The 144,179-nt window shown below is 38.2% G+C and overlaps 5 protein-coding genes across 5 annotated transcripts in view; 1 reads left to right on the top strand and 4 right to left on the bottom strand.

Moving 5' to 3' along the window:
* LOC139724872 (protein tyrosine phosphatase domain-containing protein 1-like) overlaps positions 1–7,910 on the bottom strand; it is a 17,701-nt gene extending 9,791 nt beyond the window's left edge. The window contains exons 1-5 of the mRNA XM_071635995.1: positions 7,636–7,910; positions 4,476–4,556; positions 3,793–3,908; positions 2,392–2,492; positions 1,112–1,227 (exon numbers count right to left, since the gene is read on the bottom strand). Of these exons, the coding sequence (XP_071492096.1) occupies positions 1,112–1,227; positions 2,392–2,492; positions 3,793–3,908; positions 4,476–4,556; positions 7,636–7,862 (641 nt within the window). The 5' untranslated portion in view covers positions 7,863–7,910. The remainder of the gene's footprint in view (positions 1–1,111; positions 1,228–2,391; positions 2,493–3,792; positions 3,909–4,475; positions 4,557–7,635) is intronic.
* A 19,740-nt stretch (positions 7,911–27,650) lies between these two features.
* On the bottom strand, positions 27,651–36,904 carry LOC139724905 (zinc finger protein 385A-like). Its single transcript, XM_071636029.1, has 6 exons — positions 36,451–36,904; positions 35,650–35,778; positions 34,434–34,679; positions 33,050–33,285; positions 30,603–30,845; positions 27,651–28,274 (listed from the first exon to the last, which is right to left on the bottom strand). Exons 1-6 carry the CDS (start codon positions 36,902–36,904, stop codon positions 28,197–28,199), a joined length of 1,386 nt encoding a protein of 461 aa, XP_071492130.1. The 3' UTR covers positions 27,651–28,196.
* Positions 36,905–45,103: 8,199 nt separating this feature from the next.
* Positions 45,104–66,885, top strand: LOC139724871 (solute carrier family 35 member E3-like). The gene is made up of 6 exons (XM_071635994.1): positions 45,104–46,272; positions 48,420–48,530; positions 49,256–49,414; positions 49,887–49,969; positions 50,954–51,136; positions 66,772–66,885. The coding sequence occupies exons 1-6, from the start codon at positions 45,877–45,879 to the stop codon at positions 66,857–66,859; spliced, it is 1,020 nt and encodes a 339-aa protein (XP_071492095.1). The 5' UTR covers positions 45,104–45,876; the 3' UTR covers positions 66,860–66,885.
* A 6,369-nt stretch (positions 66,886–73,254) lies between these two features.
* On the bottom strand, positions 73,255–106,509 carry LOC139724870 (ATP-binding cassette sub-family C member 9-like). The gene is made up of 29 exons (XM_071635993.1): positions 105,893–106,509; positions 103,742–103,979; positions 103,114–103,308; positions 101,445–101,603; positions 99,457–99,612; positions 98,526–98,660; positions 96,933–97,095; positions 96,373–96,413; positions 95,345–95,580; positions 94,640–94,760; positions 93,655–93,733; positions 92,655–92,760; positions 90,797–90,895; positions 90,212–90,377; positions 89,185–89,322; positions 88,679–88,913; positions 88,267–88,469; positions 87,500–87,666; positions 84,993–85,062; positions 83,845–84,002; positions 82,489–82,684; positions 80,682–80,795; positions 79,354–79,465; positions 78,287–78,414; positions 77,025–77,212; positions 76,448–76,551; positions 75,482–75,615; positions 74,288–74,350; positions 73,255–73,392 (listed from the first exon to the last, which is right to left on the bottom strand). The coding sequence occupies exons 1-29, from the start codon at positions 106,507–106,509 to the stop codon at positions 73,255–73,257; spliced, it is 4,659 nt and encodes a 1,552-aa protein (XP_071492094.1).
* Positions 106,510–115,436: 8,927 nt separating this feature from the next.
* LOC139724868 (decapping and exoribonuclease protein-like) lies at positions 115,437–131,712 on the bottom strand. Its single transcript, XM_071635992.1, has 6 exons — positions 131,147–131,712; positions 128,111–128,310; positions 123,240–123,453; positions 120,318–120,456; positions 116,857–116,948; positions 115,437–115,789 (listed from the first exon to the last, which is right to left on the bottom strand). Exons 1-6 carry the CDS (start codon positions 131,431–131,433, stop codon positions 115,636–115,638), a joined length of 1,086 nt encoding a protein of 361 aa, XP_071492093.1. The 5' UTR covers positions 131,434–131,712; the 3' UTR covers positions 115,437–115,635.
* Positions 131,713–144,179: the final 12,467 nt, after the last annotated feature.

Here is a 144,179-nt window from a genome sequence, read left to right as displayed (position 1 = left end):
GATCCTTGTATTTTCACAATAAAAGCAGTAATTTCAGGGATATTGGGTTATTTCTGTTTCCATTTTGCATTACTCCCCAATACAATAAGATTTTATAATATTCTATATATCTTATATAATGACTTTGCCCCAAAATTGCTTCCAACAAGCAATCTTTTAGAATTTTTGCCAAAATGATTTTTTGTTGTTGTTGCAAACATTCATTATGGTGGACTGACATCTATGTACTAACATACGAAGATCAAATGATAGATTATGTTCACTGAAAATTTCTTGTTTCTCAACTAAATGGGGTAATATTTATAAGAAAAGATAACATCCCTAAAATTCTTTTGAACATTGTGTTTCACACCACTTGGACTGACAAAAATGTGACAGTTTGGTACATGCACTTCAACCTTATGAGTACTGGCATAATGCTATGAGTAGTTACAAGAAAACAGTTGGAAAACTGGAATTGAATTAAAAAAATATAGATAAATCTACCATTCATCGGAAGCTTGTACCGTAATGCACCAAAAATTATGTTAATGAGACTACACTGTATAATGCCACTAGTGTGTTTTTTGTACTGACTAGTTTTAGACGTAAATATTTAAGCACTATGCTTACTTCCAATTTGTCACAAAAATATCTTTTAACATATGATTCCAAGAATCTTATCAAGCTGGGTTAAAGTTTTTCCTCGCACAAAGAAACCTAGGAGAAATCAAGCACAAACATGCATACACACACACTAAAAAAAACCCAAAACAACAACAACCAACATATCATCAAATATGATAACATGTTATCATGTTATCTCAAACAGATGCATCTTCGTGGACTTTGCAGTTTATATACAGACAGACAGTGTGAATGCTCATCATCATTTTTGACTCATATCCCTGATGCTGCCCACATCCTCTTTCTGATGAACTGAAGAGTACCATGGGACTCATTAGATTTTCTCTGCCATACTAACAGAGTGAATGCATAATTGCTCTTCAAAGGTTGCTTGACTCTCTGGGGAACCACAGCAGCTACTGCAGATCATCATGAAAAGAACTTATTTGTCCTCTATATTATTTGAGGAACAGATCATGAATTCAACGTAAGCTGTAAATCCTACCTCTTTTCCCGGACAAAGTGAATGGCGTTATCACCATCCAGACGCTTGGCGTATATCAGGTAGCAGGCAATCAGCACTCCTGTTCTCCCCAGACCCGCATGACAGTGAACAGCCACCTGCACAACAAAACATACAATGATGATGGTTACCACAGTAGAAGTAGAAGTAGTAGTAAGGAATGTTATAACAACAACCATGATGATGATGATGATAATGATGATAATGATAAATAAAAAAGTAAATGAATAAATGAATATAACTAAATAATAATAATAATACGACGATGATGACTGTGATGATGATGATGATAACAATAATCATAATAATAATAATAATAATAATAATAATAATAATAATAATAATAATAACAATGATAGAAGAACAAGAAAAAGAAGGAGAACAATGATAATAGCAAATAACAATTATTATCATCATCATTACTACAACAGCTGAACCATTCTAAACTTATTTCATTAAACCCCACCTGAATATGATGTGATAATGCACTGCGATACTGGTTCATTAGAATACATATCACAATTTTAATACTTTCTAAACAAAAAGCCAAATATTATTTACTAGCAATTTCTTTTGCACTGATTTTGAGGAAGTTATCCAAACTCTTTGCTGTTCAAACATCTACTGGCATGACATCTGCATTGTCTTGCATGTACAACACCAATCCACTGGAAGCAATGATTCCCTTCAAAACCCCAGACTGATAAAAGTGGGACAGCCAACAGTTGGAATACATGCATACATGCACCATATTCTGGCTTACAGGATCACTCAAAGTTAAATATAAAGAAAATACTACAAAAATCAATTTTTCATGATAATTACAAATTCCATCAACTTGATATTGACATATGTTAAGGGTAGCAATTATTCCCCCTGCTTTCTGAAAGCGGTTGGTCCACTGCTCTTTCATAATTCTAGAAAAGTGAATTTTTGTTGCATTTTCTTTGTATTGTTGTCCACTCATACGTCATATCCTCTAGTAGTCTCCTCATCCAGCGGTTCCAACACCAAAACTTTAAAAATTCATAACTTTTGCATCGATTGTCCGATTTTCCTCAAACTTTCACTGATGTGTTCTACTAATGTTGCTGCTTTCACTCAATCCACATTGCTCTTTGGGTTTACCTTCCCTTTAACAAGAACAATTTCTTGCATTGTGAGAATATGGAAAACAGAAAATCTGTTTTAAAGCGAGGTTAGTTAGACAACATGTCATCACATGCTTGGACAATGAAAAGGAAGTGAAAACTCTGACATACCTTCCCCTCTTTGACGGCAAATGACATGACCTTTACCATGTCTAGAATGAAGGTCAGAGACTTCACTCCATAGTCATCCCAACCAAAGTTGTAGAAGAAAACTGCACACATGAAACACAGGGCAGACAAGCGCACAAACATAAGTTCTGAAATCTCAAGAATGTTTTGTCAGTACTTGTCCTTCGTGCACTTGTCTATACAATACAATACTCACAGAGTAAAACAACACTATATATGATGTACTGTATACTGTATCCTCCGAATATTTCACGAGGTTTTTATTTTGGCAAATTTCCCGCGTCAGGTGCTATTCGTGAAATTAAAGACACGCAAAAATATCGAGTCTGATCCCCGATGTGAATGTGACGTACGCCTGTACTCCACGAGGACTCCACTATCGCAAATTGAACCACTCGCGAAATCGTCGGGAATTCCCTATACGTGAAAATTTAGACTCACAAAATATATGGGGTATACAGTAAGCTGTTACTTTGAAGAGGGTTTATTTTTCTAGAATTTTTGGAATCACAGTTGAACTACAAATTTAACAACATGCAAAAATGTCGCCTCAGTGCCATTTCGCGAAAAGAACATCTCTCCAAAATGTCTGTCACCTCCTACTTCGCGAAAATATCTGTACATGAAAATTACAGCTTGTACAGTAAACTGTTGATGACAAAAAACACCCAAAATGCACACAAATACAAATACTAGTTGGATACAAGCATATTATGTTGTCAGCTTTCCAGTGTGATTTGCATCAAGTTTAAGTAAATCCGTTCAAAAGTCGTACAATCTGCTCAGTCTGTAAATTTCAAAATCAATGAACTAAAGCTGCCCCTAACTCATTTGTCTCCAGCAAAAGTCCACAAATCTCCCCAAACACAAAGCTTAAGAGCCAAAAGTATACCAGGGGCATTTATAGAGAACTGTACATCAAATATCTCTCATCTAATCCATTGATATGTTTGATATAGATACCGACAAGGCAACTTATATAATAATGGCAGACTTGTGAGTAGATAATCACATCAACTCCGTCAATATGCAGTGAAGTTGCAAACAATTGAATGAATCACTAAAAACGTGTGAAACTTCTATACCCAAGAATTTTCTTCTATTAAGTCTGATTTTAAGAAAGAAACTTTTACTACTCTCATTCTACTCATCCAATTTTACTCTTATCTATTTTTGATTCGACTTGAATTTGGAGTTGCAATCCACTAGAAAAGCACCCAAATAAAGTTTGAATAAAAGAAAAGAGGACATCCACATATAACTTGGTAGAAAAGAACATCAACATTTGTAGATATCCTGATACATATTTTTTTTTTCTTTCTTTACTTTATATATACATATCATGCATTAATAAAATGCTGCTCCCAAGGACAGAAAACTCACTGTCATTGTCCATGAATTCCTGTTGATTGTAAGAGAATCCCCCTGGTTCCAGCCCAAGTCCACAGTTAGGATGTTCACCAGGTGTTTGTAGGTTGATTATGGCTTTGATACCATACCTGCATGTCAAACACAAAGGTCACATATTCACCCATTGCTTTGGTATCATAGCCATGTGTCTTGTGGAGTCACAAAATGCTATCTATTTCACAACAGCATCAAACAAAATATGTTGGAAATTGATGCAGAAGGCAAGCATTGTTTCCCTCCTCGCCCTGAATATCTTTTAATGTTCATTATTCGATCCACACATAGCTGTAACATCAAAGTAGTATCTTCAGAAAAGACATACATCAGTAGTTTTCCTTATATTGCTGGTATTACTTAAAACAAACTATGAAGATTTAAAAATATTAATTTCTCAGGTTTGAGTTTCTTCAGTTTGTCTAAACTGAAGAAACTCAAACCTGAAACTCAAACCTGAGTCTTCACCCCTCTGAATAATATCTTCCTTTCATTTATTAATTTCTCCTTCATAAGAATTTTACTTTGTTCGCATTACCAATGAAATGTTCAGAGACAACTATCAAATAGCAAATCATAAAAGGAGAAAGCAAGAAAGATTCACCTAGTTAGTATGTGGTCCATTAGCACTAGTATTTATGAGAGATACTTTATGTACTTACTGCTTAAATTGCTTGATGATGTCGTACTTCCTGACTGCATCTGTAGATGGTCTTGACATAGCAAGAATCTTCTTTGTCACCCTGTGCGAATAGACATGTTGAATTGCAAAAGCACTGATTATGAATTGCATGATTATTGTAGAACATTTCATCATTACTCTGGAACAACACCCCTGAGTACTCTATATGCCAAATATTTCACGAGGTTTTTATTTTCCCGAATTTTGCGAGTCAGCTGCTATTCGCGAAATTAAAGACACACAAAAATATTGACTCTAATGTCGATATGAATGTGACATACGTATACATTTCTCCATTCAGTACAAGACTCCATGATCGCGAATTTAACCATTCACAAAATTGTCGGGAAGTCCTGAATCGCAAAAATTTAGACTCACAAAATATATGGCGTATACAGTATTCATATAATTATTTCATATGGTTGCTCAAGCCAACAATGTGACAATTTTTCTGTTATGATCTTAAGTTGGACATGTCATGCATGGTGCATCTTGGAAGATTTGGCCTCTCTACTTGTACTTTACAAAATTACAAAGAAATGTTAATGGGCAAGTCCAAGATAACGCGCACGTTACGTATGGGACATTCAGAGACTTTTATGACCTGAAAAATAGTGTTAATGGCCTTTGATCATATTGAACTTCATCATGGTGATTGATATCTAGAAGAAGTATAATCATGTAAAAAATGGAGAAAAATGACCTTCACAATTATATTCTAGAAGAGAAAATAAGTGCCATTACGTATGGGACCAGAAAAATTTTGTTTTTTTGAACATTTTTTTCAACCTCAAAACTCTCTGAAAGTATATCATTCTACAACTTGTAACTCACTGTGATGAAAGTCACAACACTCAAGATTATCACAGGTAAGTTTCATGTCATGAGGCAAAAAGCTCTAATTACAGGTTCTAATTAAAGACAGACATGACGTGTTACGTATGGGACAGTTACGTATGGGACAGTTTGTCCCCCATTCATTTAGTGTGTGAAGAACCATGTTTATGGGTATTTTGCATATTTATTGAAGTAAAATCAGTTGAAACTACTCAAATACTGATCCAGATTGTCAAGGAAACAATATTCCCCAAATATTCATCATCATAATCATATTCAATCATATTTTTATATTTTTATGACCAACCTGGGTATGCATGCCCTTTGTCCCCCATTCGTTTAGTGTGTGGAGAACCATGTTTATGGGTATTTTGCAAAATAATTTTGCAAAATACCCATAAACAAATTTTTGCATAATTATTGAGTTGGAATCAGTTGAAATTACTCAAATACTGATCCACATTGACAAGGGAACAATATTCCCCGCATATTTACCATCATAATCACATTCAATCATATTCTATATTTTTTATGACCAACCTGAGTATGTATGCCCTATTTTTATCAGGATAGTTACAGTTCTGTATTACTGAAATATTGAATAGTTTAAAGTGTTTACTTCCATTGATGAAGGGCAGTTTGCCATTTAGTTTCAATAAAAAACAACTTGACACAAGAAATATTAAGTTTAATAAATAAGCAATACCTGCTGCGTGGAACCCCAGTGATCGAGTAGACATGTGATGTCTGTCTATCAGGTCATTGATTCGAGTCACACCTCAGTATGTATACCCATGAATTTTGTTGTGGCTACTACTGAAAACTGAATAAGGACAATTTGTGTATCACTTGCAATTAAAAAAAAATCGTGTTACTTTTTTTTTCTACTACATATATCACAACCATTTCAAATTGGATCTCCATCACATAAACTTTGAATTCCTCTAGTCTTAGGATTTTATGCTCTAATAAGTAATTCATATAATTGGTTTCCAATCATCTCTTTAAATGTTGAAGACTGAATCCCCATTTCTACAAAAAACTATACCATCCCTTTAATGATGATTTTTCATTGTGTATTTTGCCATTTTCCCCTCCCCCTTTCTGAAAATTGTTCAGTCAAGTTCATGTATTGTTTCAAGTGTCTATAACTCAAAAAGTAGCTACAATGTTGGGATGCTTTCTTCAGGATGATTGACCATTTGTATACTGAGAGACCTTCTCAGTTAGCTACATGCATTCACATGCAATATGTATGAGGATGTCCCATACGTAACGCATTTGTCCCATACGTGTAACATTATTTCAATGCCTAATAAAAAAGAATTCTTTTACTTTTTTTCCTTTTTTCTCTGGTATTTAATTTCTCTAAACAATAAATTAGAAGTTTCCAAAAGGGCATTAAAATAACCTTAGCAATTTCAGAAAAAACCTAAAAAAATGACCTCATTTTGTTACGTATGGGACATCTCATGATAGGACACGAGTTAATTTGCATAATCATTTGCATAATCCCTAAATTTTCATACCAAGTTAAACTATGTGATGAACTTCTTAAGTCCACATATTAATCAAATATTATTTGCTTTCCTTTGAATTAATATGAATTTTTATAAATGTCCCATACGTAACGCTGTTTCACATTTATGCAAATGAAGCCCTTGAAATTTGCATAAATTTACATAATATCATTTTTTCCTCCACAGAAATCAAAACTTCAACTCATAAGCTTCAAAATGATACCAAACATGTCAATATTGAGCAAAGATGAAATTTAGCCTTCTGAGGGGACCTTATCTTGGACTTGCCCTAAGATTTCCAAAACACTTTCCCATGGGGAGCACATGCAATTGAGTACAGTGTATGTATGCATGTATGAATCCAAGCTAAATATGATCAACTTATAATACACTAAAAAAAAAAAGGAGGAACGATGTACTCCTACAGAAATATTGCTGGTGTATAATTCCTTACCACTAAAGACAATAGTGAAACTTTATCACAATATAGCATCAGCAATACTTGAAAAAGAAATGCTTTCCACCTCAGAAAGTTGAATATAATAAAGTAAAATCAGAGTATTTCATGGATAATCTAGAATCTGAACACATACTAAAAAAATCAAATAAAAGGTGGTTCAGTTTTATTCTCAGGCACTGTTACATGCAGACACAAAGATACACATAATGTATTTACACATTACTATGTGTATCTTTGTGTCTGCATGAAATAGGAGTTCTACATTCCCTGAAGTCTAGCTTTGCAACCTCCATTGTGACGTGTGCAATGCAAACTTCGCTCACCAGTGAGAGAAGAGGCCCTTGATGGCCATCTGGTCCTCGCTCCACTTTGCAGGGTTGTCGTACTTGCAGCCTTTCCCCCCGCAGAACATGGAGCACTGCATGGAGCCGGTGGTGAGCACTCGTAGGCTGTCGGTGAGGGCGCTGTACTTGGCCGTGGGGCGCTGGGTGGAGCTGATGTGCTCCCCCGTGCTCCTGTCCACCCTGCTCCTGCTCCCCTCGGAGGACATGGTGATGGTGGAACCTCCTGAACTCAGCACAGGATGATGACAAATGTAATCACATGGTGCTCAGAGGATTGAACTCACCCTTTGATGTGTAAGGCATCTGAAACAGAGTTGAATGCATAGAATTGGACAAATGTCCTCTGTTTGACTTTGACCAATCTTTTCATGATAGTGATCAGAGGCATTGAAAAAAATATCAGTTATAAACATGATACTCTAAAAGATACTCAATGGACCTACAGTATCGACACCCGCATGCCCACCAAGGTTCGACCTCCTGTGCCAAGATTCGACTGTGTGCAAAAGCATACAGGTTTTTACATGTCGCAGGTGGTCAACTTATGGGACAGTGTTGTGGTCGAATTATGGGCAGCTTGTGTTTCTCTGGTAATGTCTGCAACTATATTTACAGACTTTATAGCCAGACCAGATGCCGTGCCGAGCACGGCGTCAGACGAGCAGGGCCTCGCCATCACATCATGGAACCACAACGCAACTACAAAACTTATAAAAAAATTAGTATATAAAATTTAAACATTACTCATGTAAAGTGCATGCTTACATTACAGAAGGTACATAAGTCCATAGAGAGCCCTCGCGATAAGTCCATGGAACAAAAAAAGGCAGTTTCTAGTGCAATCCCTGACCATCGGGGTTCATCATTGCAGAATTCAAAATGGCGCGTTGACCACTCTGCAAATTATGCGCGCCCATGTGTGACTGGAAGTGCAGCGATCTCTTGCGTGCGTGCGCTCTTTGGTAGCAGCACGGTCGATAGCTTGACCTTTAAAAGTGCATTCAGATTGCGTGAACTCCCAATTATCAGATGTACTGTTCGCACATGCTGCATAAAATCTTCATTTTTGGTAAGTTGTGAAATGTGTACATGTCAATATCGATATTAAACCTAGCCATGTAGGGTCATCGATAAAGATTACATTTAATGAGTTTGAGGTGACAAAAAATGATGTCAAATATCAAAACTCAACGCGATCGTAAAATTCGCGCTGAGCTTATTGTGTTGTGGGCCGCTCTGGTACAGCCCTGTCTGAGGGCTGTCGCTATACCGCTATTTATAAAGCGACTGCGATCATGGGATGTGTAATTTATAGTTACAGACTTTACTGCTTAGTCAGATACACTAGGCCTATACAGTTACAGTTTGTTTGTTTGTTTGTTTGTTCTAAATGGAGTTAGCTTCTAGTGTCTAATGTTAGATCTAGGCCTACAGCTATAAATTTCAGTTAAAATTTGGTCAGAAAACTTACTTCAGTATCAGTTCGGGCAACCTCAGAATTCGGAAATTTTCCGATATCGGCAGTCCTGGTCAAAGCCTGCCGTAGAGCGCGCTCAATACTTCCGAATTCTGAAGTGTCCGATGCGGTAGCGGCCGTCGGCAATGCAGTTGCATGCACGCTTTCACATTGCTACACAGCACTCGTGCGAGGCAGGGAGACTGACGGCGCAAAGCAAGGAAAAATCTCAGAAATTCATATAAAAATCAAAATGTTTTTTTCGAATTTTACATTCCTTGATGTGTGGATTGTGGAATATCTGTCAAAACTTGTAGGGTGAGTTCCTTTGAAAGCAGTTTAGAATTGTGATTATGGGTGAGAGCGGTTAGTTAGGTAAGAAGAAGCGTGCCATTAGCCAATGCGTGCCGAAAGCCGAAAATCTACAAAAACTTCCGAATTCGGAAGATTAACATCCAATTTTGGAAAACTTTCGAATTCTGAGGTTGCCCGAACTGGTATTTTAGACATCTATCTAGATCTAGGTCTAATGCACTTGTCAATGTAATGACGCACCCCACTACCCCCGGACATGGGTGCATCATGGTCATTTTTTGACTGACCACATGGGGTTTTTGACGGACACCACAGTCACTTTTTTGACGGACAAAACGCTGCAAGTGACGAACACCACAGTCACTTTTTTGACGGACAACACGTTGAAAGTGACGCACACCTCGGTCACTTTTTTGACGGACATCCCCGGTACATTTGACGCACCCCCGTAAATACTGAAACGATTTTTGCATACGTTTTATTCACGCAATTTCACTTTCTTTTGGTTCCTAAACATAATTTGTAAAAGTTTCGGCAAGTTTCGCAGATGCGCTGTGTGTGCGCGGCCATTGCTAGTGCGGTGGATGCATACTGCTGCTGCAGCTGCAGCGCAGGTACACACCACGCCACGGCATTCCCGCGAGTAACTACATACAGCCTAGTCGCTGTACGTAGAGATTCGCACAGCTAACAGCGTCGCGCGTCTGGTCGGGCTATCCCCGCGAGCAGAAAATGGCATGCTGCAGGCAGTTTCTTCTGCTGCCGCTTCTTTTACTGTCAAGAATTCGCCTTTGTCACCACAGATTTCATTGGTTTGTTGGAGGGAAAATGTAAGGAGAAAGGGTGGCTTTTAAATTATGTGCTTGCCAGATTCTGGCAAGCATTTTTCCCTCTTATTCCAAAACACTTCCCGAATTTGATTTTCACTTGCCGCGGGACACTGCTCACTGTAATTTCACTCGCGGTACGTGTATCCGGTACTGGCAGCGTGCAAAAATGCATGCAGTTTTCCATAGCCAAGTGATGTACCAGGACGCACCCCTCGGTTTAAAATAATGCGTGTTATTTTCCATAGCCAAGTGACGTACCATGACGCACCCCTCGGTCAAAAATTTGACCGACAATGATGGGATTTTGACGTACCCCTCGGTCAAAAATTTGACGGACCAAACGAGGAAATGACGCACCCATGTCCGGGGGTAGTGGGGTGAGTCATTACATTGACAAGTGCATAATATCAGACAGATCTTAACTAGATATGTACTCAAAATGTATTAAGACGTATAGACCTAGTGGGCCCAGACCTAACGTTACAGTCTGTAAATAACTTTTATCATTAATATTAAACACTACAGTGGACTCCCGTTATAACGAAGTCCTCGGGACTGGCAGTTTTCTTTCGAGTTTCGTGAATTTATAATCGAAATACCAAATTCCATTTATAACTGAACAAATAAAGACATAGACTAGAGCGCAAGCGGATAATGTTCCGGCCTGAATTTTCACTGCGTTGTAACTGGAATTTCGTTGTAACCGTGCACATCCACAGACTAGAACAGTATTTTTTTTATCACCTTTTTTTTTTCCTTCTATCTGTCGGGTTCTAATTTTTACTCAGCCGGGGCAATTACAACTCTGGCCAAAAAAGTCGGCATTTAAACTCTGAAACGTTAAAAGCCGAATGAAAAAAAAAACAGTAAATGTTGTTAGATACTGTAGTGTTTGACATATCGTAACATGTTAGACCTTTCTCGCTAGCTCGGCTCGGCTGGCACTGCACTGCACTGCCACTGCACGTATGCACGTCATGCACTGCCGTGGCTTGCGCTTGTTCAATGTTGCATGGTTCCAGTACACTGTACAAAAATTTAGACGTACACGTCAAAACAAACGAATGGGACTATTATGGTGAGTACGTGATATGATACGGTTGTTCTCACAGACGGCAACTGAAATCGGTGTTTGCAGCATCTCAAAATACCATTCAGCGCACAAACATGAGGGGTACTAACTAAAATATATTCAATGAGATTCTTTTGTTTAATTTTACAAACTCACTTAATTTAGTCGAGGGAAACACGAAAAGACTGATCATCAGGCCATTGGCATCCACTCACGTCACGCACCGGACTAGCTCGCGGGTTGGTTGCTCAAAGGATCGGAATGCGTGGTTGGTTTACTACAGGTACTATGGAGATGAGATCCGCGCTGCATACAATATAGGTAATAGCATGTACGATGTAATAAGTGGGCACGGAGTGTTATGTAGTGTGGAGAGGGGGGGGGGGGGGGGGGGAGAGATACGAACCCCCGCCCACGCTCGAATTTCCTCAGCTGGAGGATCGGGAAAAGATGGTTACTGAGTATGTTACACCAAGGGTGTACCGAGGGGGGGTGTTTTGGGTGTTCAAACACCCCCTTTGCCAAAAGGGGGGTGTTTAAGGTGTTCAAACACCTCCCTTGGGCAAAAGGGAGGTGTTTGAGCTATTCAGCACCCCTCTTCAGCAATGTTTAGATGTTGACAAATGAAACAAAAACGGTCTTTACCGCTTTTATTTCCGTTTTGAATTCCGCCTTTCCTTTCTTTCGTTCATTTTTTTTCTCTCTCTCTCTTCCTTGTTTTAATGTTTGTGTGGATGATGATACATTATGGAGTTACATATCATACGCACTAAAGAACTCGTGTACAGTACGTGTTAATACTACGTTACTGCACCGCGCGCGAAGCTGACGCGCAAACAGTAGACATTCCCGATCCCTGCTTTGCTTTCTGACCGAATCGCGAAGATACATTGCGCATAATGTTCACCGTTTACCGGTATTATACCGTACGCGGTACCGTAAATTGTGTATGATGCATAATATGTGTGTTTATAAAATGGGTTCAAGAATGTAGCCAATTGGAAGCGCTGAAATGAGTCACGTGTGCGTGCATTATTTTCTTCAGGTAAGCACTAAGAAGAGTCTCTCTTCCACCTCCCTGGCCTGACGTACGTCACAATGTTTTACACTAGCAGTGCGCACTCAATCAGTTGTTACAAGTGCGTCACGCGCTACTATACGCGCTGTCAATCCTGTAAACAACTTCTAGTTCGGGCCGCGGGCTGCCACAACAGCCCGCGGCCTTTCTTGTGCATAACAGTACGTGGCGTACGTATACTCTTATACGTACGTACAGTACTAGGTGAGTGTGCGGGATTTCCGAGTGCGACGTGCGTAAATGTTTGGGACGAACATCTTCGGACATCTTGACTTTTGAGCGAGTGCTACATGTAGCTGACTGGTATTGACCCACAAAGGTACGTGAATAATGCTGTTAGTTTTCGACCCATTTTATAAAACTAATGATGCACAGGATTATTTCGTGGCGTTAGTGAAGGTGCGGCTCACTCTCGAGTATTGACAACGGTTGCAAACATGCACTCGGCTGCGCCTCGTGCATGTCGCACCATTGTCAATACTCTCGAGCGCGCCGCACCTTCACTAACACACTCTATCCTGTGCATCATTAGTATAACAATGCATGCTGCGCTGCAGCCTATTATTGGCACATTGCATGCTAAGTTAGTAGTATCAACTACCAACAGTGGGCGTATCGGGGGGGGGGGGGGCAAGGGGGCTCGTGATAAAAAAAAAAAGCGAGAAAAAAAAAGAAGAAGAAGAAAAAAAGAAAAAAACCTTGCCCGGACGGGGGGAAGGAGAATGGGGGAGGGGGGGGGGGGGGCAGAAAACCAAATCAAACAAGATAAAAACAAAACATGAATTCCATGTTTTGTAACGCTGAAATATAAAAATTTTCGGCTCGCTCGCTGCGCCCGCTCGCCAAAATTTATCCAAAAAAAAAAAAAAAGATAAGAAGAACAAAACGTAATGATGACGTGGAAATATAAAAATTTCGCCTCACTCACTCGTAGTAATTTAGAGTATTTTTCCAAGTCCTTAGTTTGTTGGCATTAATCGTTATCTATGAAGCCGTCACCATATCTTGATTAGAATTGTAAGATTTAATAACCAAAAAATGACAAGAATTCCATGTTTTGTAAGGTGAAATACAAAAATTGTCGGCTCGCTCGCCAAAATTTATCAAAATTTATCAGATTTTATATCACCCTCAAAAAACCCTTTTAAGTGCTCGAAAAAGCATATCAAGTGGACTTTTTTAAAGTCCCTACCGGGATGGGATTGGGGTTGAACACTGTTGGTATAATCGTTATCTATAAGACCGTCACTATTTTTGATTAGAATTGTCATTCGAAGATTTAATAACCAAAAATGACAAGAATTCCATGTTTTGTAAGCTGAAATACAAAAATTTTCGGCTCGCTCGCTGCACTCGCTCGCCAAAATTCTTCAATATCTATTACATTTAAATCACCCTCAAAAGACCCCTTCTAAGTGCTTGAAAAAGCATATCATGTGGACTTTTTTAAAGTCCCTACCGGGATGGGGTTGGACACTGTTGGTATAAATCGTTATCTATAAGGCCGTCACTATGATTAGAATTGTAATTCGAAGATTTAATAACCAAAAATGACAAAAATTCCATATTATGTATAAAGCTGAAATATAAAAATTTTCGGCTCGCTTGCTGCGCTCGCTCGCCAAAATATATCAACATTTAGGGTTGCCTATTACATTTAAATCACCCTCACCAAAGCTTCAAAAAGCATATCCTTTTTAAAAGTCCCTACCGGGATGGGGTTGGGGTTGAACACTTTTTCAGAAATTAGGGGCGCAATTTTCGCGCTTGCCACGGGCGCCGTTTTCCCTAAGATACGCCACTGACAGTCAGTATAGTAGCCTACTGGAAGCAGCAAGCTCTGGAAGCTCTGGGAGTAGCAAGTTACTTGCTACTCAATGTAATTAGTAATAGGACATGGACTTGGTAATCTTTAGTAATAGTAGATATGCATTTTTTCAATGACTGAAAGTTAAAACTGTGTGAGTGTGAGTCTACAAATTGTGGTTGGATGACTAAGTGCGCCTAAAATTCACTAGATATCTAGGTCTAGGAACAGTGGCGTAACTACGGGGGCATGGGGGGGGGGGGCACGTGCCCCACCCCCAATCCGCTGGTAAAAAAAAACAAAAGAAAAAAACCCTACGAAAATGGAAATTCAAGGGTTAGTAAACTGCTTTTGAAATCGACATGAAAGGATGATCAAGAAAAAAAGATATTTTTCTAAGATTTCTTTTAACCATAATAATTAAAGAGGTATAACATTGTTCAAAAAGCCCGGAGACGACAAAAGATTCTGATTCAGCGTGATTCCTGGTTGGCATTTTGAATACAAGCAGGATGTGCGCAGTGTACTCAGAATATCGGAATGGCAAAAAGAGTCGCTGCAATGTAGCGCAATGTTTGATAGGTTGTACACATTTGCTATCAAAGCTTGATCATTGATTTTGCAGTGTTGCTTTACATAAAACTATAGTCTATATTAAAATGCCTTGCATTGCCAATATAAGACTTGACCTTGGCTATTTCCTAACTTTTCCATCTATATGAAACACACACACACACAAACACAAACAAATTAGGGGATGCTCTATATAAAGTGCAGATTTTGGACATCCTTCTCCCGCTTGGTCACTTCGACGCCCCCTCGCTGGTCATACCTCCCCCAATCATGAACATAAACCGACACCCTTGACTACCAGTGGCGGATCCAGGGGGCGCACCGGGTGCCCCCTCCTTCCAATGCGAAAAAATATATACATGTAGCTACAAACGACAGTTTTTGGACGGTAAAATGTCAAAATTTTCAGCAGTTGCGCCCGGTGCGCCCCCCCCCCCCGAATTTCCAAAGCGAAAAAATATAGCTACAAACGGCAGTTTTGGGACTGTAAAATGTCAAAGTTTTCAAGCTCGCTCGCTTCGCTCGCTCGCATTTAACCGTTTATGCCATTCTCCTGATGTTACTGCCAGTAATTGCCAGCAGTTGCGCCCGGTGCGCCCCCCCCCCCCCGAATTTCCAAAGCGAAAAAATATAAACGGCAGTTTTGGGACTGTAAAATGTCACAATTTTCAAGCTCGCTCGCTTCGCTCGCTCGCATTTAATCGTTATGCAATTCTCCTGATGTTGCTGTCAGTAATTGCCAGCAGTTGCGCCCGGTGCGCCCCCTCCCCTTAATTTCTAAAGCGAAAAAATATAGCTACAAACGGCAGTTTGGGGACTGCAAAATGTCAAAATTTTCAAGCTCGCTCGCTTCGCTCGCTCGCATTTAATCGTTATGCAATTCTCCTGATGTTGCTGTCAGTAATTACCAGCAGTTGCGCCCGGTGCGCCCCTGGCCTCCCCTTAATTTCTAAAGCGAAAAAATATAGCTACAAACGGTAGTTTTGGGACTGTAAAATGTCAAAATTTTCAAGCTCGCTCTCTTCGCTCGCTTGCATTCGAGTCGTTATGCAATTATCCTGATGTTGCTGTCAGTAATTACCAGCAGTTGCGCCCGGTGCGCCCCCTCCCCTTAATTTCTAAAGCGAAAAAATATAGCTACAAACGGCAGTTTTGGGACTGTAAAATGTCAAAATTTTCAAGCTCGCTCGCTTCGCTCGCTCGCATTTAACCGTTTATGCCATTCTCCTGATGTTACTGCCAGGAATTGCCAGCAGTTGCGCCCGGTGCGCCCCCCCCCCCGAATTTCCAAAGCGAAAAAATATAGCTATAAACGGCAGTTTTGGGACTGTAAAATGTCACAATTTTCAAGCTCGCTCGCTCGCATTTAATCGTTATGCAATTCTCCTGATGTTGCTGTCAGTAATTGCCAGCAGTTGCGCCCGGTGCGCCCCCTCCCCTTAATTTCTAAAGCGAAAAAATATAGCTACAAACGGCAGTTTGGGGACTGCAAAATGTCAAAATTTTCAAGCTCGCTCGCTTCGCTCGCTCGCATTTAATCGTTATGCAATTCTCCTGATGTTGCTGTCAGTAATTACCAGCAGTTGCGCCCGGTGCCCCCCCCCTTCCCCTTAATTTCTAAAGCAAAAAAATATAGCTACAAACGGTAGTTTTGGGACTGTAAAATGTCAAAATTTTCAAGCTCGCTCTCTTCGTTCGCTTGCATTTAATCGTTATGCAATTATCCTGATGTTGCTGTCAGTAATTACCAGCAGTTGCGCCCGGTGCGCCCCCTCCCCTTAATTTCTAAAGCGAAAAAAAATATAGTTGCAAACGGCAGTTTTGGGACTGTAAAATGTTGAAATTTTCAAGCTCGCTCGCTTCGCTCGCTCGCATTTAATCGTTATGCCATTCTCCTGATGTTACTGCCAGCAACTGCCAGCAGTAGCACCCGGTGCAATCCCCTTAATTTGCAAAGGAAATATATGTATATATATATATATATATATAGCTTCAAACGGCAGTTTTGGGACTTAAAATGTCAAAATTTTCAAGCTCGCTCGCTCCGCTCGCTCGCATTTAATTGTACAGTTATGCAATTCTGATGTTGCTTCCATGAGGTGCGCTTCCCCCCCCCCCCCATGTCTTGACCCACGGTACGCCACTGAACACCCCCCTCTAAAAAATCCTGGGTACGCCTATGTGTTACACCAACAATGAGCAAAACCCGTCGACTGATTTGTTATGGATGAGTAGATGTTTGTCTGACGAACGTTTCGAGTTCAATCGCGTTATGGTGATATTAAATGCGTTCATAAACTAAGCACCTAATACCGAACATCACACAAGGCAAATGGACGGTGAAGTCTGCGTGTGCCAAGATTTCCCTCTAATAGATAATACGCCTAAGTGTAGCCCAATTATATCTTCTTTCCTTGAAAGAGTAAGCCAGATAATTCAATCGGATCAGCTTCTTCATACATTTTGTATTATTTAAACAAAGTTGTTATTTGTAAGTAACACAAGCAAATCTTTGTGATAGCTAATGAATCCACATATTATCAATATATTTGAGCATTCTGGTGAACTCATTGTGGCATATGAATATGTGTTTCATGTTACTTTGCAATAGAGGGCCCTATATCTGTGTTTTCTTCTGTACATTTTGCTATTTAATGAACATATATTCATTCATATTATTCAGGGCCCCACGGAAGACCACTGCTTCTTGGTGAATTGGTTAGAATTGGCTAAAGATAAATAAATACTCGTTAGTAGATAGATAGATAGAAAGATATATATATATATATATATATATATATATATACATAGATAGATAGATACTTAGTAGATAGATAGATAGATAAGTAAGTGAATAAATAGCTTTAAGTCAAACATAATAGTCTAAGCTTTCTCTGCCATGTTATTTGGCTGTGTTGGGTAAATGGTCCATATGACAACCATTCTAACAAAATAATACTGTGTTTTTTCATATATGTTCAATTCAAATCATCATTGGAAAAATCTGTATGATTTTCCCTCTCTTTGTATACCATATAGGCCCTACAATCATTTACTATCTTTATACAGAATATTCATCTAAAGAAACTTTATTCAACTGCACTTTGTCTTGCCAATATAAATTAACAATGATTACATTAATGATGGCAGAGTAGTCAATAAGTAGTAATAGTGGTAGTAGTCGTAGTGGTAGTATAATGTAGCAATAACAAATTTATAATGATATCAGTAAGAATATCATTAAAGCTAGTAAATGTTTACAGAAATAATGATGCTAATAATAATTAGAATAACAATGATTATTGGCTTAAAAGTGATAATCATATTTATAAAATGGGTTCAAGAATGTAGCCAATTGGAAGCGCTGAAATGAGTCACGTGTGCGTGCATTATTTTCTTACTAACATGCACGGCCGGCCGTGCAAAAAAGCGTAAAGTCACTGACGTCACAATGTTTACACTAGCAGTGCACACTCAATCATTTGTTACAAGTGTGTCGCGCGCTATTATATGCGCTGTCAATCCTGTAAACAACTTCTAGTTCGGGCTGCCAGCCGGCCTTTCTTGTGCATAACATGTGGCATGGTGTATACCACGTACGTATACTCTTATACATACAGTACTTTTATGTGCAGGATTTCCGAGTGCGACGTGTGTAAATGTTTGGGACGAACATCTTCGGACATCTTGACTTTTGAGCGAGTGCTACATGTAGCTGACTGGTATTGACCCACAAAGGTACATGAAAAATGCTGTTAGTTTTCGACCCATTTTATAAATCAAATAATACACAGGTTTGACTTTGTGACGTTAGTGGAGATGCAGCTCACTCTCGGGTATTTACAATGTAGTGCAACATGCACTCGGCTTCGCCTCGTGCATGTTTCACAATTGTAAATACCCTCGAGTGCGCTACATCTCCACTAAGTAAACGCACTCTCACCTGTGTATTATTTGTATAATATTTGTAAGGGTAAAGCATATTTGATTTCATTTAGCTTGAAGTGTTTGCGTGGGGAGATTGTACACCACACTCTGCATCCACACCCTTATGTTTGCATTTCAATGAAATAATCACATTTTCAGGAGACGTAAAGTTTAAGTTAAAATTTTGTAGAGGAATGCCTGCAGGTTTTACACCTCCATTATAGACATAAGCACATGCATGCCCACACACACATACGCTTTCATTGATCAACTGGAAAACAGAAAAAGCTATTGTAATTTGTAATTTGTAATTCCATCACTGACGAAATCAACAGATAAGTGTTTCTCCTCCTCCCTCATGTGCTCTTCCTCCTCCCCTTTCCATTAATTCTTGACCTCCTCATTCTAAAATCCTTCTCCTCTTCATCACCATCATCATCATCATCATCATCATCATGGTGGATCATGCATAACAAAGAATAGTTGTACTGTACATACAAGGAGACTTGGGGGCATTTTAAGACGAACAAACCCTATTTCATTATTGGACAAAACGGAAAATTTCCATTTTCGGAAATATGAACCGGATTTTATTTCTGGATTAAAGAACCTTTTTTTTTCATTTTTTTTTCTTTTTTCTTTTTTGAAAATAGAGAAACGAACCATCATAAGAATAAACATTGTTGTCTTGGGATATTGGTCCAATCTTTCAGCCGCAGAGAATAAAGTTAGAAAGCTTCCTGCTAAGTACTTTCACAGTTCTTTACAATTGAAAAAAAATCCTTATTCAGACAAGACATACAAGGAAGACACCCTTGAAACAAATACTTGTACATGTCACTGCCCAAAACATTTTTAATGCAATCAGCAGAATATGGAGGTACAGACAACAGAAAAAGATGAGTACAAGATACTGTACAAACTGTCATTTCCGTGTACAGACATTTTCACAAATGAGGTCATGGCCATTTTCACAAGATGTTGTTCTCGCAATTTTGACCCTGACTCTATCATAAGTGCACTAATGCCTGTCCATTAAAGACATTTTCGAGAGCTTTTAAATTGGTGGTCTAACAGTGATTCACAAAATTTGTGAAAATTGAATCCTCGTGAAAATAGCAGCCCATACAGTCAGTAATGATATTTACAAATGCCTTGTAGCAGCATCCATGCATGACTGGTAGCTGGTGCACTGTAAAAAACAGTGGAGATATCCTCTAACACAAGCAGTGGCACACCTGCTTCCAGAATTTCATCATGACAGTGATCACTTGACCACATTTTTGGCACAGATTATTTCTTACCCTTAGGATGCAAACTATCCAGCAGCAGGAGGGCATTTAATAAAAATGTTTTCACAGTAATTTTCACAGACAAATTTACTCTCAGCCAATCAGATGCAAGGATTTCAGTAGCTTAAAACAGTGATTGACAAGTTTCCTGATATGCTGCCCAGATCTTCACAAATGTGCAAGAGAATCCATTTCCACTCTCACGACTCTCCTGTCCTCGTTGGGACAATCTGTTGGTAATTCTTTGATAAACTGTTTGCACAATGATGTGGCAAGTACCAGCTGAAAACAGCATGAACTAAAATCATCTACTCTGACATACTGAACACAAGGCCAAACTTACTACAGTACTATCACATTATAAACACAAAACAGAACAAGTCAAATTGTCAACAAATCTATATTGGAACGAGTAATTACAACATAGTCTCCTTTTAAATTTAGCAATTCAGCAATTACACATACTCACTTACATGACAAAAAGCAGGGTGATGCTGCTTGCATGTAGCTGCACAGATGATATGTATCAAATGACTGGAATAATGTTCACTCCACTTGATAACACTTCACGTAATAACTTGAATCGTATTCACTATAAAATATTTCATCCACATATCAACTCACCAACACAAAGATGTACCAACATTGCTCCAGCCTATGACCTAGATGCACCAGATGTCATTAAAATCCGCCATCAAGATTTACAAAGGCAATAGTCACATATTCAAATCCTTCTTGTCTCACGGGAGACAACTTACAGTGTACTAATATGCAGTGTCAGCTCTGTGAAAGGCGAACAAGCACAAAAACTGAATTTGAGGAAAAAAACTCCCATCTTGATACCTATGTGAGAAAATAATATAGGCGCACAAGATAAGAACCCAAATAAAATCATTACACAGAGGATGCAAAAAAGTTCAAAATCTTCAACATGCCCTACAGTGATTAATATGATTTAAAGCACTTGAAACTTATGTTTTCCTCCCTTGTGATCTTGGAATTATGATGATAATAATGATGATAACAAATCTAGTGCAAGCAGAAACCAGTAAAACTGGCTCGTTTGACAGGCTGCCATTATCAAGTTCTATCCCTCCTAATTTACAAACCATTGTGGGAGACAAATATTGTGGTTCCTGTGTTGTTTTGTTGTGTCTTCATTGACTGGTACTTTCACTGCAACATTTTTACACTGTCATGAATGTAACTCACTATAGCAACCACCCTATCAAAGGTTAAATCTTTGTGTGCCACAGTGAACCCCCTATGTGCCACAATTATTCTGAGACCGCAATGCATAGTAAGCACTTCTACAACACGTTCTGTTCTTCAAAGCCATGTAACTTTTTATGGAAGCATTTCTGCAACACAAGCATTACAGGAAAGTTGTAGATAAAATTGCAAGCTTTGCTGTGATGAGAATTTATGACAAGGCTATGGCCAGAACACTTTCAAGGTACCGTGGCATATTGTGATTTATCGATTGGTTTGTGTGCGGCTGTGTGTTCGAGCACAATGTGCGAATTCGGCAAGCCATTGACTGAGTTGGGAATTTGAATATGGCATACTAGCACAAAAAGAGTTCAGTGTGCGAGTGTGTGTGTGTGTGTGTGTGTGTGTGTGTGTGTGTGAGTGTGTTTCGATTTATACATGGTACCATTAGCACATTATGGAAATTAGTATGCAGGCCCGTAGCCAGGGGGGGTGCGTCGGGTGCGTACGCACCCCCCAAAATTCTGAAAGGTCCACTTTTTCATAATAACGGTTTTTAGCAATTCTCAAGATAACAATCCAAATAAATATAAAGACACATTATATGCTACGTAAATGTGGAAGAGTACGTTTAACAATGTTAAAAATAATTGTACGAAACCCTTTTGTTGTATGAACCATCGGATCGTCCCCATGCACACAAACACAAATGTTATGTATCAATTTGTGCGAGCTATTACATATTGAAAACTTTCGGTCATCTGCGAAGCCGCGCTTCCGCGCGAACGCTACAACACGTAAAACGGGTCAAAAATCGACGCATTTTCCACAAAATCTGCCATAACTTTTCAACTGTTTAAGAAGCAAACTTGGGGCGCCCGGATTCTAAAAGTGGACACTTTAGGGATTATTTATGTGTATATATCTTTATTTTAACATTTGTAGCAGTGACGCAAATTAGATCAGAAAAGTACCTTATGCGTAGAATTGTCTATGGCGAACAGTCCAAATTTGACGAATTTGAGCATATTTTGCCGTCTTGCAATTCTTCCAGATGGGATATCTTGAGAACGGAAGATCGCACAAACTTGGGGCGCACGGTTTCAGAAAGTAGAGGTTCTGCCCATTTTTGTGACATAAGAATCTTGTCCATTGGTTGAGCAGTCCTGACGCAAATTTGCAGTAAAGCTAGACTACCCATTCACAATTGCTGTCATAGGGAACGTGTACAATCCATACAGAACTATTACGTGACGAGACTACCAACGAAAATTTGAGCCGTTGACCTTCACTGTCTGCCGTTGTCAGCAGTGTGAATTCCTGTGATTTCAAGCTTTTGTTTCTCGCCAAATATCATTTTCAACGCAATATCCAGATAGAGTTGTATGTGAGACATTATCTAGATACGTAGCAGCCTTATTGACAACATAACTGTTAAGTTTGGGAGCAAAAACGACCAAATACATTCCACATTCCATCTCAATTTTCGATGATGGCTGTATAGTCGGACTGGTGCATTTCCTTCGGAGGTGGTAATAATGTAAGTAGTTGCAACGGTCACCTTGCCACCTGCTGTCTGCAATCGGGCGCTTATATATACACGTGTTTTACACAGGTAATCAACTGAAATAATGTTGTAAAGGAATGATAAGGTCATAGACTATATCATTTCAACTGTAGATTTAACCCGATTTCTGTCGCCTACACACACATTATGCCATCAGCGGAAGTGTTTCCGCAGGAGTTGTTCCGATGGAAGCACAAGTACCAAACAAAACCCCCCAATGAACGTCCGTCTACTGCAGCGGAAACAATAAAACAGTGTGATGCAGACATGTTTCCAAATGTTTTTACATTGCTAAAAATATGCTGCACCATCCCCACAACCAGCTGCGAATGCGAGAGAAGCGCCAGTGCCTTACGCAGACTGCACACCTATCTGAGGGCCAGCATGACACAAGACAGGCTGTCTGCTTTGGCACTCATGCACATCCATTACAACTTTGACGTTGATAACGAGAGGGTGGTGAAATTGTTCGCCAGAAAGCATCCCAGAAGACTGGAACTTCAAGCAATGCTTAAAGACTAGAAAAAGACTAAGCGAAGATCACACTGCACAAGTGCACATTCAAAGGACCGGCAAATGCTCCCCTCTAACTCCTGCTATGTAATCATCATTTTCTATTTTTGATGATTACTTGCCTGTCTCAATATATTGTTGATTATTAGTTATACATTTTCTCATGTTGTGACAGTTCGATTGGTTCTCATTTTGAAGTGAGCCAAAACCTAAGAACATTCTCACTTATAATTTCCAAAGAGTATTATGCAGGCACGCAAACTCAATTTAGTTGTATTTCATTTAAATGTAATGGGTAAGAGGGTATGAGAGAGAATGCTGAGCTATGAAGTAAAATGGTAAAGTAAAAAGTTATTCAGATAGTATTACAAAAGCCTGAATATTGCAAGAGCTCCGGAGTAAAAACAGTCAGGGAAAAACCCTATGTATGATAACATTGTGAGAGCGTTAGACTGCATTGTGACGCGTCGTTATTTAATTTACATTCTTTATTCATATTTTTCATAAAAAAACACAGGTAATGAGCCGGATTGGGTTAAAATTCTCACTTACAGCTTTGTAGAAGTCTGAGTCAACAGTATCACACAGTACTTCAAGACGTATTAGTACAAACGATTTCTTGAGCCTGCACCGTTTCAGGCTCTGTTCTGGATACGGCGGTAGAAACTCATTCTTTTTTGTTGTTTATTTTATCATTATTTACTAATCTCTTTTCTAACTTACAGGTAGCGGATTTCTTTGCAGGCCAAATTCGGAAATGTAGTGTTGATTATTACTTATACATTTCCTCATGTTGTGACAGTTCTATTGGTTCTCATTTTAAAGTGAGCCAAAACCTAAGAACATTTTCACTTATAATTTCCAAAGAGTATTATGCAGGCACGCAAACTCATTTTAGTTGTATTTCATTTAAATGTAATGGGTAAGAGGGTATGAGAGAGAGTGGAAAGTGCTGAGCTATGAAGTAAAATGGTAAAGTAAAAAGCTTGTCAGATAGTATTACAAAAGAAACTAATTCTTTTTTGTTTGTTTATTTTATCATTATTTACTTATCTCTCTTCTAACTTAAAGGTAGTGGATCTCTTTGCAGCCCAAATTCGAAAATGCCTAGAGACAGCTAGTAAACAAATATGCTACTATAATTTAATAAATACGAAATAACCATTCCAGTATGTATCTTAGTGTGCACAGTAAGACAGATCAAATCAAATAGGAAAACATCTGAGCACTAAGCCTGAGGTCTGAATTTGCACTCAACTTCTTCCAATGGCTAACGGATGTTTAATTTTTGAATTTCACTGACCTTCAAATTTCACAAAGAAAACCTTCTTAGCATGATGGTTAATATGACATTTGACTGATATTGGAGATGTTTGCGAATCGGATCTACTACCTTTAATGTTATTAAATCTAAAATGATTATTTGAAAGTTCGGAAATGCTGGAAATATCCTACCACAAGGAGGCAAAATAGAAATGGTTCACATTTACAATTCATTTTGTTTTAAAAATTTTCTTATTTATTTTCGTTTTTGACAAACTCGCATACCAACGGCTGATATACTGTATAGTAAAGTGAATGTTTCATCTTCCAAACAGCATCCAATGGGATGGAAAACTCCAACTGAAAGGTGGACACCGTGACCATACTCGCTAAAGAAAACGAGTAATAGGGGTCGTTTTTTCTCACGGATTAGATGGAAAGTGTGATGTACGAGCGTATATAATCAAAGGGTATCAAAAAGGCCGAAATTTTGGAAAATGGTATATTGTTCAATCATGATGAAGTACTTCTTTAGGGTGCAGGAAACATTTAAGGAATACTTGTTTTTAAGGCCCGAAAAAATCATATGATCATGACTCGTTTAGGGGCCATTTTGAAAGTCCATGTATGAGCATGGTGTCCACCTTTTAATTGTCGCTACCCCTCCCGGGACAGTATCAAAGGGCCGTTTTGTTAATTAACGCAATCCCCCCTTCCTTTAAAAATCCTGGCTTCAGGCAATAGCCAATAGAAAAAAATAAAAGTTAAAACAACACCAGGAAAATCACTATTCTCAATTTTGCGGCGCGCTACGCGCGCAGAGTCTCGAACACAATTAAACTTTGTAACTTCCTGGCAAAATGAGTTTTTACTATTTCCTAGATGAAATACCGTAACGCGATTGCATGCAACAGGCAAAAATACAAATTTCCTCGAGACTTTAAAACGTCATTAAAACAGTCAAAATTCATGATTTGCGACGCGCTTTGCGCGCAAATTCTTGTACAACTTTTGTAGTTCAGTCGTCCAAGGAATATATATATATATATATATATATATAATTGTGTGTGTGTGTGTGTCATCATTGGTATTGGTACCGAAGGTCCGTTTTTTTAGCGACCGCACCCCCCTTGAAAAATCCTGGCTACGGGCCTGGTATGACAGAATTTCTATTCACATGTCATAGATGAAAATATACATAACTATTATAGCATACTGAACTTACAAGGATGTTTGGTTACCACACTTGTGGGGGTTGTTTAAATGTACCACAACAACTGATCTAATGTCCACCAAAAAATGCACCTGCTAGGCATCTGCTTGTATGCTCTATTGGCAAAGTATTGTCTGCTTCCAAAAAGTCAATACATGAACCATTTTCAGCTTTCGTTAACACTTCTATCAATGCATTTATTGTGGAGTTATTTTGGATTGGTCATAAAAACAACACAATGGATATCTAAATAAGGAAACACATAAGAAATCATCCCACCCCCCCCCCCCCCCCCCAAAAAAAATACAAAAACACAAATACATAGATGAGAAAAAAAGGTCGATTATTAAACAAATCTGCAAAGAAATTGTCCCTTCCGTATGGTTGCCATTGTGCAGCTTTACTTAACCCTAACTAGGCCGGGGGGGGGGGCCCGAGGCCCCCCCCCTCTATGTTTCGCACGATGTATCGCTATCGCGAAAAGCTATCACTGCGACGTTTCATGACTTTTTTCTTTTGAGTCTCCCGCATCTTTTGACACCAAATTTGCGATGCCCGGGCGCGCGGTTCCGAAGTTGCACATAAATATGCACGTGCATGTCAGACCAAAAATTGCTCAAAAACGTGAATTCGTGTACAATTTCAATGCAAACTGTGTTAACAGGCAATTTTCATAAAAGCATGATTATTTTGGGGTTTTATCGATTAAAATCAATTAATTACATATTTCCTTGTTCGGAACAATGTCCCGGACAAATTTCATTGAAAAAATAATGAAAAACATAAAGTCGAAAAAACAAAGAAATACATAAGAAATTTAAAAAAAACAATAAAATACTTCGGAAATTTTTTGTGATTGCGCAATATTTTTTTCTTGCATTTGCTATGGACACGAAAAAGAATATTTACACAAAAAATGTGCCTGTTTTGAGCCTTATTTAGTGATTTATACCAAATTGTCTGATTTCATGCATCATTATGCATAAATTAGCATAATTTAGTGTAAATGATAATTTGTGAAAAAATTAACTTCATGGTACTTTAGATTACATCATAGGCAATGTGTGTGCCAATTTTCATCGCGATCGCGCGGTCGAGATCTGGAGGCCCCCCCCCCCCCCGGCTCTATCATCTACCTAAATAGCCCGGCCTAGTTAGGGTTAAAAGGAAGCAACTTGTGCACTTTCAGATAAAAACACCACTATATGTTCAAATTTTTAGATGCTTATAAAATGTCAAAATATGCATAGCACGCAGTAATAAAACTGCGCAGAAAAAATGGAAATCAAACAAAATAGAATATTTCAATAAAAGCAAAAATGTATGTACTGATCAATGCATGTGCAAATTTCCCTTTCTGTAGAGGCAACTGATATCAATGAGAGGAACTGGGACCCCAACTTCCCAAATATCCCTTCCCCATCTAGGTTATAGTAATACACCTCTTAACCCGTTCCTTCCACAATTCTCTAAATACCTTTAATGTCCCAAAATGAGATTCTTTTTGCCTGTCGACAGAGAACGGACAGGTTGGTAATCCACCTGTGCGAAAGCAGTCAAGTGGTGCATGCATCCCCTCCCCATGGTCAAATACATGTGCCCTTGAACAATAGAAATATTGATTGGGTGCGATGTATGAATAGAACGTGCGCTGATGGGCACACAGACTTTTTTATTGAGACTTTATAACACAAAGAAGCACGAATTTAGGCCACGAAAGCAGGCATTCTTGTCTTCATCTTGGGAACCTGGTATACCAGGTTCCCGTATATCAGTTGCTCCCACAGGAACCTGGTATACCAGGTTCCCGTAAGGAACGGGTTAAATGGATAAATTCTATGTGATAGTGCTCTGTGTGAACACCGCCATTCGCCAAAAAAACTACAGTGGTTGGCTACCATGTAACATAAATGGTTCCTACACATACCTCCTCATATGATGCTTTTCAGTGACATAAAAGGGTGTCAGGGCCATGGGTTGCATATTGTATGCAGAATAAGAGATTTAGGAAAAGGGAAATCTGCTGCAGTAGCCCTCATATGCAAGTTCTCCAAACTTGTATCACATTCAGTCTGAATACATTTTTTTGAAGGAAGGCGAGCATCCATCCAATCTCATGTCAAGCAACCAACACGCTCAGCAACAGAACCGTGGCCTGCCACATGCGCCGTTCTCTCTCTGGTCAGGTCCTATTTTGCTTGTGGGTGGACGCACTGCTCAGGAAATGACGGCGTACCACCACCAACATGCCCAGTCCTGTAGAGATCCTACGAGAATGGTCATCGGAAGCTCGTCATGCGACTTGCCGTCTAGTGGGCAAGACTGGGGGGATGGGCCTTGGTCCAAGAACTACTGACCATGGTAGTCCCCCACTGTGGTGTTGCTCAGCTGCATGGCATCCACTGTTCTCCTTGAGCTCCTCTTAGGCTTGTGGCTCCGTGACTGCATTAGATTCCTCCTTCTTACTCAGGGCTGCCTGGTGTTTACTGTTGCACAAATGCTGTTGATGAAGCCAAATCGAACAAAGTCAGAACATTGTCAGAACTCTCTCTTTAAAAAAAAAACCGTCAGTCTCTATCTGTATCTTATTCAGTATCACATGGCACACATTCATACAAGAACAACACCTTTGGCAGACAAGATTTGAACTCCTGAGTAAATGTTAAGTCCTAAATTAGTATTTATCTAATCCTTGGCAGTCAGCTTTTAAGGCATGTAAGGGGTCATTTAAGCACTGTCCTAAAGCGTAGCATACTTGCTCCAGAGGGGCTCTTAACGGCCCTCAAAGTGTACAGTACCGTACCATACCAAGACAAAAGTGGACTGCTTCCCAATGTGCTCCATAGGCATACCATACCATACCATGCCATACAAGAGAGTAGTAACAGCTGTTGACATGAAAAGAATACACTTAACATACAGTACAGTACAGTCTGGTTATAGCAAACACAGTAAAACGAAATTCCCGCCACAACCTTAAAGGACAAGTTCACCTTCATAAACATAAGGATTGAGAGAATGTAGCAATATTAGTAGAACACATCATTGAAAGTTTGAGGAAAATCAGACAATCCGTTCAAAAGTTATGAATTTTTGAAGTTTTTGTGCAGTAACCGCTGGATGAGAAGACTACTGCAGTGTATGAATAACTTAGATGTCACATGCGTACAACAATACAAGGAAAATATAAAGAGAATTTCACAAAATTCCATCTTTTGAAAAAAGTACACATTCCCCTGACTCGTTACCGACAAATGTTATGGGTAATATTATTCCCCCTGCCTTTAGAAAGAGGCAAGTCAAGTGCTCTTTTATTATGCGAAAAAAGTGAAAATATGTTGAATTTTCTTTTGTATTTTCTTTATACTGTTGTACGCATATGACTCACCAGCTGTAGTAGTCTCCTCATCCAGCGGTTCCAACACAAAAATTTTAAAAATTCATAACTTTTGCATCGATTGTCCAATTTTCCTCTAACTTTCACTGATGTGTTCTACTAATATTGTTGCATTCTCTCAATCCTTATGTTTATGAAGGTGAACTTGTCCTTTAACATGTGACAAAAGAACAATAACTAGCTACTCCCAACGCCACTATAAATAGGCACGCACTGCATTGCTCGGTCTACTTTGCCACACAAAGGCTAGCAGATTTTGCAGCCGAAACGTCGTATTCATTTTTGTGTGCGTGTGTGTTTACCTCACATCGTGAGACAGAAGATTAGCTTTATTTCCTTCAGAAATTCTGGTTACAACGAAACGCAAAAATTCAGACGTCAACATTATCTGCTCTCTGTTTTTTATTGTTTATTGGTTTGGTTGTAACAAAATTTCGATAAAACGAAGGAAAATTGCCCATCCCAAGCACTTTGTTATAAAGGGAGTCCACTGTGGGTACACCATAATACAAAGAACATTCTCCTTGTTAGAGACACCTGTGTGTAGTGCAGGTGAGTGAGGTGAATGTGAATGAGGTGAATACAAAATGTGATCCCTGACTTGGTCCCAAAATAGCTTGTGAGGTATGCTACCTCCACAGAGTGCTGGAATGCTCCCACTATGGCAAGGCATGGTATGGTACGATATGATGTAGTTTGGTTCCGTTCACTTTCTCGAGTCCTCAGACACGGCCTATGACTCAACATTTCTGTGGATTGGCAACATTTTCTTCAGCCTGGATAAATGCAATTTCACATAATTATAAAGGTGACTGCTACGAAGAATAAGGAGCTGCAAAATAATCAGATATTGAGTAAAACAGAGTCTTACAATTTTATTTTTTTTTTTGGTGTATTTTCACTGACTGGTGATTTTGGTTGCAACCACATCTACAAATTAGGAGAAATAAAGAGGTCATCCACTCACTACTATCCCAGTGGTTTGAGCAATAAATGTCAAAAATCATCTTGTGGGGCTTTGTTTATGAAACACAGGCATACGACCCTTTATCCCATAAACATCATCATTACCAATGTATGGCAACACCAATCAAAACTGATAAAAAGTATCGAGTGCTATACTTGATTTCCCATTAAAAGAAGGAAACTTTTTATTGCAAATTTTGTATATAGATTCATTACATCATTTATACCTTATATACTTTGTATGAATGGTTTCTAATAGTAAAGTATCTGCATTGATTGTTTGTTAGTTTGTTGTTGTTGTTGTTTTTTTGGGGGGGAACATGAAACTTTACATTCCCAAAGTTTCTCTTTATCTTTTTATTTATGGAATCTCCTGCATTCTGTGTGTCTGACTTTATTTTATGAATGCCAATTTTAATGCGGTGTTTCATTGTACTAAAAGAGAGCGAGGGAGGGCAGAAGTACCTGTACAAACTGAGTCGGTGAGTTTATGTCTTCAATGCAGCACATGTCACACTTGTAGAATGCCCGCTCTCTCCCAGATCGTCCAGGCTTGATGATCTTGGCAGCCTGTATCAATGGCTCAAAGCTGGGGTCATAACTTGGCTCATTACTCTCAGCACTGGACGGCAGATCTTGCGGCTGTATGACCCCAGCCTCAGTCAGCTTCTTCATCAGGACCATCTGGTGTTTCTTGCTCTTCATGTGCTGTTGATCACGCAATATTCCAAGGAAAAAGTTTCACTGACAATCCATTACATCAACTTACAGATACATTTTTGAACATTGTAACATGAGGTCAGGGCTCCGTTTTATCAAAAGATATATTCGATTTTAAATTTCCTTTACACACAGGCTGCCATAGACTTATGATTGAAATCAACTATATAATCAATTACAACTCTTCATAAAACAGGGCCCAGATATTATAATAAAACCCTAGTTTAACAAGTATTATATGACTTTCCAGGTCCAAACTCTTCATTTCTCTTTATTTTTGTACCCTGATATAGTGCATAAACCTGATACAACACAGTAATTGTTGTGGTTTTAAGGTCCTATGTTCCCTTCTACCTAATGTATCTGAAGTAATCAGGTGACAGCATTATATTACCTTTATTGCAGGCACCTTTCCTTTTAATATAAAATGAAATCATATTCTTAAATTTAGGTATCAATATTGTTATTAACAGAACCGATATACACCATCATCAAAGAAATGCAGAATACCATCTGACAAGGTTCAGTGTGAGTTAACATGAGTGTGGCTCTGAATTGTGCTGCTTTGAAGAAAATCCAAACATACCGTAGAGCAAGATATTTTTCGCGGCATTAAATTTTCACGAATTGGAGCCGACAGCCTTTTTTGCGGCATGAAACTTTCGCGAACTGCCACTGGCATTCAATGCATATACAGCCTGTAGCGTAGACAAGAAATTTTGCATGCATTTTAATTTTGCAAATCTTGACTCTCACAAAATTTGTGACATAAAAGGCTTGCAATTTTTTTTTTTTTTTACAAGTGAACGAAAAGCATGACATATCGGCTAGAAACAAGTTAAGCAGATTCAACGATATGTGACAGACCAGGGGGGTGTTTCATAAAGCTGTTCGTAAAGTTACGAACGACTTACAAGCGACTGGTGATCAGTTCTTATGCTGAATTATGGAAATTCTGATAAATATAGCACATCAGAACTGATCACCAGTCGCTCGTAAGTTGTTCGTAACTTTACGAACAGCTTTATGAAACAGGGTCCAGATCTTATCATGACCTAACCTGGTAAATGAATCAACATACAGAGATATAAAAAGGGCTTTCTTGATCTTGTCTTCTTTTGACGGGCTTACCCTATGTGATATTTAGGTCAGCAATTTCTGTAAAACATAATATTTTCGCGAGTTGCCTTTAACATTCAATGCCTATAGTGTAGACAAGAACTTTCACGTGCATTTTAATTTCGTGAATCTTGGTTCCTGCAAAATTCACGAAATTAAAATGCACACGAACATTCCTCATTTTACAGTATCTTAACCCTAAAAAGACTGGGGGGGGGGGGGCCTAAAAGGCCCCCCTCGACATTTTGCGCGATTAATCTGCAACACGCAATGCTCTCGCCGCGATGCTCTATGACTTTTTTCTTTTGAGTTTCCCGCACATTTTGACACCAAATTCGTGACACCCGGGGGTCAGTTCTGAAGTTACATAACTTTTTGTATGTGCACGTGAGGCCGAAAATGGCTCAAAAATGTGATTTTGTGTACAAAGTCAATGCAAATTGAGTTTTTCCACATGGTTCATATAAATATGCTTATTTTACTCTCAATGGCTAAAATTAATTTGTTTTAGGAGTATTATGCTTCAAAAAGTGTCTGCCACAAATTTTGTTAAAAAAAATCAAAACAAAAGGTCGAAAAAACAACGAAATACATAAGAAATTCATAAAACAATAAAATAGATAAGAAATTAATTTTGATACCGAATTTTTTTTCCAGTACATTTGCTAAGAATGCCACAAAGAATAATTAGACCAAAGATGAGCACTTTTGGAGCTTTATTTACTGATTTAGGTCAAAGAGTCTGATTTCTCGCATAAATTAGCATAATTAATCAAAATAAAATAAAAGAAGTCTTTTTTGGGAAATTTAAATAAACGATCTTGTAGATTACATCGCACACTACCATTGTGCAAATTTCCGCGGCGATCGCGCGATCCACGGCCGAGATCTTGAGGGGGGCCCTTTAGGCCCCCCCCCCCCCAGTCTTTCGAGCTACCAAAATAGCCCAGTCTTTTTAGGGTTAAAGCTTCCATGCTTTTGTTTTCTTTTTCTACTCATTTGTAAGTGGTCAATGTAAGCTGGTTGACTCTTTTTTTTATTTTTTGCTGATAATCACAGTGAAAGGAAAGTACCTGCTTGTACTGTGTGGGAGAATTGATGTCCTCAATGCTGCATACATCACACTTGTAGAATGTCTTCTCCCTCCCAGTGGGCCCAAATTTCACAATTTTCGCTGCCTCTAGCTCAGCTGGGCTGAATTGAAACTGAGTGAAATCGGCCATTGTGGTGCTGTCTGCTTGTGCCTGAGGCAGAAATTTGATGGGCTGTGGCAAATTCAGCTGTTTCAGTCTCCTCTGATGCTTTTTCCCTGCATGGAACCAGGATCCAAGATACCAGCACAGAACAGTCACATGTCATGTCATTCATACAATGAATCAATCTTAATCATTTTTAATCTTTTGAGTGCTTTTGAGCCACATGACTGTAGACTGCAATAAAGCACATGCTATCATTATATCACTGGAGTTGGAAGACCACGGGACTATGAGAGAAAACAACAACAACAAAATAAACAAACAAACACAGATACACCCAAAAAAACCAACAACGACGACAACGACGACAACGACGACGACAACAACGACGAAAAACCCTTCATCATACCAGTACCAGTAGTACAATTACAAAATCAGGTTTGGGTGGAAAAAAAAATAAATGTACAATTTGTATGTACCCATGATATCGTCTGCTGAGAATGATAAGGGCGTTAAGTTGTCACTAAACCCATAGTGTTCGAGACAACTTAACGCCCTTCTCATTTTCAGCCGACGATATGTTCAAGGACAATCATAAGAAGCTGTACATGTACATACAAGTGTTACATCTATGTGGATTTTTAATTGGAGAATGACATGCAGAGGCATCATGCAGATCAAGACATCCAATAGGGTGTGGTTTGATTATTGTCATTACCAGATAAATCAGCACTAAACAAAAACACATAGCACTCCTGAAGCAGATTCAATTAAAGTTCACCTCATGCATCCTGATGGTTGTGAGATTATGCAAAATATCAGACTCTGATGGGATTCACATTGTCTTCTGTTTAGTGATGCATGACATCATAAGCCAATCAGATCATGTCTATTCATTTTTGTGTGATCTTATATAGACATTAGGCAACCATGATTCAAGTTGTCACGATGAGAGGAGGTAACAAAAACATGGTCAGATGGACAGACAGACTAAAATAGTAACGTCTAATACAGTAGTGCGGTGGAGGTATTCAAAAGAGGACCTGCATATTGGCACTACACACTAAAGAGAAACACACCTACAACAAGCTCGATTATGAGGAGCCACTTTTAAAGAGGATTTACCTGTTACTGTTTTTAACTGGTCTCTTTTACAGCACATTTGTGACAAGGTACGGGTTACAATGAGGTAAAATCGGAAGCCCCAGTGACCTTGTCGTAATGTGGATTCCCTATGGCGCCATTTTCTCACAAAACATACCCTCAATGTGACCGTCCAACAGTCCCTGAGATGTCGTCTTGATGTTGCAGACGTCACAGACATAAAGTTTTGGGGGAGGGCGTGGGGCTGCTTCTGCACTGCCTTCAGACTCTTTCTGGCTGGCTGTGTCATCACCAGCGCCCCCACTAGCTGACTGCTCAGGGCCTCTTTGCTTTTTAGTGGGTGGTTCATCGCCATCTTCCCCTGTATCAGGTGCAGCTTCTGAGTCATCTTTTTTGGCATCACCTAATGCAGATGGTTTATACAATCAATTTTGACACATGAGATAGAAACAATCAACACTGTTAAATTCTGCTACGATGCGGAGGAAAAGAAAACAAGATATATACAGAGACAACTAGAATGAACCAGATATGTAGACAAAATTGTGTAGTGTAAAGATGGATAGATAGATAGATGGATGGATGGATGGATGGATGGATGGATGGATGGATAGATAAATAGATAGACAGATAGATAGATAGATAGATAGATAGATAGATAGATAGATTGATTGATTGATTGATTGATTGATTGATTGATTGATTGATTGATTGATTGGATTGATTGATTGATTGGGAATTTGAGAAATTTGAATGTGTGTTAGGGAGGCACTTCTTCAGATGTGTCCACAAAATACCCTGCTAGCAAAACTTACACATGGAAAATCAAAGCTTTGTCTATTTTTTTCCACTCATCTCTAGTTGTTTTTGTAACACTGCACACAGGAAATACATCCTTTCATCACTTGCACTTTCCCTAAACTCGAAGAATGCAAGTTTCATGCACATAAACCAAACCATCTGATGAACTGCTGTGAAGTCACGTAAACCTATATGTAAACTGGCTGACTAATAGCAGTCTGTAGAAAGAGATTACTTTACATTTTTTTTCCATGTAATAGCCATCAGAGGAACTCTAACTGATAGAAGCATAACACACACAAACACTTGGTAAAAGTAAGGTGGAGATATAGCAGACCAATTTGCCACATAAAGCATATGTCAATGAGGGCAGCTAAAATCTTTAAAAGAAAAAGAAACCTGCTGAAAGATTCGTGTGCATTGTAGTCTATCAAAATGTATGATGGCTAGACTTCACTGCATATCAAACTGGATGCTGTCATGCAAAGTGCCTGGGAAGGATGAACCATGGTTCCAAATCAATATGTCTATCTCAACAAAGAAATAACGAGCAAACTGAGAAGTCAACATACCTCCATCAAGATTTCTTTTGTGTCTTGCTCCGCCATAGTGTTTCTCAATCTGATCCACGCAAGTAAAAGACACATTGCATAGCTTGCAATGCATGTCCTCCCCATGCAAATTGTACTTGCTTTCAATCTCTGGGGGTACAAAAAATTCCAATGCAGAAAGAGAAAGAAGCATGCCTGTTAACAGTTCTACTACTTGTCCTGCATTACATGAAAGCCTATAGACATAAAATGTAGCATTGCATGAATACATAACTAATAAATCTTAAGTTTACGAATATATCTCTGATTTCCCCCAACTTAAAATAGAATAAAATGATAAACAAATAAATAGAAAAATAAATAAATAAGTATACATTCATACATACATACTTGTACATACATACAAACATACATACACAAAAATAAACAAACTTTTACACTGTATACATGGAGTAGGCCTACTGTGCCGGGAAATGCTGGGATTTACAGACTGCAAGCAGGTCAATGAGAATACACAAAGGTTTTTTTCCCTTTTTGAGATTTTTCATCCAAACCATATGCATGACAGGTGTCATAACTACAATAAGTGTCAAACCACTGGATGCCCATACATTGGCTGATTTGTAATACATTATTTCTCATATAGCTCAGGCATGGTTACAGTAGTTGAAGTAAAAGTAGTAATTGCTCAACAATAAAATGTACCCCCCCCCCCCCCAAAAAAAAAAAAAAAAAAAAAAAAAAAATCTTGATGGAAAGCAATTGGCACATTCTGAGTCCAGCCTATTTTCTAGGGGGAAAAGGTATGGTGATTATAAATACCTTTCTTTTGTTCAAGTTCCTTCAACTTTCTCAGATGCTGCTTTCCAGAGTAGTGACTCTCTGCTGTAACTGAGGAATTGGTTTTCACGTTGCAGATTTTGCATACTTTGAATTCTCCAAAGGACGTAGCAGACCTTTCTGGCCCAACCAGCTTGCCTTCAAAATTGTACCCCACAGTGATCTCAGAGGAATTTTTTGTAGTACTTCCTTGATAGCCTCCTCGGTAAGGCCTGGAGGACCACGTGTTCCATGTACCCCGCCCTCTGTCCGTCCTACCACGGGTACCAGCGCTGGTCGTCCATCCTGCCCGCTGGTAGGCACTGCCGCGTGAACCCTGTCCCCGTTGCTGCTGCACATTTCCCCTCCCTCTATTGCTGCTCCATTCGTGGGACGTTCCCTGGCTCCAGCCTGTACTTTGTTCTCTCCCTCCCCTGCCCCACCCCTGACTGTACATACCTCGCCCTCTCCCTCTCTGGTTCTGGCCATGGCCGAAGCCTGTCTGTCCCGCGTTCCCGTCCTGGGTCTGGTAATTGTAGTAATTGTTTTGGCCAAAAGTGCCTTGATACTGACTGTGGTACGGCTGCTGATCAGAGTATGACTGTGTCCTGTCTAACTGACTGCCACTTGTGTTCTGTCCATATGTTGCCCCAAATGATGAGTTTTGCTGGTGTGCAATACCATAACCTGGTGCTGCATTGAATGTCTGAGCTCCATTACGGTTGCCAGGAGCTGAAACAACGTTATACTGACTGACAGCTGCACTAGTACTAGCCGACTGGCTGGAATTTGTCGCCACATCCCCAGATGAGCTTGGACTAGAATGAGCAGCAATTGTTTCGTTGAGGATTGTTTGAGCAGTGTTGTATAGCTGAGCAATCAGGTCAGGTGGTAACTGATACAGAGCTGCTGCCTGCTGCGTTGCTGTTGATGCTGGGGTCAGGGTCGGGGTCGGGGTCGGTGTCATCGTCTTGTTCTTGTCCTCTGCCATGATGAAACTCCAGAATGCTACCTGTGATATTGAAAAGGTAGAGGACGTCCCGGAATGTTTGATTGGCCTTCAAAAAATGAAGAAAATGCCCATCTAAAGATAACCTTGTGGATTTAGACCCATACAGCTGTACACACATGTCGAAAATTGCCAAATTTCCCACTGATAAAACTAATGAGAAGCCAGCCTTGTTTTTACACAATACCTCATCATGACATCAGCTTCCTGCGGCGCCGTGTCTTGAGAAGAGCAAACCTCAAATGCAAACCTCAACTGCACGCAGCTTGAACTTCCCAGTTCATTGACCCTGTACCTATTTGCCAAAAGAAATAAAAATCTTCAAAAATTCCCAGATCACTATCAAAATTCAATCAGATCATCTGCTCCTTGTCATCACCAACTTTCCCTTGGTTTATCAGTGCAAGGTTTATCCAAATCTGTTCTCAACTTTTTTTCAGTTATTTTACAAACAAACAAATCAACAAATGCCGGCAAAAGCATGTAACAAATTACTTAATGGCATAATCGTGATATAGTCCCCACCACTGCGTGTCCGTACTAAAACCCTACCTAACCCTATACCCTAACCCTAACGCACGGGTGCACGCGCACTGTGGTGGGGATCTAGGTGGGGACTATATCACCATAATGCCTTACTTAATTAGAATATATTTAGATATGTACTTCCTTGTGAGACCTTGGCAGACGGTGGCAGAGGACCAAGAATAAATTTTACAACAACCCCATGCATCGCATCACAATTAACACACACACGTCACACTTTAACAATCGAGGACAATATGAACGCAATTCATCAATGAAATAAATGTGAAAGGATTACAGCAAGGCGAGCGATGGTGATGCCGATATGGCGATGGCATGTCAACTGTCACGTCAGTGATCAGTCACCCAGTGTCACTCACCAAAAATTAGAGCACATGAGATCAGAGCGTGTAAACCTTACGTCGCGTCTAGGGCTCTGGGCCTAATTTAGAGTATTTTTAGACGCTACATGAATGCAACACAAAAAGAGGAATGAATTTCAACGGAAGAAGAAGACGAAGAACAGCTGCTGGTCTAACATGAATTCTAACATATGCCGGCCTACTGTGTTTCAGAGGTTTGTGACCGCTGACATATCTGGATACAATTTGCAGCTCCACTCACAAGAAGAAAAACCGCCGCCTCGTCGCGCCGCACCGTTTCACCGATAAGGCAATGTCAAAACATGCCTCTAATTAATCCCCACATACTCAAAATCGTGTGTGGTTCATCACGTAACGTGCAATTCGCGATTTACTAAACTTACAATCAAAGCTCAAACGAGGTAAATAACACAATATCGATAAAAAAATAACACAAATACTGTGTATATACGATGTTATGTACCTGCTTGTGTCATTAGCTCACCCAATCTATCGTTAGAGTGCGGGTCCTCTGCCGGCTCTGCTAGAACAATGTAGAATTTTAGAGAGGTTCGGGCCTGCGCCTGCCTGCACTGCTGTGGACTGCTTGCACTGCTGTGGATTGCCTTTTAGTACATATGCTAATAATGCTGCAGATAGAGACCAACACGTTTTTACACACAGGCAATGCATAATGCACGCACGGTACGCAACTGGGGCCCAGGTGGGCTGCTAGTGCTTGAGCGAGTCGAGTCGCTATTGAAATCTACTTCAATTCGTTTGTCGTCTTGTTGTTGTTGTTGTTGTTGTTGTTGTTGTTGTTGTTGTCGTTGTTGCTTTTTTTTAAAGTTTTGATTGAATATAGGCCTATGCCGTTATTGTTATATTTGACCGGACAATGGGATGTCTAATTCCGCGAAAAACTTCTCATTTATAATAATGACACTTGCTGGGTCAGTTTTTCGCTTCTAAAACTGACCCAGCAAATGTCATTATCATAAATGAGAAGTTTTTCGCGGAATTAGACATACTTGTCCGGTCAATAAGTTGTTATGCCTAGGTCCTATAGATAATTATAATATGCAACAGATCAACAGAAGGGTAACGATATGGTAAATCACAACGAATATTTAACATGCTTTTTCATTTCTATAGCAAAGTGAAAGAGCTCTTGAATTGTCTCACCTCGATCATTCAGAATGCAATAGGAATAATATCACTGAATTGATAATGTCACCAGCAACAACAACGCAAAAAGGTGTTTAAAGTAAAATATGACATTCTCTTTATGTTGTTCATAATCAAAGGAGAAGCTTCACAACCATACAAGAATCATGGTTCAGTAATCGCAAAAAATTAACGAAACACTTGATTTTGATGGTTCCGACTCCCGAAGTCAGGAATTTGTAACGTTTTATGTGCCGGCCGCTCCTCCACAGCGAACACTGCAAGATTTTGTGTGTCATATACTAGTACTTAGTAGGTAATGTAAGGAGCACAAACAGGGCAGGCACATTTTTTCCTTCTTTTTTTTTTAACCACATATATATATATATATATATATATATATATATATATATATATACAGCATATATATATATATACATACAGCATTTAAGCTGTAGTTCATCCAAAGGAGGCAAAGAGAAGATTACATATATAGAATCAACAATACCGAATTTGACAAAATGATTCTGATTTGTCCAAGGTTCAATATAGTTTTCATTATACCTTCGTTGATGGTACCTCGATTCTGAGTAGTTAGAGGTGCAGTTAATAATTTTCGCTATATAGTCCCCTAGATGTGCATAAGTCTATCGTTCGCGCGATGTATCAATAATTTTAAAGCATTGATTTACCATTTACAGTTGAAACAGAAATCCAGATTTAGTGCTTCAAAATAGTTGTATAAATGTGAGTTAGGGATAGAAACAACTAATGTAAAAAAAGTGTTAATCAGTATAATCATTGGTTATTATGTGATTATTGTTAGATATGCAAAATGTGAACAATCAATATAATAAGAAGAATGAGCCGTCTATACTGTTATGGTATTTTGAAAAAATAGTGATATTTCCTCATGTTTTAGGCTATATTTCGAAATTTTATATGGTAGGATGTTTTGTGAAATAACTGACCTATCCCTCAAATGTGATAACTCAAACATTTTCTTAAATCACTGCTATTAATGGTAAACAATACCTTTAATTGCGCATTGTGAAATTATACCTTATACCTATAAACCTCGCTGACCAGTGGCGCTACGACTTCATTTTCAATGCTCCATTTATTTAGCATAAATATCTTGAAATTAAGTAAAATGCGGTATAACAAATATCAACTGCTTTTAGCTTTCGGGTATGGTTAAAACCATTTGCCCTCGGTGCACACTTTTGGTAAGATATTCAGTTGTTTCCTATATCAATAGAGCAAGTGTAAAGTACACTACTGTATTATAGTATTCATCATGGATATAACGGGCAGGGGGAGGGTGGTGTTTCAGACTTGAAGGGGGATTGACCCCCTCCTACAGGAGAGAAATTTTGCTTATATTCAGACCTGAAATTTCAGAGATATAGTGCACGCTAATGGTTAGATATTCAATTGTTTCATAAAAAAAAAAGTATAAAGTGATATTCAAGGAAACCGGCAGGGGAAGGGAGTAGGAGGGGGCTACCCCTCCCAAACGTGGGAGATTTTTTTTTTTTTTCATTTTCAGACCAAATTGAGAGATCTAATGCACGCCATTGGTGAAATATTCGACTTTAATTTCTTTAAAAAGATAACAAAAAGATACATAATAGATTATTCAGGGTAGTGTGCCGGGGGGGGGGGGGGAGGTGTGTGTGTGTGGGGGGGGGGGGGGGGGCTACCCCCTCCCACAAGAGTAAGAATTTTGCGTTTCAGGCTTGAAATTCAGAGATCTGATGCACGCTATTGGTAAAATATACTGCAGGCATTCGATTTTTGTTTCTGTCAAAACAGTAAAAAAACAAAACAAAACAAACATAATGAATAAGTGTGCGGGGGGGGGGGAGCGTGTGGGGGATACCCCCTTCCACACGAGAGAGATTTTTGTATTTTCAGACTTGAAATTCAGAGATCTAGGGCACCATTTCATAAAAGATGTTAGGATGGCAACTCTTGCTGGAATGGCAACTTCCAATAGCAACAGCCAATCATGAAGCTGAATTCTTGTCGTTACCATGACAATTGCCATCCCAGCAGGAGTTGCTATCATATCAACGTTTTATGAAACGGGGCCCTTGGATGCACCATTAATAGTGGTAGAATATATTCGATTTTTGTTTCTATCAAAACAGTAACAAAAAGACATTATATTTAGAGAAATGTGTGGGGGATGGTGGGGAGGGTGTGGGAGGGGCTGCCCCCAAATACACACACATGCACGCCAAAGGAGATTTTTACATTTCCAGACTTGATATTCAGAGATTTGAGCACCCTATTGATGGAATATTCGACTTTTGCTTCGAATCTATCAAAAAGTAACAGAAAGATATATTTTCAGGGAAGTGTGCTGAGGGAGAGTGTGGTGGGGGGATAGACCCTCTCCTACACGAGAAAGATTTTGCTTATTTAGACCTGAAATTCAGAGACACATAATGCACACTTTTGGTATGATATTCAATTTTTGTTTCTACGAAAAGAGCAAGAAAATAATATGGAAATTGGCCGAGCGAGGGACCGAGCGTTGTAATTCAACGTTAAGGTGCATAACATACTTCGGATTTGATATTTGGACGATCAAATTCCGTCCAAAAAAGTTTGAGTTCTTTCCGCATCTCGGGAATTAATGTGGGGGGGGGGGGAGCAAAAAAAAATATGTTTACCCCCAACATTCTCATGGGACGGCAACTGCCTTTTTGTCCCCGCATAAAAGGATCATAATATAAAACCCCCTGCATGGGTGTCCGTGGATATCCCTGTGTCATCATTGTTTGCCCAATGAATGGGGGGGGGGGGGGGGGGGGGAGTGGGTATGATTTTGGCGGTTTTGTTTTGTTTTGTTCTTCGTATACACCAATAGGTAATTTGTAGACGGTCCCGAGTGGCGCGCGCCATAGCAGGTAACTATACTGGCAAGGTATTGGTATTTTACCTTTTCAACATCTGAACCATTATAAGTCGATATTTTGCGAGCGAGCAAAGCAAGCGAGCGCTTGAGAGAATCATGTAGGCCTATTATGTAGGCCCTTTACAAATATTAAAAGATGCTCACGGTTTAGCTCTCACAAAGCGCCAGGCGGGCGTTCGATCTTGCACGTCATGCAGTACTATGCCGAAATTATTACAATCATATTTCTTCTTCTTAAATTTTCAAATATCAGGGAGAGGGGTGATTGTACGGGCTATCCCCCTCCTCCGGATGGGAGATGCATCCCCCATCCCCCGGAATTCCAGGAACCCTCGGATTTACAAGTCAAGGATTTTCTGACCTTTCTAAAAATAGTACGTTATATATTTTTGTAAAAAGAGCCTAAGGTGTGTGTGTGCGTGTGTGTACTTTCTCACAAGTTTGTGTACGTCGTGTGCTTGTGTGTGTTAAAAAAAAAGAAGATCAGGTATAGGGATTGAGGCAAGTATGTATGGGCGGGTAGGCGTTTTTTCTGTTTCGGGAGGCAGTTCATAGTAGTATTTGGTTAGGTTTTTGGGATGCGTTTTTAATTTAGATGTAATATACTTTCATTTTTTTTTAATCGGTAATTGTCAATTTATTTGTTATATTGAAACATGGAAATGTGTATTTCAGTTATCTTTAAAGGAATTAGTACCGAAATTTGATTGCAAGTAAAACTGAAATTACATTTTGAAAAAAAGAAGAAGAAGTGTGTGTGTGTGAGGCAGGCGCGCCGGAAGCAGTTTTGGATTGGGGGGGCAAACATTGGAGGGGGCTCAAGATTAGACCATGCATATGTTACACAATATACACATACACACACACACACACACACACACATCTATTATATATATATATATATATATATATATATATATATATATATATATATATATATATATATATATATATATATATTATTATATGTAAAGTGGCGTACGGTGGGTCGAAACATGGGGGGAACCATAAAGTAATTTTGACGGTCTGTATGCTTGTGCGTGTGTGCGTGAGCAATAATGGGACTACAATACATTACGGAATGTGATACATTCAACAACGCAGTCATTGAGGAACATTGTAAGTTTTCCTTACATGGATTATGGAATGATGGTGTGAAACGATCGACAAATTAGATACTGTCAGCAACATAAGGTGAATGGCATAACAATAAAATGCGAGCGAGCGAAGCGAGCGAGCTTGAAAATTTTGATATTCTACAGTTCCAAAACTGGAGTTTTAATTGTAGCTATATACATATTTCGATCGCTTTGAAATAAATGGGGGCGCATCGGGCGCAACTGCTGGCAATTATTGGCAGCAACACATAGGAGAATGGCATAACGATTCAATGCGAGCGAGCGAAGCGAGCAAGCTTGAAAATTTTGACATTCTACAGTCCCAAAACTGGGGTTTGTAGCTTTATCTTTCACTTTGGAAATAAATGGGGCGGCGCATCGGGCGCAACTGCTGGCAATTACTGGCAGCAACATTAGGAGAATGGCATAACGATTCAATGCAAGCGAGCAAAGCGAGCGAGCTTGAGAATTTTGAAATTTTACAGTCCCAAAACTCCCGTTTGTAGCTATATCTTTCGCTTTGGAAATTAAGGGGGGGGGGGGCATCGGACGCAACTGCTGGCAATTACTGGCAGCAACATTAGGAGAGTGGCATAACGATTCAATGCGAGCGAGCGAAGCGAGCGAGCTTGAAAATTTTGACATTTTACAGTCCCCAAACTCCCGTTTGTAGCTATATTTATCTTTCGCTTTGGAAATTAAGGGGTGGGGGCATCGGGCGCAACTACTGGCAATTACTGTCAGCAACATTAGGAGAATGGCATAACGATTCAATGTGAGCGAGCGAAGCGAGCGAGCTTGAAAATTTTGACATTCTAGAGTCCAACAACTGCCGTCGTAGCTATGTTTTTCGCTTTAGAAATTAAGGGGGAGGCGCACCGGGCTCAACTGCTGGATGCGAGCGAGAGAAGCGAGCGAGCTTGAAAATTTTGACATTTTACAGTCCAAAAGCTGCCGTTTGTAGCTTTATTTTTTCCCTTTTATTCATATAGATCTACATATTTATTTTATTTTCTTTGTTTATTCATTTATTTTTATTATCATTATTTCTATTTGTTTTTTTTTTTTTTTTTTTTGGGGGGGGGGCTTTTTTGGGGGGCAAAAATGCGTTTTGCCCCCCCCCCCCCCACTTTTTGGATTGGGGAGGCGGCCGCCCCCCCTGCCCCCCCCCCCCCCCACTTCCGGCGCCTATGGTGTGAGGTATGGGGGGGGGGGGGAGTTACCCTACCCATGTTTCGCGGTCCCTGGTGGTGACACCTTGGTTAGGTGGTGGTGGTGGTGGTGGTGGTGGAGGAGGGGGGGGGGGGGGGGGGGGGGAACGGAGGAGTGCCTATTCAATTCAGGTGTTACGATGTGAACGCCGTGGTGCCGGTGGCGGTCGAAGCGCGCGACAGTCAGTACCAGTGATCGTGTGGCTTGTCGGCGTGGAGCGCGCGGACGAGATAGAAATCCAAGCCACGTACGTCGCATCATCCGCGTACTAGTAAATTTACAGCGTGAGTGATCGCAGCAGAGTACAGCAGAAAGACTCCACTTCAGACCTTGCCAGATAAACTGAATTACAGTGAATACTGAAAAAGCGTTATTCGTATCCACACGTACACGTCGTAGTGTCCTAGCCTTTTCCTGCACCTGTTTCGACAGGCTGGTAACCTGGCACATTTTAGGTAGCTGTCACCGCACCGGCAAACCAACCATCGATTTTGATAAGCACCTACATGCCACCCAATACCTACCCACCCACGACGGCATACCCCGCAGCTACGGGTGATGAAACGGCCACGTATGTCGGTCACCGGTCCCAGCCCCGCTCTATGTGATTCGGTGATAAGTGTTGCAGAAACGGCGAATTAACTCTGACGAAGAGCTCAAAGCTTCGTTTTTGGATGCTCAGAAACCTGGGTATACTATTGCCATGCCGAAAAATTGAGTTTGTTGTCGGTTAACCTCACTAGCTAGCCCGGCCCAGCTTCAAGAAGAAGTGGACTCCACTGCACTGCACTGTCACTGACTCGGCTGGTAGCTGCAACCGGTGTACATCTATGGGGATTACCAGCATATCTCTGCGTCTACCTGATTACCAGAAACATTGGCGTATCGCAGAGTCGGCCCGTCCCGTCGGTTCCTCTGCATATTAAAGTCTTGGGTCCGGAAGTCGCAAGATTTGAATGTTGAGCTTGTGTAGTAGGCACTACTGGGCACGGCACAGCTGTAAACAGATCATTGCTTATATGCATTGTAATTGCAGGTCGGGTTCTAATCTTAGTTTGTCTGGCCACAGGAAGGAAGGAAGCTAGTGACCTATCAATTGAAGCAAAGATGGCCGAAGCAAGTCGACCTAGTCAGTTGAGAATAACAGTCTCTCTCATCATCAACCTGTGCTCGTCCATTCTGATCGTCTTTCTCAACAAGTGGCTCTATCGGAACTATGGCTTCCCAAACATTACGCTGACTCTACTTCACTTTCTCATGACTTCGTTGGGTCTGGTTGCCTGTTTAAATTTGGGGCTATTCAATAGAAAGAGCATTCCACTGATCAATGTGCTCCCACTGAGTTTGACATTTTGTGGATTCGTAGTTTTTACAAATCTTTCCCTTCAGAACAATACTGTGGGTACATATCAGCTGGCCAAAGCGATGACTACACCATGTATTCTGCTTATCCAGACTGTTCTCTATCACAAAACTTATTCAATGAAAGTGAAATTAACTTTGGTAAGTTGAGATGGATAGTGGTATTTCATATGACTTGTTTCCTAAGATTAGATATAGCTGAAGTAGAAATTAATCTTGCGATCAAGACACAAGATCATTGCTCTTTATTGTGAGGTAAAGTTTTGTATGCCTACATATTGGAGGAGTTCAATATATCAAAATGCAGTTCAGAATTGGCTCATGCGCATAGAAATACAAATGACCTTTCTTTTTTTTTTCTCAGTTGGATAAGCACTTCACTCTTTTCTTCAAAATGACAAAGTGTATACACTTGCCAAACATGAATTTATCAGTCATTTTCAAACAAAGGATGAACTTTGCACTGACCAGGTTTATCTGAATTGTCCATCAATTAACACTCGGGGAAAGCAGCCATTTCAGTATTTTGCATCTTTTTCTATTGATATTGCCAAGTACCACATTTGATGTTGGGTTGATTGTGCTTGCAAGCACCATTTACAAAAATTTCTTGAATGATTAGATCATACATCACAGATGCTTGTCTCAGTGACTTAAAACACCAATACCCAGTATGCCCTATTTGGTACTGACTTTTTTCTTCTCATAAGCAAAGTGGAACCCTAGACTGGGCTATTGTGAAGAAGTGATTTATTTATTTATTTATGTATGTATGTATGTATGTATGTATGTATTTATTTGTTTATTTATTGATTCATTTATTTATTTATTTTATTTTATTTCATTTTATTTTTGGTCGGAGTATAGGATTAAAGATTATTTAATTGTCAATAGGCCTAAGTAGAAGATTTAGATATGTGAAAGCAAAACCAGCAAAAAGTCACCAGACATGGACTTTCAAGAGCAGATTCTGAAAGATATACGCTTCAGCTCTTTTAGTAATGTACGACTCAATACAATAGACTGTCCTAACTCATCTGAATAATGGACAGAAAGTATGTGCACCCTAGAAAATGTTTCCTTAATAGAAAAGAGGCTTTTAAGTTTTTGTGCTCTGTGAAATGAATGGGACTGAAAACATGATGTAAAACTCCAAGGCAACCACTATGAAGGGATTATTGGAATAAGCTGTGATTTGGCACACATTCTGAATACTCTTTTCATAAATAATGTTAACTTTCAAAGGAGTTGCATTATCTTTTCAGAAGTTAATACTTAAAGAGTTAAAAGTGAAAGAAATGATAAGGGGCCCTAAAAACATACCTAATCACACTATTCAGCATAATGTGTTCTAGAAAAAAGCTTCTAAAACAGTTTCCAATTGTTTTATGATCCCAAGCTTTTGGGTAACTCTTTAAAAAAATTTAAGAAGTAAAGATTGAGTAAGTGGACCCATTTCACGCAGTGTACAAACGTGTTTACTACTAGTATACTCACTTGACACATGCATGTCTTCAGGGGAATTTTGTCCTGATATGATGTTACTATGTGTAAAAAAAGAAAAATCAGAAGAGTAGATCAATGATCATATGGAAAAGAATTAGACACACACCAAAAAAGTAACAAACTGTTAAAGTTTAGAGAGTAAACATTTGTGTGTGTGTGTGTGTGTGTAAATGATAAAAATTTTCTTCAGGTCTGTTCTTGATATTAACCCGTTGAGGACTGGTCCTGAGTATACTCGGGCAGGTGTCTATGGGAAATGCGTGCTGTAGCAAATTCAGTCCATCCTCAAGAGGTTAAACAGTGGAGTAATACATTTTTGAATATCCTTCTCAGCGGTGATGTTCTTTCTGTGCCAGAATATTAGAGGAAAATGAAATATTGTGAAATTTTGTCTGCAAAACAAATGGAGAGCAGCTTATCAAACACACGAAGTTCCCTACTTATCATACTCTCTAAACTTTATCAGTTTTAACTTTTTCTGTGTCTTATTTTTTCCATTCATTGTCACTGATCTACTTCTCTGATTTTTCTGTTTTCATACAAAGCAACATATTATTAGGATGGACCTTCTCTTTGCAATCACTTCACGAAAGGTTATGGTAGGACTTGACAGCACACACTATACTACTTCAGTGGTATTTCCTTGGTGCTTGCTGATTACATGGCATGGGAAATATATGAATACATGTATAAATCTTTGGTTGAAAAGTGATGATCTAATTCATGCAAATGCATACATTTTACATTATGATGCCATTTTCCTTTTTTTCCTTCTTCTCCAGATCCCCATCACCATTGGAGTTATTGTAAACTCTTGCTATGATGTAAAGTTTAATGTCACTGGAACCATCTATGCAGTAGTAGGTGTTTTAGTAACATCAGTGTATCAAGTGGTAAGTTTATCAACTATATACTTTTCATTACTTTTTTAATAACAGTGAAATGCATCAATGACAGATGCTACAGTCAAAATATCATGTTCATTATTGTTAGTTTTTTTTCCTCTCTTTAATTTTGTGTCAATAATGTCTGAGATTCAGTTACAATGATAAGCTGATCATGGCTTTAACCAGTTTTTAGTTCTTTGAGGGTAGTTTCCACATAGCCTAACCCTTTTCAACAGTCCACTCTTCAAGCATTTAACTGAGACACCTGCAATTGCCCACCTTATTACTGCCTAAATTGCCTGAAACTGCTGCTTTTAATAGTTTTATGCTTCGTCATTTTTTGTTTTCATATGGAATATCATGTCATTTGAAAGAGGTCAAAAGTCAACAAAAATATGTTAGAATTATTTCTGTGACACACCATTCTTGTGGTGTAAACTAAATAGGCTTTCAAGTAAGCATAACTTTACGTTGTATATTAGACCCCCCAAAAATGCAGTCAATACATAAGATTGAGTTCATGTAGATTAAGCCATTTCACCTACATGTATTTTGAGTCCTGCAAAATCAGGGTGTGCAACCTTTCAATGGTTTTGTGATGCACAATCATAATTGCAACCTGTTGGTAAACAGTGCCTGTGGCACAATGAAATGGTGGTCCAGAAAGAAAGAGTATAGTGTATTATGTTCTCACAAGCCCATTTTTTAAATGTGCATTTACACTTCTACAGTGGGTGGGCAGAAAGCAGCATGAATTTCAGGTGAACTCTATGCAGCTGTTGTACTACCAAGCTCCACTGTCGGCAGCCCTGCTCCTCTTCGTGGTGCCACTCAATGAACCTGTTGTTGGAGAGGGGGGCTTGTTTAGTAGCTGGCCACGAGAAGTTTATGTGAGTCGTTGTCACTTTTTTTTTCCTGGAGTGGAGAATGGTGCATGAGATACAAGTGAAGACTTGATGATATTTCTTATCAAAGTCATAGGATAATTGTGTGATGTTTAATATATATTTGCAAGTTATCATAACAGTTGTTAAGTCTTTTAACTGTGCCATATATTCAATAATTTGATGTGAATCTGGTAAATGCAAGAAAAACTGTGAAAAGTTTCCTTCTTTTTTGTTTGGCTAGAAGAGTAGACTTCTCTAGTCTTTATGCATCAGCAAAGCTTTCATTTGACACTTATGTAAACATAATGTCATGCTCAAAATAAGATATGTTGAGGACACATGTTTTTGGTAAATGTGATAGAAGGAGTTCTGGTCATGATTGTAAATGGCATCATCTATTTATCATCAGAGTTCAGGCATACATTTACCAACTGTTGAGTCTATCTTGTTTATTTTATCTCCTTTCTTTTTCCAGGTTATCTTACTGGCATCATGCTGCGTGGCCTTTTCTGTCAACCTGTCCATTTACTGGATCATTGGCAACACATCACCCATCACGTATCCTTGGTTTTAACTAAGTTTTCTTTTTCTTTTTGTTAATAATATTTTGGACGCTTTGTTGTAATAATTGTACAGTTTGTCCGAGTGGTGTTCAAAAACTTGTAAGTTATGCAGTCCACATTGCTGAGATGGTAGTACTCCAAAAATTGCACTAACATTATGTGTAATATTGTTTTTATGTCAAGATTATGGGACATAATTTGGAGAAAGCTAGTTTGAATGTGAGGCAGAAATAAATTTATGGTAGTAGAATGCTGAAAATCAGCAAGATGGTGATGATTTTTGTTATTCTTTTCGGGGGGGGGGGGGGGGGGGGTGCTAGGAGATAGGGGAGCCACATATGCTTTCCTTTTTATATATCTTGTCTAGATTATATTACGCGTACTTACATGGCGAAATGTAGCAAAACACAGCACAACGAGTTATGCAATGTACAGTGTCTCTCCATTGGAATTTTGTAGAAACAGAACTCCCATTGTTGGTAATGTGCTAACTCTGAGGTATATTATGTATGCCAACTTTATACCTTTCATCTTGTCTGTTTGGCATTTTGATGAATCTCAAGATTGCCTTGTGATTGTATGTATGTACAAGATCACTTGAAGGAAAACACACAAGTATTTTCATAGAAAATTTTTCATCCATTATGCATCATGGAATTACCTGACGTATCACATCACACATGATATGCAGACTTCTTAGACTCACATCTTCAGTGACAGGGAACTAATTTGATGATTGAAACTATGTGGATTTTGCTCTTGATGAATAAAAAAATTAATAAAAAAATTAATACATAAACAGAAAAGTAGCATTAATTATGACAGGATATAGAATACATAAATGAACATACATACCTACATACATAAGTACATACATTTTTAAAGTATATATATATTTTGTCAATGATTATCCTTTCGGCTAAAGAGTGTGTGTCGTAGAGTGTTAGGCCTCCTTGACTAATGCTTTTTTCTACCTCAGATACAATATGGTGGGTCATGCAAAGTTTTGCTTGACTCTGCTGGGTGGCTACTTCCTTTTCCATGATCCGTTATCCCTCAACCAGCTGGGTGGTGTCTTGCTGACACTGAGTGGAATCATTCTCTACACGCACTTCAAAGTCCAGGAACAGAACCAGGAGCAGAAGCTGCCAGATAAAATCTAGTAAGTGCACTCTTTAATGTGTACACTTGTTCTTGTTTTGCTGCCTGTCATGTTAAAGGTCCTGTTTATTTGATGCATTTACCGTGTAGGTGTGTTGTATCGAAAAACATCCTACATATACGATTTTTGCAATAAAGCCTAAAATATAAGGAGATATGAGTATTTTTCTCATTAAACCGTAAGTGTAGACGGTTTAGTCTGGAAACATTTTTATTATAACCATTGTTCACATTTTGTGTATTTACTAATACTTCACGTCGATTATACGGATTCAAATGTTTACAGTGGTTGTTTCTATCTCTAACTCACATTTTAGAACTATTTTAAAGCACTATAATGCAGGGTCTTTGTTGATAAATGCAGTCAATTACTGAATAGTAGCAAACTTTGAAATGCTATTAAAAGGCAGAAGACAATGACCAATTGGTATTCCAATGAACTTCGTCCCATGTTCAAGTTAATTTTTTTTTCTAGATGGAAGTGCAGTAAAACACACAGAATTGTGAATTACCTTGAAATTACCCCCCCCCCCCCCAAAAAAAAAGAAGTTTCATAATGGTTATGCTTCATTTCATCATGAAGCAGTAATGTGAGTCAGTTACATGGAATCATGTAAATTAGGTGATGATGCCATTGCCTTACATGTATCCCATTAACTTAGGCATACATGTCTGTGCTGGACTTCCTCTCTTGAAATGTATGTATGGAGAAGAAACTTCTTTTTACCACAGATGATTCTAATCTTACCTTGTAATGTTGTAACAATGCTGACTTATGTGCTGGCCCACTTAAAGGCATTATTTACTATTTGCAAATGAAACAAAAACCCAGCTTGAGTGCTTATGAAAAGTTCTAAAATGTGAGTTAGAGATAGAAATAACCAATGTAAAAATTTAAATCATTATAATCTATATTAATTATTGTTAAATATGCAAAATGTTAACAATAGTCGTAATATAATTGTTTCTAGACTAAACCGTCTACAGTTATGGTTTAGTAAGAAAAAAAAGTGATTATCTCATATTTTAGGCATTAGTGAGAAATATTTATATGGAAGAATGTTTTATGATACAGCTGACCTACACAATATCTTTAAAGTGGAGATGAGACTGAGGGATCCAATTGGGCGTCTGTCTGTTGTCCAGCTGTTGTCTGTCTAGTCTCGGTTGTCTGTCCACAAATATCTTCCTTCCAGACTTTATTATGATCAATAACTCTCCTACCATGACTCCTATCTGCCTATCAGACTCTCTTGTAACCAATAACTCTCCTACTATGAATCCTATCTGCCTTTCAGACTCTCTTGTGACCAATGACTCTCCTACCATGACTCTTATCTGCCTTTCAGAATATCTTGTGACCAATGACTCTCCTACCACGACTCCAATCTGCCTTTCAGAATATCTTGTGACCAATAACTCTCCTGCCATGACTCCTTTCTGCCTTTCAGACTCTCTTGTGACCAATCATGACTCCTATCTGCCTTTCAGACTCTCGTGACCAGTTGTCTCCTACCATGACTCCTATCTGCCTTTCAGACTCTCTTGTGACCAATACCACTCACTGAATATCTTGTGACCAATAACTCTCCTACCATGACTCCTATCTGCCTTTCAGACTCTCTCGTGACCAATAACTCTCCTACTATGAATCCTATCTGCCTTTCAGACTCTCTTGTGACCAATGACTCTCCTACCATGACTCTTATCTGCCTTTCAGAATATCTTGTGACCAATGACTCTCCTACCATGACTCCTATCTGCCTTTCAGAATATCTTGTGACCAATAACTCTCCTGCCATGACTCCTTTCTGCCTTTCAGACTCTCTTGTGACCAATAACTCTCCCACCATGACTCCCATCTGCCTTTCAGACTCTCTTGTGACCAATGACTCTCCTACCATGACTCCTATCTGCCTTTCAGAATATCTTGTGACCAATAACTCTCCTGCCATGACTCCTTTCTGCTCCCATCTGCCTTTCAGACTCTCTTGTGACCAATGACTCTCCTACCATGACTCCTATCTGCCTTTCAGACTCTCTTGTGACCAATAACTCTCCTACCATGATTCTTATCTGCCTTTCAGACTCTCTTGTGACCAATAACTCTCCTACCATGACTCCTATCTGCCTTTCAGACTCTCGTGACCAGTTGTCTCCTACCATGACTCCTATCTGCCTTTCAGACTCTCTTGTGACCAATACCACTCACTGAATATCTTGTGACCAATAACTCTCCTACCATGACTCCTATCTGCCTTTCAGACTCTCTCGTGACCAATAACTCTCCTACTATGACTCCTATCTGCCTTCCAGACTCTGTTATGACCAATAACTCTCCTACCATGACTCCCATTCCATCCTCGTACAGGTCAGAAGTGCACTGTTCAGGATCTCCATGTTATTGTGTTGTACAGGGTCACATGCTAAGTTTATGGTCAATTCATGTCACATACACATACAGTACAGATATTTTGTGTTTCTTCAAACATAAAAGATTAAAAAAAATATCAAAAATACTAAGTTCAGACATGTTACATATTGTGTTATCACATGCTAGATATTACCCCAAAGACTCCTGACAAATTATTTTGCAACCAGCACTCCAAATGTAGGCAAACATGGATCAGAGATGCAGCTTAGAGATCTTTATGTCATGGTGTTATCCAAGGGGCCATGCATCAGGTCAAAGTTCATAAATGTCACATGTATAAGTTTACCTGCAGAACTCTTATAACAAATAACGGTAACTCTTCAACTATTACTCCGCGTCCCATCGAAGACCAGCCATAATGATCATTGTCATTTCTTATGGTGGACTCCCTGATGTATTTTCACTTTCTTTGTTCTGTGTAAAATATGTTGTGTCACTTGTACTCAAATCTGATTAATTTTTTCATGCCAAAATAAAAACAAGCAAACATTAAGCTGTGACTAGACTTAGGTAAGAGATCTAAGTTTGCTATCAACATTATTGCATGTCCCCACCCCCCCCCCCCCCCCCACCCCCACCACCACCACCTTCTTTGATTACATTAAAAGGTATTTTATTTTGGTGAGTCTTAAGTTATGCTTCTTATCTTTTGTGCGCAATTTCCCCTGGTTGCTTTTGATTTTTTTTCCAAGCCATTCATTTCACATTGAGATATGGGAATGCATTCTACATATTCCAAAGTGGAAGAGATGCAATCTGGAAAATGCCTTGTTTAAAAGGTGGAGTTGATAATATCCCCTGAAATTCAAGATCTTACTTTCTGTCTGACAGGAAGGAAACTTGAAGAGTTTTGTTTGTAATTCTTTTTTTTTAATCATATAAAAAGTCAAATTTAAGATGGTGTTGCCTTTTAAATCTGATTTCTCAATTGGCATGCAATCATGTGAGTAGAATGTTATTCATTGTTGCCTGTTGCATCATCAGAGAAATAAATGATTTCTTTTTCTTTTCTTTTTTTTATTTGTAAAATACATCAAAGAACCAAAGAGTTTCTCAAGTCATGTAAATGAGTATGCTTCATTTTTCTGAGGAGGAAAAAAGTGTACAAGAACAGTGGATATGTATTGTTAAAAGGGCAAGGATATAGGGCCTTTTTCTACAAAGGATAATTTTCTTTCATAAACATGTAAAACTGGTCACACTCTTTTGAAAGATCAATATTTCTCAAAGACATCTTTATCAAATGAATTTGATATTGTTTCCAGTTCCCAGTAAAGCCCTATTTCATTGACGAACACCATTCCTGGAATCATAGCCTTTTTTCTCCTTTGCTTTATACTCTCTCAAACTTTCACTCATATATTTCCTTTTCTACCATATACCGGCTATATGCATAACTTTTTCCAGGTGAGATCTTCTACGTTTAACTCTTTATGTGCCACGTTCGTACACCCGACTCAGTCTGTTTGCATATCCTGCTCAAATGCACAAACTCGCCCAAACCAATCGATAAATTGCCAAATGCCTCGTTACAATGAAAGCGTTTCTTGCGATTCCATTCCTGCCACATGTAGCTTGCATTTTATGTGATGATTAACTATCAAGTGGTGTTCCCTAGTGGATTTGTTAGTAAATTACAACTTTCTGTCACTGTTTTGTGACTGTGCAAAAGTCATGCCTCTACAGTACTGTAGCTACTGATCATTTATTAAAAAGAAAAACAATCACAGATTTGGCATACAATTTACATCAAAGCAAAGCTTGGCATTTGCTCTAGAACTTGTGCTCATTACATTGTCAAGGGTTACATAAATTTATAAAAGTTACATATATATTTGAAAAACAAAATGCTTTCCCAAAGCATGACTATGTTGCTGTCTCAGATAATTTGGCACACAGTGGGTTTATACCATGGCACATAAAGAGTTAAGAAAAGGCCAAAACCTCATTTAAGCTTCTGCAAGAACAGGCCAGCACAGGTTTAGCTTTAAAGCTTAGTACGTGTAACCAGCTCAACTCCTTTGCATGATAATAACAAGGCAGCTTTGCTATGCCTGAAGATTCCTCATTGTGTGGCTTCAACATGGTGGACCAGAAGTGAACAATAGCCACAATAAGATGTGAGTGGGAACAAGATTTATGCGGGGCTAACAGAAAGAGAGAATTTTCTTTGTCTTTTTTCTTTGGAGGTGGGGTAGGGAGTAGTGAAACAAGATTTTGGTATTCTAAGGGAGTGAAGAGGATCATAGTGTTAACTGAGGCAAACAAGACAATTTTAGTGAAGAGCCTCAACATGATGGTAACGATGGCCTACCTAGATGTGCACAATCCTCCGTGGCTGGGGTAGTCGCATCAGCGGACACACCCCCTTCATGGAAACCTACCCAGAGAAGGTGTGTCTGTTAAAATGGTACCTCTCACTCTCTCCTACAGTTTTCTTGCCCGAGGGGAGGAATTTTGTTAATTGGACAGTTTCGATGTAAGGTCTCTTAACCTGTTGAGGACGAGTCCGGAATATACTTCGCCAAGTGTGTATGGAAAATGCGTGTTGTAGCAAAGTCAAACCGTCCTCAACGGGTTAAACAGGGCTTGAGTGTAAGTTGCCCAGGCCAGCAGACACTTGGACTTGTAGCAGCCTGCTTCACCATATGAATACACATCCCATAGATTGGGATTATTTTGAGTACCATTTGCATCATGGTTCAACACTGGAAAACACCATCACCAAATCAAGTGCCAAATAAAGACAATCCGTAAAGAAAAGCAACAATTGCCAGACACCTATATATACATTGTACATCCTAAAGAGATTATTCCTCAGTTTGAAAGTATGACCTGATTTGATTTAGTCACAGGGTTTCGATTTCTAGCAAAGATTTTTTTTTCTACAGTAGCTTAACATTACTGTGCTGTGCATAATTTATTGTTTCAGCTTTGTACAGTTTTGCAGGAATATTCTTCATGATTCAATTTCATTCAATAGTTTATCCATTAAAGAAACATCTTTGTCACTCTTGGTAGGGTTTACTAGTTGTGAAAAATGTGAACTTTGTTGCGTTTTGTGTGGTGTATTGATTTTCATGATTACCAAGTATAATAATGACAGCAAATCACAGAGCAGATCATATAGCATAATTTATAATTGTAGTGACTGACAAGAAAATAAATCAGATTAAAATGATAATTTCATTGAAGTGAAAACAGCATGGAAGTATGAAAGTGGACCATGGCACTTCCATGCCACTATCATAAATCAACATAACATATCTTGTTTTCAGTGGAAGTGTCCAAGCCATGACTAACTCCAAATGTGTACAAACAAAACCAAAATAAGAGAACAGATGAGATGAGGTCTAATTTAAGGCCTTTGACATTTCAGATGTATCAGGGGCTGTAATATCAAAAGGTCATAATGTCAACAAGATACTGTCAATATCAAATGTTATGTTGTGGGGAACTCTTTCACTAATTTCATACTCTCATGAATTTATGTGAAAAGAAACAAGAAAGTGAATATTTATAGGACTGTTCAACTAGTATACGGAGTGATTCATGTTCTCGAAATTATGAGCAAGTGTACCTCACTAGCAGTGGCCCTGCAAGAAAAAGCAATTTAATAGTGCAACAGTTTCCACTTTAACTGTAGTGCAAACGTTTCCACTTTGACTGCAATAGTGCTTTCAGATGTTTTCAGTGTGAAGTGGGCATGTGCTGATTGTTTCCATCTCTCTGTGTGTGCTGATACAGTGACTCTGACTCTACTAGTGTGAGCAACACGAGGAGGAGACTGTTGCCGTCCTAGAAATTTGCCATGTTGCCTATCTTTCTCTCTCATTCTGCACTTGACAGTCTTGGTAATGGAAACCTTTTCCTTCTATTTGCATGACTGCTATGTAATGCCATCCCATCCATATTAAAGCAGTATTACCCCCATCACCCTCATCAACCTTAACCCCCCCCCCCCCCCCAACAAAAAAGAGCAAATGCCAGATGTCACTGATACCTAATAATGGCATTAATGTTGTCTCCTTTGAGCTGAAACTTTACTTACTGTCTCCAAAAAAAAAATTTTTTCAGTAAATAATATCACCAGATATTAAAAGAAATTAAGATAGATTAAATGTTGATGATTTCCATTTATTTATCTCTTTATTTATCTATTTATTTATCTGTTTGTTTTTTAAGTTCTTGTCTTCACCTTCTTTAGCTTTAAGAGAATGAAGACATGTTTGGAATAATTCTTTCTCTTTTTAAAAAAGGAAACACCATGTTTCCAAAGTTTAGTCATGAGCAGTGATACCACATTACTGCAGTTGTTTGATTAACTCTGCATTTGAAAAGTTAAGCAGATATGACTAGAATACACATTAACATAATGCCTTTAATTGGCAGCTACTAATGTGGGGCTGAACTAAAATGATTTATTTATTATAAGGTATATCACTAATTATCTTGCTGACACTTATTCTGGCAAAATGCATGCTTACCTATGAAAGTTGGCTGAACATATGCCATAAACTTTTATTTCAGAATACAATTTTAAGTCAATTACAGTTGTTAAGAACCTGCAAATTTTTCCAAGGAACTTTCGTTTATAATCTGTAAGAGTTGATTTAGAATTTGAGTTTATCTTAAGTGGACATAGATGGAGAGTAGAGTGTCATTTGTTAACCCGATGAGGACAGACTGATTTTGCTACAACATGCATTTCCCATAGACACCTGCCCAAGTATGATACCTGGGACTCATCCATTTGTTAAGTGCACTATCTTTTGTGGCATGATTTTTAGTTTCTTGCATGACTTATCACTACAACTTAGTTTTCTCTGTTGAAGCTTTATTTTGCCATTTCATGCCAAAGGACATTTTGTCATTACTGTACCCCTGCCATTCTCCTCTGCTCTGATGGGTCTACATTACAGCATGCTCATTCATGCCAAACTTTTACTGAAGAGGTATCAAATTTTGCATCTGAAAGATCATCTAAGTGTTGCAGGGGTTCCACATTGAATTATCAGAACTACAACATTGCAATGCATTCACCGTTAGGTCCTACCCAATCCTCTGTAAGAAAGAAACTGGAAGTTTGTATGCAAATTGGCTGCTATGTCTCATGAAATTGCTTGCTGTGCATTTCAAGTAAGACAAAGGGGACTCATTCTTTTCCTTTTACTTTTATCTGTTCTTCAGTTTTGTATTTCGTATCTTTTTGTGTGATTTTTTTTCATGTTTAATTTTTTGTGTGTGACAAAGTGGACTCATTCTTTTCATTTCATTTGTATCTGTTCTGCATTTTTCTCTTTTTCCCAAGCAATCTGCTGGTCGCACCTTATAAGGCATTCTGTGTATTCTCACCCTTATGCTTATGCCATACAAACTATTAAAATGCTTTGGTAACCTGAGTGCATGAAAAAACAAAAAGAAATTACTTAGAATCTCAATGTCATAGGTAATGATCAATTTCCAAAGAATAATAAGACAGACATGTAGGGGTACTTGAAGAGCATTTTAATTGATACTCAAGCAAATGAAAAAACAAGAACAAAAACACACACACCCACACACACACACACACACACACACACACACACACACACAACAGCCCCCCCCCCCCAAGACATGACAATGTATACTTCATGATCATACTGTGCAAAATTATACTTCATAATTCCTTCAGGGATTACGTTGACAAGAGAGACCCGCTGACGCATGCGCAGATACCCCAATTCTTTGACGGCGCATTTGCACTGAAGCACGGCGTCGGATGCCCATTTTCCCCCTGAAAATATTGGCGTGATCCTCAAGAGTAGGTTAGCGCTTTAGTGGAAAATTCATAGAATATTGTAAATCAGCATTCTGTGTTCATTGAGGTACAAAATTGTGCCATATTGGTGGTGCTACATTGGCGGTTGTAAAGTGAAATCTGTAAATGCAAACAATGTCCCGCTTAAAGGTTAATTCACGCTCCTTTTAAATTCAAGCATCGAAGAGTTCCTCGAGTGGGATCATCACAAGAACTTGAAAGCATGTGCGCCTGCTGTATGTATTGAATAGCGATTTTGTTTTGATCTTACGTACCAGAAAGCAATGTTTGAGAACATAATTGGTGATGGTGCAGTACAATGAATGTGTGTATTTGCCTGAGCTTTGGCTCATGCATGCAGCTGTTTAACCAGTGTGCATTGCCATGTTAGAGCTAGCATTGCATTAATGCTGCACATAGCCAATAGGGCTGCTGTGAATATGTTGGTTGAGAATGATAAGGGCGTTAAGTTGCTCCTAAAGCCATTGGCCCAAATTCACGAAGGTGGTACAAATGAAATCATGGTTTAAACCATGGAAATTTGTATGGAGCGCCAAGTGTCGCATGGCCTATTTCATTACGAAATAAGTCGAAATGAACATTTCATCAACGAAATGGTCATTTCGTCGATGAAATGACTGATTTCATAACGAAATAGGCCATGCGACACTTGGCGCTCCTTACAAATTGTCCACGGTTTAAACCATGGTTTCAATTGTACCACCTTCGTGAATTCGGGCCATAGTGTTACTTATTTTTGTGAACCGACGATTACTCACCTCCCTGATGTGTCTAAAGTAATGATGTGTTACATCATACGTACAATTTATCGTCCAATCACCTGGCTTCTACTGGTTTAATCCACACTTTAGTATTCAATTCCTCCTGATGTTCTGCCTGTATCCTCATGCACAGTACGTGTATCCTGGAGTCCTCATCCTCCTCTCCTTGTTCTCAATGCTGTAGGTGTCTGTAGGTGTTACCTAACGTCATGCTGCTCACCACTTACCACCAGTCTACCCTTCTACCTGCCATGGCTCTTCTTCCATTTCTGCGTGATACGATTCCATTCCTTCTCTTCATCGAACATCAACTTATGACTCACTTTCCCAACATTACATCTGCAGGGTGTAGATTTCTCCTCATATTTCCTTTGTCGTTGTTGTTGTTGTTGTTGTATGGATTGAATAGTTTTGTTTTTTGAGTTTTTTTTTGTGGTAGAAAGTTCTTAAATGGATTGAAACAGGGTTTTTTGTGTGTGTGCTAGAAAGGTCTTTAAAATGTCTCCCAGTTGAGCATAGTAGTGCACATGATCATATCAAGGAAAATAATGAGGTTTGATTTTGACATTTTTTAAGTTGAATGTTATTGTTCTTAAGATTGTGATATTAAATATGTCTTACAGATAGTAGTGATACAGACATGATAGTCCTTCTAATGTTTTTTTTTTTTTCCAGAGAACTAGTTATGAATAGAAGAGAAAGAGAGGGAGAGAGGGAAATTTGTGAGATTATGCAAAATAAATCAAACATGATATGTGAAGGTCAGTGAGATGATATAGAACAGTACTTCTCAACCAGTGGGCCATGAAGCTTTCTCAGGTGGGCCACGGTATCTTTCCAAGATAAGAACAAAAAAGATTTGTTTTCGACTTACAAATGTATGTAACTGAGACTGAAAAACCTTTGCAGGAGTCAAAGTGGGCCTTAGGTTTAAAAAAAAAAAGAAGGTGGAGAAGCGCTGATGTAGCATACAAGTTTCCGATTTGAAGCAAATGGGGAAAGAAAATCAAGTTTCTTATCAATCCTAGTTGTAGGCATCATGCTAATAGCAAGAAGGAAAGCTTGATCAAATAATTAGGGCTGCTTCTGAGGTCTAAGTCAAGACAAGCTTCTCGGCTTGTTCCCACATGTCTTTTCATGGCTCTGTAATGATGATGAAGATTGGTAATGGGTAGCACACACACTGAGCCTATGATCAATGCTCACTTTTCTTCCACAAGTTCAAACCAGTAAGGATTTTCTTTTCATTTTTTCCCCATTTTTTTTTTTTAGGGAGGGGGGATTGTGTAGAAATTGTAAAAATGCACTCACAAGCATTCCCTGGAAGATATTCTCTCATTTGTCTGCTCACTAACATTTCAAGTACATTAACAACTTGCATTCATGCAGCACAACATATTGGCCTATCCCTGACTTGAAGACAAGGTACTATAAAAGTAGATATTTTCACTTGTTATTTTTCGTGCTGGGCCGGGTATGATCGAGTTCACATTTTATTCTGCAGCAAATATTTGTGTGCTGTCATTTTTGTGCTAGTTTTTGGTCATGCGACATGCACAAAAATTTTTACACCAAAATATTCCACTTTTACTGCGGACATCTGTACAAAAGGGGCCAGAGTTTGGCAACTGGATGTTACCACAATTCTCTCTGAATTCTTGGAACATTTTGAAGTGATTTGAACCCAACTTTACTCAGTTTACCATAATCAATGATGAGCTTTGTGGCAATTTCTACAATATACTGTACCTTCTCTAATATGTTAGGGTTACTTTTCTAGTATTCAGTGTAGTCAAACTGTAGGTCTTGGGATGAGTTCAATTATACCTTTCTTTTGATATCAAAAAGCACAAAATCAGAAAAACCAACCGGCAAAATGTCCTCGTTAGAGTGAATGTTTGTGTAAGCTTCTTTCACATGTTGATATTTTACTGTCTATAGGCTCAGCATGAATACATTGACTGTCTAAAGATACATATATGCAAAAGAAAAAAAAAAGGAAAAAAATAGATCTCTTTTTTTCTTTTAACTTGAGAATAAGTCAGGCTATTGAACTCATCTGCTGTAAAGCTTGGCAGGAAATTGGAGCTGATGGCCTCTTTTGTTGCATGAAATTGTCAAGAATGGTCACCAGCATTCAAAACATATAGTGTAGACAAGAACTTTTGAGTGCACTTCAATTTTCATGAATTTTGGCTCCAGCAGATTTTGTGAAATTAAAATGTGTGCGAACAGTTCTGGTTTTACAGTTTATGCTCCAGGGTAATAATGTAGCTGAAATACTGTTGTGATGGCTAGGTTAGCCATACCAAAACTGCCGGAGACTTATTGCCTACCTCAATTTAAATTTCTGTTCAAAGCAATAGTGCAGAAGTGCTGTGAATGCTACATGACAATCAGAAATGTGTCCAATCTGGTAAACAGGTTGGAGAAGAGCTGAATGAAATGATATCATGCTTAAGCACATACATGTGTTAGGGTTTCAAAGTTACCCAGTGGCATTATTATTAAAGAATATTTTTTCTTAAGAAATGCTAGTACTTTTAACAAGCAGCTTGCTGAGTTTATGTCTTATTTGCAGATGAGATGTGAAGCTGATGTGAAGATTTTAGATTTTGTAATTTATCTGATATTATGATGAATTCTCATCCAAATGTTATAGAAAAATATGTACGTTTGCCTGAGTTTTATGGTAATCAACCATTTATCTATTTTTTTTTGCCTACGATGTTTATTGAGTGCTATTCCATTGACAGTGGGATAATAAAATCATTGGAGTTAGTGTGTGGCCAAGAATGGGCTGAATCTGTGTTCCTTACAAGTCATTAGGCTTTGACTTTTTTTTCTTTGACTGTTTTGGATGCATTTTCTTTAATAGTAAATTATGGTGTACTGTAGTCACAAAGTATAATCTAATCTCTTGCCTCAAAATGTAAGTTAATCTTAGCCTTTGGTAGATTCGAACAGTTTGTAAACTTAAGTGGTCATTGACATTGATTTAGAATAAACTCAGATATCTGAAACAAAAATAGACATTTGATCAGTAATTTGTTGAATTTGTGGTGTAAACCCCTGGTTATCATGTTTATGAAATAATAACAGTTTAACAAAATGTTACCTGTTATGACAGCATTTTTTTAGATAATGAAAAAAGAAGAAGATGGAATTACAACCAGAGAGAAATGGGGAGAGACAGGTAGTGAGAGAGAGAAAAGGAGAGAGACAGAGAGGGAGGGAGAGAGGTTAAAGGGGAAGGGCATGAAAAATCTTCCTCTTTCTTTTGTATGAATGCCTTCAAATGTACACCCAGTACAAGAACACAAGCATGGCACTGCCAAGCAAGCATCAAATAAAGTGGGTAAAAAACATAGTGTTTAGGCTGTATGGACCAGGGATTTGAACTTGGGATCTCCTCATGTAAGCATCCAAGCTCTTGTCCACTTTAGCACAGTACTGCCATAATAATGTGTTGAAGGCAAATTAGTAAAGCATGGCAGATGCCACATTTTCAAAAGCGGGGGGGGGGGGGGGGGGGGGGGGGGGGGGGGGGCTTCCAGGAACTTTTGGGCCACTTCTGGGTTTCTTCAGCTGACAAGCAAAAAAACAAAAACAAAACAAAGAAGGGGTCTACAGCTCATCTTTCCACCTCATTAAAAAAAGGTCTTCAGCGCAAAAACAGAAACTTCTTACCGCGCTCAATGGTTTCATTCTATTTTTTTTTTCTAGTGCCACTTCTGGGGTAAAAAAAAAGTGGGGGGCCAAGTGGTGACACCCTATGTATTCCTATGTATGAGTGCAAAATAAAGTTGCACCCATAAGGCGTTGCATCAAAATTATACCTTGCAGGATCCTGCCAGATCCTGATTTTGATGCAACACCTAAATAGAATTTGAATGGCATGCCACTTAGAAAGCCGTCAAATTGATACATTATATATCGGCTATCTGAAGATAAGATATTCCTTGCATTGCCAAGTGTGATGCAGTATAAAAAGAAGTTTCAAATGAATGCAGCTTCTTAGAAATAATCTTGTCCACCAATGAACCGTGTGGGTTGTTGGAGTTTCAATTGGCAAAAAATGTCCCACTTCCATTTAACAAAGTTGTGTGGTCAGTATACTGTAGCAGGTGTAAAGCCAGACACATTCCAGACAGAGTATTTATTCTTCCTTGCTAAAAAAAAAAACACACAGAGACACGCATCCAAGAAAAAACACATAGAATCTTGTAAACATTGTCCCTTTATTATCAGTGTGGTTATGATGAGGACTGTGCCATGAGCTTAGGAAGAGTACATAGTATACTCAGTCTCTGGCTTTTATAGAAGTTTGTGTGCAAATTGCATTATTCATGACTACTAAGCAAATATATTTTTGGCTTAGTGTTGAAAACCAGTCTAGGTCTTATGCATGTTATCAAGCTTTATATAATAGTGAATACATGTCAGCGTTTGACATCAGCTGTGGCCCAGTGGCCAGGGACCAATAAAAATTGATGTTGGGCCACCTAATTTCAAAAGGGCTATCTGTTTGTGGTCCAATCAGGCAGCTAATATTAACAACAAAATATTTCCTTTTATTTCAGGCCACTACATTATTTTTCAGGTCTCCAAAATGTCAAATGTAAAGATTTTAGTGGCCTGAGTGCGCCACCACAGAAACAAAAATTAAGATTGAGTCCTGATAATGCATGTATACATGTATTACAGTATGCAATGTACATGGAGCATTGGATAGGGATTGTTTTGTTGTTGGTTGTATGTTGTTTGTTCAGCGTTTGTTGTTTTTAATACTAGCATCTGAGCTGTTACACTGCTGCAAATCAACTGTAGTCTTCACTTTCTTATTTTTCTGTAGCTCTTTTTTTGGGGAACCCAAATATCAAGAAACTGTGTTGAATGATAAAGGTGACAAATGAAATAGCAACAGACTTTAGATAAATAGATCTGCAGACGACAACAGTAAAGGTAGAACGCAAATTTACCTTCATTTTGCATGCTTGAAAAATAAGTTTCCCGCTGAAAACTCGACCTGTGTATCAGAAATTTTAGTAGCCTAATGTTTTTGATATTCCTGGCTACATCATCACTAACCTTCTTTCTGCTGACTCTAAACATCCACCATGTCCACCTTGCAAGCATGCCAGAGTTGGTCAGTTTTAGTGTAAATACAGAGGTGAGATGAACAACCTTTAGCATTCTTGTGAGTTCAGTAGGGCAGGTTTCAAAAGCAGTGTAAATGTCATGGGGAGGGTGAATTCTGTGGGGAAACAAGAAGAGTGTACCGTGTGCAAACTACGGAAGGGAACTAAGGTGTGGTTTATGTGTGAATGCAACTCAAGTGTCAATGTATGTATTTGCCGCATTGAGGAAGAAAAGGAGGTCTAAGGTCACAATTTCATATGAGATTGAAGTCAAATGCATCTGCAGTATCCAGCTTCATGTGATGATGACAGATAAAGGAGGTAGTACTTATGTTACCATAGTGATAGTTTTACTTGAAATTGCCCTCAGGAAACATGATAAAACAAACAAACAAAAACAAAAAGACAAAATTAAAATGGCAGCTATATTGAAAGTTTTCACACATTATGTATGCATCAAAATAATGCCTGGTTTTCTTTGCAGTTTTAACTCTGATACAAATATCATCTGTCCTTAAAAGATTTTTGTTCAAGATATTATGCAAGCATTTGAGACACTTCTCTGTGAAAATAATTTATCAAATCCTTTGTTGGGGGGGGGGGGGTAGTAAAAACATTATTACCACATTTTGAAGTCTCAAAGCTGTTCCTTTTTTCCTGTATCTAGAATGTATATAGACTCTATTTTGTCTGTTACTCCTGTATAACAGTCTTTTTCCTGATTCACCTCTAACTGATACTTTTAAGTCTTACCCAATGCTGCAACCCTGCTTTTGATTCCATTTGATTAGAAAGAGCGGTTGCAGATTTATGGTATTCTTCATCCAGACCCTCTTCCATGCTGTTAATCATCTCATTCGTGTCATCTTAATCATTGATAATTTGATGAATTGCCTAAAAAATGCTCTCCCTCAAAACATCTCCCACCCCCAGCTTCATGCTTCACCCCTTAATCTACTGTCCCTCCATCCTCTCCCATTTAAACTGTACTTACTTCAGTTCCATGGTCCAGGGAAAGTACTTCCCAGGCTTCTAAAAAATTGTCATTCATGCCACAACCCTCATGCCTCAACCCCTCACATCACATTCACGACTATTCACCAGCAAAACTATTACTGTAGTGATGGTATTACTTGTACTTATACACGTAAGTTTTAAAACTTATCTTTATCTTCTTCTACTTCCAGTCTGTCATGATTGTCATATGATATTTCATTACTTCTATCTCATCAAAAGCTAATTTTTAAGAGCTTTGCAAGGCAAGAAATATCAATGTACTGTTCTTGGTGTCTGTACTCGGGTGATGATATTCAAAACATAGTCTGGTACAGCCCTCTTTTTATGGTCAGCAAAGTTAACCTCAAGAAGGAACATTTCAAAAGACTTTTGATGATGATCGTATAAAAGTAATTAACAAGAACAACAATATTTCAGTGCTTTCTGATCTTGTCTTGTTGTTTTTTAAATCCCTTACAGTGAGACAAAGAGTGGTGAATCCAATGCCTCTGGTTATTCTGACTTGAAGCTGTCCAGCCTAGAGAAACAAAGTGGTCCATCGAACTGATTGACTTCACCAGGTCCTGATTAGAATGATGAAAACCCTGTGTATCATCATACATGATTGTGTTTGTGTGCTCTCATTGTTTCCAAGTATCTTACACATTGCATAGTAGGACTCCAAGATGTTATTAGTTTATATTTCATATACTTAATCTCTCTGTCGCTTTGTGTACTTATATATAGTCATGTGGATAATTATGGTAATTTAAATGTGATAAATGATCAGACAAATCAAAGTCTCATCTAGAAAGCTATTGAACAACCAATAATGGATGATAATCTTTGTTTTTCGGTTATTTATGCAACATATACAGCAGAAAGTCTTGTGTTTTTATCAGGCTGTCTGATATGAAAGCTAGACGAAAAGTGCTGCAGAAGTAGATCCACTCTCCCCCTTTGGAACCCATCTTTCTGATACTACAGCGGTGTCAAAAGACCATTAGAAACATTTGGTAGCACAAAAAGAATAGATCTGTTTTGTTCTTTGTTTTGTTTTGTTTTTAAGAAAAAATTTGTTTTACAACTACTTAGTTGTTGTATACTTGTGAGCATGTTAGCTGCCAAAATGGAGATTGACTATCTATATCAGACACACCAACGCAACCGTGTACAACTGGCGTGACAGAACAGTAGCATTGACATTGGGGAAGTTAGGATGCCACTAGTTTTTATGGTAATTTGCATTCAGTAAATATGATTACATTAACAGTTAGAGCTGGATGCTCGGAAAATTTGGAATCAGAATTGTAATCGTGCTGTCGTAAAGTTTGCAGCTTTGACTTCCACTGTATGCACATTGTCAATCAGAGACAGGTTACTGTAAAACGAGAAATTTTCGCGTGCATTTTAATTTCGCGAATTTCGCGAGCGCCAAAATTCGCGAAATTAAAATGCACGCGAAAGTTTTTATTTACACTACATGCATTGAACGCCAGTGGCAATTCGCGAAAATTTCATGCCGCGAAAAAGGCTGCCAGCTCCAATTCGCGAAAATTTCATGACGCGAATATATCATATTTTACAGTATATGAAACTGGTTGAATTCATCAAACTCACACAGAATCAGGAGAAAACATTAGAACATTGCAAATATGAGTTAGAAATAAACTCATAAAATTTTCAAAAAAAAGTGTGTCTACTTCAGAAATAGGATAAAGTTTACAAATATGAGGCTTATGAAACTTCTGTGACTGAAACATTATGTAATTATGAGCAACTAAGTGTTAACATGAAATATTTAATATGTTTATATATTTTTTTCATTCTTCCTTCTGAGAGAATGACAATGAAAACTGAAATTTATATGAAGACAATGTGTCACTGTACCATAGAAATGTAGTTTTGGAGACTTAATGGGTTGAAAAAAAAAATTTGCTGTCCCAAGTTTCTTCACTTACTTGAGAAACGTAACAACATTAATTTTGTTACAGTGAGGAGGATATATATATATATATATGTGTGTGTTACCCTTTGTGTGATTTTCACAACTATGCTGGCACAAAGGATCTATTGCCATTTTATTGTCCTCCTCTTGATTTTTCCAGTAATTGATGACCTAAAGATTAATTTGTTTAACCCTAAAATCAAGTCAAAATCTATGTAAAAAATCTTTTGTGAAGTCTCATTCCACAGCCTTAATCATGTACCTTGCTCCTTAACTATATAATCTTCATTGCACCATTAGACGTGCTTTTATGGTTATCAGTAGCAGAATTTTTAAAGTAAAAAACTTTCGTTTAAAATGTTATCCTCCACTTGCATGCCATTGACGAATTTGACTGCAAGACCTTGAGAACTTCAGGTATACATACTGTAATCTGTTGTGTGTGGAAGAAAGTTTGTTTTCTTCTACATTTCTTGTTTGTCAAAAATATGTCAGGCAGTGAAATTATATATCAGCATACATTTTGAATATACATATACAGTAAGTGTGTGGATATATATTTATGATGATATAACAGTCCCAAGAGGTTTAATTGTGTGGAGTGAAATGATGAAGCTGAACTGTGATGGTATATGCATTATCATATATGTACATACAAGACCTGATATGTATATAATTGGTCACATAATCATACTGCTTTGAAATAAACATTTATGCAACATATTGTAAGACTTTTTAAATTGTACATATTTGTTACTACTAATTTATGCATTACTAGAATCATGATTCCAGTTATTATTTGCTTCAGTATAACAAGTTATGTAATTTGGTTGAATCAAGTAAACCCACTTGGGGTTGTTGGCAACTTAATAGTGTACAATGTCTGTGGCATTGAGAGATGCTAGGCCTGAGAGTGTTGATAATTGTTGAACACAAACTGATGAAGCTGAATTTTCATTGAATAAAACCTTTTTGGAGGAAGATTACTACTAAATCATTGACTACTTTCTTGTGATGTTTGCCATTTAGCCATGAAAGTGCAGTCCGAAATGGTTACAGTTTTTACAAGTTGAAGAATAGTCCAATCATACAAATTTTACAAATTTTTGCTATTGCAACATGTACCATAAAAAGTTGGTATTCCAGATAGATTGTCAATCAGCATTTCAATATACACTGTATTTTTGCATCTCTATTGCAGTTCATCTTGGTTTTATTATATTATGGACTGCCATATCTTGTTTGTGCACAAAATAAGTTATCTTATATAAATCGCGTAGAAGGGAGACCTCTGAAAGCGACCTTTTTACAATAGCGCAAAAGCCGCAAAGCAAATTTCAACCTTTACGTGTATACTCATTGCTTAGTGACAAACATTGATATGCAATGGGAGAAGAAATATGTCATTGTATGTATGTATGCTTGTATGTGTGTATGTAAAGCGTGTAATGCATGCATTAGAGTTGTACATGTATTTATTTTCCGTATATTAAAAGTAACATTACAAGATACACAAACGATAATTAAATGCAGCTTGATTGCCTTGCTCAGCTGTGCTTGCAAGACACAGCTGTTCTATTGAGATGTCCAGGAAAACCATATAAACAGCAATATAGTGCTTTCAAAAACTTAATTTTAGAAAACATTGCACAGTGATAACCATGAAAAGTAGAAATTACAGTCAGAGCTGAAGTTGAAGAAAAGAATATACTGTGAATTGGTTTCTACAATTTGTACCGCGTAATTGGTAAAATTATAGGTTTATGCATTTATGTATATGTGTATATCTATGTATTAGCCCACCTGTCTGTGTGTGTGTGTGGGGGGGGGGTGGATGTACATGTATGTAAATATACATTTATTCATCTATCTTTCCATGTTGCTATATATGATTAACAATAATCTGTATGACATCCACCAAGTTGGTGATCAGACAACGTAATGGGACTCAGTGGCCTTCTGATTATGGCATGGAGTTGGATACAATATCTCCACAAAATGTATTGCTTTTAGACGGATGCACCCATGTATTACAATATGACAAGAACTGATTTACATAGAGAACCAAAACGAGGAGGGACCTATATATGGTAAAGATATAAAATAAACACATTGAATACGGGTACAGTGTACACTGTTTCCGTGCAATTTCATTCAACAAAAATCTTTATTCGCAGAAGTACACCAACATATCATTCCCAAATCTGTGGAGGTGAGTAAAAATTGTATCTACTTTGGTCAAATGTCATGAGAAGACAATAGGCTCCAAAATATACTCGCCAATGCAGTATACTGTAGTTCATGCCCTAAATACAGTATGAAAGAATGAAATGCAGATACTGAACTCGGATTAAAACTTGAAATATCGTTACTACATACACCGTACATTACAACCATAAAATTGCTTGGAACGTCAACACAAAATCAGTATGTGTCTATTGCATGTTCTAAAATGCATGAAGTCGGCTAGGAATCCTACGTTAGCACAATAATGGCTAGAAAAAGGGTGTAAAACTGACCTCCAAACTGATTTACACATTCTACTATGGATAGCCGCGTCGCATGCATGGTCATCATGGGGTCATCCCTCTAGATCGACACCCACGAGTCATACAGCCCACGAGTTCGACATTGAAAACAGGTCCATTATGAATCATACAGCTCACGAGTCATACAGCCCATGAGTTTGACACTAGGCAAATAAAGCCCATGAGTTCGACCCTAGGTAAAAACAGCCCACGAGTTCGACAGATACAATGTGTCGGTCTCGTGGGCCTTATTACTTTGGTGTCGAACTAATGGGCTGTAGGCCTATGACTCGTGAGCTGTATAACTCATGGGCTGTATGACTGTTCCGTATGACTTGTGAGCTTTATGACTTGTGGGTGTCGGTCTCGTGACGTGGACCCGCCGTCATCTTGCCGTCGAAAGATTTTTGGATTAGAGCAACTGACTCAAATCCGACCTTGGATATCAATTTGACATTAGCTCAAACTGAAGGCACTATGGTAAAAGAAACAAACATACATACATACATGTACAAACAAATGAATAAACAACAAACCCCAGACCATGACTAAGTAAACTGATAGACTGCAGGGCAAGTTTCCCTAAACATACTGTAAAAGTGGAAATTTTCACGTGGATTCAGCGAATACATAAACCCCATACACACAAGGACTAAACGAAACACTCGCTGGAAGATTGAACGAAGTCGGACGATCTGTTTATTTAAGTTTTTGAATGCTTACAAACTACACGAATCGTTTCTTGTTCTAACTCTACAACCAACTACAAAATGTCACTCACATTAGAGCAATAATGATGTTAGAAAATATTATAACCAAGTTTCTCGATATTTTAAAAGGCCGTGTGTATGTAAGGTTCCATATACACATGCATATGTTATTCTCGAGTTTAGGCAAGTACAATTCAATTCAAATTAAAAGATTACCGAATTACTATGAGAAAAAAACAACAAATATTCTGATAGAAAAGTTTTTTTTTTCCTCCCTCAGTATTAGAAATACTAATTTTGTGACTTTCAGATTTTGTCATCCAGGCAAAACTATCACTTCCGAGGCGATCTGGATGTAGCTATCTCTCCGAAGCGCAGCTGAGGAAAGATAGCGTACACATTCAGATCGCCGAGGAAGTGATAGTTTATCTCATTGCCTGAAACTAAAAGTAGATTATTTGCTTTATATTCCACATCTAGGGTCCTAAATGTTCCCATTTTATTCCACATCTGAAACCCTTTTACCTGTCTTTTTTTTTTTTTTTTTGTCTTTTACCTGTCTTAGGGTACAATTTGTACTACACTGTAGTATCCTCGGGGTTTAGGCTACGTAGTTTACTTTATGACGTATGCGCGTAGATGACAAAACAACAAATTTGCTCCGCGCCCAGGTGTCCGCGCCCCGCGCGTGGCACCGAAATAAAAGTGCGTTGAACTGTGGTCTATCACTTGACCCAGGTCAAATAATAGAACACAATGCAACGCACTTTCATTTCGCGCGTACTCAAAATTGTAAGTTATATCACGCGTTAGGACTGTGTGGACTAAGAGATCAGCGAAACAAAATGACTATCATCATAGAGTGTAACGAACTTTTCTTCTGTCTCAGGTGATGTGATGGGCAAAACTATACGCTTTATCACGTGATCAGCTATTGACCAATCCTATAGCAAGATTCTTAGTATGTGGAATATGATCATGAATATCTTTACCCATATCTCTCTCTACCGCATGACACCACACACATAAATTGGTGTATTCACTTTTTTTTTCTCTTCACTAGAATTCTCATGTGTCTAAATTTCTATGATTGCGCTTCAGTCAGCTCGAAAATGAACTGGAGCTTCAATAAATTATGTAATCATTCCACTAGAAGAGTCCATTCAATATAGCGGATTTGCTGTCGCAAAAGACGTGATGACAACACCAGTTTTCTGCATAAGGTATTCTGCCTATAGTTTCCTAGAAATACAACGTACTATACATGTACAACCTGGGGTATAGGTTTATGGAATGTAGCAGAATCCCACCAGATATATACGTTTAAAAAAGAAAATGTGCAAATTTATACCGTTCCCACAAAACACGTAAACGAAAGTGTTATTTCAGCAGCAGCCATACAAGGAAGCAAGTGGCAAGTGAAGAGTGTGTGATTGTTGTCGCTACCAAGGTCCAGAAGAACGGAACACATAAAAACGGGCTGTCAGCCGCCAGAGTTGTAATTGTGTAAAGTTGACATGCATTAATTGTTGCTACTCATCAGGAGGTATGATAACAGATAATTTGTTATAACGCTTAAAGACGAGTGCTTGGCTGCTTCTGTACAGCCAAGCGCAGGGGCGGATCCATTAATTCCGTAAAGAGGTGGCGCACACACCCCTCCCCCGTTTTTTCCTTTTTATTTCTTTTGTTTCAACAATGATAAAGGGGGGGCACTGAAACAATAGTATTTCTTGTGTGTGGAAGTGCCGGTTTTCGTGAGACCTTCGTAGTTTGTCTATTTTCCCGCTTTCACGAGTGAGGCAAAAATACTCTCTTCCTGTTTCAACAGGTTCCCCGGCGTGTCATGCTCGGCAACCCGACCGTTGCTAAGGGTGAGGATGGCGTCCGAGTTGAGAATCGTCGACACGCGGTGCTGGAAATGAACCACACGTGGTCAAAAATATTGAATAAACGTTTCGCATGTATTTACATCTATACCAACGTCATTGATCAATGCGATTGATATCACACTATCATGAACGTGTGAAGTTTGAATAGTCCATGACTGTCATATCTGTTCTAATAATGTGACAACTTTACTATTCTATTATACTTGATTACATTATAGTTTGACGTACATAATCGAGTTCAGCTCAAGCATGAAGTTAAGATTCTCCAAAGTCAAAGGAGCTACGGTTAAAGGTAATTAAACATAATTGACATATGATCGGAGAAACTGCCGATTTGCTCTCTTAAATGGAGATAAATGCTTGTTGTGGCATCACAATTTTTACTTGGGTGATGACGATATTGTGAAAAGTCACCAAAATTAAGGTACGCTGGAAGTAATGCAATCTCAGAGCACACCCGATCATGATTGCTTCGTGATGTTTTATATTCGATTACAATATCATACCTGTATATCGGGCCATATCAGTAGCATTTAGAGACTTGCATGCAGCTTTATTGCTGCATTGGCAGCATGTGATTCAACACTACATGCACTACAAGGGCACGATTTGATCATCACATATTATTTACCAGTCGCACTCCGTGTACCCACTGCTGATCGGGGAGGGCGCTTTAAGAATAAAAGTCGGGTAACACCGAGTTTTACCAAATCACACTTTTATTCTCAAGATTCTCCAAACAACCCTCAATCGTGGCGATCATAGTCGCGTCCGCCAGATGAAAGTTTCTTGGTAGAACCTTGCGATATGTTGCAAGCAAATAGAAAAATGTGAAAGATGAAGTTAGGGTCCTTCTGAAGACTATAACTTATGTTCTAGCATTAAGGTGGTCTAATTAGGCAAATCCCAGTGACTTACTGCGATGGTGAGGACTGTATTGTTCTCGAAGACGTCAGCCACCACGTCTTGGAGTATCTTATCCTGAGAGTTAGGAGACACGAACACCGAATAACATATATATATGTATATGAAGAGCTTGCTTCCAAAAGGCGCTAAATATGAAAAATGATGGCTTTAGCGCCTTTTGGAAGCAAGCTCTTCTCATATAATGATAAATTATATATATATATATATATATATATATATATATATATATATATATGTATATGTAGACCACCTCCTTTTAGTTCAAGAACAGGAGGAAAGATCACATCACAAGAATCTACACAAGAATTACATATCACAGGTATAGTAATGGGTTATCCAATTTATAGGCTTTTTCAAATAGAGTAAAATATTACACACAAAATTAAAAGAATGGTAAGAGGTTTCATAAAAATCCGATCTAAGAAAGACAGTTATGGAATTTCAGTTTCACCTGTTTTCCCAAAAAATTTACAGTAGCAATTCATTGGAGTTTGCTGAGGCAGTAATGTCAAGAGCTCATAATCTATGACCTACACACAACTCTGTTCCACGCTTCCGTTGCGACATTAAGCATGTTAAGTCAATAATGATAAAAACATATCCTTCGTGAGGTCACTTTGTGTGTTTACGTGTTGCATTACTGTAACATAATGGCAGCTGATATTCAGAAGACGAATGCTTAGTGTAATGTACAGCACCAAACCACATTTTTATATTTATGTGTGCCATAAAATGAGGTCTTTTATTTTGAGCGTTTTAATTAACATAATGTGGTTGGGCTGCAATATTTCCAGAGGATCATACAAACATATGATTTATATGATATATTTGGAAGAGTGAGGTGGTGATATCATACCCAGCTAATATGTATGACTATGCGGTTGCAATTTTGACCAGTGTTACAGTTCAATGACCCCCTTCCCCAAAACAACAACAACAACAACAAACGCGAAATTCTTGAATTCCAAAGTAATATGTACAAGGGAAGATAACGGTGGCACTTACATAGTAAGAGTGCCTTTTCAGTGATTACAAGATGATAGTTTTCTACAGCAAATTTTCCACCCAACTTGATGAGAGCCACCCAATACGAGAACCGAAGCTCATTACTCTATTCGCGGAAGCTCATTGCTCCGTTCGCGGCAAGTTTTGATGCTGCTTCTGTAAAAAACGATGACCGCTCACCGTTTCGTGATCGATAGACGCTGTCGCCTCATCCATGACGACGATCTTCGAGTTCCTGAGGAAAGCTCGAGCCAAACAGAACAGTTGACGCTGACCAACGCTGAAGTTTTCCCCTCCTTCCGTTACCGTGTAGTCTGCCAAAAAAATATATATATACATAAATGGAATTATATAAACGGGTCATTCATATTCTTGTATATTTATACATGATGCGCAAAATTCATATTTGGAAAAATTTGAGTGGATATGATAGCAAATGCTGGCAATAAAAATGATGATAACAATGATGATTGTAATACTAATAATGATGATAATAACAATAAGAATATGATGATAACAATGCTATCAGTGACATATCATGTAAGGCTGCGTGTTCAGTATACTTTACAATACTTTGCCATTTTCAATACACTGAAGCATTACCAAGTAGGGCCCATCCATTTGTATACAATCAAGACAATAAAAAAGACTGTTAAATTGTAACGTATAATCTTGTCTAAGAATAGACGTGCAGGGCGAACTTGGAAGCTAGAATCTACTCTCTCTAAGTCCAGAGTGTTCAGACACCCAATTGCTCAAACAATGTGTTGTTCTACCCCTCCCCCCCCCCAATAAAACACACACATAAACACAAACACAAACACAACAAACACAAACACACACGAAAAAAAACCCCACAAAATCGATGAACGGAAAGAATGGGACACTTAGAAGTCAGCAAATACACATCTTTGTGTATATAGATGTACAGTGTATTACTCTTGGATGTGCATTGTATCAATAAGTGTCAAAGAGGTTATGAGTAGGTAGTAAGGAAAAAAAGTATCTGGTAAGTGTATTCTTCTGCACGCACTGCATGTTAGTTCTGTTCCCAATCGGATAACAGCATAATGTTTAATATTATCTGTGGTGCTGACGCTGGAGGAAGCTGGTCTAATAATGTTCCGGATCTTGTGATTGTCTTACCCAGTCCAGTCGGGATGCTGGCTACCACATCTTTGAGTTGTGCAATCTCCAGGGCGTACCACAGCTCACTGTCAGTCTTCGCTCCAGTGGGATCGAGGTTACTCCTATATTCATTCGCCATGATGATAGGGAACATTTAAGCATAACTTTGAATGTGAATAAGAAAAGGCACCAATGTTTGAATAAAAAGGTGCGGTATTCAATAAAGGGGTGACAAGTACAATGACAAAAGACAGTAAAATCATGCAAATTTATTAATTTCTTCTATTTTCCTACATGATTATGATGAAGACATCTCCCAGATAAACATGAAGGTAGTTTCTTGATAATGTTGTAAATGTTATACGTAAAATGATAACCCAACAACAACAATAACAGCAGCAGCAACAACAGCAACTGAAATTGACGGGCTCCCATCGATGCTGCTCGCTGTTGCTATACGTTTATATTACAGAATTGATAATCCCACAATTTCTTTAAATCGGGAGATATTTCAATGATTTATGCTATGCACCCAACCTACGCAAGCACGTAGGCCTACTAGAAGTCGAACAAATGACGTGCTGCAGAACTTTACCTAATGGATCCCGTAAAGAGGACAGCGTCCTGGGGGATGATCGACAGTCGTTGACGTAACGTCCTCAGCGGGACGGAAGCGATGTCGATCCCGTCGATTACGATGCTACCCCGGAATGTGTCGATCATGCGGAAGAGGGCGAGGGTGAGCGAGGACTTCCCGCTACCTGTTCGCCCGCAGATACCCAGCTGTAGCAGGGTGAGAGGGGAGGTTGAGTCACGGGAGGTCTGGGCTTCCGCTCTTCGTAGAATCTTCATCAGAAGTCCTTTTGCCCTGACGAAGATTCTGCTAGGACAGAAAGCTCAGGTTCTCTCTGAAGAAGATTCTGAGATCGAAAGCTCAGGGCCTTTTGACTCCATTTTTTTTTTTTTGGGGGGGGGGGGCAGGTGATTATACTAATGTAGCCTATATCTTGAAGTAGAATTGTCCTAACTCGTATTATTACTCCGCTATTAGGTGACACCTACCGCCGGCGGCCGGCCGTATGTTTGTTTGTCTGTGTGTGTGTGTTTGTGATATGTTTGTAAGATAACTCGAGACCGGACGAACAAATTTTCACAAATTTTGCAGGGTGTCTTAATAATGAGATAAGAAAAAACGACGAAATTTCAGGTCATGAGGTCAAAGGTATTTCATAGAGGTCATAAAGGATATAAATTTTGCTTAATCTCCCAATAATTCAAGAACGGACAGTCAGATTTTCACCAAACTTGCAGGGTGCGTTTATAATGTAGTAAAAAAGAAAAGATTGAATTTGGGGTCATGAAGTCGAAGGTCACAGGTCGCAAGGGTCATACAGGACAAAAACAAGCTTAATTTCCCAGTAACTCAAGAACGGATGATAGAATTTCCACCAAACTTGCAGACTGTGTTCATATGAAGACAGAAAGAAGGTGTTAAATTTGGGGTCAAAGGTCAAAGGTCATAGAGGTCATAAAGGACATAAAATAGGCTTGATCTCCCAATAACTCAACAATGAATGACCAGATTTTCGCCAAATGTTTATGCATTGTGTAGATGTCCCTATACCTATATGCTTGTGTCGAAGGTACTGCCTACGAAATGACGATACTTTAATTATGGCTGGTTGGCGAAGGCCTGCTCTCTTGGAGTGCTCCTCTAGTATAACGTTGATTTTAAATTTCGTTTTTTTTTTCTTCCTTAAAAAATATTAATGTTAGTCCAACATGAATTTACACAAAGAGAGTTGAGTTAGATGTAGCACATGAGAGCACATGAGATTCAGCATGGATGAAACCCACCTTCTCGAGAGGACTGACTGTGAGTGTGACGTCATGAAGAACAGGGTCGAGCTCCGACGCATATCTTACGTTGATGCCATCGATGTCGATTTCTCCCTTGGACGGCCAGTCGGGAGGTGGCTCCAAACCTAAGGAGACCATTAGGTGGTGAAGTACACATGTTACCACTTACACAACCTCCTGCATTATTACCTCAACAAACATCATCGTCGTCATCATCACCACAATCACCATCGTTGTCATTTATATGTCATGAAATCATCAAACGTAATGTCAGCATTAACAACACCGTCATCGTCATAGCTATCAACATCAGCATGATCATCAATGCGATCCTATAACCATCATCGACATATTAATTAATCAAGAAATTATTTTATACCATCAAGTACCACTATCATCATAGTTGACATAGTGATCTTCAGGCATCATCACTGATTTGCCACTGCTGTCACCCGTCTGGACTACCGCCTGCGTTTGACAACGCGTGTCCTGTCCTAAACAACTAAACAAAGCCGTCAAAGGCGTCAACATGATAAAGATGTCTGCGATACTTGGCTCAGTCAAGCCTGTAACAGTCTTTTAAAAAAAAATGATGCCACTTCCGCGTTTCATCGGCAAAATAGCAATGAAACAAACAAAGAGCAAACACACAAACAGGCCCTTCAGCACAAATTTATTATGTCATTTAATTTTTTTCTCGTGCCACTTCCGGGGTGAAAAAAGTTGGGGGGGGGGGGGGGGGGGCGAGGTGGCTACATCCTATGTTTTCCTATGTATTATAAGAAAAGTGCCCTCCCCCCCCCCCCCCCCCCCCACCTTGCGGCGGCCCTGCAAGCTATACATCGTTCACGGACAGTAAAACCAACATGTATATTTATACGTGATGAAGAATTTGAATGAACACACTTGAACGCTCTCTACTCTGAAACTTTATGATTCCCTGTCTCTTGCTGTTGAGTTTTTCATACAGATGTAAGATATTTATGTTTACTTAATATATCAACCGTTTAGAATCATACTGGAGAGTCATCTCGACTAAAAGCCTGAGATCATGAAAAACCCACCTTCGTAGTTTTCTGGAGGCACTTCGATGTAATACTGTACTCGCTCCACTGCATTCATGTGCAACTCGAGTTCAGCGCACTGTTGAACTGCAGCATTTATGAACGTCGAAATCTTTTTTTTTTAAGAATAAAGAAAACATAAGAACAAACAAAATAAAAAAAAAACGAAAGTGACACGTGAAATCATGACACTACAGCCGGTGATTGAAAATGGCAGTGATATCCCAAAGAACAAAGAAAAACAAAGCAATAATATATATATATATATATATATATGAAAAGAAATCTGCAAATGATAATGAAATGAAGACGCAACACGAAGATACGATTATTTGTTTAAAAGAATTAAGATATGTCGATATATATATCTAATATTATGTGATAGGATATTTCAGCCACCTTAATCAGAAAGGAAATGGGAAGAGATTTTTAATCAAAACTTAGATTGGACTAAAATATATAATGTTCCTTATACATCAACTCTGAATCAAAGACTTCGTTATTTTCAGTATAAAATTTTACATAGAAATATTGGTGTTAACAAATTACTTTTTGCAATGGGGCTATCTGACACACACCTCTGTACGTTTTGTTCGAGCTCCACAGAAACAATTGCACATCTGTTTTGGGAATGTGACGCTACCCAAAGGTTTATTGCTCAAATACAAGAAATTATGTTACAGAATAAAACTCAAATTACTGAAAGTTCCTTTATACTTGGTTCCACAAAAAATCCAAAATGTTACAACGTGGTTTATTTGTACGCAAAATATTTCATATTTTCTGTAAGAAATAAAAATAAATCGTTACATTTTAGCCAATTTTGTCAATTTTTTAAAGCAAGCAAAGAAAGTAGACGAATATAATATGCCTAAAGGTTTTGTATCTAATATTAACTGGAATCGCATTTACATTATTTAGTTGTTTCGCAGTTGCTTGTCAATAGTGGATCATTTGTCTTTATGTACTGTATGTGACATTTATTTTGTACCTGAATGTTTATACATGTATGAATAAAATTTCTTTGCAAAAAAAGAAAGAAAAACAAAGCAATCCTAATAAAAGGAGGATCCCACCTTTTATTAGGATGCTTTGTTTTTGGGTATCTCGGCCACTTAAAAAACAATTTTCATCAAATCAACTTTGAACTCCTCTTAGAATTACATGCTTTTTCAAATTGCATAAGAGTTTCTCGTTATGTCAAAGAATTATCATCAAAAAGTTGGAAACCCGAAGCCCCATCTCAACCAAAACTGTACCATCCTTTCAACTCAATTAACGACACCAGGTTAAAGGAATTCCTTATCATCAATCTGTGAGGTACTCACATCAAACGCGTATGCTATGGCCAGCCCGACGAAACTGGATTCAACACCGAAATACGCTGCCCCGAGTAGTGCACAGAGACTCCCTATTAAAACAACCACGTTGCCAAGAAGATCCTGTATGTGTGAGGAAGAGTAATGCGAACAGAGAAACCTGTATTATAGTAGTTCAAAGGAGAAACAAACACATAATAACGAACAGATGATATAAAAGAGAGAGAAAGAGAGCGAAGGGGGGGGGGGGGAGCGTGTGTGAGAGAGAAAGAGTTCACGGACCTTGAACAATTTATTTCCAAACGTTTCGCAAATGTTTACCGACAACATAATTATGCTATATATTTCAGCGCAACTCTAAGAGAGTTGAATTCGGGATGAGTGTGTAAACCGACTACACAAAAATGTATACCTTACTGTTTTCTCGCGGAAATAACGATTTGTCTTCATTTGATTCTCTTCCATGTAAACATTATTAAGTGGAATCTTGATTAAAATGTACACATGGCCCATACATAGAATGTCCTGTTAGCTGCTAATAATCACATACAACGATGACGGATTGGTAAGAAAAAAAGTCAGTACTTTGTGTTCCTATTCAGCGACTTCAAACAATTCCGAATGAATTTTATGTCGCATGGAAATCGTACCCTTCCGAACCACTTTACTTATCCTTAATATCAAATATCTGATTTTCCCCCAAGAAATTATATTCACATACAATGTATAAAAATTCAAGTAGAAATGAAAGTCATTTGACACGTGATACATAGCATGAAGAATATTACATTGTCATTTTGACATACAGTTGCAGCCAGTGTAGTTATAGATTCCGGTTTATTTTTTTTTTTTGAAATAAAACCTTTTTTTCCCCCTGATATTTATTTATCTAATTTCTCTGCTCGCTTTTAGAAATTACAGAATGAGGAAAAAATGATGATTTCTCTTTGTTTCTGACAGAAAATATGTGTTCCAGACTTAACGTAGCTCATTAACGTTTATAAATCTTTCAGGTAACAGGAAACATCTTCAGGAGGTATACACACAAAAAAAGAATGCTTGTAATTTTTATGACATTGTTGAAGTGATCGTGTCTTTACGTGTATCGGTATTCAAAATGTCTCATTGTAATAGCATTTTTGAAGATGAAATAAACGAAATAAAACGAAACAAAATAGACCTATTTCACCAACACAGATGCCTAAGTAATTTCATAGATTTCATTTCTTTTTTCATTCCCTTGGCCTGTCATTGAGACCACCTCCAAGTTTTGCTACGGCCTATCAGGTGCTGTCGCGTCACGTCGTGTTCACCCCATTTTATTACGGCTTACTATAGGTCTCTCGTTAGCACAAGGACTGCCATGGCAGTTCTATTATTTTTTTTTGGACAGTTTAAAAACCTTACATGGCATCCACAGCAATCAGGACCTGTCACGTTTGCCCATCCCGTCTTCCCACATTGTCTCATGCCCATCTAATTCTGTCCATTGTGGCATGCAACGTGATTGCCGTGGCCGCCGGGAGCATGGTGTAATCGTAGAAACTTAAAAAAGATGGAAATTTGTAAAATTCCACTTGCATTTCTTTATATCGTCGTCCTTCTGTAATAATAGATTTTACGAATTGTTTGAGAGTTGTATTCTGCAGAGGACTGCATAGGCAGCCAATACAATACCATGTACAGTGTACGTCAAAATTCAAATTTTTGAATGGGATCTTATGTCGTTTTTTTTAAGCATTCAACTCATTGTTTCACATGCTTGTCAGCAATCCATGTAATATAAGATGGACAATTACGTATAGAAGACTCTTACTAGTCGAAAAGCGATCCATCGCTGTGCTGTCTGAAGGTGCATCACTACTGTGTTATTTTCGTCAATGCGCTCGATGATGGTATCGAAATATCTGCCTTGTTCCTTATATGCTCGTATAGTCGGCAGACCGCCCAGCGACTCGGAGAAATGAGCGAAGACCGGTGACCGACTAACGCTCTCACATCTTTGCAGCTCTCTGTAAGGGCAGAGAAATGCTAAAAATGAAATCGCAGAAGTCAACGTAAATCTGTGAAACTTGAATTTCTGAAACTGATCATTCAAGCAATGCCCTCAGGATACTTCACTTAGATAGGGCCTAATGTAAACTTATAAATTCGGGGCTTACTATACGTAGTATCGTAACTATCAATCATCATTACATCAGGATGGACGTCCGGAAGGTTCACCTTCCGTCGTCAGGATCAGCGGTGACGTTCGGACAGGGTGACTGCACGAGCGTTGTCAGGATCACATTCCTGGATAGGGTGACTTTCGAACAAAGTGACTGTCCGTCATCAGAATCACGTTTGGATAGGGTGGCTGTCCGTCGTCAGGGTCACGTTTGGATAAGGTAACTGTCCGTCGTTACGATTATGTTCAAAGAGAGTGACTGTCCGTCGTTAGAATCACGATCTGATAGGGTGACTGTGCGCCGTTGGGATCACGTTCGAACAAAGTGACAGTCCGTCGGTAGGATTACGCTCGGACATCAGGGTGGCTGTTTGTCGTCAAGATCGTATCAGGACAAGGTGACTGTCCATCAACAGGATCACGTTATGGGTTAGGTTGAATGTCCTTCATCAGGAAGAATAGTGCTTTAATTAAAAATCAACACAGGCGTACTACATGATGCTCAGTACCATAATATGCACCAAAGTTAACAAGAAATATGCAGAATAGTATATACTACACATATTCAGGATATTCACACAAAGTGTACCGAAAACCATCAATCTATCAAATCAACATTGCTCCATGCCAGAACATTTAAAACGCTCATTATGTTTTCTATGCTGTTTTCTGTGCTGGTTTAAAATTGCAATTTGTTTCTTGTTATCGCATGCAAGTTCTTTTTTTGTTCTTTTCTTTTTCACGTTATGAGATAAATATCGACTTGCTTGTGTCTTTACCAGTGATATAATTATTACAATACTAATACATGTAAATCAATCAATCGTAAAGATAAATAGTACACAGATTAAATACTTCTATTTCCTTGTGGTCTGCATATCACTTAGCTGGTGATTTTTCCTGATATCAATTTCACTTGTCAGTTGACAATAGAAAAGTAGAACTGTCAGCAAAGAACTGCATATGTTATGGGCTATGTAAGTCCAATGATCCACCCTCACTTACCTGGATGTCTTCATGTAATATACGAGAAGAAAAACGAAGATGCCGGTGATGGGGATGGCGAAGAAAATGAAGTACCACGCGACAATGACTAGCACCACCACACTCGAAAAGATGTTAGCGAGGATGAACGTGACATTGCGAACAGCGTGTACCAGCAACTATCACGAAACGCAGCGACGATCGTACCAACAGGTAGAAACGAAAAGACGAGATAAAACGATCGTTAACGAACTTCTCATAAATTCTGCAGTGTTGTTGAAACAAACGCTGATTGAGGGTTTTCATGCTCGCTCTGTTGATGTTAAATAGTTATAAATCACTGAACGGACACTCACTTGGAAAGAAACCTGAGAAACATTGCCCTTCAAAAAACTTTGAGGCATGTACTTGTTATTGACCTCCGTGGTATGGTTATATAGCTCTATTTAATACGGAAACACCCTTCGATAATCAACATCTTTTGATGATAAAGTTTTATGACACAAGACAATTATCATTCGACTTACTTTGCCTTTTTAGATGATTGTTTTGATTGTTTTATTGATTATGGATTTGTCTGTCTTTAGTGTATGTAATTCATGTGTTCTTTTTTTTGGGGGGGGGAGGGAGAGGGGAATAGAGTACTATGATGCAATGGCCAATGTTAAATACTATTCATTATACAAAATATACGTTCCATGGCATATGCACTTTGGTACACTTACAAATAAATTTGTGAATTAGATTTTAGAGACAAAATCTTCTTGGCTAACGAAGATAAGAAAATAAGGTCCCTCAGTAAAGACATTCATATTTTTCTAGTCGCTTCAGGGGCACTATATCAACTAAATTGGAGGAGAAAAAAAAAGGTTGGGAGACTTATTACCAGTCCCATGGGCAATCAAGGGTGGGGCCAAATTTTACCAGAAACAAATAAACAAGCAAGCAAGCAAGCAAGCAAGCAAGCAAACAAACAAACAAACAAAGAAGCAAACAAACAACATATCAATAAATTCAATCAATAAACTCTATCATTTGAAAATCAAACAAACAAACAAACAAACAACATACGATTCCTCGTCTAAGCCATGAATAAAGTGATTATGTTACAGTGAGGGCAGACACGACTGTAAACAGAGACATCTAAAACCTAATATTTGGACATTTACCTGATCTATGAGCTTGAAGTCACTCGATAATCTGTTGAGTATTCTTCCCACCGGAGTTGTGTCGAAGAATCTTGCGGTAGGGGCACAGAGAGAGAGAGAAAAAAAAAATAACATTCATGGTTGTCAACCGCTCTCACTTTTAAAACTGGGTGACGGGGTTTGAATGTATTTGACATTCTATCCTGAAAGCAAATTAATCATATCTCACTATTTCCATCCTGCTTCAAAGAATGCACAGATTAGCAGTCGCCCTAGTCTAGTTTCTAGCCGTTTTTATTTTGTCTTTATTTCTCCGCGCTGCAGCAGAAGCCCGAATATTGCGCTTAGCCGAGTGAGGGCGCATACCCCAGTGATCCCGCCGATATTTCGGCTAAGCGTGCTTCTGCTGCAACTCGGAGAAATAAAGACGAAAATAAAGACTTCGGGCGGCGCGATCACTGGGGTATGCGCCCTCACTTTAAGCGCAATATTCGGGCTTCTGCTGCAACTCGGAGAAATAAAGACGAAATAAAAACGGCTAGAATCTAGACTACAGTCGCCCATTCTCCTTACTTACATTTCTCTATCTACAGGTTACCTTCGAGAAAATCTGTACTTGGATCGTGTATAACTTTTTCAAATTACTGCCATCCAATATTGCACAAACAAAGAATTGGGCTAATAATCATATTATTGTTATAATTATTATGTAGAAGCTCACCAGTTTTACTTATCAATGTCCGGCAACTTTTCGTTGGGGAGGGAGAATGATGGTGGAAATGTTTGAGCATTTCTTTTGAAGGTTTGAATTTCCTTTGCTTTTAGGTGGATAGTAAGCAAATAATCAACGTTGGTGAAGGTTATGGGACAAACTATCACTTCCGAGGCGATCTGGATGTAGCTATCTTTCCGAAGCGCAGCTGAGGAAAGACAGCGTACAAATTCAGATCGCCGAGGAAGTGATAGTTTGTCTCATTGCCTGAAACTAAAAATTTGATTACTGTATTTGCTTTATATTCCACATCTAGGGTCCTACATATTCACATTTTATTCCACATCTGAAACCGTTTAAGCTGTCTCTAGGTATCCTCATGGCTTAGGCTACGTAGTTTACTTTAGACGTATGCGCGTAGATGACGAAACAACGAATTTGCTTCGCGCCCCGCGCGTGTGGTACCGAAATAAGAGTGCGTTGCACTGTGGTCTATCACTTGACCCAGGTCAAATTATAGACCACAGTGCAACGCACTTTTATTTCGCGCGTACTCAAAATTGTAAGTTATATCACGCGTTAGGACTGTGTGGACTAAGAGATCAGCGAAACAAAATGACTATCATCATAGAGTGTAACGAATTTTTCTTCTCAGGTGATGAGATGGGCAAAACTACGCTTTATCACATGATCAGCTCTTGACCAATCCTATAGCAAGATTCTCAGCATGTGGAATATAATTCCAGATATTGCTTTGAGTATCAAAACAGAGTAAAGTTTGACAATGTTTGAGGCAGTACGATAATGCATCATAGTCACCATTTGAGATCTCGTTTCAGGCTCCATTTGTTCTGAATCTATTTTCCGTGAAGTGCGATACTAAGAGCTTCTGACCTCAAACATATCAGTGTCATTTTCTCAAAGTGTCGTCGACTTGAATTAAAACCGGTTGTCGACATAATTACGATGTGGTTAAGCAAAATGCTCATGCTATTAACACATGTTGCACCCAGAAGGTGCAATTAATGCTAATAGCATCTACGCCATGCCATTCTAGTCATTTTATATAATTATAGATTGCGCTAAAAGTTTGACACATACTCCCCCGCCAAAAAAGAAAAACGAATTAAAGGCCGTATCTCACCGGAGGAGATTTCGCTTCGATTCGTGCGACACTGACGAAAGACAAAAAAAACAAAAACAAAACAAAATATAAAAAAAAACACCCACAAACACCCACGCGCGCGCGCGCACACGCACACACACACACACACACACACACACACACATACACACACACACACACAATGGCTTGCGTTCTCACAAAGAATCGAATTCAGAGGTGTTGTCTCCGAGACGTCTCCACGACGTAGGCCACCAATGAGCATCCGAAAGGTCGGAAACCTCACGAACAAAATAAGTCCCCGCAACATATCCTCTGCGAGTAAAGAGATGTCGTGGAGATGTCGCGGAGATATCGTGGGGACGTCTCTGAGACCAACTTGACACGGGAAAAAGTCTCCGAAAATCGAACATGTTCGATTGGCAAGGGACTCCGCGGAGAATCGGCTAGATTCCAGGAAACATCGCGGTGACGCCGCGGAGACATCGCGGTGACGTCGAGGAGACGACCAGGCGACTAGGGAGACTCGGGTCGCCACCAGGTCGCCAACTAATCATCAGCTTGATGAGATACCCACTTTACGAATTAAAAAAAAAAGTACCAATCAATAATTATAATTTTCCAGATGCGTTCTATATAAATCCGTCACTGCTAATACGCTACAGAAGAAACAATGAACACGTTACCACGCACCTCATCGGAAGGTGTATGATGTTGCTCAAAATGGCGTAGTGCATCTTGGTGGCTGCGGAAAACGCGCCTATCGACGCCAGTCCGACTGCGACGCAAGTGAAGACGATGGTTGTGAGTGACAGTGCCGCGTATCCTCCTTCCCAGAATCCAGTGCGATCGACTGCGGTCTGGATTCAGATAATGCATAATGATGGTAATCGTTACTTGAAATCACGACGACAAAGCAGGTTAACACAAACAATACAAACTCCAACCCCTTCTCCGACGATGATCAACAACGTAGATTAGAAAGTAACTACGATTTTCACATTGCAGTACAAACAAGCCATTTAGGCTGGTTTTTCTACAACCACGCATTCATAGTGAGCTGTACAGAAGATACGAATATCAAATTTGGACGAAAATTCTGGTACTTTTATTTGATTAATTTCTATTTCATCTAATTAATACATTGCTATCTTTTTTTTTTGTTTCGGCAAAAATATGAAGATAGCAGACAGCAGCTTTTGAGTGGCAATGGAGAGGCTTAACAGCAATTTGTCTTCCAGGACATCAGTGCACACTTTGAGGGAAACCTTTCTTTCATCACGCCCTCGAAAAATTTAATGATTGAGATGAAAATGAATATTTATTCTGGTTATAAAAAAAAAACACTCAGATATTGACCAGGCAGTACTGACAACGATCAAAACTTGGACAATAAAAAATTAAAGTTGTCCTGCTTTGACGTCTCATACGGTTACTAATTGCATGAAGTCAGATCTTACTCCTGTGTCGTTGAGAACGTAGTAGGTCCACTGGGAGAGCCAAATATTGGAGCCGATCTGGGTTGCCGATTTGCCGATCAGGGCGACAAAGGCCAGAAGGAGCCATCCGTATCCCATGAACTTGGCGTAGTAGAAGTAGACCTGGATCGACACTGCCCCCTTTTCTCTGTCCTCCTCTTCAATAAGCCTCCCTTTATCGTTACCTGGGGGGGGGGGGGGTAAGCAATTTTCACTTTAATCAAAAGTTTAAATGTTATTGAGATGACGGCAATGGACAATGACAATAGAAATCTGGAACCATTCACTTCGTCATTCACAGCAGTCTTACCAAATCGTACTCAATTGCTCTGTTAACAGGTTAATATGCAAATCTATAAAGGGCCTAGTTTGTGTCACAGCACACGATAGAAACCTTCATTTCTGTCACGTGATAAGGTCGATGCCGATGCAATCGCAGCTCTAGCTATCTGCTTCCTCAGGGCCTTTCGTTCCCTCAGCACCCCGTCGGACTCGGCTCCAGACTCCGTCTCCGTCTCGCTCACGACTTGCACAGCTCGGGTCCAGTCTAAGCAGAGATCTGGGTCCAAGAGAGCCACCTCGTCAGGTGTACCGTGACTCGTTATCCGACCATCCTTCATAACAATGATCTGTGATTATAGCGTGAGCAGTGGAAAGTAGGAAAAGAGAAGTGCAGTCGCTTTAAAAATTGAGCCAAGTGCACATCTATAATTATCATTAAGGTGAAGTGTCAAGGAATCGACGAACTGCAAGCATTCAATGCAGTGGTCGTGCATCCTTTGTGTAAATGCAAACTATATCAAACAAAATGAAAAAAAAAGCAAATTTGGAAGAACGAGTCAATTAAAAATCAGGACGTTCGAAGTTGGATATAGCAAACTTCTATTTTATATTTCATACCTTGTCGGCTTCCGGAAGATACTGTAGCTGATGCGTTACCAAGACGACTGTCTGGTTCTGCCTCCGGAGAAGCTTGGTGATACCATGAGTAAACAGGTGTCCTCCAACGTGAACATCCAGAGCAGATAGAGGATCATCCTGAGCATTTCGTGGGAAATGGGTGAAAAATGTAAAGGAGGCAGATTTCGAATTTTAAAGACAGGGGAGCGACAGTCACCTATCATGCGCCCACTTTCTTTGCACCTTCTTTCTAAACCATAACCAGTCGTAAAGAAGCTAGCGTGCTATAGAAGCACAATTTGAGGTACAGACAAAAGAAAAAAAACACTGGATAAACGTTAGATGACTGAGTAAATACATGTAAGAAATCGGCTTAATGATCAAACAACACCCTCGCTGTTCCACCGTGGGTCCAGAATGTAATGTTACGCCATATTTCGGTGGCGTTACGCCGAGCGGAATGTGACAGATCGGGAAGGAGTGCTTAGTCAAATCCTCGTACTCAGAAAGATGATATTAAAGTATCGAAGATATTCGATACGGTGTTGCCTTACTCATGGAGCTAAGACGTCATCTTTAACTCTTGACTCCGACCGTGGAGCTTAAACAACAACTTCTGCAGACTCAACTCTAACTACTCTCAACTGATGTGCCTGTATTTTATACACTTACTTTACCCCTGTAAAAACAATAGAGTGATTGAGATGTTATGCCCTGCTTCGACCACTACGTAGTCGACAGTAGCCAGACGACTTCCTGCCATGGCATTAATCTTCCATGACTCAATTCATCACATTGTGGTTTGAGATTATTTTTTTGTTTTTATACATTACAATGGAGAGAGCAAAAGAAGTCTGGAGAGGATATATTCCTACAGCCTGATTGACGCCGAGTATATCGTAGAGTAGATTATAACGACCTCTTATAGATCACCAATATAGAGCGGGTCTCAATGTGTGGTCGGGCTCACATAATTGAGTTCTGCCTAACTCTGCGACATATCGCTAGGGACCTAACAGTAAATTACCATGATGATGATGTCCTTCTGCGAGTACAAGGCTCTCCCTACGCTCACACGCTGCTTCTGCCCACCACTCAGATTGATCCCCTTTTCTCCGATCTCCGTTAGATCGCCCGCTGGTAGCATATCGATATCTGGTTTCAGGGCGCATGCGTCAATGACTTCGCGATACCTTGACAAAGAAAGTCAACATGTATACGATGTAAAGAAAAATTGGAGGAAAGATTATTGGCATTTCTTTCAATGCAGCATTGTCACTAATTGTGTGTGTGTGCGTGTGTGTGTGTGTGTGCGTGTTTGCCGTGGTAGGGACATTAAAAGCCTCTATCTCAAGAAGATGCTACTTACGAAATCTTTTATGCATTTTTATGTACCGATAAATGTTACTACCACAATACATGTATTTTCACTGATTCACACTTTACTGAATTATGATTTGGCCTTCCTTTCAGAATGTTATCAAAATTGTCTGCAAAAAAATCTACAATAGATAACCATATTGTCATAGCATGTTTCTTTGTCGCCAAAGAAACCAATATAAAGTGTAGGTGAAGGACATTGAATGTGAAATTGTTACGTCAAGCGTCGTACCTGTGTTCGTCCCATGGCTGCCCGAAGAGGATATTTTCTTTCAGAGATGCATTGACGAGCCATGCTTTCTGTCCTGCGTAGGCAATGGTCGAATGCCGCCTATAATGTATAAAGAAAAGGTTCGTATCTCAAGGGAGGTAGAAAGTGAAACTCCTATGCCTCTTAAAAATGATCAGCAATAGATATGAAATCCTATTACATAATTATGTCAGGCATAATGTGATAATAATCAAGTTTATTGCAAAACTGCCCTCTCAGACCTTGCTTTATCATCATAAGTAATGAAAGACTTGTGACGTGGGTATTAACAATTTTTAGTCTTGAAAGTTTTCAGAATTGTTCATCTTATAATAGAGATGGTAGAGTTTTTGGTCGAGACCTGGCTTCATTTTTTCACATTTTTGATGAGATAATGAGAAACGTCTGGGGAATATTAGGAAAGAGCATTTAATTCCAAGAGGAATTTAATGTTTATTTGATGAAAATTGGTTTTGCAATATGGCTGAGATGTCCAAAACAATGCGTTCCTAATGAAAGGCGGAACCCATCTTTTATCAGGATCGCTTTGTTTTACTTTGTTTTGGATGTCCTAGCCATTTTAAAACCAATTTTCATCAACAAACTTTGTATTTCTCTTAGAATGGTATGCTTTGTCACATCAGTTCCGGTTTCTCACTTCAGCACTTTGACACGTCCATCAGTTGTGTAAACCTTTGATACATGTGGGGACTTAATGGTTAGATTCACAAGGGTTTGTCTGGGGCTTGTAAGGTTTACATGGTTGTAGATCTGAGTCCCTTTCAATTTAGCTCTGTTGCTGTACACCAACTGTCGAACATTGTAGCGAGCAAATTTCATGACTATGGCTCGTGGCTTTCCATCTGCTCTCGATCCTGATCTTGTGGTAACTCTATGACTGCGATCGATGTCGGTCTCCGCAAGGTTGATGTCAAGCTTCTGCCGGACGACCTTTCGAACGACGTCATCTGTCAGTTTGTCTGTGTTTTTGTTCGCCTGCTCTTGGATTCCATGGAATCGGAGACAATTTCTCCGGCTATCCTGCGTTTCACATGAACTCTTCATCCTCTCGATTTCTTTGTTGAGATTGTTTACCTTTTTCTTGTGAGTGACGTAATTTCATCCTTTTTGTTGAACAAGATCTAGCCATAGCTTCGTACACCGATTACGTAACACTCTCCACGATGATTTCAACTATAGCGTCAACCAGCTTTTGTGTGTGGCTTCAGCGCAGAGAGTTTGTACAATAGGCTTTTGAAGTCGATCTCATTCAGGACATTGAACCTCATTTTCCTGAGACTGATGATTCACTCGGGTGACCATCAGAGTCCATGGTCCCCTGCTCCGTCCCACGAAGAGTTTGGTTATCTTCCGATGTACTAGTAACTGGTTTGCTTCTGGTGCGTACCATCTTTGCTCAAATATTTACTGAAATACTTGCCAGTTCTGATGAAAAAATGAGTCTGATGTTAATCAAGTGGTGGCAGAAGTGCTCTTTCTATATGTTGGTACAACGAAGAATTCACTTTGACAATTTTCAAAGAATTTGGAGGTGATTTTAGGCGCAGCGTAATATTCGCACACCAATTCATTACCCCACTTCACCTTGACCGGTGAATTGGGGGTAAACCTCATGTTAAACATATTACTCATGCCGTAATAGTGGACAGAGCTCACTGAACGATCAATGTGTACATATCAGTTGTTTTAATCAGTATAAACTCTTGACAAGCTTAATCAATTGCTCACATCAGTAACCACGCGTGGCATGTTGTCATCTACTAGTGAGCTAGAACATCTCGGAGGAAAGGGGTTTAGTACACAGTATTGATCTACTCACTCATTAAAGCTGACAGTGCCAGAGAGGGTCGTCATCTCGCCCATCATAGCCTGGAGTAGAGACGATTTCCCGCTTCCTACAGCACCAACAATCGTTGTAAGCTTGCCTGACATATACAGTACGGCAGAGCACAACACAAAGACAGATTTGAAACGAATTTAGCATTAACAAACAACTTGAATTGGATAACAGAGCAATGATTTGCGTCCCAAACTGAAAGATATATCTCAAGAACTGCTCGACTCTTTGAACCATCCATGTATTATATTTTGTGATTCTTTATTCGAATTTCGTTCAATTTCATATCACAAAATTCACTTATACAGAAACAAAAACAAAACATTATGCAAAGACAAACTGCATTATACACAACATTGTACAAAATAATGTCAATCTTACACTACATAAAGACAAAATGCAGTGACCCAAACATTGTGCAAACTCTTTTAACCAAAGAAAAGACATCCGCTTTTTGTTTTTTTTTAAACACACATATTCTCACTAAATTCTCCCAAAATTCTCGCAAAACAAGGACCAGATAGATAGTTTGCTCAAAACAAAAGGGGTATATTCCATTGCTTCTCAAAAAAAAAAGAAAGAAATCGAGGCCATTTGCGAGAAACACACACGCAATACACACATACACACACACACACACACACACACACACACAACAAACCCAACATACAACCCCACCCGCCCCTATGCCTTCAGCCCTCGGGTTTCAGGTTTTATTCACACTTGAATAGCTCTGACTGACGTGTAAATTGCAATTTTTTCCTCATGGAATAGAATACAGTGTACATCCTAATCATAATGTGGAAGTGATGTGGAAATGGTAGAAGCAATAGAGAGGAAAACCCGACAACGATGTGACAATGACTCGCAGATACGGCAAAATCAAGACAGAAAAAGAAAATCTCATACTCGGCATGCATCATATATTCCCATTTTAACAAATGCATTACACATATCTATATAGGGCTTGCGAAAGGCCTACCCCTTGGTACATCTACGTTGATATCGCACAAGATTGGTTCCGAGCTGGTAGGGTCCCAAGTGAAGTTTCCACAATTCATCTGCAGGACAATGAAGTAACAGCAGGAAAAAGCAAAATCCTGATTACTAACAAGAGAGTGGTACTTTATATTACTCTGATAAACGAATGATAAACTTTTATGTATTGCAAATTACGATAAGGATGGCGAATTCTGATTCATTGATTATGATCAAATCCATCAACTATACCCCTGGGATGATATCATGCAAGGATATGTTTTGTTTTCTTCTTTGTTTTTTAAGAAGCTAAATGTTACCACTTACACCTATCCCAAAGATCAAAAAGAAATGACAAAACTCCTTTCGTAATTAAACGAACTACACAAAAAAGTGATGAACTTAGTCACCTGTTGAAGATCTAAACGATTAGCAGCAGGTCTAACAAAACCGCAAATTTGTAATTAAGCAGCGGAGCAGAACAAACATGTTTTCCCTTTTGCTTGACCACCTTAAGGGAGACCTACGGATGATTTTCAGACTTTTACATATGAACAACTACAAATTGGCTACACTGGGTGCAGAGTTTAAGAATTTGTAGTGATTGGGATGAGGAATAGGAGTGCTTTCAACTTTCATAACAAATCACAATGAACAAGGATGATGACATCGCAGCCTCAAAACAAGAATTCACGAGTAGGAACTCAAGGAAGCAGAACAAAACAAGAAGGCATGCATAGATTCCACACAGGTGAACTTGTTGGGCACGTGATATTGTAAAGCAATTACAATTCTGAACTATGTGAGGCTCCTATGTCATCAACATTGTTCAGTGTTATTTGTTTTGGGTTTTTCAGAGTATTGATTTCTCTGCTCAAGGACCACAATAAATTCCACAAATCTATACATGGAGCTGTTGATTTATGTGCCACAGGATGTGAAATTATGAAAATTGTCTGGAACGCCCCTTTAAGCTATCTCGCACTTACTCTTATTGCTACGTCATCTGGCATCTTCTCGGTCGTAAACGAAGTGCTGTTGTATGTGATGTCAGTGGCTCCGTAGGTCGTCGAGTCTTCCGTGAATCTCAGCGGCGACTTTTCAGAGTCTCTGCTTATCTCTTCTATAAGTGGTGTCTTTATCATTATCTCCTCGTCCTGCAGGATAAAGGACAAAAGGTGGCCATTTCAACGTTTGATAGTTATATTCACTATTTGCTTATTGACCCAATACGCTACATAGTTACCACGAGAAATGCCCTTTCCGCACTGATACGGTGTTACTTTTATGCAATAAAGTATGACGTCATAATGACGTATTTGAATATGAGAGGAGTGTACACTCAGAGACGTGATTTTTGTTTCATTTTCAGAAAAGGGACAGAAAATCGATATCAACTTACAGCAAGCTTTCTCTTTTAGTCATATATGATGAAACATGGCATGGAAGAGTAGGATATTCATGTTTAGCGCAAGCATATAAGATTCCAAGGAAGTCGCATCTCTGGATAAAAGCCTAAAAATGAACATAAACACATGCACACACACAAATACGTCACACACAAACAAAACGCAAATACAGTGTACTGAGATACGCATGCACACTCACAGAATGGGTGTACCACACCGAAACTCGAGTAACACACTGGACCACAAAAACTCGAGTAACACACTACCTGGTGGTCTTCTTCATGCGAAGTCTCCTCTCGCGTTGGTTTCGAGGGCTTGCGACCGGTTCCTAATTCCTCGATCTCCGGCGCCATGAGGTAGGTACTCAGCCTCCGGGAGCTGACGAGGACGCATATGAAGCGGTTGACGATGAACGGCAGAAAAAAGAGCGGGTCAGTGAGGAGGTTGAAGAGCGACAGTGCCGTGAAAGTGACACCAGGCGAGAGTATATTTCCTGTGATGCTTGTGAAGGAACCAAATGCCTGTCGGAAACAGAAACATATCGAAGGAGAAAGGTGGAGTTATAGAAGACATATCAATTAGTCATGAACCCATATGCCGGGTAGTTACAAGATATAACATATGGATACATAATATGATCGGACGCACTACAGCTGCAAATACAAATACACACACACACACACACACACACACACACACACACATGCACACTTTTTGTCCCTCAATAATCTTTATTCTTCCACACTTAAACATGGAAAATAAACATTCCGTCAACTTGTTCATGACATAGTGTTTCAGGTAATGCTACATGCAAATAGAATATTATTCATTAGAAACAAAAATAAAACTGGATATATGACATACGGCATTCCAGTCATCAAAAATCAATGATAGAAATGAAAAAAAAATATACATCAAAACAGGCTGTGGTCATATTAAATCACATGCATTGACTATTAAAGGACCCCACTCCCCTCGCAGCTCTCCACAGCTGCCCCTCCTAACCCTGTAATCTATGATCATTTTTTTCCAATTCTCTACACTTTCTCTCCCCCCTCCCGCCTGTCAACTTCCCCCATCTTTCTACACACAAACACCTGTCACACACATACACAGCCCCGCACATAATACTACACACAGAATTATACACATCTATACTCGCACACATACGCACACACCCACTACACGCGAAAATGTGTACACATACACATACACATACATTATACATTATACATACACACACGCGCGCGCGCACACACACGCACAGAGTATATTTACATAATCTCTTTGATTTACATTCATTCTGTACTTACCACCAGAGTTAATAGAACGGGAACTGCAAAGACCATGGAGACTAAAAAAAAAAAAGAAAAAGAAAAAAGAAACGAAATGTAACATCAGAATTTATCATCATAAATGATTCTGTATGTTCCAGAACTGTACAGGTGAACAAATAATCCATCAGTTGTTTTTTTTTAATGTACTCTTTACATACTATTTCGAGACTATGTATAACACTGCGTTATGCAAATGTAAGCTCGTACTGCTTGAATGTCATTGGAGTGAGACTTTAAAAGTTAGTACAAGCATTTCTAGAGAGGCTGACGTTTTGGCGCACAGATTACCGGCATTCTGCAATTAAATGTATATATATATATAATAGTACATATATATATTTCATGTACCATTTCATATGTTTACGTCCTTTGGCGATTACAATATGTCCACCTTGTACCCCGTGACTCTGAGCGCCTTCATTCAAACCGTGATCCCCAAAGGACACACTAGCGAAAGATATCAACGAATTCATAAAGCATCAAGCATATGTATCATGGACTTTCCACCCAGCAAGTAAGAAGGCTTTGTGACGTACAATTGATGGCCATGACGATGTATTCTTTGACAAGATACCCCAGTTCTGTCTCTCGAATCCGTCGGATGGAATCATAAAAGAGTTTCTCCCATCCGTAGAGTTTTAACAGCTTGATTCCCTGGAGCATCTCGTTCGAGAGTTTCAACCGTTCGTCTGCGAAGGTCTGAGCAATGAAGTGGTGAAAAAAAGGTGAGAATTATCTTCGACAATCTAACCTGTTACCATGACATCCGGACCTTTTTTATTTCTTTTTTTTTTGCGTGTCAGTACTCAGAATTTCTTGTCGTAATTCGTATAGTTATTTTGGGCTGTAACTTTCTATAAGTGGGGAAAATCCCAGAGATAAAGTCATATCCATAGTAAAATGCTCTTATCAGAGATTATCAATCTTTGATAGGCATTTGGGCTATGGAAGTTTGACAGTTAGATGCCCATTGTTTTGTTCAATTTCTACATTCAATTCAATTCAATTCAATTTTTATTTTCCACTCATGGGGTGGAATACCCTCGTCAGCCAAAGGCTGGTTGTCAGAGGGGTCCACACATACAGGTTAAAAATACAAACATTATACATACAGTATGACAAGGATATACATCACATAATATGCAAAGAACAAGAAACAAGGTACAAGCACCATGATAGCTTGTTTCAGACACAAACGAAGAAAAAAGAAAAAAATATCTACAAGGCCTTAGATTACGACATAAAAAACAAAAAAATAAGGGCAGGTGACACTGAATTTCAAATACAGAAGAGAATCGGTATTGCTGAGATATTTTGACTGTGAATTGATGAGTGAAAAAAAGAGTGCTTTAAACTTCATCCGGTTACGCATCCTATATTCATAATTATTTTATATATTTATAATTATTTTATATATTCATTGTCTAATAGCAGATAGATGACAGGGACCACGACAATATTATGTGTGTACAGGATATATGTGAATGACCTGCCCTTTTTTAACAGTTATTGTGAGTATATACAACCGTAACAGATTAATCAATTGACTCTGTGATTCACCGCACACGTAAAGTCCACGACTAATCCACAGTCAGCACCTCAACACACAAGGCATATAAAGGCGAGATATTGGAAATAAAAGGCAAATATGCTAGTGTTTTATTCATGAGAAACACAAGGCCTGCGAGCACTGACGCGACTTATAGGCCCACGAACTCGACATGACATCACAAGGCTTAATGCACGTAGTGCCTTACTCGTGGATATTTCTTTTTTCCCTTTGTGTGGATTTCATGGGCATTGTCTGCTTAATGTCTGGCTCATGGGTCTGTTTTCCAGTGTGTCTGAATAGCTGGTGGCTCTGTTAAACTTCAGTCTAGTTCGTGGGCTGTATACAGCTCGTGGGCTGTATGACTCGTAGCCTTATACAACTCGTGGGTGTATGACTTATGGACCTTTTTTTTCGATGTCTAACTCGTGTGCAGTGTGACTCTTGGGTGTTGAGTTCGTGGGATGACCCATACTAAAAAAAAAAAAAAAGTTTCATGCCTTTATGAACTATTTTCTGTTCATTATCTCTTTCAAACCCATGGGTATGGATAGGAAATGTACGAGATTTCGAGCCATACCAGAATGCTTTTGAGATATCCCGAGACCTTTGTGCCTATAACGAATTGCACTGGTATTACGAGGAGAAAAAGGCCCGCAGCTATCAGAGCTGGATATCCCAGAACAGCAATGAGAAGTATGACATTGACGACCATCTGCAAACAAACAGACAAAAACAGACAGGCAAACAAACAAACACATTAAAGAAGTATGCTGGAAACAGACGTGTTATGATGCATGCGGTACATTAACTTTTGTGGATGACAACTATAACAGAGCACAAAAAGGGAAGGGCAGACTTGCACTAGCGCACTCCCATACGTCAACCAAGATCCAATATATCCCATTCCCATACGTCTTGTACGTAGGTTATTATGTTGTTTTAACCACCTGTCCACATAAGTGTCCCGTTCATATTATGTTACATTGTTATATCACACACAGTACCTTGATATACAAAACAAATTTGCGGCGATTCGAATAAATCATCTCATGGCAATCAATAATCAGTATCGGCACGCTTTTAATAGAGATACTTTGATTAAAAAAAAAACTAGATAAACTGTTATGCCATTATGCTCTATGTCAAAATATGAAGGTATGAACGAGCACGTAAGCACACACACAGACAGACACACAGGAAGACAAAGATACATACCAACACTGTCATTATTTACCCCGTGTGAATACTCTTGATGCACTACTTCTTTACTTTCTTCCCTCGCAATTTCCACGTGTAATAATTCAATGGGAATGGGTTCGACACAAAATGTATTTTGTGATATTGCAGGATTTTATTTTTCCATCATAGAAAGGGAATGTGTTGCAAATCGAGGGTTTACAAAAAGGAGGGGGACAGGGAACCCAAGAGGGTGTCTTTACTTCCTCCAAGAAAGATGACAGTATAGATAGACATCCAAATTGGAACGAAACAATGATCAGGTGTCTCACCCTTAAAGGAACACACACTATTTCCGTGGCGTACATCCCGTAGAGGAGGACGTTCATGCAATCCACCGACATGTGGTTGGTGATCTGCCCCATGGTCATCATTCCACTCGACATCGCGTACGTTGACAGTCTCAGCGACTTTTCGTACACGACAGCCTGCATAGAAGAGTCATCGATTCGTATGTACCACACTAATATACGTATAACACGTGACCTGATTCAATAAGCAAGATACACATAATGCAAAATGACATTCTTGCAACATATCACTAAGCCAACTTCCATCAAGGGAAATGAGATCTTATCAACATAAAGCAATAAAATGTGTTGATATTCAAAGGCAGCCGGCCATTTAGGGCACAATGAGGGCTCACATGCTGTGACATTAAATGTTCCCCCTTTTTTTAATAGTTAGATATTTTTCTTTCTTCTTTTACTCCCGCACCATACGCTCATTGATTCCTTGCGAATACAATATATATATATATATATATATATATATATATATATATATATATATATAAATATATATATATATATATTCTTATGTCAACCAGATAACAAAATATAAAAATTGTATTGAAAATACTTGTATATCGATTTGAAAAAATGTTATATGAATACATCTAATGATGCGTCTAGTCTTTCAAAGGTACGATGGGGTAACACCTCAAGTAATGTTACTGGCATGGCTTTAATGTTTTATTTTTTTTTTATTGATTAAGAAAAATTCATCACTAAATATCCCGTATCTATATAGTAAAGTGTTTCATGATTTTGATATACTTAATCCCAAAACCATATTTTTGAACCCAACATATATATAATGAAGAAGTAATTCAGATTGTTGATAATTTGAAAGAAGGGCAAATCCCAGGTATTTGATACAAATACACATTTCCCCAAATAATAGATCCCTTCGCATATATCACTAAGCTATCACTCACAACTGGACCTGTACCAGATAATATGAAGAAAGCAAAAGTTATTCCTATATATAAGAAAGGGGAGAAGAATGATGCTAACATTTATAAGCCCATATCTGTATTAACTTCGATTTTCACAATTTGTGAAAGAATGATGTGTATCCGAACTGTAAATGTTTTGTGTGAGTAATATATTTACAAATTTTCAATTTGGATTCAGAGAAAATCGTAACATCACACACGCGTAACCTATCTTTGTGGAGAACATTGCGCATACACTCGATACATGTTCGCATACAATAGGCATCTTCCTGGACTTTTCCAAGGCTTTTGATACAATAAATCACAAAATACTTCTCTCCAAATTATCCCATTACGACATACGTGGAAAAGCTTTGCATTCTTACAGGCTGGCCTATTTATTTGGACACTTTCATTGACAGACCTCATCCATTTAGTGAGACATGATAGTTCCTTTATGTTGACATTCAAACTTGAAAAAAGTGCAATTTGTCATTGTTGTCTTTAAAGTTCATGTGTTCAGTCATGCATGAAATTTGTCAAAATAATTAGGTATTAATGGAAAGAAGAAGAGTTCTTCTTTCCTCACAATTAACATTGTGCTCTCCATAGCTGGAAATTATGAAACAGTATTTTTTTTAAATATATACACTGTATATAAATGACCAAAATGTACAATGGTACATACATGAATTTAAGACAAATACATCTCATCAGTATGTTTATTGGTGTTGCTGTTACTTTCTTTTCAGTTTTCAATGTCCTAGAAGCTGAAATCTTTAATTTTAGTGGAACGCTCTTTTCTATCATTACGATTATTATTTTGTTTTACCATGGAAAAAGTGTGCATTGTTCTTTCTTTGCTATGATACCATTCGTGCATAATTCATATGTTATATTGTGTTCAATGATTTGTCCTTCCCAGCCGGATGAAAGTCAAATTTACACATATGCCGCTTTGTATATTTTGTTGATGGAAATAAGTAAACTATTGAATTGAACTGAATTGAAATGAATTGAATTGAATATAAATGATTTCACCTGAAGAGCAGAACGAGCGTGCAATCCTTCAAGCGAAGAAATGTACAGGGCGTACTGCCCGAAAATGGTGCGAATCAACGTAAAAACGAACACCGTAGCGACGAGCACGTACGCGTTGGAAAAGAACTCTGTTACCGTCATAGCATGGGGACTCGTAGTCTACAAAGAAAGAGAGAAAAAGAGAAAAATGAATGAATACATATTTCTAATTTCCACCAATCTCATAAAAAAGGTCACGGCGGAATACGCTCACGTGCATATTCTTTGCAGGTGTGTTTCGGAGAGAGTTGGAAAAGAACTTTGCTACCGTCATAGCATGGGACTCGTAGTCTACATACCGTGGAAAAGGGAGGAAAAGCAAAAATGAATGAATACATATTTCTAATTTCTTCCACTCTCCTAAAAGGAAACCAAAGCAAAAAAGCAATTTGGATTGAGTGAAAACAGCAACGTTAGTAGAACACATCGGTGAAAAATTGAGGAAAATCGGACAATCGATGCAAAAGTTATTAATTTCTAAAGTTTTGGTGATGTAATGACTGAATAAGGAGACTCCAGAGTTCATGACCGCATGTGTGGACAACAATATAAAGAAAATATAAAGGGAATTCCACAAAATTCATTTTTAATTAAAATATTATTACACATTCCATCAACTTGATACTCACATATCATATGTTAAGGGTAGTGATTATTCCGCCTGCTTTCTGAAAACGGTTAGTCAAATGCTCTTTCATTACGCTAGAAAAGTGAAAGCATGTTGAATTTTTACAATCCATTTTCTCTACATTGTTGACCACACAGATGTCATAAACTCAAGTAATCTCCTCATCCAGCGGTTCCAAAACCGAAAACTTTAAAAGCTCATAACTTTTGCATGCATTGTCCGATTTCCATCAAACTTTTACTGATGTTTTCTACTAATCTTGCTCCTTTCATTCAATCCATATTTCTCTTTCGGTAGAGAGGTCACGGCGCAATACGCTCACGTGCACATCCTTTGTAGGTGCGTTCCAGAGAGACATTGGATGGTCTTGCTATATACCTCAAAATGATATTTGTGGTAAACACCTTGCAACATGAAAGCCATGTACGGTCTTGGTAACGAAAATGTACTCACGATACGACTAAATTCACATTATTCAAGATGGTGAGTTCACAATATGATTGCTTTAAAGGGCGAAATCTAAATATAATCGGTAAATCTTAGAAGGACACTGTTGGGATTAAAATGCAAACACTGATACTGAGGGATTGTTAGACAATCGAAAATCAAAGCATTTTGTGATAGGATGCATATCCAGAAAGTTTAGGAAGCTCAACTTTTTATCTGTTAAAGTGGTCGAAAAAGCAAATACTCAATACAAATAACGCCTGTCTACAATGTGCTAGAAGATCATTCCAGTAGCATACTTGAAAAAAGAAAGAAATAAAAAATGGAAGGTAAATAACACATTGTGCCTTGGTCTGCTTGGATGCAACAAGCAATGAAGTGCAATAATATCTGCTTACAAATAACTTCTCAGAAGCCTGCTGTCTGATACAAAAGTGCACGACTTCGGGTTTCGGAATTTCTGGTGACTAATCACTATAGCACCCTTGCAGTTTCCAACAACGCAGCGCCCTGTTTGGCGGATTAGACAACGAAATATTTTGCTGTGTTCTTTACCTCCTTCACTTTGTCTTCGGGCTTTGAGTAAGTGTTTTCTACGTAGTTGACAATGGCGACGATGGCGAAACGGCTGACGAGACCTATCATGTCGGAAACTATCTTCAGAATTGAAGCTAGGATGTACGTCGATCGATACGTTAGCCACATAGTCTTGAATACACTGAATTCTTTTCCAAGTGCTGAACACTTTTCCTGTTAATGTGACAAATAGAAAAAACAAACAAACAATATCAAACAAAACCCGCTCAACTAAAACTCGTATATTTCCATTTTCAAATTATTGGAAGGTGTGTATATGTAGCTTGATAATGGGGAGAAAATAAAGGATAGTATTTCACGGTATATTAAAATAAAATCTCCGCTGACCACGGTTTTCCATGAACAATTAAAGTTACACACACTACTTTGCCATTTATCATCTAAAGTATAAGCATGATAGAATTCTTCAAAGGAAGTTTCTTCCGACTTAGACAAACACTTATCTTAATGACATGTAAAAAGACAACTTCAAAAGGGGTCTATACTAACTTTAGATTAGTACAAATTGAATATGAAATAAATCAATTACAAGCTGAAATCGAGTGCAAGACAGTACGGTTTATGGAAAACAGAACCTTTAGCACACCTTTTCTCTGGCCAGCATTCTCTTGAAGCGTTTGTGGTTATATGCCGCGGCATGAATCTCCGGAACTCGCCCCAAATCCTCCACGTCTAGGATCTTCTTGGATCCGAGCTTGAAGAGCCAATTTTGCCACCAGTAGGAGACCTCGGAGGGCAGGCTGGAATACTCGGCGAAGAATTTCAGATCAGATTGGCCCAAGTCGAGCAGGTTCGCCTTACCATTTCCGTGATAGCAAAAGCAACTTGTCTATACAGAGTTGGAACAGGGTTAATAACAATGCACCAAGGGTTAAAGTGACAAGTGAGGGTCTTTGAGAGAGAAAAAAAATTCTCAATAAAACATTATTTAAAACAATGTAAGTGAAAGCGAAGCAGCATAATATTGAAAGTGAACATCTTTTGATCGGCGACATGAACTTCCAGATAAATTTGATTAACCTGACTTTTCGTCAGCAGACGTTTTGATAATTTAAACTGATTTGCCGGTGCTCCTATCATCCCGTGCTGACACTCAAATTCTCCTTACTTTCCAAACATTTATTTTCCACGATTCGTCAAATCATGTTTTTGTTTTTGTTTTTTACAGTGGATATGGGAAGAAGCAAACGAAAGTCTTCTTCAGTAATCAAAGATCACCTTTGTTAAAGCGAAGTTTGGTTGTTGTTGTTGTTGTGTGTGGTTTTTTTTGGTTTTTTTTTTTGGGGGGGGGGTTGAATTACCTGTTTTAAGAGACGCCTCTTGAAGCATTGAATTCTTATGAGCAAGCAAGCATCCACGAAATACGCAGCTTTAAAGAGATGGTATAGTTTTGTTTGACATGGAGGATTCAGATGTTAACTTTTTGTGAGATAATTAGAAACCACTTATGAAATATCAAAGACCAAACATTTCAAAGAGATATTTAAAGTTTATATGATAGAAATCGGTTTTGAAATCGCTGTAATAAATATCCAAAAACAAATTGTAACAAAGTGGTCCGAGTAAAACGTGGGTCCCACCTTTTATCATGACCTCTTTGTTTCTGGATATCTCAGCAATTTCAAAACCAATTTCCGCCAAATAAACTTTGAATACCTCCTAGAATTGTATGCTCCTTGATATTTCATTTCATAAGAGGTTTCTCATTATCTCGCTAAAAAGTTATAAATCTGAAGCCGCTAACATCTCAAGCAAAATTATACCATCCCTTCAAGTACCCTCTCCATATAGGACTGGGGTAGAACCGCTGCAGGGAGGGGAATTAAACCAGGAACACGAGGAATATCGCATTTGATATAGCCAGTTTCCCTTTCAGCAACACTGCTCCTCAACAATTCAAGTTTCATTTTGCACTCTTGTTATCACGTTATCATGGGAAAATTATCCCACAACTGACTGGTATCACTTCATTTACAACTTGATAATCTTTAGACATATCTTGTTTCCTCTCTCATTTCAGAATACCTCTCTGTCTTCTGTGTTTGGGCCAATGTTGTTAGTTTTACCATTTGAAATAAAGCACAAAGCATCTTTCTCATTAAACTGTGTTGACAAAACTCATACATAGCCAGTGTGGAAATTAATGGACGTTTTAAGCCCTTTTTGTATTATCATCACTTTTACATTCTTTTTTTTTGTCATAAAACGTAGACCTGGACTGGGGTCAATGTATGTATCCAAACTACAACGTAAAGTTCAAGTCCAATAACATACAAGTTGGACAATAGACAATATTGGATTTCTTCCGATTTATTGGATGCATATATAGTAGGACATGTAAATAGTCAAATCTGAAGATAATGATATGGTGAAAAGAGAGTGGAGATATGGTCTTAATGTTGTCATAGAGATTTAAAAAAGTACGATTTTAACACAAATAATTATTACACACAGACGAGAAAGTGATGCGTGGGACTTCGAAAGGAGTCTGCACCTTGTGATATTTATGACGATCCCAATTTCACCCACCCGTTGGGTTTGGTATATCCGATAATACGCGTTTCCTCCCTACTTATTGTTCTACTCCATTCATTGCGGAAATGATTTTCCGAATTTTCAAATCATGGGCAAGCCACATCACTGTGCTCCGTGTAAATTTGAGGAGAAAAAAAAGAAGAAGCTACGAATGTTGACGGTAAAGAGTAATAGAGTAGAGTGCAACAGTAGAAGAAGTGACATTGTACTTACTGATAGGAAGTAGACCTCATTTAGAAGTAAGACAATGTATACGATTAGAAGCCCGATGGTTATGTCGAATCGAAGGATTTGGAAGCTGTCTGTTCCAACTTCGACGTAGTGGTACAGACGATACGACATCGTTGATATCGACGTCGCCCAGAAAAGGAGCAGGAACCACGACAACCGTTTCATCCGCCAAATCTCGAGGGAGTGGTAATAGGCAGACGATACGAGAGCCGAGACGAGAAGTGCCACACCGCTAAGATACAGATGGGGGTGGCTGGTGTTTCCCCAAGTCCTGTACAGGGACTCGCTCATTGCTCCCTCTGATAATGCCGCCAGGGTGAGGACGAACAGGACGAGGCTCACGATCCACCGCAACTCGTGGCCAGGATAGCGCACGAGATACTTCCCCGGTCGATCCCGCTGCCTTCTCCAGCATGACGCCAGAATCAATATCAAAATGGCCGCAACCGAGAAGACCGCGGAGGGCAATGCGACGACGGCGTTGGCGAAACACTCGCCCGTCAGGAACCCATCATCTGTGGCATTCTCGGTTGCATTCACGTCGCTGGCGTTTCCGCCACAAAACCATTCCCATTTTCCCGACGACATGTCAAATCGGCCTTTCAACGATAACCTGAGAATTGGACAGAGATTGATTGATTAGAATGGCATTTTGCTGTGGCTTGTTACACAAGATAACACCTATGATTTACTCATATGACGTATAATACGTTCTGTCCAGAGTCAGTGTATTTCTCCTCCAATAGTGAAGTTAAGCTAGTATGTCACAATTTATGTTTAATCAATTATGACAATACACCAATATCTTCAATGTATGTTTATCTTTCCATAATCTGGAATCAGGTATGTCACAATGTTTAATCAATTGATGCATGGCAACAATATTTTTAATGTTAGATTTGATTTGACAACTTACTTTCTTTGACATTCTTATCAACATCATATGCAGACATTCTAATTACAACATTGTTGTCTACCATGCAATAGAGGGCGGTTCATCATAAAATTAGTCATTTTTAACACACATTGAGCTTCACTTAACTTTCGACTTGTTCGCCTTCACACAGATGTAAAGAAAACTTCAGTTTAAACTGAACTCGTCTGACCAATTCATGCATTTTCTAATTGGCCGAGACGGAACGCGTGAGCCTAAAATTTTCCAAAACTGGGGGCATTTTTATGGCATTGTGAGTTAGTGACGTTCCATTCAGGTGTTATGTAGGTGGATGAAGGAAGTATTACCTACTCTTTAAAAGATATCGAGTGAAAATATTCACTCTTGAAGGAGTGAATAAAAAAAAGAGTGAATTTAGAGAGAAATTGGAGTGTGACATTTTCACTCATTTTGGAGTGATCCCTGAGGTCACTCAAAAAGCCCCGATTTCAGCAAGCACTCTTCATCTTCATCTTCATCAATTGAGTTTCTCGTCAGAGAATTTGTCATGCAGGAGTCAAGCGCCAGAGATAGAAGACTTTATGGATAAATTCATTATGTTGCATGTGATTATAACATGGTTACAGAGCGTTGCACCGAAGGTTCGTAATTCCGAAAATAAAGTAAGATTCGTTAATTCATAAATAAATAAAAGTTTGCTATTCCGAAGCTTCGTTAGTCCAAAAATGAAACTATGTTCGTTAATCCGAAGGACTGTTAATCTGAAAAGATATGAGGTCGTTATTACGAAAATGAAATAAACTTGTTTTAGAGACAAAACACGATATTGTCCCAAAAAAAAGTGGGTATTATACAATTAAAACTGAATGAAAACACGCACACATATGTGCACACAGACATGTACACAAGTACACACAAACTCAAACGATACACACATTTTTGGGCAAATTGGAATACAATCGTAATTTGTGACTGTATTATTGACAACCATAAAAGAGAAGAAAAAAAATCTCCTCATTCGTGCTCCCCTCCCTCTCCTCTCCTACATCATGCATGCGGGATGAGCCATGAAAGACGTAGAAGTAAAAACACACATGCACACTGACCATCCCCTATTAAAGAATCCTACGCCTCTGGTTATTACAAAACTGCTCCTGCACCCTCATAATATTATACGAGACAAACACCACGATGATCATGATGATACCAGTCCTTCTTTGGGTTCGCCATCGATGTTTTTTTTTTAATTGATGAACCTTCAAAATAGCGAATCTTATTTTGTTTTCGATGCAACGAATTTTCAGAATAACGAACCATATTTCATTTTCAGATATAAGAACCTTTGGCGGAGTGATTAGACTTCTGAACAATGCCACAAATATTCTAATAAGCGAACCCTACATCACTTTCGAATTAGAGAATATATCGGAGGAGGGAATATAGTTATGTGTGCTTCGAAATAACTACCTTCGGATTGACGAACATAATCCGACTATACAGTGAGATTCCAATTTGCAGATCATTGTAGAGTATCATTCTGCTAATGATAGGAAAACCATTCAAGCATGTTTCTCCATGTTAATGTTCTCAATCAGCTTATCAACATGAATGTAAGCACTATTTAGTTGCTTATTCAGCAATGTACACGCAAAAAAATACACTCCGAAAAAAGCTTGTTCTGGACAGACGAAGAACAATTATAGCAACCGCCGTGGCAAATCAAGTGGGTTTCCGGGTGAGGGACTGCTTTGTCCTTCCAGGGTATATCAGGTTATTGGTATCACTTAAATAGCAAGAAGAATCTGGGTGGATTTTTTTGTTGTTTTTCGTGTACACTATATAATTGTAAACAGCCTTGAATATTAAAGAGATACAGCCCAATTCGAAGCCATAGTCCTTTAAATTAAAAGACGAATTCATCCAAATATGAGTGAATTGAGTAATAATAGAACACATCACTGAAAATTTGAGGAAAATTGGGAATCAGTTCAAAAGTTCCAGTGCCACCATCGCTGGATGAGGAAACTACACAGCGTGTGACATCACCGCCGGACAACGATATACCAGTAGTGTATACATGAAAAAAATTTCACAAAATTTCATTTTCACGGAAAGTACATATATATACACATTCCCTCAACTTGTTAAGGGATACGAGATAAGAGTAACATTGTTTCCTTCCTTTCTGAAAGAGGTAAGTCAAGTGCTCTTTCATTTGCAAGGAAATATGAAAATATGTTTAACTCTGTTTTATCATTTCTTTATTTCGTTGTCCTGCAGTGACGTCATAAACAGCCTAGTCTTCTCATCCAGCGATGATGGCAGGAACATTAAAAACTCATAAAGTACTTTTGAACGCATGTGAATCTGATTTCCCTCAAACTCTCACCGATGTGTGCTACTGATATTGCTGTATTTACTAAATTCATACATACACCTACCTATGGATACTTATATGGATGATTCTGAACGCAGGCTTTAAGCCTCTATATATTCAGATCCAGATTTGGTCAATTTTTAAAGTAAGTTGGGTCATGGCCGGGTGGAATGGCGTTAACCATAAACTTATATTTTAGGTGGTTCATTCCTCCCAAAGCTCATCTAAACCAATTTTCAAGCTGTAGATACTGGTTGCATTCATAAGGTTTTTCTTTTCTTTTCCATGAAAACCCCTGACTTGTATTTGGGTGAATGCATGATGATAATACGTTATCTTGGTTGAGGTCAGAATTTAGCTTTTAACTTTTTGCGAGGTATTTAGAAACCACTTTATGAAATGTTAAGAAGCCTACAATTCTAAGAGGATTAAGTTTATTTGATGAAAATCGTTTTTGAAAAAGCTGATGTATCCAAAAACAGAATAAAACAATGCGATCCTGATAAAAGGTGGGACCCACCTTTTATTAGAATTGCTTTGCTTTGGATATCTCAGCCATTTCAAAACCAATTTTCATGAAACAAACTTAATCCTCTTAGAATTGTAGGCTTCTTAACATTTAACATTTCATTAGGGGGTTTTCATTATCTTAAAAAAATCATTAAAAAACAACAACAAAAAAAAAAACCAAACAAAAATCATAAGGAACCTAAAACCCCATCTCAACCGATCAAATTGTCGTGATTGTGCTATCCCGTTAAAGGGATGATATGGTATTGGTTGAGGTGAAAATTCAGTTTTTACTTTTTGCAAGATACTAAGAAACCACTTTGTGAAATGCTAAAAAGCAAACAATTCTAAATGGAATTCAATTTCCGTTTGATGAAAATTGGTTTTGGAAGTTGCTGGAATATCCAAAACAAAGTAAAACAGAGCGATCCTAATAAAAGGTGGGTCACACCTTTAAAGGATCGCTTTGCTTTGGACATCTAAGCCATTTCAAAACAAATTTTCATCAAATAAACTTTAAATTCCTCTTCAGAATCATGATTATAGTCTTTCATGTTTGATAGGAGTTTTCTCACCAATCAAAAAAATCATCATGAAAAAACGTTTGAAACCTCAAGCCCCATCTCAACCGAAACTATATCATCCTTTTAACATCAAGAAAGGTGTTTCACTGCAAGTAGTGCCGTTATATTGTAATCAGGGAGGTGTTACAGAGATGGAGTGGCAACTCTTCGTAATTCATGCAAACACATGTTTGGGTTCAAGGCGTTACAATGGGATGTCCAGCATTCCACTACGATTTGAAGTCATGCTCGGCACCGCTCTTAGTTGCAAGACGAAGTTCGGAGACGAAGAGCGCATTTCACTTTTTGTTGAATTACAAGCTTTATTTCACCGTAAAATTTTAAATGAAATACTCTAATCGATTTAGAATAGTTTAGGAAAGAATTCAATATTATAAACATGTATTTCTAGTTTGTTCGTAATGCGCAAATCGAAATGAAATGAAAATTAGGCCATCTTAAGAACCTAATATATTTCTATAATGCGCACATTTCCGCATGTTAGTTTCCTATCTTTTAATCTGGTATATTTTGATCTTTCAAATAAAGTACTCCGCTAAAGCGTGTTCCAGCGTGCTTTAAACTATTTGCTGTTAAAATTGTCAGTTTTACACTGCATTTTGATTCGCTGCTCCAATTCAAGGTACATAAATTCATTGTTACCATCACATTGAAAGAGAGAGAGAGCGAATTGCAGTAGGGGCAAGTATTTCTAGATGTGAGAGCGCTAGTCCCGATTATCGATGCTCTCTTTTGTCAAAGCACATGGGTAACACCTGTAGTTGAACGCATAACTTCTCGGCGGTGCCGAGCATGACTTCAAAGGAGAGCAGTAGTTGTCTCTCCTTCTCTAGCACCTCCCTGTTGTAATGGTATTTCACTCACTCACTATGCGACTAGCTGTTACCACAGCCAGTATGCCCCGCAGCGTCATAGGCCTGGGAAAGACCAGGGAGATTGAAAGACTGACACTCCGTGACGAATATTGGTGCTATACAATGGTAAGATCACCCACAAAAAGGCCTTGGATTCATCCAGCTTATGTTTGTGTGCAAAAGAGTCAAACTCATTTACATAAAAGAGGTATGCGTAACTAGGTGTCCACCAAATTCAAAGACATGACCAGTGTACTGTATGGGGACGTACCTCGTTAGATTTGAAGCCGTGGACTACTGGAGCAGTAATAGAGAAGACAGATGTAGCTGTAGAGTATCTACTGTAATTCCGTACAGCGCTGTCGAGGTTTATCCAGCAAGCTTCAGTGTAAGTCGTTGAAACCCCTGTCTCCTTTCCTACCCATTAGACAATTACTGATAGCACTTAAGCAAACATTAGTCTACCTTGGCCTGACGAACCAAGACTGTCGTAGATGAAAGCAACGCAATGGTCTTGCATGATTAGATCTTCAGACGAGGCATTCTTTGTGTCGCAAGCCGTGCGTAAGCTAGCCCATTGAATTAGGATTGAATGTCGTGCAAAATTCTTGTGCATCCATCAGTGGAGATACCGAAATCAACAAAAGCACAATCGGCAAGAGTAAGCTAAACAAACTCAAAATACCCCAAATAATGTACAGAATGCTTGTTGTATAAGGAACTGTAATATCATGAGCTTCTGCTTAAAAAGAGGAAGCTTAAATGTTGTTGTTTTGGGGGTGGTATAAAGTTTTATATTACTTCTGTGAGCAACTCTACCAAATGAGAAAAGGTAAAGTTTATAGGTAAAAAGAGCATAACACTGCACAATCGGTTATGGTGATATTTAAACAGGTAACTGTTAGTGCCCATAGCCAAAGAAACTATCCAAGGTTGATAAAACGAGGTCCTCCACCAAGCATCAAACAAACAAATAAACAAACAAACAAACAAACAAACAAACGGGCATACATAGGTCTACATACATACAGACAGACAGACAAAAAAGAAATAAAACAGGTAAGATGCCGTGATACGCAACATTGAACAGCACATTATCGTCAAAATAACGTCGCACCTACATCTGCAGTAAAAACAACTTAATCATTACTATTCACCAGGTTTTAGTGATATAGTTTAATGTTTATCACGTTTGTGAAGGATATTCTTGTACAGAAAGACGGCCTCAACACATTATCTTGAATAATTCAAACATCCTGTGTAAACAAAACATTTCCGCCAAAGTGCAGGGAATTCGATACTGATTTTATGTTCAATTCCTAAAAAGAAAAGAAACTAATGTTCTAGATAACAATATAATATTTCGATTTGATCTTGAGTTACATCTTGGTTTGAAATGTTTAGACGAATGACTAAGACAAATTAATTTCTACAAAAAAAAACGAATGATAGAATCAAAAGGAATAAACGAAGAAATTGAAATACCATCTGATGTATAGGCTCATTGTATTCATTGTGCAAATTTATTACATGTCCAACACTTCAGTAATCACGACATTAGATACCAATACATTGCTTTGGTTGCTTAATCGAGATTACGATACAGTCGATGCAATTCAGTGGTGATACATCTTTTTTTCCTTCATGCTTAAATGAATATCGCATAATACCTGCAAAATTAAGTGTATGCGTGTCACAGGTTCCATGTACACTGTATCTATGCATTTTATATTACTAATATGTTATTTTTACAGGTTGCAAACATACACAAATGTCAACTCCTATTTTCAACTGTTCTCCCATACATTTTTGTATTGTCCGAATACACAGTCTGACACACACACACACACACACACACACACACACACACACACACACACACGTCTTTAAAAACACTTCACGTCTTCCACGCACAATATACGTTTATACCACTCTCATTTTAGAGCCGTACCTATTTTTTCCCCTTTCGTGCCATTTTTTCCCATGTTGCAGACAGTAATATAATGTTTTTTTCATCGTAAACCGAAGTTCTTTAGGCCTAGATGCAATCGCCTCTTGTCCCAGGAGTTCTTTTGTGTCGTAGACCTTGTCTCTGTACCGGTTGGGTAACTTTGCAGTGTACAGTGCTCGCTCTGAACAGATTGTCATGGGGATTTTAAAGATGTGTCTCTTGCCCTGTGCTTTATACCAGCAGATCTTTGTTATACTGTACCATACAGAGCTACACGGTGCTCGAGTCTGCGTTTAATACACCGACGTATACTGAAGTTGTCTTACGTGTGTGCACTATGTCTATCCTGTCCTAATTCGCACCCTCGTCGGTATGGAAACTCACGGGAAATCAAAGGTTATCACGGCCATACATGTACATGACCTATAGCAATCTGTTACACTTCACGGTCAATTTAACGGGGGGGGGGGGGGGGGGGGGGGAGGAGTGAATCTCTTCTTCCATATCTATGAACAGGGAGCTGCTATGATTGATGGAGACGATGATAGCAAAATGACATTGTTTTAATTTTTTTTAATTTTTATTTTATTTTATTTTTATTTTTATTTTATTTATTTATTTATTTATTTTTTTTTTTGGGGGGGGGGGTTAGGACCTATAATTTTGATGTTTTCATCAGAATATGCCCTAAAGTGCACTAATTTACAGAACCGCCTGACAATCAAAAAAGAAGAAGGAAAAAAGAAGTTGTTCGGAAAAAAAAAAGTTATTCGAGGCCCTTAACCTAAAAGTATATTTCAGTATCAGTGTGATAAGGCAATTGCTATTTCCAACTTTAGCTAGGAAATTGTACTTTCAACAAAAAGGAAGAAACCCTAAAAACAAGGGACACGACTTGTCGGACCTACTTGAACACGTAACATACTATATAAACATGTGTTAAGATCACGTTCAGAATTCGCAAACATCAGAGAATGAAAAACAAACAAACAAACAAACAAAAATGTTGAACACATAAAAAAAAACATATGGTCATACAGCATGTGCAGAGGTGACTTAATCCACATCTACTCTAGAAATGCGTGCTTGTTGTCGTACATTCTAACGTTGACTCTCTACCCTCCGAAGAATTTCGTAAAGGAACGCACAGCAAGTATGCCTGTGCTACTAAATCGTGCATCTTTTCGAACGTGCATTTTAAATCTTGATTCACTATGAAATCTCTAGTCTTGCTGTAGCTTTGATGTCTTTTCTATTGATTTGCATGTCAACAGTGTGCCTACTGGATAATGTACACACCGCAAGACATCGTCACATGTCTATAATGCGCCAAACTTTCATAGAGATCAGCGGATTGCAATCTTTGAACTTTGAACTTTGTTGAAAGAAATCACTTTTTGAACCCATGCAGAGAGTATATGAAGGCTTAACATCAACAGTATAACATATTCAAAAGGGCATATCAAAATGTCAATGACCATATATAAAAAGCAAAAACTATGATACTTTAACCCTAGGAGGGAGGGGATTGTTTTTAACATAGCAAAATAGCTTGTGCACTGGAAGCAGTTTAGTGAACATGCAACAAAAAATATGAAGCCATACATAGACCATATAAAATTATTGAGATTGGTGCCTATAGATTTGAATTATAGGGTATACATCGTTTGGGTATCGGCCGAAGAAGCAATCTACTATATTAACAATCTATAGTATAATGTGAGATAATAAGGTTACTCTTACAATCTTTCAGCCGGTAGAAAGTAAATAAAAATGAATGAAATTAATAGACATTATACTTAGTAAATAAACGATAATTATTACAACGATTGGCATTCAGAGGGCGCAATAATAACCGGCTTGATAGCACTAGCATATTATGTTTCTGTGCTTGAAGTGGTTAACGCCAATGATTTCTACGTAATTATTACATAGCGACCAGTGGGTTGACGTACAACAATATCATAATTTTATAAACGAGATGTCGACATTACACTTCACAAACAGAGCGTAGACAGGTGCGCATGGCTCCCCATATTATGGTCATTGCATTTTTAACGCTTACAAGATATCGTTATCTCGGTCAAATCGTTCTGAACTTTCACATTCTTAGCGATGCAACACTGTATACCATTTATCGCAATAATAAACTCTCAAATAATAATGTACACATGTAATACATTTCTGATAAAGGATGATTGAGACGTCAAGCCAACCTTCTTACGTGTATAAAATTGATACAGTTGCATTAAAAGCGTTCAAACTGCTGTTAAACGTAATATACAAACTGCGATATACAAGTATAAATGAATTCTCTACTAGTGTTATATTGCCATGCATCTATATACATTTAATATAAAAATCTAATCCATCTAAAAATCCATTCAAAGCAGCATTGTTACATGATTGCGTACGATTCGATTCAATAAGAAGTTGATATCATTTCTTGAGACAGAAAGAGTTTTCTATAAGAACGAATTCAGGTTTATTTACAATGCACAAGTGGGTGGTCATCATAGATGTCTATTCGTGACGTCATCCACTCATTCGGGAACCTTCAGGACATCTCGCAGATACCAATCCTTCAGTATGACGTAATCATCCTCCTTGCGACGGAAGCTGAACCGCCTTGCTTTCAACTGCCTCCTGATGTCTCGCCTGATCTCCAGCTTCTTTAGTCCCATACAGAAGACAGCGCTGTTGGAACACAAATCGCGAAAAGAAGATCCCACAAAACGAGTCATAAGAGCAGTACAGGCAATGACAGGTATTTCGGTATCAACTAGCATAATACATGTGTATGAAATATTTGGAATATTAATGTATATATGAAATATCAACAAAACTTACATTTTTTTCAGACAGGGAATGGTCTCCTTTAAATTCATAGAGTCTATAATCCTTTATAGGCGTATATTCTTTCAAAAGTCCAAATATGAATTAAAATGATAGCCTCCAAAGAAAAACACTTCACCTGAGGTAGAGCAGTAAATGCACCTTACATAACTCATTTCATTTGATGTTGGCTTACTAGGAAACACACTATAACGCATAGAGTCTTTCATGTATCACACAATTTTCAAATTCATTGATTAATATGATACGATAACTTGTTTAGGTCTTTTTTTTTCGAGAATTAAAGTCTGAAGGAGGACGCTGTACGCAATCATTTTCTGAATCAAAAGTCAGAGAAACGGACAAGAAAATTAAACTTAAGAGTTGAATGTACCATAATCGCCCTGTACTCTTTTATTACATACAGACCTCATACATGTTGTATCATCTAACTTGGCTGCATCATTGATTATCTGATTCAAATAGGTTATAGATATACTGATAATCTTATCATCGGTACTTAGCATTTCAACAACAACAATGGTGATTTCAAGATATTTGTCGACCTACCACACCAACAGCGTCTTTAATTGATAGAAGTTTCTTTATCTATTTTTCAAGTAGTATTTTTTGTGTTATGGCTGGTTTTTTGTATAATGAAAGAGTATGAAATAATCTAAGAATCAATAAAATTAGGGAACATTATGAGGTTATAGGGAGTCAATATATTTACATAATGTTTAAACAAAGTAATAATATATAGGCAATATATAGCAATGGTTGACTGTACTGTCGCCGAATTGGCAGCTGTATGCTTTTATGTCGAGTGCTATCATTTTGTGTGATTTTATGTGATATGAACATGATTTTTTTTCTCTTTTCTTGTTTCAAATTCAGGACCTAAGAAGGGAACGCTGTGGATATCATACCTTGGGTCGTCGTCCGGGATTTTCTTCCTGATGTCTGCGACGAGCGATAAAAAGTTGGAAACACACAACTCTGGATCCCAGAAGCCCTGGCCCTGGATAAAAAAAAAATCGATCTATCGATCAATCAATCAATGAAATGGCATAGAGAAAAAGGCATGGTATCTATAAGGAAAATATCCTTTCAATATAGGTATAATATCTCCTGTATACAAACACAACCCCCCCCCACATTATATTTTGTATATATATATATATATATATATATATGTTGATAAGGTAGTCCACGTGTTGGCAAGATAAAAAGATAAGTAACAAAGCTGCAACAAAGTTCATGCTGTATTCACCAACGGTTTATTTCTTCACACAAATTTTCGGGCGTCTCGCCGCCCTTTCTCAAGTGTTGATACTGAGAGAACAATAACAAAATTAAGCCATAACAATATATTGCAACCGTGTTACTAAGGATGCGCGCTTTAACGCATCCATGCTAGGCATCCTAACACCCAGCGCGCATCCTGGCAACAGTACAATGTTACGTCATAATGAAATTACAATGAGTATAAAGCATACATGAAAAAACTTGGCACGACTGATACAGAAGTAATTCCTCTGAATACGCAGCTGCGGTGGTAATGTAAAAGCAGTGCATTATTTCTTTCAAAATTCAACATACACATAAATTAACTTTAATTCTAGTGCATAGATAATCTTTACATAATCTGAAATTATCATGATCAATATAAACATTCGATTTTTAAAAATCAAACTGAATCGTCACACTGATGGTTATGCAAAATATGTGCAAGCAGTTTACCATTCCTTTCAAACTTCAGCATACACATACATTAACTTCCAAATTCTGGTGAGTAGATAGTCTTTAAATAATCTGAGACTATAGCATGAATATGAAATACGTGAAAATCATATTTTTCTTCTTTTGATTAAATAGATACGTCACAATACGTCTCGGAGTGGAAAAAAGACTGGTTCCAAGAAATGGTTAAAAGGAGCGTCAGCATTATATCACTCAAGCAATATAATGATAAGATCTATTGCAGCGGGGTAAACGGGAGAACATACAACAATAAGCGGCGCACCTACTTGTAAAAAGTGTAGTTCGTGAGCCATGATAGATCTATGTTCATGCCCTGTCCCTGGAAGCTTCGTGTGCGGATGATTGTTTTTAGTTCTTTCACGTGTCTTTCTTCAAATGCTTCCATGTCCTTGTATAAAATGCAACATTGCAGATCTGTTAGTGTGTGATTTGGTTTGTTTGTTTGTTTGGTTTGTTAACGTTTCAACAATCACAAAAGCACAATCATTAGAAGTCAAACACAACATCCAGTCGCACAACACTTCAACAAACCAAATCACACACTAACAGATCTGCAATGTTGCATTTTATACAAGGACATGGAAGCATTTGAAGAAAGACACGTGAAAGAACTAAAAACAATCATCCGCACACGAAGCTTCCAGGGACAGGGCATGAACATAGATCTATCATGGCTCACGAACTACACTTTTTACAAGTAGGTGCGCCGCTTATTGTTGTATGTTCTCCCGTTTACCCCGCTGCAATAGATCTTATCATTATATTGCTTGAGTGATATAATGCTGACGCTCCTTTTAACCATTTCTTGGAACCAGTCTTTTTTCCACTCCGAGACGTATTGTGACGTATCTATTTAATCAAAAGAAGAAAAATATGATTTTCACGTATTTCATATTCATGCTATAGTCTCAGATTATTTAAAGACTATCTACTCACCAGAATTTGGAAGTTAATGTATGTGTATGCTGAAGTTTGAAAGGAATGGTAAACTGCTTGCACATATTTTGCATAACCATCAGTGTGACGATTCAGTTTGATTTTTAAAAATCGAATGTTTATATTGATCATGATAATTTCAGATTATGTAAAGATTATCTATGCACTAGAATTAAAGTTAATTTATGTGTATGTTGAATTTTGAAAGAAATAATGCACTGCTTTTACATTACCACCGCAGCTGCGTATTCAGAGGAATTACTTCTGTATCAGTCGTGCCAAGTTTTTTCATGTATGCTTTATACTCATTGTAATTTCATTATGACGTAACATTGTACTGTTGCCAGGATGCGCGCTGGGTGTTAGGATGCCTAGCATGGATGCGTTAAAGCGCGCATCCTTAGTAACACGGTTGCAATATATTGTTATGGCTTAATTTTGTTATTGTTCTCTCAGTATCAACACTTGAGAAAGGGCGGCGAGACGCCCGAAAATTTGTGTGAAGAAATAAACCGTTGGTGAATACAGCATGAACTTTGTTGCAGCTTTGTTACTTATATATATATATATATATATATATAGTATATACATGTAATCAGTCAAACATGTCTACAGCGGCCACCGAAGGGAAACAACAAAAATGGTCGCTATAGACAGGTTTGTGGCCATTTTGAATATCAACACTTGCATTTTAAATCATATAATATTGCATGTTATGCTTAAAAAAAAAACAACAACCAGCAAATAAGTTTGCATGTGCAGCTGATACGCCGATTCTTGTTCTGTTGTTGTACAATTCATTTTATTTGTTGTTTTTTTTTCTAATTTGCCTGCTTCTGTTTTAAAACCAATATTTCAGGCCGGAGGAACTGCTCTGTTTCGTACCAGTTTGCATGAACGGGGCTCACGAATGCCGAGTTCGATGGATATTGATAATAATTATGTGAAGCTTACGTAAATTGCAACAAACAATACCCAGACAAGTACCATAACTATTGTCCTTATTAAAAGGAACTTAACTATATACTAATCAGTCGGCATTTTAGTAAAATTCTAAGATATTGATAGGAGTTGTCTTTGTCTTTGTAGCAGCTATTTACGGCGGCATTACTGAAGCCTAGATCTAATCCAGTCACGTTAGTGGTAAGACGGCTTTCCGTGGCAAAGAGCTGTATTAATTCTATCAATCGTGTCTGTGTGATTGTGACTGAGATAGGATTCGGTAGAATTTACGCAATGAATGTAAAAGACATCGTATTCATGGCTGATTAACGGTTCAGCTAAATTTTTGTGGCCGCTATACTCAGTTGGATATTCACCACGGGATACAAAATGAGTGGCCGCTGGCCGCGTTAGGCAGGTGGCCGCTATATGAAGGGTCCATAATACAGCAATTTCGTCAGGGGAATTTTTCTGTGGCCGTATAAGCAGGTGACCGCTATAGAGAGGTGGGCGCTAAGACAGGTTTAACTGTATATATAAGAGGTACACCGTATTCTTTTGCAAAATAAGAAGTAAATATTTTGCTTGATATTTGAACGTGTTACTCTTTTTCCTATATCTGCCTATGCCGCACTGCTCCAACCCGCACCGCTACTGTGACCATCAAATGGAATGCATGTTTTTACTCTTATCACAACCAGCGCACAGTGGTTATCACCATGGCAACAGAGTGTCATCTAAACTTTACCACTGCCTTGTTGGGTAGGTCCTCGTTCTTCATCATCTCCGTTGAGGGGACGACGTTCCTTTTGTCGTCCCTCCAGCCAACCACGATGTCGGAGACTCCGCTGATGTGGTTCTGCGACCACCACCTGAGCGTTTTGTATCTGGTAAAAAAGATATGATGGCGACACTTAAGAAAGAGGAAGATAGCCGGAGATTGAAATCGAGATCGAGATCGAGGCCGAGATCGATATCGAGGGGCGAAAGAGAGAGGGTGAGAAGGAGAGAGTAAGAGGGAAAGAGGGAGGGGGAGAGGAAGAGGGGGAGAGAAGTTTAAGGTAGCGGACTTGGTTTATGCTTGGGGCCAAATTTTTTTTTCTCTCCAAAAGAAAATAAAAAAGAATAGTGTCATGTGCTGCTATAAAGGCAACTAGAACAAAAAATTGAACTTATTGGAATGCCATAACTGTTCACTATCATCCCCTCCAATATTGTTCGTGAAATGTGCAGTGAAATTTTTGTAAAGCCAGTTATTAGGAGCAGTTACATTCACAGTTTGTGGACGAATGTTGAAATAAACTGTTAAACAAAGGTCACGGCCATTTCACCAAAGTGGTGGGGTGGGTCTTCTTTTAGCCACCCCAACAACACTGACTAACGTTTACAGAGGAAGATCTCTCCAACTGGCTGCCGCAGAGCTATACGGTAACAAACTACCTAGGCTTCTCAAGCAGGCTGATACAGCAGTTGATTGAGTTTTTTGGAAAAAAAATGCATTCATTTAATAAAGTGGAGTGTTTTGGTTGAGATGGAGGATTCAGATTTTAACTTTTTTGCGAGATAATCAGAAACCACTTTCAGCCACCCTCACGATATTGACTAATTTTCATAGAGGAATTAAGATCTATTCAAGTCAAAGCAAGTCGCTGCCGCAGAGTTACAGTAACAATCTAGGCGTTAAGCAAGGTTCCCACTTAGCCGAGTCGGAGTCCAGAGTTGTGCTGAGCTGTGCTAGCTTGAACTCGCGTGAACTCGCGTCAAATTTGTCAATTTTAATGAGCTGCGCATGAGTGATCTACGAGGCAACATCGAATTTACTACGATAGCGATACGAGTGATCCGAGCGTGATACGAGTCACACCGATATTGGAGCGAGTTGTGATGACCTGTGTACGACTTAAATCGAGCTTTCATCGAGTTATAAAGAGCTTGTTACGAGCCCGTTACGAGCCCGTTACGAGTCCGTTATGAGTTCGCGCAATCCCTGTGAAATGTGAATAATTCTATATCAATAGGTCAGTTCAATGCACTCTGAATAAGCGAACACAAAACTCGTTGCAAGTCGCAGAGCTCGATCTAAACTCGCGCTTAGCTCGAGGGCAACTCCCCCTTACACATACTGGTAGTAGGGTCGTAGTGCTCGTATTGCACTCTTCACAGCTCGAGCAGAACTCGCGTATATACTTGAAGGTGGTGAGTTACGAAGAGTTCATCGCGAGCTTCGTCCGAGTACTGAGAGTTTGTTACGAGTAGTACGAGTATATTACGAGTTAAAAAGAGTTTAGCACGAGTTACTTCGAGTTAGGGAAAATTTTAAACATGTTCAAAATTTTTTGAACCACTCACGAGTTCACGGGGAGTTTTGCAGATTGACTACGAGTTACGCGAGTTGTCGCGAGTTATCCCGAGTTACATGAAGAGCTTTACGCGAGTTAGCGCGAGTGCCCCTTTGAGGTAACTCGCCACAACTTGCCAAAGCTCGGCACTGTAACTCGGCTAAGTGGGAACCCTGCTTTACAGTAACAACTACCAGTCGGTAGCGCGTCTGCCTCACCAGGGGCGGATCCAGGGAGGACCGCAACCGGCGCACGCCCCCCTTTATTTTTTGTTGAAACAAGAGAAATAAAAAGAAAAAAAAATGGGGGAGGGGTGCGTGCGCCCCCCTTTAATTTTGTAAACGCGCCCCCTCTTTACGGAATTCCTGGATCCGCCCCTGCTCACGATCCTAAGGGCCCGGGTTCGAACCCGAGTCTGGACTGAGCAATGTTGTGTGTAATCATACCCTTCCCCTCTAGCAAGAGGCAAAACACTCTGTCCCTCGGATTGGACATAAAATGGAGGTCCCGTGTATGAGAAAGTTGCAACTCATGCACATAAAAGATGCCGCTTCATTCATTCATCGCAAAGAGCAGGGTGTTAAACCCGGTGAAGTGGTCCCACCTCACATCCAACTGGACCCCATGGAATACCAACTTAGTGTAGCTAAATATGGGCTATCCAGCCATCTTCTCAGGTGGAAATGAACAAATGAATAATAAAAATAAAATAAATAGGCATCTCAGGCTGGCTGATGCAGCAGTTAATTTAACAAAGGTGTTTAAAGAGTCTTTTAAAAACAGCCTGACAATGGATTAGGTTCTTCACTGAATGTTGAAGTTTTGTCACATTTCATCTCTCTTTCTTCTATCTATCAATTTCTACCTATCTCCCTTCCTGCATATAGAGCAGTACATTTATTTATTTTTGTGATATTAACAATATAAAAATATACTGATAATAGTAATAATATTATCATTATTATTATGAATATCATAATCATCATTAAATATCAATAACATCAATAACAATAATAATAATAGTAATGACAATAATTCTTATTATTACTATCATTCTATTCTTATTATTACTATATCATTAATAACTATCATAATTTTATCAATATAATCTGTTTTATAGATAATTTTTCGGGCAGACGACATATTTGAGAAGGGTATACATTCCTCCACTTTCAAAATTATGAGCTCCAATACTTGATGTTAAAACTATGTAGGCGGGGACGTTCAACGGAATGGGATTGTGTGAGATTATGGTTTGCTTTTATAGTACAAACAAAGTAAAATGTGAAATCGATCATAAAGTATGGGTGAGTGCAAGAGGGTAAACCTACCTGATGAAATTTTGTTTTAACCTGTACTCGGAAAGGTCTTTGTTGGTCTTCACATCGACGTAGTTCATGGGAGGGCGCTCGACCGCGTCCTTCCGCTCAGCTACAGTCTCCCCGCTGAACAGAAAGGTGTGGTCACCACACTTGCCCTTGGTTATCGAGTAGTACGAGGAACTGGCGTAGATTGGTTGGTCAATATCTGGCTGGCCCCCGTCAACTATTGGAATGAAAATTGATCAGATAACTTATAGACTTCATAGAATATAAAAGTGTATAGGCCTGTATGTATACATTACATCCGGCCTGAATACCTGATAAAATGATTACTATTCACAATTCCTGTTGTATTATCCACTTTTTCTCTATCGTATACATGCAGTATTCCTGAACACAATGCAATCAGTAAACAATACTTGTCAATCTTAACTACGATGATCATAATCATGAAAAGGAAGTAACTGTAATTGTCAAAGATTAGGCAGTTCTTACCATTGAACAACTAGATTGAATCAGGGAGGTGAGAGAAAACAGTGCACTCCCGTTATGGCGAACACGGTTCTAATGCAATTACGGTTACAAGGAAGTAAAAATTCAGGCCGCTCTGTGTGTGTGTGTTTTTTTTCCCCAATTGTTTATTTGTTCGGTTATAACGAAATTTCGATATAATAAAGTAAACTGCCGGTCCCGAGGACTTCGTTTTAACGGGAGTCCACTGTATTAGCTGACATTGGTCTATCCCCCCCCCCAAAAAAAAAAAAAAAAAAAATCTGTACATTCGTCATGCAACAGTCAACCCCAATCGAAGACGTCTATACATTTCACACTGATGGTCGATGGTCGAATACCAGAGCCTGTGTCTGAAGTGACGAACTAGCCATAGAGCTGAATTATTCATAAAGGAGTCCGGAGGGCATGATGTGCTCATGAATAACACGGTAAACGCCAAGCGTCAATTTCATTGACCTTTGAACTTGTCGGATACTTCATCAATATCAAAACCTGATCGGTACCTTTAGGTAATGTACCTGTGATGTGAATTTCATGGTCTTATCTCAAAGCTGTGGAAAGTATAAGAGTAATCACAATTGCAAATATGGCGTATACCAGAGAAAGTTCGTTGACTTTTTGCTCTTGGACCTTGTCGGACTTCACTAATATTCAAACATGACCCTCATCTTTAGCTGATGAACCTGTCTGACTGTGGTGTGAATTTGGTGGTCATAGCTTAAAGCTGTGGAAAGTTATTTTCAATAATAATACTATGAGTTACACTATACTTTGAGTTATATAGTACTTATCAGCTGAAGTTCATTGACCATTTGACATTTATTCTTGTCGGACTTCACCCATATTCGAATTTGACTGGCATTTTTAGGTTATGTACCTGTAGTGTGAATATTGTGATTATACCTCAAAGCTGTGGAAAGTTATTGAATGTACACCAAATTGTTGATGATGACGCCACCGCCCTTGCCGACGACAACCTTATTTGACGTATTTACACAAGCAAAGCACTACACAGTGTGAAATACATACATCTACATGACCGTGTTCATGCCCAACACAAACACCAGCATACATGCACACACATTACTTCTACAGATCCTACAGATGCAGATATACATACAGATCGCTGTTTACGTGTGCTACTTAAGAAATTTCGCTGTCGCATAACATTTTGCATCAAGTACCGTTTCATACTTCACTTGAATTTCAACGAAACCAATCAAACACAATAAGTAAACTTCGTTAGAATCAGAGATATAGCATGGGAAAGTTATAAACACACACACACACATACAGACTTGTGTATATAAATGTATACATATGAAAACACATTTATTTCACAAAAGTTCCCATGGTCACAGTCTAGTAAATTATCTACATGGTTCCAAGATATCAGATATCTTTAATGAATCACGATTATGCAATTATAAGTCCTTTAATTACATTTTTCTTTATATTGCATGATTTTCTTTTAAGAATTAGATTGTATTCCTTCTTTATGAATCTGTTTTTTTTCTTCTTTGATTGTACCATATTATTGTTATGCGCAGTTGAGCAAATATGCTTCATAGAAACTACGCAATATAAATTCATAATTATATATATATATATATATATATATATAGGGTACATGCAGGTAATATGAGACTGCAGGTAATATGGCACGCGTGACTTAAAAACCCTTATTACTCCACCTGAACCACTTCCTAAATGCATATAACGCCATCTATAGTTTGATATCATCACTGTGCTTAGTTCTTTATGATTTTCCTGCTCGCTGACTGAAAGTTTGGTGAGAATATCACCAAATACTGAAAAGATATGTAAAAATTACAGTATTTTTTAGCCTTGATATAAGATTTGACATTTCACCAATTACGCTGGTGTAAGTAAAGTTATTGTGTGTGAAATCAATTCTTTGCATTTTACGTAAGCTCATTGATTGGTTTAACCAAAGAAAGTGTGTTTTGGTCTATGTACTGTACTAAATATGTGTTATATGGCTTCAAAGATGACCAACAAGACCCAACAAGCTGCAGGTAATATGAGACGTCAATATGGCGGACAGGTTTTATTGACATCTCTGATTTCAAGTGACTTGCCTAATTAGATAGAAGCCAACATCAAAATACTTCATTTTCTTCTCTGACAGTTTTTTTATATTCAAAGTACACAAAGTACAACACACAGCTATATGAACATGTATGTAAATTGATATTTGTGTACTTTAGATAGGGTGCTTCCAAATTGATGCCACAATTAATTTCGTGTGCTATAATCGTCAGTTTAAGTGTTATTTTATGTGTTCGATACTGTACACGATTACTTCAAACATTTGAATTCACAATTTTCATAGTTTTAACCATAAAAGACTGGGGTCTCAACGTTTTGTGTGATATTTCCGCGGTTTTTATTATTTTTTATCAATTTTCTTTTTGCAACTGAGCTAGGCCAGGCCTAGCTCAGTTGCAAAAAAAAAAGAATAATAAAATATAATAAAATGCCCATCAGGATTATCTTTTTTTCCTTGAACTTTTGTGCAACATTTGATACCTATTTTGTAAAAATAAAAGTAAAAGACCTTTACGTAATAATCTCATGTCGGTAATGAAATCTCATGTCGGCGTCAAATTTGAGAATTTCTGAGATTTGTGTACAAACACACGGAAAATTGCGTTTCATGCTTAAAATCATTTTTTGGCTTAAAATTGTGTTATTTGTCTCAGTTTTAGATAATATTCATATGATATCTATTAAAATTAAATAGTCATACAACAACAATAGAAAAAACTCATGAATTTAAGACATAAGATTGTCATTTTAACATTGACACAATGTCTACCATGCACAGTCTCATATTACCTGCACATGCAGGTAATATGAGCCTTCTGCGATGATGTCATAATTTACATATTAACTGTCAACAAAAATATTTGATTGGTGCAAATGCTATATAAAAGGAAGGATGAATAGTTGCTAATTCCCAAAAACAAAGTTTGATGGGTGTCTCTGTATGCATCTTCATGCCATTTATGCAAATGAGCTTAATAGTCTCATATTACCTGCATGTACCCTATATATATATATGATAGATTCTCTTTTTTTAAGATAAACGAAAAGGATATCCATCTTATTAACCCTTTAAAGCCCAAGGGGGTGGGGCATATTGTTCCCACTATACCATATTATTTTCAATTGCCACCCTTTCGCGCTTCATCCAATTTCAATCAAATTTGGTGACTTTTCCTAAAATCTGATTGCAAACACTTTACTACATAATTTAACGAAGTTTGATATTGCTGGTTGCCATGGCAATCGTAAACTGACAACTATGTTAGTCAGATTTTGCGTTTTTCTGTTCCGATTTCAATTAGCGATATAATAGGGGATGAAAGCGACAGAGATAATTGGGACAACGGTATTTTCAAAAATATACCCTTTTATTTTGTGTCATTTTGATTTTTTCACACAAGTTTTGCCCGTAGTATCATTTGTTTAACTAAAAACTCCTAATCAAGAAAATATGAAATGCGATAACTACGCTTGTACCTATCCAAAATAATTCATCACAGGTATCATAATGCATTTCTTAATATGGTAATGAATAGCGCCCCTTGTGTTGACCTTGAGATATATAACTACAACAAAGAATGAAGTTTGTGTCACTGATTGCTTGTGGCAAATATGAAATGATTTTCCTATATATAACAAGACATCTATACGGGAATGAACAAATGCTGCTGAGTACAGAAAAATGTTTTTAGTATAATTATTTCCTATGTATTTCTTTATATTTAGGTGAAAAGCGCCTCCATGGGTAACCTCGAGAAAGTTCAATGTTAGGTCATGTAGAGTTTGAGTTGCTCTACTCATGTGCCAAATATGATCGTGTTACATCAAACAAAAACGAAATTATGGGGGGCACAGTGTGCCTCCCCACATGGGTCTGGGAATGGTCAAAATAGACTGGGCTTTATTGAGTGAACAGAATGAATGTTTGAAGGCTGCTTTTCGGCAAAGAAGTCTTCCAGTGGACACGGGCTTGTGATTCCTAAATAATCTACAGTCTTGTGTCCAATGAGTCAGCCATCGAATTGCATGTTATAGTGGGCTCCATTATTCATTCTTTTATTTAACCTAACTGACTAAATATATGTCACTTTAAGCATTTTGCCGATCAAATACAGCACGGACAATCGCAACCTCTCGTTTGGATTCTGTATCTTGTATCATGCTTTCTTATCATCTATAATTATAATCGCAAATGTCTTACATTGTTTTCATTTTGTATGGAGAATGTAACACGGAAAAAAAGGTAAAGATGGGATCTGAGAGAGACAGGCGTCTTTTCATGTTGAATAGCTTACCGCTTGTGACGTACTGCTGGAATTTCTTCCCGCCGAATCCCAAAGGTTGCGGTGCTTCGTTGAGTCGGAGGTCCTTTACGCCCTCGAGGTAGTAAGTCCCGTGGTAACGCGTTACCATCAAGTCGACCTCCTCAGCATCGTTTCCAGCACGGAGAAGGCGGGCTAGAATGCCGCGACGTGCTACGAAGTCGACGTCGAGTCTGAGAACAGATCAGATAATGAGTATAACAGCTAGGGGCGGATCCAGGAATTCCGAAAAGGGGTGGAGGCGCAAAAAATATTTCTGGTGCTACTTCCGGGTTTATACATACAATAATTCTACAGTTTCATTTTTTAAAAGAAAAGTAGGGGCCTACACGTGGTTATAGCTCGTTATTCCTAAGGCGTTATTCCGAAGGCGCTTTATTCCTAAGATTCGTTATTCCGAAGGTTCATTATTCCGAATTTCATTTTCGGATTAACCAACCTCAAGGCATAGGGAATTTGCGTGTTTCGGATTAACGACCCTTCGGAATAACGAACCTTCGGAATAACGAAAAGCACCCCTAAACGTTCCCTCTATATACTTGTTACTAACTTATAATCAGGGTAATATAATTTCCCCTTGCTTTCTGAACGAGGTAAGTGCTTTTTTGCTCATTTTAAAAAGGTGAAAATATATAGAATTATCTTCACGTTCTGATATGTTTTTCATACGAGACGTCACGAAATGTTGTGGTTTTCTCATTCAATATGGCGGCACGGAAACTTATTTTTTCAATCAATTTTTCAGATTTTTTTAGATTTAATTTTCATTGATGTGTTCTACTGGTATTGCTGCATTCACTCAATCCAGACGTATATTTGGGTTTCATTCCTCTTTAAATCTGGGATTTAATGCGTGCGTGTGCAGGAATATCATTCCTTCAGTTTCTCTAATGCGGCCACGAACTGATCTCATCAGCCCGATGAGGGCACTTTGATACCATGCGAGGTTTTTTCTTTGTTTTGTTTTTTATATTCTTCACCATCTTCTGTTGAGTCCGAGACGTTCCTCACGGTTTTCACGAGACATTTTCTCCTGCGACAGTTATTGCTCCCTTTGAAATTATTAACTGCGCGCTAAGCCGAACATAAATTCTTTCACAAACATAGTCATAACCACAATGCTAATCCTGATTCTCACATCAAACTAAACCGAAAATCCTATCACGTAGCCCTTATCCTAATCCTTACCCAAACAAAGTTCAGCGGAACATATGCAGAAAGAACACCATCATGTTTTGGTTCCCTTTGCTGGACTTTCTTTTCCAGGAGTGGGGATTCCCCCTCCATTAAATACCCACCCCATGATGATATGGTAGTCTTCTCTAGAAAGACCCTTATATTTTTCTTACCTCGACGAGCGGGGATTCCCACTTCTCCGTAAGCATATACTCGCCAAGCACCCGTATCACGAATACATGCATTATAGACATGATTACTACAGTACCCCTCTATGTTTTTTTTTTTTTCTTTTGAGGGGTGGGAATTCCCACTCAGCACACTGAACATGAACACACTCACCGGGGGCAGCCGATGTGGCCGGGATATAGAGTTTAGCATTGTGCTGGCAGTGCGCTGGGATGTCTATACATGTGTGAGCGGGGATTCCCACTTCTCTATAAGGCCTAATCCTCTTGTACTGATATCATGAATACATGTATTATAGTCATGATTACCCCTCTAGTTTTTTTTTTTTTCTTTTGAGGTGTGGGAATTCCCACTCAGCACACTGAGCATGAACATATACATACTCACCTGGGGCAGCGGATGTGGCCGGGATAATAGGGTTTATCATTTGTGCTAGCAGTACTCTATCGGATGTCTATATCGTAAGGATGTAGGACCTATATCTTCGTTTTGCGTTATTTATTCTTGGATTGTGTTTTTTTTTCCACTAGAAAAAAAAAATCATGATTAAATCAACACAGATATTTAATTGCCACCGTCGTGTTGTGACGAAACGTAACAAACAACATACCCATCTGTGATAAGCATGAATAACACATCAGAATGTCGGTCTCGTGGACCTTTCCCCTCTCTCTCTCTCTCTTTTTGCCTTGTGTCGGACTCATGGGTATTATTTTGCGAAGTGTCGAACTCGTGGGCCTTGCTTGTTTATACTGTCGGAATCATTGGCCTTATTTGCCTACAGTCGAGCTCATAGGCGCAATATACATGACACTTTTTTTTAAAGCTCCAAATCCTACTTTCGTACAAAGTAAGAGGGAGAGTCACATTAAGGGAGCTGTTCGTTATTCCGAAGGTTCGCTATTCCGAAGGTTCGTTATTCCGAAGGTTCGTTAATCCGAACCACACAAATTCCCTATATCTAGAGGTTCGTTAATCCAAAAATGAAAAAGGGTTCGTTAATCCGAACATTCGTTAATCCGAAAATGAAATTCGGGATAACGAATCTTCGGACTAACGAGCCTTTGGAATAACGAGCTGTAACCCATATTAAACCTCTCGTTTACACGTGAAAAGTTATACAACAAACACTGAGAATCGTGTGATGTCAAGGCTGTAGGTTATCAAACGTCATGCAACCTCTTCTACTATCTTAAAAATCTGACAGGTTATGTATGTAGTTCTTATACTGTCACACAAGGTATAGGCTACCTATATTCTGCTTTGTCGCGAGTCTGCTCGAATATCATTACCTGCTTGATCGTTATCAAAATCCAATTACTCTTTTTCTGACTTTTTAATGATTGTCTGATTCTGATTCTGAGTCTGTTATCCTCATCATTATTAGTATCACTATTGATATCGTAACTGTTTATAATTTCCCTACCTTTTTATTTTCTATTGACAGTGATGAAATTCGGAGCATATTCTTATAACAACGACAATTGGCAAAAGAAAAGATTTATTTGGATAGTGTCCGGCTAAGGAAAATCTTGCAATCAATTGAAATTGCTAGTAAAGTAAGAGACCAATCATTCTAATTTTGCGAAAAGTTCAGCAAACTCTATCTAGTTTCAACAAATTTCTACTATATCTTGATCTTACTTCATTTCTGGACCCTTTCCGGCGGGTTTCATGATTCCCTTTTCCTTCAACTCCTTCTGGTGGTCTCGAATCCATTCTAGAACGGGAGTCAGCGATGTCGGCTGCACACCGCTGTGATCCCTGTCGACATAGTCGTCGATGCCGTGTAACAGGTCGAAATTCGGTCTGTCGTCAGGTTCGACAAAGAATCGGCGATTTCGCAGATCATTGCAGTAATTCTGGTCTTCGTCCGTAGAGAATGTCCCAAGAACGACGTGATCATGAAATCCTACGTCATTGCTAGCCATGATACCGTTCTGCTGTGGTCGGCTTTAACAGAATGATATTGTAGTTTGTTGTCCAAATTTTGAAGAGCTCTTTCGGCGATCGCGAATGTTTCCCGGGCGATCCCTAACAGCAATGAAATTACTAAGAGTTAATCAGACACAAGTCCTAAAGATATATATTCAGGAGTAAGTTAGTGTAGGTCGCCACAAGATGCCGCTGATAAATGTTCACAGAGAGAGTAACCCCAGAATGACTAACCAGAACATGTACAGATATATATATTGAAACACTGGAAAGAACAAGCAGACGCAAAACGCAATATTCTTCCCGCTCATTACCATAAAATACCTCGCACTAAAACTACTGCTATATAGCCATTAATGACAGGATTTAGAGTCTGAAGCAAAGACTATGACTGCGGATTGCACTATGGTCGCTCGAGATATTCCTGTCCACGCAATAATTTCGCAACAGCGTTTTGGGTGTAACTGTGATTTCATTATGCGTGTCGTATGATGGGTGGCTATTCTGCAATCAGTATTTTCATCTATTTCATGTTGCCATCATTTTTTTTTTTTTTTTGGGGGGGGGGCTGGTGTGTTTGCTGGTTGGTTACTTCGGATGGGTTGAGAAGGGAGGATTTTAAAGCAATTGTTCAGCAAACATGCTAATGCTGATTTAACTTGTGCTTAAAGATAATATAAAGTTTTGGTACCTCAAAAGTTTCCCTGAGTTTCCTTGTCTTAGTTTGTGTTTCAGGTTAAAGCACCTTTCATATAACTAACACTGAGACTTACTACGCCCCAAAGTGCTCTCATGTCTTAGTAATCATGCAATAATGGTTTCGTATTAGAGCAGAGCGGGCTCTAAAAAATTAGAACGAGCCGTTAGTTTGACTCGACGCGGTACCACGAGAATCAATATACACGTATTGTACGAAACCATTATTGCATATGATTACTAAGACCTAAGAGCACTTTGGGGCGTAGTAAGTCTCAGTGTTAGTTATATGAAAGGTGCTTTAACCTGAAACACAAACTAAGACAAGGAAACTCAGGGAAACTTTTGAGGTATCAAAACTTTATATTATCTTTAAGGTTAGCGTAAATATTTCCCAGTCAATTTCGCACCTCTCTCAATCCAATTCCTTATTGCTGCATCCCATTTAGCAAAATCTAGCCTAGATGACATGTTCGGTACTTCAATTTTATGATCTCTTCATACGACTTTATATTGGAGGGAATAAATTACCTCTAACTTCATTCTAATTAACACTTTTTCAACTGAAATTCATAAAACAAGCACCATTTCACTATTCGTTCATTCAATTTAGAATGATAATTATAGTCACATGATCAGGTATTTGCTGCGCTCGTTCATTCAAATTCATTTTGGGGCATCCAGTTTAACATGTTCTGCAGTTAGCAGACATGTTTATGTTTTGGTTCTTTACTTTCTTTCATCATAGTTATTGTTTTGTAAGCATCATAACATTTCATATTTTCCGGGACCGGGATTTTTTTATGCCTCCGCCACGAAGTGTCGGCGGAGGCATTATGTTTTAGGGTTGTCCGTCCGTCCGTCTGTAATCAATTTTGTGGACAGCGTAACTAAAAAACCGTTTAAGGGTATCCTAATGAAACTTGGCATGTATATGTATGAGTGGGCGAAGTTGTGCCTATCAACTTTTGGGTGCACATGCTCAAGGTCAAAGGTCAAAAGGTCAACGTCAAATGTTTAGAGGACAAGTTCAACTTCACAGACATGTGGATTGAGTGAATGCAGCAATATTAGTAGAACACATCAGTGAGAGTTTGAGTAAAATCGGACAATCCGTGCAAAAGTTATGATATTTTTTTTCCAAGTATCTGCACAGTCACTGCCGGATGATAAGACTACTACGGCTTGTGATGTCCCCTGCGTACAACTGTATAAAGAGTATATAAAGAAAATGCGACATATTTTTACTTTTCTCGCATAATGACAGAACACTTGACTTCCCTCTTTCAGAAGGCAGGGGGGAATAATACAATGTATTATCCTTAAACATACGTCAGTGACAAGTCGAGGAAATGTGCACTTTTTTCAAAAAGTAAAATTTTGTGAAATTCTCTTTATACTTTCTTTTTCAAGGAGTCTTTTTCAAGGAGAGTTACAGAACAACCAACTCGAGTTATATAGGGTCAAAAATACGATACTTTTACTGCTAAACAGTGTGTGGATAGAACAAAAAGTTACATAGAAATACATGTTTAAATGTTCTCACTTAAAAAAAAAGAAATAACATGACGTAAATTTGTATGAATATGTTTTGAGTTTGACTGCCCATTCGCGAAATTGAATGACTCAACTACCCTTTACGGCGAGTGATGGCTACTTTGAATGAACGTGGAGTACCAGCCAATTTGAATACCCTTTTTTCGAATTCGAAAGCTACATTCATTGATTGTAATGCTAATTTGAACGCACAAGTTGCAAATTTGAAAGACAGGCTGTGCAATAACGAGGGTTTTTTGTTTTTGTTTTTTTCTAAATTGAATGAACCTTCTATTACATGGACTAACATAAGTGCGAAATTGGCAGGGAAACCTATAATAATGAAGACACCGAGGGATTGCAATTGGGATAAATCAAGAACTTTGTTTGTGCAGGTATAAAAGTACAAAGCAACTGGACAGTCGTGAGTTACTGGACAAAATAATAGTCGTCATGAGTCGTTTACATTGTTATATGGCTGCAACAAGTGATGATTATTTATTACATGTACGGTATTTTTATTCTCTATTTTGTTGCCTAGTGGGATTTGATACCCTCGTGTGAAAATTATGTGTAAAACGAAATCAAAATGCTATACTGTGCCTATACTGCATGTGAAACATGGATTCTTCTATGCGGTACACGTTTACATATACATAAACGATTTTTTTTTCTTGTCAGACATAACATTTGGTTTACAACAATTGTCATCAGCTATGTAATCAGTTACCTCAGGTTCAATGGAGAAAGACACTGAGCTGAACCGAAAAGTAAAAACAAAAAAATCAAGGCAATTAGAATAAAAACTGCCTTTCACTTCCTTCAATGTAGCTCATTCGATAGTTCAAGTTCAAGTTCAAGTTCGTATTTATTCGTTTTTTTCCACAATATATAACACAAACATAAATCTCACTTTCTTAAGTGACAAAATCAATGCATACAATTGTACAGAGAAAACAACAATAATAGCAACAAAAAAAAAACTAACAGTAGCGATACATTGCAATAATTGCTAAGATAACGAAAGTGAAATAGTTTTCAATATATGCACTGTGTGAAAAAAAAAAACGGAGGGACCCACTAAAAAGATAGAGCTTGTAGAGTGTGGGCCCCTCTTTTATTAGAAGTCCGATGTAAAAATTGAATTGAAAACAGCAAAAAATCCGCACAAAAAGTTCGTCACAAAAAAGTTTGGCAGCCCACTAAGAGACAGACGAACAAACAGTTATACAATGTATACATAAAACAACTACAAACAGAGTAATGAACATGCAACAGGACTGGGACAGCAATAAGACTACTTGTAGGAGGAAAAAAAAAACTGACTTGACGACACAAGAGGAAGCAAGACTATAGCGTGATAAAGAGGTAACAAAATAGACAGGAATATGCAATACAGATGACGATCCTCGGAGGTTTGAGGAAGAAAAAGAAGAAGAAAAAAGAATATAGAACAAACCTTGCAACTGCGAAGTATAGGTTAAAGAAAATCTTATAATCAAGGTTTGAGCAATAGTTATAATAATAAAGAGAACGGCAATGCCGATATTGCGGATGAGTAACAAAGTAAGCCTATAAACTAATCTGATTCTGCTAGTCGTCATTATAAGATTGTAAAAGAAAAGACTTTAATCTCCTTTTAAATGAGTATATAGATGGAGCAGATTTTAAATCATGATTCAGGGAATTCCAATAATTTGGTCCAGTGTAAATAAGTGTATTCTTTGCTAAAATCGTTCAAAGAAGTGGTAAATGAAACTCGTTAGAACGTCGGGTGGGGTAATTATGGAATGATTGATTTTTTTTTGAAACATAAAATCAAAGATAGGTGGGAGTAATTTGTTATCATACATATACATAAATTGACCTAAGTTAAATAAGAATAATTCGTTGATTTTCAATAGCTTATAACAGTCAAACAATGCATTTGTATGTGAACGTGTAGGATAATTAGAAATGATACGGAGGGCTTTCTTTTGCAATAATAACACTCTATTCAGCAGTGTCTGATGAGTATTGCCCCAAGCTAAAATTCCATAATTAAGGTAAGGGAGTATCAAAGAGGAGTATAACACTAGAAGGGTCTTTTCAGGAATATAAAATTTCAGTCTATTCATAACACCTATATTGCGAGAAATAATTTTGCAGATATGATCTATATGTATTTTCCAAGAAAGTTTATTATCTACAAAAATACCAAGAAATTTAAAATATGACACACTTTCTAAATTACAATCATTCAGGACTATTTCTGAGTTCAAAGAATCAACAGTATTGCTGAAAAGCATATATTTTGTTTTTTGAACATTCAAAGATAACTTGTTAGCTCTGACCCAGTTGGTCACTTTTTTCAATTCCGTATTTACTTGTTGCACTAGAACATCGATATCGTTATGGGCAAGAAAAACACTGGTATCAAAGTGTATAACAGAAAGTAGCTCTGAAACAGAGGAAAAATCATCGATATAAATGATGAATAACAGCGGCCCTAGGAGACTTCCCTGTGGAACGCCACACTTAACATCTCTTATAACTGAATGATTATCTTTAATTGAAACAAACTGTTTTCTGTTAGCTAAATAACTCTTGAACCACTCCAAGGCCTTCCCACGTATTCCATAGTGCGATAACTTATGGAGCAAAATGTTATGATTAATCCTATCGAAAGCCTTGGAGAAGTCCAAGAATATACTAATTAAATGAGAATGGTTGTCGGTTGCATTAACAACTTTATCAATAAAATGAAGAACTGCATGGATGGTACTGTGTCTCTCTCGAAAACCAAACTGGCAATTTGTGAATATTTTGTGCACATTGCAAAAATTAATAATTCTGATGTATATTATTTTTTCTAAAACTTTCGACAATGAAGATAATAAAGAGATTGGACGATAATTGCTGACATCCAGATTATTACCTTTCTTAAATATTGGAATTACTTTAGCCAATTTCATTTTATCAGGAAAAATACCATTAGAAATTGACAGATTAAAAATGTGGGCCAAGGGATCTGCAACTGAGGATATAACACCTTTAAGGATACAATTATCTATATCATCATAACCAGAACTTCGTTTGTTTGTTAAAGAGGATACAATGTCGATAATCTCATGTCTATTTGTTGGAGTTAAAATTGGTCTAAAAATTCAGTGAAATTCTGTTCTGTAGCCGGAATACCATGAGCGAGCGTTTCACCTATTTTTGAAAAATAAGAATTAAAAATATTTGCAATATCAACAGGGTCATCAATTGTTTCATCATCCCACTTTATTTCACCAATTTCTGCTTTTTTATTCGGAATATTCATAGCCTGTTTTAAAACTTTCCAGGTATTCTTAATATCAGACTTGTATCTCAACAGCTGCTGAGAATAATACCTTTTCTTTTCCAAACGTAAAATCCTGGTTAATGTGTTTTTATATGATGTATATTTGTTCTTTGTTCGTTCAGTTTTTTTCCATTTTGTATTTATAATACAATCGATTTTTTTCTGTTTATTGAACGGAGAATTGATTTGGAAATCCATGGTAACCTAGGTGTCTTTTTATAATCCATTTTACTTTTTTGCTTTGGAATAATAACATCCAAAAGAAAATTAAACATTTCCATGAAATTATCAAAAGACTCATTAACATCATCGCTTTCATACACTCGTGACCAATCAGCATTTTCAAGAGCAGCATCAAGACTGGCTAATTTTTCACATGAAATTTTGCGTTTGAATAAAGGAGATGAAGGTTTTGCGTCATTGACCAAGGTTTTCAAAGTAAAGTGGGTCATAATTGGATCGTGGTCGGTCACATCTGAAAGAACTATAAAAGATTCGGGAAGGGGTAAGATATTGCAAAACAAATTGTCAATTAAAGTAGCAGAGTGATCCGTGATGCGAGTCGGTTTGGAAATGAGTGGCAGAAAGGATGAAGACAAAAGTGTTTCGAGAAACTCGTTGGGGATATGATCATTTCCAGATTTTAGCAAATCAATATTAAAATCAACAAGAAGAAAGCAATCCTTATTTCGAAAGACTGGGTTTTTTTTTACACGTCTGAGAGATAAGTCACAAAATCTAAAATATTTGAATTTGGAGGTCTGTATATTATGCCCAATAACACATTCCTACATCCTGGGATATAAATTTCTACAAAAAGAGATTCAATGGTGTTATCCATTCTAGAAATGTCGTTATGAACAATACATTTGTAAATACTTGATACGTAAAATGCCACACCGCCTCCACTTCTGTCCGATCTATTACTGACATACATATTGTACCCGTCAATTGCAAAGGAATCTTCCGTAGTGGAAGTCACCCAGGTTTTGCTCGTTGACAAAAACATGGAAGCGACGCTGGATTCTACTGAACCCCCCCCCCGCAAAAAAAAACAAACAGCGTTCAGGCCTATGTGTTGACCTTATATGAGACTAAATTAGACAGCACCATAACAGACATTTCCGATTATTTTTTTTTTTTCACAAAGACAGTTTATTCACTTAAAATTCAGGTACAAAATATATGTTACATACTAAAGGCAAATAACATAATTTGACAGGCATCTATAAACCGTCTAAATACATGTACTGTAAATACGATTCCAATTGATTCCAATTGATTGACAAAACCTTTAGTTTTTAAAGACCTATAGTCATCTATTTTCTTCCTTTAAAGATTGACAAAATTGGGTAAAAGCTATGATTTATTCTTATTTCTGGCAGAAAATGTAAGTATTTTGAATACAAATAAACCACATTGTATAACACTTAAGGTTTCCGTAGAAGCAAGTAGAAACGTTTTTCTAGTAATTTGAGTTTGATTCTGTAACGCAATTTCCCGTATTTGTGAAATAAATCTTTGAGAAACATCGCATTCCCAAAACAAAATTAATGTGCAATCGTTTCTTTGGAGCCAGAACAAAACGAACACAGGTCTGTGTTAGAGATCCCCACTGCAAAAAGTAATTTATTAATACCTACATTTCTTTGCAGAATTTCATATTTCACAGAAAAAAAGCTAACAAATTTGATTTAGGGTAGACCTACAAGGAACGACATATACCGGGTGTCCCCAAAAAAGCGGAACGGTGGATTTTCAGTACCTTGCGTTCTAAAAGTGATATATTTTTTGACATCATTAGAAAGAGCATCTTCCGCGAAAGACCATGACACCAAGATCATTAAATTTGGTTGAGCACTTTTTGTTCTACGCCAATTTCTGTAAATGCAGTCATTTTCAATTTTTTGCGACTTATGAGATAATAATTTGGGTGCGACACGCGTTCCATACGGTGAATTGTGTAAGCTCGTTGATCAATGTCAACAAAAGATAACGCTTTCATATTGGGAGCGCGCGCACACACACACACACACACACACACACACACTGTTTTTTCCTGGCCTGTGCCCAATGTGAAAGCTGTATCTTTTGTTGACATGGATCACCGAGCTTACACAATATTCACCGTATGGATCGCGTGTCGCACTCAAATTATTATCTCATAAGTCGCAAAAATCCGGCGAAATTTGACAATGACTGCATTTTCAGAAATTGGCGTGGAATAAAAAGTACTGAACCAAATTAAATGATTTCGGTATCATAGTCTTCTGCGGAAGATGCTCTTTCTAATGATGTCAAAAGATATATAACTTTTAGACCGCAAGGTACTGAAAATCCACCGTTCCGGTTTTTTTTTTTTTGGGACACCCGGTATATATTGATCCAGTATAAATTTGGGTTAACTATTATTATTTCTTCCCATTTCCTCTCTAAGATTTAGATGGTTGAAATATCTTATCGCATAATTTTCAGTGTATATATACATGTATCAACGTACTTTGGTTCTTTTGAACAAATTAGATATTGTATATTCATGTTGCGTCTTTATTTCGTTGTCATTCACTGATTTGTTTTCAATATGATTTTTTCCCACTCCAAGGGGAAGACATTTCTGATTATGCACGTGCAGAAATAAATCAACTTTATCAAGATACGCAAAGATTTACAAACTAATAATTGTACTTGAAATGAATGTGTACAAGTAGATCCATCAGAAGTCGCTTATCAACATACGATGGTATATACAGACTTCATGATCCAATGATAATAAGTTTTTCAGTTTTCGGAAGATGTTTAACAAAAATGTGGAAGCCAGTCTACTATATCACACAAAGAAATGTACTTAGGGATCTGAACTGTGATCCACTGCGGAAAATGCAAGCATCTCACACAGAAAAATACCTACGACAAATGCTACAAGACTCTAGAATCATGACTAACCATTATGCGAATCGATTGTGCCAAATCATGAAAGAAAACAAAGATTGACAAAAGCAGATAGAAAGACAAACAGATAGATAGATAAACACACAAACACGTACATACACATTTCTATTGAAGTTCTTTTTCAGTTTTTATTGTTAATTTGCTTTGATTAATTTGTTTACTGTTGTGTTGTTTCTGTTGTTGTTTCTGTTGTTGTAACTCTGTATTCACGGTATCTCTGAAAAAAAAAACAGCCTTACCTGGCTGATCGAGGGCATTTTGTCCCGTGAATAAAGCAACCAACCAAACAAACAAACACACAAACACACACACACACACACAATAATTACTACCGGCTAGATGCTGGTTGACATCGACTTGAACGCGATTGTATCGATATCTCACACAAACAGAACGTAGACAGCTGCGCAAGGCTCCTCGTATGTCGAATAGCGTTTATCGCTTAAAGATATTATTATCTCAGACATATCGTTATGACCTTTCACATTCTTACTTCATGACATAACACAGTACAGTTCATTGCAATAACGAACTCTCAAAGAGCAATGTAATTTGATTTCTCATGGAGGATAATTACATGACTACCTTACTTACGTATAAAACTTTAATACCATTACGTCAAAATCGTTCAAAAATGGGGTGAAACATATATGCAAGCTGAGATATACAAGTAGATGTATGAATCATTTCTCTACTAGTATTTTCGAATTGCCTTCTCTAATCTATCCCATTCAAATCAGCATTGTTAGATAGTTCCGTACGATTTGATTCAACAAGAAGTTGATATCACTTCTTGAGACACAGAGGTTGTTCTTTAAGAACGAATTCATTTTTAGATACAACGCACGAATGGGTGGTCATTACAGATGTCTATTCGTGACGTCATCCACTCATTCGGGAACCTTCAGGACATCTCGCAGATACCAATCCTTCAGTATGACGTAATCATCCTCCTTGCGACTGAAGCTGAGTCGCCTTTCTTTCCGCTGCATCCTGATGTCTCGGCTGATCTCCAGCCTCTTAAGTGCCACACAATAGACGGCGCTGTTTGAACACAAATCGCGAAAAGAAGATCTCACACAAGGTGTCACAAGAGAAGCAAAGGCAGTCACTATCAACAATTGTACGTGTGATAAGGTCTAGCTGAATAATATATATATATATATATATATATATATATATATATACAAAAATAGAAATAGAATGTACACCATTCCGATATATGACATGGTGTCCTGTAAATTTATAGACTTTATCATTCTGTATTGGCAAAAATTCTTTAAAGATTCTAACTATAAGTTAAAATAAAAAGAAAGGCATTTCAAGAAAACTTAAGCTGATGAGTTAAAAAGATAAACACACCTTAGAGACTTAAAGATCGTATTTTACGTTAGCCTAAAAAATACGCGGAAGCGCAACATATCACATTGGGTCTTTCATGCGTATTACATAATCACTCAATACAATCCGATAATTGACAACTTTATTTATCTATTTTGTTTTCAAACGGCATGTTGATTACCTCTCATACTGCATGTGATCATTTTGGAGTATATTAAGATTTCATATTGCAGTAGCAGAACAAAATGGCAAATTCAAAAAGATACTTCGTTTAGTTGTCATGGTTGTTCTAGAATTAAGTCTGAACAACGGAGCTATATTTAAAGCAACCGTTTTTCTGTACCGAAAATCAAAGAAACGGACAATAGAAGCGACTTAAACGTGTTTAACGCAAAATATTTATCGCCTTGTCATTACGCTCTATCGATGTATCATATATCTGTGCTGTGTCGAAAATCGAGGAAACGAAGAATAGAATCCAGTTAAACATGTTTAACGTAAACCTTGTACATGATTCAGAACAGATTCTAGGTATAACAACATAATTTTAATCATCCGAACTTACAATTTCAATGGCAACAACAGTGTTTTGCCGTGTTAGAATACGTAATAGAAGTATATTCACTCATCATTTTGGGTCATTTTTTTTTTTATGATTCATTTGGTATTTCAAAGAGAAGAGTACAAACGAAATCTAAGTAATTACACAAAGTGAGGAAAATATGGGGTCAGTTTCATTTATGCAATACGTTTTTGAAGAAGAGGTCCATGCACAGCATTGGTTGACCGTACGGTCGCCGAATCGGCAGCTATGCTTTCATTTTAAGCGGTATCATTCCATGTGATATGAACATGATTTGATTTCTCCTTTCTTATTTCATATTAAGGACCCGCCCAAATGGCACGTTGTGGATATCATACCTTGGGTCGTCGTCGGGGATTTTCTCCCGGATGTCTTTCAAGAAAGACAAAAATTTGGACACACACGACGCTGGATCCCAAAATCCCTGGTTTAAAAAATAGATAGATATGATATATAAATAAATAAAGAGATTAAATTGAAATGAATAGATAAATAAAATGCATAATACCCTTTCGTTAATATCACGTATGAATCAATACAATCTGAACACAGACACACACATTTGAACATATACTAGTATAAAATAATAGCTATATTGTATTTTATGCAAAATAAAAGCAAACTAGAATTATCACTGAAGGTGATTAATACCCCCGCCCCTAGTGTTGCTTTATAGCATGTGATGTCATCAGGGCAATGACGTTAATACCAAGTTTATGCGCTTGTCGAATTGGAAACAGAATAATTTTAGTTTACTGTACAATTACAGAGTTGACACTGAGTATAAAACTCACAGCAAATGGAAACATGCTTTCCCCCAGCATCACTACACTTAAAGACCATCATACACACCAAATTTGACCTTCATAGCTTGGTTTATTTTGATAAAAAAATGAGTGGTTACCATGGCAACACATTTTCCTTATACTAACACATTGGTGTCTTGCAAAACTACACTTCTAGATCATGATACATACTAAATTTGACTTTACTTGCTTGAATTATGGAAAAGTTATTCGATCTACAAGGTTTTGGTAAATTTGTGGTTACCATGGCAACGGTTTGTGTGACAAACACAAAAATTACGTGTTCCACATCTATACCTCAGGGCCATAATGCCTACCAAATTTGGTTTTAATTGCTTGAAAACTGGAAGAAGTTCACTCCACGGGATTTAAAAAAAAACATGCGGTCACCATGGCAACGCATTGTCCAATACAAATGCAAAGGACATTTTGCAAAACTACACTTAAAGAGCATCATACACACCAAATTTCACCTTCATAGATTAAATTGTTCAATTTGATACAAAAATGAGTGGTTGCCATGGCAACACATTTTTCTTATATTAACACATTGGTGTCTTGTATAACTACACCCCCCGATCATCATACATACTAAATTTGACCTTAATTGCTTGAATAATGTGGAAGTTATTCAATCCACAAGGTTTTGGTAAAATTATGGTTACCATGGCAACGCTTTGTCCGACAAACACAAAAATTATCTGTCCAACATCTATGCCTCAAGGCCATAATGCCTGCCAAATTTGATTTCAATTGCTTTAAAACAGTGGAAGTTGTTCACTCCACAGGATTTCGAAGAAAACATGCGGTTACCATGGCAACGTTTTGTCAAGTACAAACACAAAGGGTGTCTTGCATAATTACACCTATAGATCATCATAGATACCAATTTGAAATTGATTGCTTAAATACTATGGAAGTTATTCAATCCACAAGGTTTTGGTAAAATTATCGTTACCATGGCAACGCATTGTCCGACAAACACAAAAAACATGTCTTGCACATCTATACCTCAATATCATCATTTACCCTAATTTTCATTTAAATTACTTCAAAACTGTAGAAGGAGTTCGCGACGCAAGATTTTGCAACAGACATCACGGTGATTGCTGTATACCCCCTTTACACTAAGTGTGGAGGGGGTATAAATATTGTGAAGGTTATTCAAACATGTTACTGTTTTTTTTTCCAATGCCCCCCCCCCCCCAACTTCCATTCAGTACTATTCTTTACAAACAATGACGAAGGTAATGCGAGTATCGCCATGGCAACAGAGTGTCATCTAAATTTTACCTCTGCCTTGCTGGGTAGGTCCTCGATCCTCATCATCTCCGTTGACGTGATGACGTTCCTTCTGTCGTCCCTCCAGCCTACCACGATGTCGGGGACTCCGCTGATGTGGTTCTTCGACCACCACATGAGCGTTTTGTATCTGATAAAATGATATGGCATCATGTCAGAAAGAGAAAAATCGACAGAGATCGAAAGGAGAAAGGAGAAGAG

This window comes from Diadema antillarum, unplaced genomic scaffold (genome assembly GCF_040938485.1).
Source record: "Diadema antillarum isolate AM-2024a unplaced genomic scaffold, OU_Dant_1.0 seq00000002_RagTag, whole genome shotgun sequence".
Taxonomy (NCBI): Eukaryota; Metazoa; Echinodermata; class Echinoidea; order Diadematoida; family Diadematidae; genus Diadema; species Diadema antillarum.
The sequence above is the reverse complement of the archived record's forward strand: the minus strand, read 5'-3'. Positions and strand labels throughout refer to the sequence as shown.

What these genes read in the sequence shown, in the direction of transcription:
- LOC139724868 (XM_071635992.1), bottom strand. Translation starts at nt 131,433, where the DNA reads ATGGCTAGCAATGACGTAGGATTTCATGATCACGTCGTTCTTGGGACA. An exon ending in CCAGCAGTACGTCACAAGCG is followed by an intron (nt 123,454 to 128,110) that starts GTAAGCTATTCA and finishes TCATTCCAATAG; the next exon opens with TTGACGGGGGCCAGCCAGAT. An exon ending in TTAAAACAAAATTTCATCAG is followed by an intron (nt 120,457 to 123,239) that starts GTAGGTTTACCC and finishes CTTTTTTACCAG; the next exon opens with ATACAAAACGCTCAGGTGGT.
- LOC139724870 (XM_071635993.1), bottom strand. Translation starts at nt 106,509, where the DNA reads ATGTCGTCGGGAAAATGGGAATGGTTTTGTGGCGGAAACGCCAGCGAC. An exon ending in CAGCCATGGGACGAACACAG is followed by an intron (nt 90,378 to 90,796) that starts GTACGACGCTTG and finishes TTCTTTGTCAAG; the next exon opens with GTATCGCGAAGTCATTGACG. An exon ending in CCATAGCATACGCGTTTGAT is followed by an intron (nt 79,466 to 80,681) that starts GTGAGTACCTCA and finishes TAAAAAAAAAAG; the next exon opens with ATTTCGACGTTCATAAATGC.
- LOC139724905 (XM_071636029.1), bottom strand. Translation starts at nt 36,904, where the DNA reads ATGTACAGTCAGGGGTGGGGCAGGGGAGGGAGAGAACAAAGTACAGGC. An exon ending in CAAAAGAAATCTTGATGGAG is followed by an intron (nt 34,680 to 35,649) that starts GTATGTTGACTT and finishes CATCTGCATTAG; the next exon opens with GTGATGCCAAAAAAGATGAC. An exon ending in CACCGACTCAGTTTGTACAG is followed by an intron (nt 28,275 to 30,602) that starts GTACTTCTGCCC and finishes CTTCATCAACAG; the next exon opens with CATTTGTGCAACAGTAAACA.
- LOC139724871 (XM_071635994.1), top strand. Translation starts at nt 45,877, where the DNA reads ATGGCCGAAGCAAGTCGACCTAGTCAGTTGAGAATAACAGTCTCTCTC. An exon ending in GCTGGCCACGAGAAGTTTAT is followed by an intron (nt 49,415 to 49,886) that starts GTGAGTCGTTGT and finishes TTCTTTTTCCAG; the next exon opens with GTTATCTTACTGGCATCATG. An exon ending in AAGCTGCCAGATAAAATCTA is followed by an intron (nt 51,137 to 66,771) that starts GTAAGTGCACTC and finishes AATCCCTTACAG; the next exon opens with TGAGACAAAGAGTGGTGAAT.